General features: G+C 41.6%; 2 protein-coding genes across 3 annotated transcripts; one reads left to right on the top strand and one right to left on the bottom strand.

Annotated features, from left to right (window-relative positions):
- Positions 1-32,511: 32,511 nt before the first annotated feature.
- Raly (RALY heterogeneous nuclear ribonucleoprotein) lies at positions 32,512-115,371 on the top strand. 2 transcript variants are annotated; one of them, XM_051192624.1, is made up of 9 exons: positions 32,512-32,637; positions 58,826-58,908; positions 106,462-106,726; positions 108,736-108,808; positions 110,939-111,105; positions 112,437-112,550; positions 112,720-112,967; positions 113,986-114,034; positions 115,080-115,370. In XM_051192624.1, the coding sequence occupies exons 3-8, from the start codon at positions 106,471-106,473 to the stop codon at positions 114,028-114,030; spliced, it is 903 nt and encodes a 300-aa protein (XP_051048581.1). In that variant the 5' UTR covers positions 32,512-32,637; positions 58,826-58,908; positions 106,462-106,470; the 3' UTR covers positions 114,031-114,034; positions 115,080-115,370. The 2 variants fall into 2 exon arrangements, with proteins under 2 accessions (XP_051048581.1, XP_051048589.1); XM_051192632.1 differs by lacking the exon at positions 58,826-58,908 and having other exon boundaries at positions 32,538-32,637; positions 115,080-115,371.
- A 4,097-nt stretch (positions 115,372-119,468) lies between these two features.
- On the bottom strand, positions 119,469-133,796 carry Eif2s2 (eukaryotic translation initiation factor 2 subunit beta). Its single transcript, XM_051192613.1, has 9 exons — positions 133,628-133,796; positions 130,025-130,202; positions 129,534-129,637; positions 125,488-125,623; positions 124,753-124,853; positions 124,107-124,255; positions 122,681-122,737; positions 120,565-120,650; positions 119,469-119,943 (listed from the first exon to the last, which is right to left on the bottom strand). The coding sequence occupies exons 1-9, from the start codon at positions 133,640-133,642 to the stop codon at positions 119,768-119,770; spliced, it is 1,002 nt and encodes a 333-aa protein (XP_051048570.1). The 5' UTR covers positions 133,643-133,796; the 3' UTR covers positions 119,469-119,767.
- Between the last annotated feature and the right edge of the window lie 10,383 nt (positions 133,797-144,179).

Raw genomic sequence — 144,179 nt, 5'->3', positions numbered from 1 at the left:
GGGCTTTCAGCTACTTCTCTAGTACCATGTCTGCCTGTATATCACCATGTTCCACCATGATAATGGATTGAACCTCTGAACCGTAAGCCACCCAATTAAGTGTTTTCCTTTATTAGAGTTGCTGTGGTCATGGTGTCTCTTCACAGCAATAGAAATCCTACCTAATTAATGTAGGGAGACCTAGCCTAGTGTGGGTGGCGCCATTCCCTAGGCAGAAGGCTTTTGGAGAGATATCCAGCCAGAGAGGACCCAGGGAAATGTGAATCAGGTATTCAAAGGGGGATCGGTTGAATTATGAGCTTGCTTGATGGATGTGAATTTTCTCTTCCCAATTTTTTTCTTAGTGTTGTATTACTGTTATTAATTACTATCATTATTTTTCTTTAAAAACAGGCTAGCCTGGAGCTCACATCTGACTCAGTGAAGATTTTAAAATTATTTTTCTTCTTGCTCTTTCACTCTCTCTGTATGAATGTATTTTGAGACAGTGTCTAATGCCAATTAGGCTGGCCTTAAACTGGTTATGTAGCCAAAGATGACCTTGAACTTATGATCCTCCTGTCTTTCCCTCTCAAATGCTGAAATTATAGGCCTATACCACTATACTAGGCTTATGTGGTACTTGGAATAGAACTCAGTGCATGCCAGGCAACACTCTACCCACAGAGCTACAGCCTCAGCTCACCACATTTATCTTTTCATCAACAAATATTCATCTCTTAGTCATTTCCAGAAAGGTTCTTTGAAATATGTTGGGATTATGGTCCAATCAGAGAAAAGTATCTATGTCAGGCCTGACCATGGCCTGGAAAATCAGCAAATAGAACAGCAGGCTTTTGTATTGTTTTGTTTTGTTTCCTATCACTCGCTTAATGAGACCTGCTCATCACAGTGTCAATACCTGATACAATTACACATGTAACCCAGATGTCCCCAAGTGGTTCTTGCTGCGAGTGATCTCAGCAAGATGGGCTCAGGCTCAATGCCATGACCTGTAGGCCCACAGGTTCCTTCTCAGGTGCTGGGAGGCCCCAGGGGACTCCTGCTCAGAAAAATTTGACTTCCAGGGTCCTGATTCTGGTATGAATCTCAGTGACCCAGATGTGAAACTCAGCCACATACACAGACAAATAACAATTCAAATCACAAAAAGCATTCATGGGTATAATTAGATTTTTTTTCTCAGTTGGTAAAAATTTTAAATACAGATAGGACCAGAGACTAATCTAATAAATGTCTGTGCCCTCCAAATCAGAATTTAGTATTATCACTTTACAATGTTTCCTTCTGGTTTAAAAAAAAATCTCATAGGTTATAAAGTGAAATCTCTCAAGCACACCCACCTCCCTAGAGACTCCCACAGGCATTTGGTATCTGCTCTTTGAAAACTTCTCCTCATATGTCTACTGTATCATAAATGCCTGTCTTGCCTGGTTTTAAGATGCACATAATTGTATCATATTTTATTTTCTGCAACAGGCTTTTAATGCAATCATGTGTTCTTGAGAGCTATCTTAGATGATATATATAGACACAGATATATACAGTTCATTCATATTAACTGTTATGGAGCAGTTCATCACATGAATATTTATAAATTTGTCTATGCAAAACTCTACTTGTAGACAGTTAAGATTTTTACAATAGCAAAAAGCTATTACACTTGTATGTATTTTATGGACATGTGTGTAAGAGTTTCCTTTAAAATTTCTAGAAGTAGAATTACTGGGTCTTTCATGCTATGTGGGCTATTCTGGGCTTGTTTTCTGGTGAACAGCAGGGCTCTAAGAACAGAAGCCTACAGAGCTTCTGGTGTCTCAGGCTCAGACTGGCATAATGGTTTCTGCCTCATTCTGGTGGCCAACTCTAGTCCAGTTTAGACTCAAGGAAAAGGATAGTGGGTTGGAGAGTACTGCTTCTCTTCCAGAGGCCTGGGATTGATTCCCAGCACCCACACAGTGGCTCACAACCATCCATAACTCCAGTTCTAGGGGATTTTCTGATCTCTATTGACAGTGAACACGTACATGATGCGCGTGCGCGCACACACACACACACCCATTAAACACTCATACACATAATATAGCAAATACACATAAGATAAAATAATAATGTAAAAGAAAAAAGTACTTGTTGCTTTTTTCAGAAGATGCAAATTCTGTTCCCAGTACCCATTATTGCTTCACAGCTCCAGGCTATCTGGTGACATCTTCTGGCCTCCAATTACCTATTTTCACATGCACATACCACCCTGCAAGCCTCCCCTAGGCATACAACATAATTTAAAATAATAGACCTGGGCAATATAGTAGCACATGTCTTTAATCCCAGCATTTAGGAGGCAGAGGCAGACAGATCTCTATGAGTTTGAGGCCAGTGTGGTCTATATAGAAAGTTCCAGGATAGCAAGGGCTATATGGAGAGATCCTGTCTCAAATAAATAAAATCAGACACACACACACATACATACACATACATACACACACACACACACACACACACACAGAGAGAGAGAGAGAGAGAGAGAGAGAGAGAGAGAGAGAATGCTCTTATCTCTCTTAGAATTGACAAATTGACACCTGTGGAAGAGAAGACTTCAGGACAAGATGGAAAGAGTCCTCCATTTTTGGTTTTTCAAGACAGGGTTTCTCTGTGTAGCTCTGGAACTAGCTCTTGTAGACCAGGCTGGCCTTGAACTCACAGAGATATGCCTGCCTCTGCCTCCCGAGTGCTGGGACTAAAGGCATGTGCCACCACCACTGCTCGGCAGGAGTCCTCCATTTATGAACTAAGGTGTCAATGGACATTCTGGAGTCCTGAGTTGGGGCAAGAGGATGCAGCCCAACTTGCTTCTGAGCTGATCAATTACTGCAATAGATATTTTGAAAGAGAGCAGAGCAGTAAATTCCTCAAGAGAGTCTTTGTCTGATAGTCGTGGGCCAATGGCTACCCCAGCACCAAGTCCCCCATTCTGGCTATATGGAACACAGAGCTTTCTCCACCGCCAAGTCTCATGAAGAGATGGTGCTTTTCTGGTGAGGGATGGAGCAAGGTATAAACTATGTGATTCAGGTTGGCCTGGGGTCTATGACCCTGTTGCCTCGGCCTTCCAAGTGCTAGGATTACTGGTACTGCCTATGCATGGCTCTTGGTGCCAATTTTGTTTGTTTTTTATTTTGGGGGGTCTTTGTGTGTTTGTTGGAGAATTTTTGTTGGTTTTTCTAGACAGGGTCTCTCTGTGTAGCCCTGGCTGTACTGGAGCTCACCCTTCAGACCAGGCTGGCTTCGATATCACAGAAGTCCACCTGCCTCTGCCTCTGCCTCTCAAGTGCTGGGATTAAACATGTGTGCCACCACCTCCCAGCTGAGATGGGTTTTACTATGTAGTCCTGGATGGGTTGGAACTGGTGATGCAGAACAGGGTGAACTTAAAGTCACAGAGATCCACCTTCCTCTGGTCTGCTGGGATTAGTTATACGCTACTACATCCATTGTTGGTCCCAGTTATTTTGGGAGGAGGGTTGCTTTTTAGATGTATTTTTCTGTATGTGAATGTTTTGTCTGCATGCATGTGTGTGATCCATGTGAGTGCCCATTGGTTAAAGGGGTCAGAAGAAGGCTGACATGGAACTGGAATGATGGACATTTATGAGCCACCACATGAGATGTGGGGACCTGGGACTTCTTCAAGAAAAAGTGCTATTGATTGCTAAGCCATCTCTTCATCCCCATTTATTTTTTTCATTTTAAAAGTTATTTTATTAGCTGGGCAGTGGTGGTGCATGCCTTAATCCCAGCACTCTGGAGACAGAGACAGGTGGATCTCCATGAGTTTGAGGCCAGCCTGCTCTACAGAGTGAGTGCTGGGATAGGCTCAAAAGCTACACCGAGAAACCCTGTCTCAAAAAAAAAAAGGTTATTTTATTACTTTATGCATATGGGTTTTTCCTGATTGTGTGTCTGTATGCCACATGTATACCTGGTGTCTGGAACTGGAGTTACAGATGTAATGTATTCTACAGACATGTTTAAACATTTAGGATCTTATAAAGAATGAGTTGTGGTAAGAATCTATAGGTTTCATATCATCACACTGCTAAGTGTCTGTCCTCTTATAACTGGCCTGGCAGGGGTAAAGATATTTTAAAGAGACACTTATGTCCTTTAATCCAGCTGTCAGACCATTGACACAAGAGACTCTAGGAAAGTGGAAGTCCCATGGGAAACTCATGCTGGGAGAAGAAAATGCCAGCCAGAATGGAAACTTTAATCCAGTGAGTAGATTTACAGTTTTTCATACCACCTTGCTGGGATGACTGCAGCCCAGGCAATGTGATGGTGGTGGGGAGCCATAACTTGACTAGAGACTGTTGATGATACGCAATTCTGACCTTGGCTTAAATCTTAATCTCACTTCAGGGCCCTGAAAATGATTTTTGGGGAATCTCTGGTTCTCTTTGTGTCTCTTTCCCATGTGGCCACGCGGAATACATAACTTCTTTCTATGCTTTCCTATTAAGTGACTTATCGAGATGGTTTGTGGACCCCGATTTGTTGGGACACAGGCTGTGATGCTCTGAACTCCACTGTCATGATTCCATTGCTCAGATTTGTAGAATCATCCACTCAGAATCATAAAGGGTGAAGAGAACTTTGCTTTTTCCCATGTGAGGTCTAGGCAAGAGGCAAGGACAGTTTCAAACCAGATTAAGACGTCACCAGGACAGCCAAGGTGGAGGCACTGTGCCCTATAGTCACAGAGGAGAGGGGAGCAGAGGTCACAGTTATGGGTCACTCCACAGGGCTGCAGGCAGGCCAGCAAGGAGTTTGACTGAAGGATCAAGTTGTGAGAGGATGAACCAATCAACAGAGGCATTTATGGGCTAAAGAAAAGTCCTCTCAAAACAGCACTTCAAACTGGGGCAGATATTTTGTATAGAAAAGTGCAAATTGTTTGTACAACACAATCCCTGGGGAGTTCTTAGATCAGCGTTTGAGAAAGAGGATGGAGAATTTGGTTCCACTTGCAACAAAGAATCCTTATGAATACAGAAAAGGCCAGCGTTTTGGAAAGGGAAGACTTTGAACTTCACATGGAGTCTGGCAGGAGATGGAGCTAGTGAGGGTGTCTTTCTTAGTTTTAACTGTCAACTCGACAAAGCCTAGAGTCATCTGAGAAGGGGGTCTTAACTGAGGAATGGCTTAGATCAGATTAGCCTATAGGCAGGTCTACAGGGGAATGTCTTGACCTAATTGAAATAGTAGGGCCCAGCCCACTGTCAGAATACCATTCTCTGGGCAGGTGGACCTGGCCTATACACATGAAAGCTTGCTAAGCATGAGCCAGCGACTGAGCCAAGGAGGAGTGTTCTTCCAGGGTTTCTGCTTCTCCAACACTAGGGTTTTTTACTTTCCTCAGTGATAGACTGTGACCTGAAACAGTAAGCCAAATAAGCCCTTTCCTCCCTAAGCTACTTTTGCTCAAAGTGTTTTATCACAGCAACAGGACACTAGAACAATGGAAGGGGGATAACCAGGCTGGTCCCACCGCCCTTCTTAGCCCCAAATAAACACACAAAGACTTACATTAATTATAAAACTGTTGGCCAGTGACTAGGGCTTCTTATTGGCTAGCTCTGTCTTAATTTTTAACCCATTTCTATCAATCTATGTATTTCCACATGGTCTTGGCTTACTGGAGAAGGGTGTGGACCTGCTACTCCTTTGGCGGGCTACATGGTAACTGTTCTGGTGGGCCCTCTCTGCCTACCTTTCCCAGAATTCTCTTTGTCCTAGTCCCACCTCATGTCTGTCTCATTGGCTAGACAGTGGTTTATTCATCAACCAACAAGAGAAACATATATACAGAAAGACTTCCCCCATCAGGAACTCACATGCCTGGGTCCATGAACAGAGCGGAAAGCTGGTCTGGAGTGCTTGAGTGAAGAGACATAGCCACCTGTTTAGCTCTTCAGAGCTGCCCTCAGTCTCTTCACCAGGTAGCACGATGCCCAGGGGTCAACCAGGAGTCTTGCTCTCTGAGATTTTGTGGCCCTGAGGAAGACTTGTAGGGTATGAGGAGGAGGTGAGGAAAGAGGCTTATTTCTCTAGCTCACTCTTCACTGGAGCCAAGCCCTGCAGGCTACTCCTTTTCCCAGTCAGTTGGTTTCATAGTCCTGTAAGTACCCTTTCTTCTTGACCCTACAGGCCAGGACTCTTCCCACTTCCCTCAGAATGTTGCAGTCTCTGTGATGGCTTCACAGCACTGCTGAATTCCTTTAACCCTGCCTGCACTTTAATGTTTGCTATGATGGCTACAATCTAGCATCATCTACTGCCTAATGAGACTCAGTAACAACCATGTGAACCAGTGTCTTTAAAAGGACATCTATAAATTTCCAGGGATTATTGTTCTTCTTGGCTATGTGGGCTCAGAATTCTTGGCTATGTGGGCTCAGAATTCTTGGCTATGTGGGCTCAGAATTACATCCTCTTGTCTGGAGACTTTCCTCCCAGTATGAGCCTTGGTGGGAAGCAGAGCATGCTCCCCATGTAGAATGTGAAAGTGCTAGCCTCCCTTGCAGCTAGGGTTTGGATATATGACCCAAGCTCTGTCAATCAGAGGTACAAACTAGGCTTTGGATAAGGAGTCTGAGACACAGGGACACTGAGGAGATAGTCTCTGCCTCTAGGGACAACCCAGGCAGAAGGGCCAGTGACTGTTCCTAGCATTCATCTTCAAGGAACCCTTAAGGCCTGATGAGGACTCTTGCATCCTGCACCATGGGACACAAGGCTATCATCAGGTTGGGCCTGTGCTTCTGCTATCACAGTGTCCAGGTCCAAGTTCCTCTGCCTCCCAGCAGGCTCAAAATCCTAGTCTCTTGTCCTCTGATTCCTACTCTGCTTAGATTTGAGTCAGCTTATAATGTGCACGTATGAATCCCAGCTGGGGGAGGTTTCCTACCTCAAATGTAGACTAGTCAGGCCTTACCTCAGTCGTCTGCCTGCTTCCATGTGCCTGTCATGTTATTTTTCCAGCTGTGCAGTGGGGGAGGGTGGTGTTTCGACACAGGGTGAAGGATCTTGAACCTCCTACCCTCCAGCTGCCCCAGCTGTACTCTTTATTCACGAAAAGGCTGTGCAGCCACTTTAATGGATCAAAATCCCACATGAAAAGCTTTCTTGCTGTGAGGCTGGAGTCAAGTTATTGCACCTCTGTGAACTCTCTCGTCTCCTTATCTATCCAACGGGAGACATCTTGTTTTGAGGACTGGGTAAGAGAACTTGTGTGTGAAGTCTCACTAAGCTGCCTGGCTCCTAGTTGCCATCAATAACAGCCACTATTATCTTTATACACACCATTATCATCACCATCAGCGTGATTCAAAGGCCTTATGGAACCTACTCAGAACGGGCATCATCAACCCAAATACCTGCTGGAGTCAGGCAGGCAGCAGGGACAAGTGCAGGGGAGCCATTTATACAAACGCATTGGCACACAGTGGGAGCTAGACAGAATGAGAGCCATGTTTGTCTCAAGGGGCAAGCCACTGCTCAGCAATGGCCATTACTGCCAAGGGGACTGAGAGCCCAGTGGTTCCAGGCTTCACACTATTTCAAGCAAAGCCAGAAATTCAGATCTTTCCAGAAAGCTTGGTGCTTTATGAAAAGCTACACAGACCCTGCACTGAGGTCACAGCAGACTGAGGAGGCCAGTTTGCATTTCTTCATGTGGGCCTCTAGGTCCACTGTAAATTGCCAGGTGACAACCTGGTTGAGTTGGGTTCATTCCATCGGTACAGTTATTGATAGGTAAGCCCCCTGCCTATCCAGCAGAGTATGTGAGAGACATTCCCTGGCACGATGTGTGGTCTCAGGCACACTTAGAGAAGTAAGAATTGCAGGCATCCCCCAACACTTGCTTCTCTGTGGATGTCAGGTCCACTGAGGGCAAATGCTTCAGGATGTTAGTGAGCCCCCAGTAACTGCCAGCTTAAGACTGGCTCAGATTCTCTTATATCTGTCATCGAATGTCCAGAGGTAATGAAGAACAGGACTAGGACACAATGGGATTTCAGGCTTTTCTCATCTTTTCTTAGCAAGGAAAGTTTTGCCTCAGTGGTTGCAGGATAGCTACAACTGCACCTTTCATGATTATGTTTTAGGCAGGAAGAAAAGAATGTGATAAGGGGTGGTCCTTATACTAAAATTTCCCAGAAACCCCAGCGTATTTCTTTTTCTATTTCATTGGCCAGAGCTGCTTCCCACATCAATACTTAGCCACAAAGGAAATGAAAATGGCATATTTTTAGATGGTTACACGGACCACCCAAACAACATCAGGTTTCTGTTAACTGGAAACAGAGTGAGAGTAGGCAACCTTTAGCCTCTGCGGCCTCCTCTAAGTGCAGACTACTTGTCAGACCCTTGCCAAGTACTAAAGACCTCAGCCTGCACTGGATTTCAGCCACATGGACACAAAGTGACTGGATCTCAGTTTGAAATCCAAAGCCTATGCAGCAGAAAGATACGGGAGTGGTTTTGAAAGTCAACCAAGCCACCGAGTCCAATGCTGGGACACCAGCATTGGGTCCCTCCCTGTCCCCCTTTTCCCATATTCCCTTCTGCCCCATCCCTGCTGTCTGTGCGGCCCCACCCAGGTCCAAGGATGATAGAGAGACTGTGTGATTAATACCACTATTGGTTCCAGGAGGTACCCGAGAGACACATTCTGAGAGAAATATGTCCCAGGCACAGCTGGTTTATAATGTGTATTAATCCCTGACATGTAATTTGAGTAATATATGTAAAGCAGAAAGTTCAGGCGCTGATTTAGGGGCCTTATTATTACCCTGTCAGCAGAATTCATGTTCTATTTGCACAGTGCTCTGGGTCCAGCTTCTCATCCTGGATGACAGAAGGAGGAGGCTTTCTGGTGGATGCCAGCTGATAGTGGGATATAGGTGGATCCTGATGGAGACAGGTGTCTGTCAGTCAAGTGCTTAGAGCCCCCAGCAGGTTTCCAGGTGCCTACCTAGCCCAGGGAGCTATGGAACAAAACCAGGTTCCTACTACTTGGCCCGGGAGCAGATCCATGTTCATTTCTCAAGAGGGCCATAACTGGAAGCCTAGAAAGTCACAGTTCAGAATTCAAAGCCAACTTGGCCACATTATTATCATGTGGCTTTGGACAGTTTCCCCAGTTTTCTGATGGTGGTTTCCATATGTGCAAGTGGGAGTCAGAAAAGCATCCATCTAACTGAGGCTTAAAAACAACAGGTTCTGAGCACTTACGAAGGGCTGCAGTGAAATTCTGAATGTTTTACGTTTTCTCATTGAACTCCCATAGTAACCTGATAAGATGGTTGTATGATCCCCCAACTTAGAGTTGAAGAAAATGAGGCACAGAGAAGTGAAGTAACTCGTTCAAGATCACAGAGCAAATGACTGATAAAGCTTAAAGTTGCCCTCTGAGAGCCAATGGAACTTTCTGTCATATTGGAAATGTTTTATAATTCTATGCTGCTCCTTTAAGATGGGTGGGTGTTATGGCGTGAGCATTGAGGTTCTTCAAAATTCATGTTGAACCTTAGTGCCCAGGCACTAGGGAAATCTAAATAGTGGGACCTTTAATAGGTAATTGGTGTTTCTTACAAAAGCTCAAGCAGGCATGTTCTTCCCCTCCATCCTTTCTGCTGTGTAAGGGCTTGTGGCTCATCTTGGCAGCAACAAGGTGCCATCCTAGAAGAAGGAAATAGCCTTTCCCAGAGTCCCACACCGCCAGCACCTTTATTTCAGACTTCCCAGCCTCCAGGCTGTGAGCCAATTAGTTTCTGTTAGTCAGGAACACACTGAGCTGTTGGGTGTTCAGGGTGTCAGGCTGGGGTTGGAGATTCTCAGTCTAGTTTGTTGAAGGGCTTGCCACACACACATAAGGACCAGCTGGTCCTGGTGGCATGTTTGTAACCCCAGCACTGAGAAAGTAGAGACAGGAGGATTCCTGGGATGCACTGGTCAGCCAGCTTAGTGTAATGGTGAGTTCCAGATCCCAGTGAAAGATCACCTCAAAAAACAAGATAGATGCCCCTGAGGAAGGACACCCAAGGTTAACCTCTGGAATGTACACACATGGAGGTATACCCCCACCCCCACCCTCACTCCCACCCACCCCCACCCCCATACACACACACACACACACACACACACACACACACACACACACACACACACCAGCCACTGCAGAGAGCCCCAGGATCCTAGATACTGTCTGCCAATGAGCTAAGATGACAGACACTGGCTCTAACCTTCCCCTTTTGGACCTGGCAGTCTAGTGGACAAGATGATGTTAAACAAATGGCCACTCAGCTAATTATAGCTGACTTGTGATTTTTTGACTTTACGATGGGTTTGTCGGGTCATAACCTCATCATAAATGGAGTAACATCTATATTTATAACAGTTAATTAAAGGGCCATCTGAGTGCATGCCAATATTGCAAAGTGATCAAATGGCAGTTAGAGAAAGTGGTTGGAGAAGCCTAACCCAGCAGTTGTGTCTGGGACTTTAGGAGATGATTTGTCTCTTATATTTGAGAAAAGAGGAAGGGCTTGAATTTAGTCTTAGAGTTAGAAGTTGTAGCCAGCTGTAGTGGCCCATGCTTGTGAGCCCACCTACTCAGGAGGTCAAGGCTTCTGCCTAGCTTGGTACCTCAGACAAGTGGGGTCTGGGACTGGTGAGATGAGTCATTGGGTAAAATGCCTACTGTGCAAGCCTGATACCTGAAGTTAAATATCGAACCCATGGTAGAAAGAGAGAATTTGTTCACCCAACTTGTCTTTTGATCACATATGAGCACGCCTTCCTGTCATGCACATAGACACAATCATCATCATCATCATCATCATCAAGGTCAGATGCTGGGGATGCGGTTCAGTGGTAAACTACTTGCCCAACATGTGTGAGGCCTCAGATTCCAACCCTGGCACTTCACATACACACACATGCATACCCACAGGCATGCATGCATGCACACATATATCCACAAGCTAGAGAAAATAGGTTAACGGAAGAAGGGGATGAGAGGCTGGAGAAATGTCTCACTGGTTATGAGTACTGGCTACTCTTCCAGAGGACCCAGGATTGAGTTCTAGTGCCCACTTTGTTTCTTACAACCATCTATTTATTATTTCAATTCCAGGGGATCTGATGCTCTCTTCTGGCCCCGTGGGCACCAGGCATACATGTGGTACACAGACATACATGCAGGCAAAACACCCAGATACAAAATATTTTGAAGTACACCTGACAAGCATTCCAGTAGCAGGAGCAGGGTGGGTGAAGGCATCAGGAGACAGAGCCCTTCAGATCCCGACCTCAAAACACACTCAATGCCTGGGAGCACTGGCAAGGCAGCCTTGGGAAGATGATGTCCCCACCCGCCTCATCCTCCTACATTGTGAAGTGATTCCAACTCACGCTGAGTTGCTGGCTGTTACCCTGAGGTGATGCAGGTTTCTGCATAGGGACAGCTGTAGGTTTTGTCTTCAAAAGCAGTTTGGCTGTATTGAAGAGTATATAATTGGGCCGTTTTCTAGCCAGGTGACTGTGACATCCTTTTAGGGTCTAATATCACTCTTGGGCCATCCAACCCACTTTCCACACAGAAACTACAGGGATTTTTTTCAGGTTTTAAATTTTTCGTGCACTTAAAAAAGCCAAACATTCTAGAGAGTTCATCTCTCCTGCCCTCTCCATTTTTATTGTAGGGTCTCATGTAACCTAGGCTAGCCTGGAACTCACAATATAGCTGAGATGACCTACTTCTGATCTTTCTGGTTCTTCAAAGTGCTGGGGAATCCAATTTAGGGTTTTGTGCAAGTTGGCAAGCACTCTACCAGTGAGTTACATCCCAGTCTCCTGTCCCCTCTTCAAGGAATCTATCTGTCTGTCTATCTATCTATCTATCTATCTATCTATCTATCTATCTATCTATCTATCATCTAGCTATTAAAGGCATTAGAAAAGGATCACTTTAATAATTTTTTTTCTGTTCTCTTCCAGACTTTTCTGTGTGTTCTATGCACTGAAGTACCCCACATTCTTGGGAACATTCCCTCCCTCCTCCCTCCTCCTTTTGTTGGCAGTGCAAGTGTGTGTGTATGTGTGTGTGTGTGTGTGTGTGTGTGTGTGTGTGTGTGAGTGAGTGAGTGTGTGCGTGTATTTGGGTGGGTGAGTGCTAGAAATTGTACCCAGGGACTTACACATGCTATGTAAGTGCTCTACCACTAAGAAATGTCTCCAGCCTCCAAAAGGACCTTACTAGCTGTCCTCTGACCTCCACACACACGCCACAGCACATTCTTGCCCATGAACATACTCAATGAATAAATAAGTAAATAAGCATATATGCATGTAATGCAGTTATGAACTGTTTTTAACTAAACTGTATGAGTACTCTGTCCAGATACCCATATGGATATAAGCATTCACTTCTCAAGGACAAATGCCCAAGTATGCAATTGCTAGGTTGTATAGAGTTGCATATTTAGTAGTAATAAAATATACATAACATGGGACATGCCTTTAATCTCTGCATTCAGGAAGCAGAGGCAGGTATATCTCTGAGTTTGAGGCCAGTCTAGTTGATGGAATGAGTTCCAGTACAGTCAGGGCTATACAGAGAAACCCTATCTTGAAAAAAAAAAAACTTGTTACAAAATTTACCCTTTTAAATAATTTAAGTGAAGAGTCCATGGCATTAAGCACACTGACACTGTTACATAACCATCACTGTCATTTGTTGCCAGAACATTTTTATTTTGCAAAACTGAAACTGTTGCCATTCATCACACAGCAACATCCTCTTCCTCCCTCTCATAGACCCTTATAACCACCTACATGCATGCACATCTATATAATATCATACTCCTACACACACGCATCTACCAAGCATTTACAGGTTAGCCTAGGAATGTCCAGTTTCCATGACTCCCCATTGGCATTTAATGCTGTTTTTTGTTTCAACCATTCTAATCCGAGCAACGACAAATGGCTTTGTTTACACATATAGATTCTGGTTCTACAAATACATGAACTGCGAACATTTTCTCAACAGGTCTTTCACAGAGAAAATGTTCTTATTATTGTGGTGTTAGTGTATGTGCATGTCTGATGTATGTGTGATGTGAGTGTGGATGTGTGTTTGCCACACGTGTTCGCTTTTTCCACCTTTATGTATATTCCAGGAATCAAGATCATCAAGCTTATACAGTGAGCATCTTTACCATGGAACCATCTCAATGGCCAAGAGAAAATGTTATTTTATATTGTGTTGTTTTTCCCGGCAGGGTTTCTCTGTTTAGCCCTGACTGTCCTGAAAATCACTCCCTATAGACCAGGCTGGCCTTGAATTTGCATAGATCTGCCTGATTCTGCCTTCCAAGTGCTGGGACTAAATGTGTGTGCTACCACACCCAGCCCAAAATGCTATTAATATTGATAAAGTCCAGTTTATCAGTTTTATCCTTTATTGACCATACTTCTGGGGGTCAAGTCTTGGAACTATTTGACAATCTGTTTTGAGTTAATATTTTATAATGTGTCAGGTTTAAGTTGGTTATTTTCCTTTCCCTTGATTCTCTTCCCCTTTATTTTCCCTGTGCATGTTCAGTCCTTGCTGCTCCCACACCATTTGTTTAAAAGACTTCAAAAGCAGGCATGGTGGCATGTGCATGGAATCCTAGACCTTGGAAGGTGCAGGCAGTAGAACTAGAAGCTGAAGGTTATCCTCAATTGCCATCTTCAAAAACGGGGGAGTGGCGTGCTTAGGGCCAGGTGGCAGTAGCATATGCCTTTAATCCCAGCACTTAAGAGGCAGGGGCAGGTGAATCTCTGTGAGTTTGAGGCCAGCCTGGTCTACAAAGCTACACAAAGAAACCCTGTCTCAAGTAAAAACCAAAACCAAACCAAACCAACCAACCAACCAACCAAACAAGCAAAAAATGGGGGTGGGGTGGGAGAACCATTCTTCTTCCAGCTGAGGGCCGGAGAGATGCTCAGTGGTTTAGAGCACTTTGTGCTCTTCCAGAGGACCCAAATTTGATTTTCAGCACAAACAATGGTGGTTCACAAATATCTGTGACTCCAGTTCCAAAGGATCTGATGTCCTCTTTTGGGCTCTGCAGGCACTAGGCTTGCAAGTGGTCCATAGATCACTTGTATTCATATCCAAAAAATAAAAATAAAATAAAATAAAAACTTTGGTTTTTCAAGGCAGGACTTTTCTGTAGTTTTGAAGCCTGTCCTGGAACTCACTCTGTAGACTAGGCTGGCCTCAAGCTCACAGAGATCTGCCTGCCTCTGCCTTTACCTCTGCCTCCTGAGTGCTGGGATTAAAGCTTGCACCACCACTGCTAGGCCAAAATTAAAAATCTTTAAAATTTGAGCAAATTATTCATTTCAGTACTTTAAACAAATTAATTAATCTAGTCTGAGACAGGTGCTCACTCTACAGCCCAGTCTGTCCTCTTGAGTACTAGGATTATAGGATTAAGAAACCCAAGTCCAGCTCCAATGGTTGTAACATTTTTAGCAACTAGCTAAACTACATTTTTATGGGCCTTTCCAATCTTTGTACTCAAAGGAAATCATGTAGATGGGTTGTGCTAATAAGCTATTGCTAAAGCAGTTTCACAAGAGCAATCAAAACAAACTCTCTTTGGATTAGAAAGCACTGGCTGCTTTTCCAGAGGACGCAGGTTTCCAGCACCCACATAGCAGCTAACAATGGTCTGTAACTCCAGCCTAAGGAGAGCCAATGCCCCCGTCTGGGTTTTGTGGTAACTGCAAACTTGTGATGTACAGACATAGGCATGCAAAACACTGTACACACACATTAAAAACAAAACCAAACAAGGGTTGGAGAGATAGCTCAGTGGTTAAGAGCACTGGCTGCTCTTTCAGAGGTTCTGAGTTCAGTTCCAGCAACCACATTGTGGCTCACAACCATCTATAATGAGATCTGGTGCCCACTTCTGGCAAGCAGTCATACATGCAGGCAGAACACTGTATGCATAATAAACAATAAATAATTAAATAATTAATTCTTTAAAAAACAAAACAAATTCTTTAAAACAAGCAAACAAGAAACCATACTCCCACTGGCATATGACAACATTACTGTGGGGTTATCTGTGTCTCCTGGCTCAGCTTTCTGTCTCCCATCCTCCTTCTGGAATCACAGGTTAACCTGAGCTTATGTAATGCTTAGAGATGATGGAATTGCAAGAGAATGTACCCAGCGGGGGTTTCAGAACCTTTGTTCAAGTCTGGAACTTTCTACCAGCCAAAGCAAGACTGGTGGTCAAGCTCAAAGTTAAAACAAGAAAATGAGGCACAGTCCATGGAGGTAAAGGGAAGAGAGCCCTGCCATCAGTAGAATCTATCACCTAAGAAAACAAGAGCTTTCTCTTCTTATAATGGTTTTTATTCACATGGGACCTCAAGCTCTCTTTATAAATATTCCCTGTGTTCCCTTCTACTCCAAAGTACCACAGTACAATTAACCCTCAACATAATGAATATTCACAATATTTTCTTCTCTTACCTGCCAGAACAGGGCTTTAGAAAAATTCACACTCATTTTTCTAATTAACCAGCATCTCTTCCCAATAATAAAGAAATTAGATATCGCAACATTGACTCAGAGTTTGTGCCTCTATACTTCCTCCTCTGCCCAGCAGGCTGGGGCTGCCTCTTAGAGGACTGACAATAGCCCAGTGGTTTCTGTTCAGGATTTTACACATAAGATCCTCTGTTTGAGAAGAATTGTGCATTGTGCAATTCTTCATAAAGAATGGCTTTGTTCTCGTTTTTATGGTTATATAAGGTTACAAGACATAAATTAATTTAGAAATGATCCAAAAAGGGGAGAGAAAATAAGAGTAAGAACAATCACTAAGACATCTATTTTCTTTGCTACCTTATGTGGTTGAAGAGAAGAGACTTAGAGAATTAACAGGGAAGTTATACAGTATGGCATCTGACCTGGGAATGTTGCCCTATGTTAATACCTTTTCCTAAAGATTTTTTCCTTTATCACTGGCGTGTGTGTGTGTGTGTGTGTGTGTGTGTGTGTGTGTGTGTGTGTGTGTATAGAATAATTCACCAGGGGTTATGTCCATTCCTACATGGTCCATAAAATATTTTTATGTGCTTGAGGACCACCCATTGTCAGCCATCATTAAGTTTCTCTCTCATCCCACTCATACCAGTGGACAGGTAAACATGGAAGTCCCCTGTAGGTGTCTCTTACATTTTGGGGAACATATGTATCAGTCAAAAATTCTTTGTTGGAAGAGATAGAGACCCAGTTGCTACTAGTTTGAGCAAGATGAGGACGTATTGATTTATATGTAGAGGGCAGAGCAAATCTGAGGGATACCTGGATTCAGGAATCCAAACTCCTCCAGGTACTTCCCTTCTCCAAGGGAGAGGAATAAGGATAATGAAGATTCCAGAATTACAGCCTTTGGACTTTAGTAACTTCTGGAGGACAGAGAACATATCACTTTTTGTACAGTTTGCATCTTGTATAAAAAGGAGATGTCATTAACTTGATGGGAGATGTCATTTTGTATATGTTTCTCTTACTGGTTAATGAATTAAGCACTGTTGGCCAATAAGAAAGGAAGATAGGAGGGACTAGGAGACAAGGAGGAAAGAGGAAGGAGTAAGGAGGAGTCAAGATGGAGAGACTGGGGAGACGAGACGCTGGCCCCTTTCCCCAGTAAGAAGACCACGTGGAGATGCTTAGATTAACAGAAATGGGTTAATAATTAAGACATAGCTAGCCGATAAGAAACTAGTAACTGGTCAGCAGAATTGTATCAAATACAGAGTCTCTGTGTGTTAATTGGGGCTGGTGCAGTGGTGGGACAAGACCGAGCGGCGGGTGGAAAAACCGTACTCCTTACATTAACTGGCTTGGTTTGAATCACTTGCTTATGGCTTGGACCAATCGTTAGCAGAACACAGGTGTGGAACACTGGGGAAATCATAGGAAACCAAGAAACCTTGTGTTCCTTATGAGACCAGTGATGGGAGATGTCATTCTGTAAATATGTTTCTCTATTGGTTAATAAGTAAAGCGCTGTTGGGCAATAGGAAAGCAAGATAGGTGGGGCTAGGAAACAAGGAGGATTCTGGAAGGAGTAGGGAGGAGATTCAAGATGGAGGACAGAGAGAGAAGAATGCTGGGCCCTCTCTCCGGTAAGATGAGACCATGTGGAAATACTTAGATTAATAAAAATGGGTTAATATTTAAGACAGAGCTAGCTGATAAGAATTAGTAACAGACCAACAGCTTTGTATCAAGTACAGCATCTCAGTGTGTTAATTGGGGCTGGCTTGGCAGTGGGACCAGACTGGCAGGGAAAAACATACTCATAATAGACCAGAACTATGAAGCAAGTGGAAAACAGCCTGTTACTTTTTTTTTTTTTTTTTTTTTTTTTTTGAGACTGTGTCTCTCTTTCTAGTCCTGGAACTCACTCTGTAGACCAGGCTAGCCTTCAACTCACAGAGTTTCACCCTCCTCTGTTTCTTGAGTGCTGGGATTAAAGGCATGTGCTACAATGTCTGGCTCTTAGTTACTTTTCTAATACTGTGATAAAACACCATGATCAAGACAACTAATAAAAGGAAGAGTTAATTTGGGGGCTTCCAGTTCCAGAGGCATAGGAGTCCTATATCACCATCATATCGGGAAAACATTGCAGCGGGTGGCAGACATGGTAGCTGGAGCAGCAGCTGGGAACTCCTATCTCTAACAAAAACAGGAAGCAGAGAGAACAAACTTGAAGTGGTGCAAGTCTTTAAGCTCTCAAAACCTGCCCCAGTGACATCCCTCCTCCAGCAAGGCCTAAGCCTCCCCAACATGGCCACTGGCTGAGGACCAAATAGTGAAATATCAGAGCCTCTGGGGGCCTCTCAGACCTTTCCCCAGCCTGCTCCTTAGGAGGTTGGTGGTGTGAACATTGTATCAGAGGGGGATGTGATCTGGAAGCTCTTCCTGCACTGACATATTATAAAAATGACACTATTCAAGGAGACAGCTCCTGCTCGTGATGTCTTTGGTGGCCCTTCAGCTTTGATTCTTGTAGATCTGTGACTAGGGTAGGTTAACTGCTGCCAGGGTAGCTAGACTTGGATGGCAAACCAGGTAGCAAGTACCCGGCTTTCTAAGATGGTACTTTTGGAAACAAGCAGACCCACTGACCTTGACCTCCTGGAAGAACTGATTCCTGGCCAGCTTCATAGCTTGGCAAAGGACCTGGATGCTAATTCTAGATCTATTTTCCTGGCTCTGCCAACCACTGATCAAATCCCCCTCTGTCATCCCCTGGATTCTTCTTCAGGCTCCCCCAGTCACATCTGTATTCACTCAAAAGCATTAATGAGTAGTGTAGAATGTTCTTAAGTTTGACCATAGCTATTAAGATTGTCAAATAGCCACACTTGAGAAGCTGAAGCAGGAGAATCACTTGAGCCAAGTTTTAGGCCAACTGGGTAACATAGGGGATTTTTTTTCCTCAAAAAATAATCAAACAAGCTGTGCGGTGGTGGCACATGCCTTTAATCCCAGCATTTCAGATGAATAGTGGAGTGTAAGGGTGGGGGGGGGAGGGGAACTGAGACAGGTGGATCTCTGTGAGTTTGAGGCCAGCCTGGTCTACAGAGTGAGTTCCAGGACAAGGAGATTACACAGAGAAACCCTGTCTCAAAAAATTACTACTACTACTAATCAAACTAAATATTGGCACATAACTACATTTATATATTTTAAAATAAACTAAAAAATGTTTAAGGTATATATGTATCATATGCTTGATGAATTCACATTTGAACTAGTTTGTTGAATGACAGACAATATTTGCCTTGACCCTACCATATTCATGTTGCCTATCAGCCTTCCAAAGAATATATAATGGATCTGATATTTTTAAATATTGAATGATGTCTTAGGGCATTTTCAGATGTATACCTTAGGCCAAGAACTGGAGATAAATGTAAGGGTGGCAGTATGTGCCTGTAGTCCCTGCTATTTGGAGGCTAAGCAGGGAAGACTGCTTAAGGCTGGGAGTTCAAGGCCAATCTAGGCAACATAGGGAGACCTTGTCAAATAAGCACACACACACACACACACACACACACACACACACACACACACACAAACCCAAAGCAAAACAAAAAACCTGAAAATGAGTGGTTTATTTGGTGGGATGGATCTTAAGAAACCAGTTTAGTAAGGGGTGGGACAGGAAAGAAAGTCTGCCTATTTATTTTGCACTGAAAGCAACCACCTCCCGGAGACAGTCAACAACGTTACTCAGAGTCATCCTATGCAGTGGGAAAGGCTGTGGAGGTCACCTCGACTTCACCACCTGTCAGTGGCTGATGGATGTCTCCTCCGTGGGTATCTCATCTCCAGTCCTCTGGTCTGGTCTCCTGAGTATACCAAGATTGCTCTCATGGATGGGAACACCTCTCAGCAGTGTCCTAGTTGCAGTAATCATGTCTGATGTGTCCAGTCGGTGACAAATGAATTCCACTCCTCTAAACCATGTATTATTGGCTCTTGCTACACCACTGAACCAGTGGGAAGGGAAGAGAGGAGGGAAGGGAAGTCACATGTGGAAGTCCATATGCCACCCTTGGTTTCTTGGGATAGGATAAGGACTTCCCAGAGACACCAACTTGAGCAGAAGAGCTAGGGTATAAATACAGACACTTTGACTCGTAAGTGATGGAGGGCTCAGTGGGTACAGGCCCTTGATGCTGTGCCAGACAACCTGGGCCCCTCATGGTAGAAGGAGAGAACTGAGTCCAGCAGGCTGTTCTCTGAGCTCCATGCAACTGGAATGACATATCACAAGCATGTGTGTGCACACATACACATACAAATAAATGTGCTGAACATGGTGGTATAGTCTGTAGTCCCCAGCATTCAGGAGACAGAGTAGGCAGATCTCTGTTAGTTCAATGCCATCCTCATCTACCTAGAGAATTCCAGGTCAGCCAGAGATACATAGTGAAACTCTGTCTTTAAAAAAAAAAGATAGATAAACAAGTAAATGTAATTTTAAAATATTGTTAAAAGGTGATAAGGGGATTGAAGAGGTGATACAGCAGTTAAGAGCACTGGCTGGCCTCAAGAGACCTGGATTCAGTTCCTAGGACCCACATGGTAGCTCACAACCATCTGGACCCCAGTTCTGCCCTCTACTGGCACCTCATGTCATGCGCTCATGTGTGTTTGTGTACACACACATACACACACACACACACACACACACACACACACACACACACACACACTGCTATCCTCCAACTGCTGAGTTTGAGGCAACTAAATTGGCAACCCAATCTCCCTGGCACACAGCTCTCTCATCTGAGTGGGAGTAATAACAACTTTTCCTCATGGGTTGCTGTGAGGATTCAGCAGAGTAGGATGTGGCATGCATTTAGAACTGTGTCAGCTCTGAGTAAATGATTGTCATTAGGACAACCTGTATCACTGAAACTTTCAACCCACCCTGGGAAGCGATCTACCTTTCCTTAATTCTAAACAGAGGGCAATAATTTGCATGGCATAGGTGGTTGTGACTCTGAAAGGTGACACAGGTAAAGCAACAATAGCTAATATTTACTGAGCACTTGAATGAGCTAGTTATTATGTTGTATGAGTCAGAAATGTATTTGACAGGAGGAAGCGAAGAAGCAAGATTCAAAACAGCAGCACAAACACAGGAGACTTTCTTTATCTCACATAGCAAAACGTATAAAGAATCCAAGCTCTATATTTCTTCTCTGTCAGGTTCATCAAGTCAATTCTTGTCCTCAAGTTTTCAAGATGGCTGCTGTGCCTCAGTGTATCAAGTGTGTGTTCCAACTAAGCATGAAGTTAGTAAATAGAGGATGAAATGAAGGGACAATGAGGGCGTCACACCAGTTGGATCTAGCTCAAAAGCCAAACCCAAAGACAGGTGGGTGTAGTGATACACATCTTTAATCTGGGACGCAGACCTCTGTGAATTTAAGACCAGTCTGATCCACATGGTGAATTCTAGACTAGCCAATGAGACTCTGCCTCAAAACAAGCAAACAAACCAAAACCAAAACCTTTTCTGGTAACACCAGACTTTGTCATTATGGCCAACCCCACCTGCTAGAGAGCCTAGGAAATGGAGCCAGGTTTTGACAAGGGAGACTAAATTTGGATGCAGTTGGTTTATAATGTGTCACCTGTGCATTTTCCTGTTTAATCCTACCCAAATTTGAGTAGCTAGAAGCACCATTTGTTATAGATGAGTGAACTGAGACAGGGAGAGACAAGAACTAGCCCAGAAGTACACAGTTTATAATCAGCAGAGTCAGGATTAGAACCCAGGTTGGACCCTTCTCCATTGTATCATGTTACAAAGGGTCAATTCATTTCCATGCCTGCCTCTCCTATGAGGTTCCACCAGCTTGATGCAGTTGAGGCTGGGCTTCTGCACCTTTTCCCCGTAGTGACAGGGATAGGAGAGCTGGAGATGAGAATCCAAAGAAATAATGAAGACAACTGTACCCATGGATTCTCTGGTGACCTAGGTGAGGTTACACGGCTGGGACCATTCTTGTGTGTGTAGGAGAGGATGGGCTGAGTGGTTATCTTTTGATATAGGCATAAATGCTGGCAGGGCATTTTTAAATAATTGTGGTCAGCTGGGCAATAATAGCGTACACCTTTAATCCCAGCACTCAGGAGGCAGACACAGGTGAATATCTGAGTTTCATTCAGGTCAGCCGGGACTATTCAGCAAGTCCCAGGACAGCCAGGGCTACACAGAGAAACCCTGTATTGAAAAACCATCCCTCCCCACCCACAAAATAAAAATATAATGTGGTTAAAGGGTTTTAGATCAGCACCCTGCAGACCTAAGATTTTTCAGATAAATTAATAATATTTCAATGTTTGGAAATTTCACATGGTAAACTAAGTTTCCCATTTCTCTAGGGAAAAATAGCAAAACAAGATAACCTGGTCATGTGGGATGTAGGATCCACATGGTGACCCTTTGCTGGAGCTGGGCAGTGACCACGCCTCTTCAGGGGTCACGTGGTCACCATCACAGTACGCATCCCACCTACTTCCCTTGTCAACTGCTGGTCTTGAAGCATTTTTATTCATCAGACAGTGGGGGAGACTGGGGCCATAAGAGCAAAGTGGCTTGAGTTGCTTATGCTCATACAGCCACAGAACTGGGCAATTAGAAACTAGGTCACGATGACTTCCCCAAGTGATCTTCCATCGTAGCTGTTTCTGAAGGTCTTCACCTCAGTGGGAGCTCTCACATTCAAAAGGGCTGACCCAGAAGCATAGGGGTTTGGAAGCTCTGCCCCTGCGTGGCCACAGCTTTCTCACCTATAAAATGAAGGCATTAACAAAACTGTTCTTTCAGGAGGGAGAGGTTTTGTTTTCTTTAACAACAACAACAACCAAAAACTGTTCTTGTGCATGTATGTGTCTGTACCACAGAAGCCAGAAGAGAGTGTCAGGTCCCCTGGAACTGGAATTACAGACAGCTGTGAGCTGCCATACAGGTGCTGAGAACTGAACCAGGGTCTGTCTGCAAGAACAGGAGGTGCTTTTCACTGAGCCATCTCTCCAGGCCCAAATGAGAAGGTTTTGAGAACTGAGGAGCTGGGCAACATTACTGAATGACTATAGCTTTGGTGGCTTATTGCTCTGTAACAAAGAACCCTCCTGCAGCTTGGAGGTTTGTTTATGAGGTTTTCAGTCTGGGCTCGGCTCAGCTGAGTGGTTTTACAACTGACTTTGCAGATGGGTATTCTTTGGGTGTTGTTATTGTTTTTTTCTTACTTTCTTTTTGGTTTTTTGAGACAAGGTTTCTCTGTGTAGTCCTGGATGTCCTAGAACTCACTCTGTAGACCTAACTCAGAGGCCCACCTGCTTCTGCCTCCCCAGTGCTGTGATAAAGACATGCACCACCACCTCCCAGTTTATGATCATTCTTATATGAATTGGTTGAGCACTGGGCTCAGTAAGGAATCTGTCATGATTCTCCATGTGGTTTTAGAATCTCTTCTCCTTTTGTATTCCCTCCATCAGAGTAGCTAGGCATTGTCCAGGGGTCCCAATTCCAGGAGGTCAGGCTTTGATGGGCAAACACTTATGGTGCTTCTGCATGACTTATACTTGCTGAGATCCCACTGGCCCATCCTCAGCAGGCATTAGAGTCTGAGTGCCAGGCTGAAGATGTCACTCAAGTGGTAGAGTACCTATCTAGTAAGTACAAGGCCCTGGTTTTGAATCTCAACATAACAAAATGGACTGTAAAACTGGAGCATGGCACTGGAAGCTATCAGAATAATAACCTACCACATTATTTTCACGATGCATATTGGCTAGAGGGAGTTAGCCTTCATTTTTAGGGTGAAATTTGATAGTCTGTGTCTCCCTTCTCAGAGCTTTCTTCTCTGAACCAGCCCAGATTTACATTTTGCAGCTTTGCCTGGGAAGTTGAGGCTGCCAGAGGACCAGACTGAGTTTGAACTAGTTTTTAATCACTTGGATTGCCATGATTGTGTTCCTGTGGAGAAGGATTTCACTGTGGGCAGGAGGACAGAATGTTCCTGTTGGCAAGGCCTGAATCAGGCACCATCTGAGTCCCCTGGCTGGATTCAAAACTGAGAAGGTTTTCGGCTACTTGGTCAAGAACTGCTGGACTGCAGCAAATAAAACCATCTGGGACCAACATCCAGGCATGAACTCTCTTAAAATAACATGGAGAAGTGGGTTTGGAGAAGCAGATGGGGAACATGATGGATGCGTGAGACCGCAGACACGGACCTGGAAGGCGAGGGCAGAAACAAAGGTAACATGAAAGGTTCTAGGGGGCGTGTGCACCTCTTCTGAACACTAGAAGTGGGGTAGGGGTAGAAGACCTATGTAGCTGTCATTTCCTGGACATTCAGTCCTTTATTTTTTAATAAGATGCTTCAGAAATGGGTTTTCTCATTAAAACAAATGCTACAGAATTCAGTGTGTCGTTGTTTATATTCCTTCTAATGTGCTTCTGCTTGAGCAAGCAAGCCCTTAATGTCTGTTTCAATTAATGCGGCTGCCTCTGATCTGGGTGCTGCTGCTCTTGGATGCAGCGCAGGGTGAGGATGGTCACTAGGGTGGGGGGGCAGTGCTGCTCTTGTTAGGGCACTTACAGGTCCTGCCAAAGAAGGGAAGAGGCGGAATGAGTCACTGCCTCCTTAGTGAAGACCATACTTTAAAGATGCCAGCTTGCCTCTTGTTTGATATAAAATGAGCGTGGAGACCCTTGGCAAGACAGAGAGCAGAGCAAAGGCTCTGAGAGCCCAGCCAGTGAGGAACGAGAGACATATGCCTTGCTTAACTGAGGACTGTCCCTCTAACCCTGAGACCCCAGCAACCAGCCACAAGGGTGGAGGCTGTGTGCTACAGGTTTGTTATCCTCGGGTGAGCTGATTCTTCCACAGACACTCTTTTCTCTCTGTCATGATGGCTCAGAGTTAGTGGTCTCATACCAGCACATCTGCCGGTGGCCTGAGGTCAGGATGGTGGTGAGTGCGTTGGGCTGAGATAGCAGAGCAAGCTTTAGAGAGAAACAGTCACAACCTGCCAAGTCTTCCTCCTCCTCTTCCCTTTCCCGCCCATCATCCGGTAAGATTTATTTGGAAAAGAATGTGGATTTATATTCTCTCAGAGTCAAGCTTCAGAATGATTTTCTCCCTGTAGTAAGTTAGTGCTCTCGCTTTTCATCTCATGACAATTGTTATGAACTCTCACTTGAGAGCACCTTCTGTGTGTCAGGAGAAAATAAATATATCATTTCTAGTTTTCCAAGTAACTTTCTAGGTAAAGGTTATATGTGCCCACTTTATCTATAGAGGACAAACTTGGGGTCCATAGAACCATAGAAGCTTGTCCCATAAGTAGCAGGATTGGGGGTTCAAGAGGCCTGCTCATTTCAATTTTTGGCTCCTGTGTCATTAATTATTGAGCAGTAGGGAGGGCCAAGTTCCTGACTAAGGCTTGCAATGAGAAACATCTTCAAGTTTCAGACATTTACAGTGACAAGGATTCAACACAGACTAGCCTGCCTTGTCCTAGGAGCCAAGATATGAAGCTCTTGCCCTGTTCTGTAATACTTTTGATAGGCAGCTTTCGGTCTAAGTGAGTTCCCTTCTGTGGACCTCACATCTGTGTACAATGGGAAAGTTAGACTAAACATTCCAAGGGCATTTGGGATTCTAGTTCATCTCAATGCAATCTGACAGCATTTACTGGGGACATCTTGTGTGATTGTGTGGAAGAACACAAAGAGACACAAGGCCTTGGTATCCAGGACGGCGACACATGTGTTCTAGTAGTTGTATATACAGACCACACAAACCTGGGAAGACAGAGTGTTTCATTTCAGTGTAGCCAGTGTGGGGTTCCTGGAGGAGGCACCATTGGCACTTGAACTTGAAAAAGAAGAATCAGAACATATGGAGGAAGAAATAGAAGGGGGGTTTCCCAGCCCATACCACATGAAACAGAAGATGATCAGCCCAAACATTGCAAGAGAGGACACATGAGGGGACAGAGAGATGGTTCAGAGACTGAGAGCACTGACTGCACTTACAGAGACCCAGCACCCACGCGTGCCTAACAACCATCCGCAACTCCAATCCTGGGGAGGTGTGAGGCCCTCTTTTTGCCCTCCAAGGGCAAACACTCATACACACATTAAATAAATTTAAAAACAGTGATAAATCACTGTTTTAAGTCACCAAGTTTTGAGGTGGTTTATTTTGCAGCAACAGATAACACAAACCTCAAAGGTGTCTAGTTACAGACTTTAACAGCAAGAGACTGCCAGTTTTTAGATCACAATTTATTGGTTTGCAGACATGATTTGTTTGGTTTGCATAGGCTTTTCAAAAGATGATCTGATACTTAGAAACTGGGAGATTTCATGTGAAAATCCATATTTAGAGGTTCTCTTGAAAAATCTTGTGCCTCACAACTGCGTCCTAGCAACAGCTGGCTAGCTGTCACCTATCTATGTGTGCACTCTCTAGTTTACTCTAGTCCCTCCACTCCTAGTTATCTTGCTCCTAACATGCTTTCTGACCCCTGCAGGCATTTGAATTTTTGATTCATGCTGTTGGCATGGCAATGGGAAGGCACTGGAGGCTTCTGAGGAGAGGAGAAAGAATAAGAGCTGAGCAGTGAGTAATGCATTAGTGGGGGCGACTCTGGGGCATGTGTAGTGAAAATCTGTTCTTTAGTCTGTCCAGAACCATGAACTCCATCTTGTGGGAAACACTCCTTCCCTTTCTCTGATTGTAAGGTTCTAATTGAGCCGCTGAGATCTCCCTGTACCTCCTACTTTCCCATACAGTAGGATAGGTTAATGAATGGCACTCAGACATTGGGGAGAGAAAGTGGCTGAAAGTATGCCACAGGGTCAGATAGCTTTGGGTTTAAATCCTGGCTCCCTCACCTACCATCTATAAGAGGCTGGCCACGTCACATTTTCTCATCCTTGAAATGGGGGAGAAGCTGACTTTGTAGGGTTGATATACTTTAAAAAGACAGTTGAATGAAATTAATTTTTAAATGTTTTCCCAACCTAGAAATGGTAAAAAAAAATCTTTTTTTTTTTTTGTATCCAGTTGAATGTAGAAACCAGTCCCTAGAGCTAGTCCATTTTTTATTCTTATTTTTCCCAACCTATACGCCACTCTCTAGAGCCTTGTAGCTCTTTTATGCCCATCTTTACATTTGCTTTCCCTTCTGTGTGGCATAAGACTTCTGGAAATGAAATCCTTATAAAAAATGTGGACCCTATTGGGTCCTACTTATCTTTAGTTAGTTTTAGTTAGGAAATTGCAGCTTCAAGTTAGAAAAACTCCTCAAACTAAGAAGGTATATTTATTATGGCTGAAGTCCAGAGATGGGCTCAGGAGATGGTTCAGTGATTAGTGTGCTTGCCCTGCAAGCACAAAGGCCTGAGTTTGGCTCTTCTAGACCACATAGAAAGCAGGGCATATAGGCTGGGCGGTGGTGGCAGACCTTTAATCCCAGCACTCAGGGAGGCAGAGGCAGAGGCAGAGGCAGGTGGATCTCTGTGAGTTCAAGGCCATCCTGTCTACAGAATGAGTTCCAGGACAACCAGAGCTGCAAACAGAAACCCTGTCTCAAAACAAACAAACAAACAAATATCTGGCCACAAAGGCACACATCTGTAATTCCAGTCCTGGGAGGCAGAGACTGTCTAGCCAAATTGTGAGTTCCAGGTTGAGAAACTCTATCTTAAAAAAATAAGGTGGGACACCTTCAGTACTCCCCCACCTTATTTTTTGAGATAGAGTGGTTAAGAATACTAGCTGCTTTTCCAGAGGACCCTGATTGGATTTTCAGCACCTGTATGGTGGCTTGCAACCATCTGTAACTCCAGTTCTTCGGGGATCTGATGCCTTCTTCTAGTGTCTGAGGTCACTGCACACATGTAAGGCACTGACACGCAGGTAGGCAAGATACCCACACACATAAAATAGAAATAAATCTTTTTTTTAAAAAAAAGGCTCTTCCTGTAAGAATTCAGTGTAAGTGGTCCGAGGTGACCTGTGAAATGGTCTGATACCCTCTTAACCAAGAAAACACTACAAACTCAGACAAGCCAAGTAGTTCAAGCCTCTATACATATGATAAGAATATGTGTAAAACTTCCCAAGCAGGTGGTAGATGTAATGCATATTTGAAAAGCCACCTAGTCTGAAAGGTGTCACTTTAAAGAAGCAATGTGTGCCATTCTGTCAGTATAATGGTGGAACTGGGAGGTGTGCCAAGGCCAAACACTATGGCTGGATATGACAACCTCAAAAAAGTGTTGAGGCTTTTTTCTGGATATGCTTAAAAATGCAGACAGTAATACTGAACTTAACTATTTGGATGTGGACTCTCTGGTCTTTGAACATGATCAGATGAACAAAGTACCTAAGATGCAGCTCTGAATTTACAGAGCTCAGGGTCAGATGAACCATACATGAGCTTCTAGAACAAAGAGTTCCCAAGCAAGAAGAAAAAGATATTACAGAAGGAACAAAAATCTGCAGTGTGGGAATAAATACAGCATAAAAGCTTTGTTTTTAAAGGGGGGAAGAGATTGCAGAAAACCCCCATATCAACCTCTGTACACACACACACACACACACACACCCCAACATTTACACATGTAACACCAGCACTGTATCTTCTGAACAGTTTCATTAGGTTTTTAGCTCAATTTTTCAAAATATTTTCAAGGTTCTATCTTCCAAAACTTTTACATCTTGTCTTTTGGCTGTTGTCCCTCATGATAACTGAGAAAAAAGAAAAAATCTGCTGCGTTGGTAGGTATCATACTAGATTATGCTATCCAGGAAACAAGAGTATTTCTCTTTTTTATTCTTCCCTTTCATTGAGAAACTACTGTGGGGCTTTTGTTTGTTTGTTTTTCTGGACAGGGTTTCTCTGTATTGCTTTGGAGCCTGACCTGGAACTAGCTCTGTAGACCAGGCTGGCCTTGAAATCACAGAGATCCACCTGCCTCTGCCTCCTGAGTGCTGGTTTTTCCTTTCCTTTCCTTCCCTTTTCCTTTCTTTCTTTCTTTCTTTCTTCCTTTTTAAACTTTTTTTCTACTTATTTTTGAGACAGGGTTTTTCTATATAGCCCTGGTTGTTCTGGAACTCACTATGTATACCAGGCTGGCCTCAAACTCATAGAGATCCACCTGCCTCTGATTCCCAAGTGCTTCGATAGCTCTGCCCTGGGTTTTTAATAATTTAGGAAGACTGGAGATCTGGTTCAGCAGTTAAGCATTTGTTGCCTCTGAAGAGGATCTGAGTTCATTTCCCAGTACCCACAAGGTGGTTCACAACCATCTGTAACTCCAGTTCCAATGGATCTGATGCCCTCTTCTGACACCTTCAGACACCAGGCATGTATGTGGTTGTACATAACATATATATATATATATATATATATATATATATGTATATATAGATGTACATACACACACATATATATATACACACACATACATACTTGCAGGCAAAACACTCATCATACACATAAAATAAGTGTTAAAAATAATTAGGGAGAACATAGCATATTCATTAAGCATGTAGACTCTAGAATTAGACTCCATGTCCATCATTTTCTAGCTATATGGTTTTGGGAAAGTTAACCTCTTTCATGATTGTGTGCTCCTCTAGGGGGATTTTAATAGTACATATTTCATACGGCTGTTGTGGGGATTAAATAAGCTTGAAAAGAAGTTGGTTCACTGCCTGGCAACTAATTAGTGCTCCATAACTGTTAGCTAGTGTTGCCAGCATATTTCCTTAGAAACATTTTCCTTCAAATTCTCATCTAGTTAGATTGTTTTAGGCATCATAGAAAGTCTTTTTGACATTTCTTGGTTGAATTTGTTGTAGCCAATCATAAAACAAACATTAAACGAGGTCATCTACTATTTTATGCACAGAAGAGCAAATAAAACAGACAACAGGCTGTCCTTATGTTGATCATACTGTAGTGGAAAGTGGGGTGTGGCAGAGAGACAATAAGCAAATATACAGATTTCAGATGGGACATTGCTATGGAGAAGCATCCATCGAGAAAGGGTGTAAGTAGTGAAGGGCTGCTACCTAAAATGTGGACAGGTAAGACTTGCATGCATATGAATGAATAAATGAATACATTTATTTAAAGATAGAGTTTCATTATCAGCCTTGGCTGATCTTAAATATGTAGGCCAGGTTGGCCTCAAGCTCCCAGAGATCTTCCCTACCTAGGTTTGGGGGTGGGCACCACCTCTCTTGACCAGTTTAGACTTCTTTTTAGAAAGCCTGAAACATGGCTTGCCATAGTGGTGTACACCTTAATCCCAGCACTCAGGGCAGCTAGAGAGCTACATGAAAAGATCTTCTCTCTCTCTCTCACACACACACACCCTTTAACCACCCTCCCACCCCCACCAAAAAAAAAAAAAAAAAAAAAAAAAAACAGGAAAGAAAAAGATGGTGAGGAGTTAGCCTGTGGTGATATCTTGCTTGAACAAATAAAGCCTGTCTGGGGGTAAGAGAATGGAGCTTGTCATTAGCTACCATAGAGGTCTGGAGGTCTCTATAGACAGACAGGAAGTGAGGTAGCTGTGCAGAAACAGGATATAAGCAGGGAGAAACAGGAAACCGGGCTCTTTTCTGCTGAGATGCTAAGGAGGTAAGGTGTGCTGTGGCTTGCTTCTTCTCTGACCTCTCAGCATTTCCCTCTATATCTGACTCTGGCTTTTTATTATCTACACCAATGAAGAACTCCATTTACATGAGCCAATCCAATATCTAGGAGAAGACTATTTGGGGCCAAAACAACAGCAAAAGCAAAGGCCCAGAAGAAGCAGTATGTTAGACCAGGAAAAAGACCAAAATGCAGCTAGAGCAAGACAGCAGACTTAAACTAAGTTACACAGGACATGGAAAAATGTGAACGCGATTGTTCTGCAAGTTTTTCATAAAGGAAACCATGAATATAGCGGGGCAACAGCTACAACTTGCCTGGTAGTGGAGTAGAGAAGCAGAGACGGCTTCTCAAAGGCGGTGGCTCCTGAGCTGAGTATTGGATGGACTAGGTGTCTGGAGAGAAGTGGAAAAGTGAAAACGCGGTGGCGGCCCACACCTTTAATTTTGGCACTAGGGAGGGGGGCGGAGAAGCAAGATCTCTGCTTGGCCCAGCCTGGTCTACAAAGTGAGTTCCAGGACAGCCAGGGCTACACAGAGAAACTCCTTCTCAAAAACAACAAAAAAAGCACAACAAAAATAGAAAGGTACATTCAAGCAGATATGGCAAGACTAGTGCACAGAGAAGGAAGGAAAAGTAGTCTGGACCGACGGATCGAAGTGTTTATTGAACACTAAACATTTCTTACTTCATCTGTGGCAGGCATTGTACGAGTTTGTGGAACACAGTAAAGTAAAAAAAAAAAAAAAAAGAAAAAAAAAAAAAAAAGAAAGAAAATCAGTAAAGAATTCCTGGTCTTGGCGCTGGGGAGATGGTTTAGTGGGCAAGAGTGGTTGTCCTGCAAGGCTGGGAACCTGTTCGAATCACCCGTTCTTCATCTAAAAAGGCCTGGCGTCGCTGTGCTTCCATCAGCTGGCAGGTAGAGGCAGGATCCGGAGCCCAACATCATTTTTGGCTACAGACCAAGTTCAATGCCAGACTTAGCTACACTAGTCCCCGCCTCAAACTCCCTGTCCCCTTCCCCAAAGGCCATTAAATCACAGGTCTGCAGAGGGTGGGGAATCCAGCCTTCTGGGAGGTCTGTGGCTAGAGTTGACAATGGTCCGCTTGTGCTTGCTCTCAGACCTCTGACTGTCTGGAGTGGGGATGTGGGTGGGAGACTGAAACACTGACTCGAATGGGAGATCCTGATTTAAGAGGGAGAACCAACACCCAAGTTAAGTAAGAAAACATTTATTTCGTCTCGTATGGGCAAAACAACTCGACTAAGCTCCTGGACACGAAGCCTCTCCGCCCAACCCAGTGGCAGCACTGATTCCTAGAAAGTGAAATAACACGGCTCCGATTACCTCAGGGCTCCGGCCGCATCGCCCACGGCTAACCCGTGGGGACCCCCATCTCCAGGCCTCGCCCACTCGAGCCCCACCCCGTGGCTCCTCCTTCGGGCTGCCGCTCAGGGTTTACCTCACACCCCCTCCAGCCCGCTGTGCCTGCAGGCCCTCCTCCTTCAGGCCCGCGGCAACCTCGCGGCTCCTGGGTTTCGCTCAGCGCCGCCTCCGCGGTGTCCGCAGGCCCCCGCGCGGCCCTAAGTCTCCTCCTCCTCCTCCGGGCATGCTCTCCCGTCGGCTCCGCCCTCAGCCTGCTCCTCCCCAGTGGCGTCCGGTCCGCCAGCCCCCGGGACCCCCCGCCCCGCTTCCAGCACCCGGCTAGTGGAAGCCGCGAGCTCCCGCCCCTCCGCCCCGCCAGCCCCTCCCCCGTCAGGCCCCGCCCCGGGCCCGCCCTCCTCTCCGCGCCGAAGCTCGGGACCTTTCCAAAGCCGGGCGCAGGGGTGCGCGGGCAGCCCACGCGTGGGGAGAGCGGGGCCCGCGCAGGGCGGCGCTGGCGATCGAGCGCTCGGGTGGCTCCGGTGGCGCGATCCGTCCGGGACGACGCCGACGAGACCCGGGCCGGAGCCGAGGCGGCGGGCAGGCCGCGTGCCGAGGCCTGTCCTTCCCTCCCCTCCCCGCGCGCGCCCGAGTGGTGGCGGCCGAGAGAAGGACTCGTGGCTGCGGGGCTCGCGCCTCTGTCAGTGCGGCGGGGCGCGCGAGCGGCGCAGGGCGCGGAGCCGAGGGGAGCCGAGGGGGCGGAAGCGGTGGCGACTGTCGCGCGTGTGCTCCCGCTCCTCACGCGGCGGCCGGGGCCGCCTCTCCCTCCCTCCCGCCCGCCCTCCGAGAGCGGCCGCGCCGTCGCCTTCCGCGCCTCGCGGCTCCCTCCAGACCTCAGCGCGGGTGAGTGGGGGCCGCGGGCCGCTCGGGAGGAGTGCGGGCGGGCGGGCGGGCGGGCGCTCCTTGTGCCTCTTCGCTCCTCAGCGCCTCAGGCGGGCCGTTGCCTATTTTTAGAAACTCTTTCGGCGGTGCCGGGAGTCCTGGAAGCCGGAGTAACTCTCGGCCCCCTCCCTCTGGGCTTCCCCTCCCAGGCCCGCCGCCCCGGGGCGTCTCGTCCTGGCCGCCTGGCGTCCGCGGCTTGCCTCTGGTCAGCAGGCCGGGCCGGGGCCAGGAGTTGGGGGTGGGCCGGAGCCCGCTCGGAAGTTGGAGTCTTTTGTGCTCGCGCCCCGCCCCGCCCGGCGAGGGGAGGAGGGGAGGGAGCGGAGGTTGCGCCCGGAGGCCTCGGGCGGGCTGGGGCCTGGCCCTGGCCCTGGCCTCGCTCGGGGACCCGGACTCTTCCGGCTTTCCGGCCCGGGCCAGGTCTTTGGGATCTCTTAAGCGCGCAGAACTGGTCCTTCCTCCCCCTCCCCACTGGTTTGAGAGCCTCGCTCGCCACCCTCGCCTGTCCTTTGGTCGTTGTCACCTGGGGCGCTGGAGGGGACGACCAGCCCTCGAACTGGGACTGGGTCCCACACTTTGCTCCAGTCCTCTTCGCGACCGAGCCTCAGTTTTTTCTGGGGTGAAATGGGGTCAAGAAGGGACACAGCCCCGCAGGGTGTGTGTTAGTGAATTCAGGGAGGGTGTTAGTACATGGCAGAATTACATGCCAACAGGTAACGTTCCATTAGACTGACCCAGGAACTTCGTGAATGTATCACCTCGTGTCCACAGCGGTCTTCCAGAGTTGTCCTTACTCAAAGGTGCAGAAATCTGGTTGCAGAGAAATGAAATAGCCATAGGAGTGCAAAGCTGTTAGTTACTGTTACTTATTTCTTGTTCAGAGGGCATTTTGATTTACCGTTAGGATTGACACCATGTAGTTAACTCCGGGTTCCTCCATGAGACATTGACCCATCTGCCACAGATAAAGTCCTCTGTTGTTGCTATCAGAACTCTGAGGGAAAGGTGATTAGGATGAATTTGTTTTGCTGGTGGTGTGGTTAGACGTTATTCAGAGATCTTAAATGAAGTTCTGAGCTTAAGGACCGCGAGTCCACCTTTTGCTTTATTGCACGTCTCCCTATTCCCCCAACCTCAAATCTTGTATGTTCTCCATGATCTTAGTTGGAAAGGTCAGGGGTGTAGGTAGCTCAAGGTAACTGCCTCAACTCCTTGCCTTCAAATACTGTTATTTTTCTTGGTTTCCCATTGAGGCCTAGAGGGGTTAAAGTGAACTAAAATGAACTTTGGCAATTGTTTTCTGTTGGCCGTGAGTTTGATATTGGTTGTGGGGATCATCTGGAAAATCAGACAGAGCCGGGTCTTGAAGCTCTCTTGTTTGCATTAGTTCTTCCCCGACTGGTAGGATTGCTGTGCTGCATCCTTAAGATTCTAGCTTTAAAGCTGGACAGTGGTAGTGCTGACCTTTAGTCCCAGCACTCAGGAGGCAGAGGCAGATGGATCTCTGAGTTCCAGGCCAGCCTGGTCTACAAAGCTACAAAGAGAAACCCTGTCTCAGAAAACAATAAATAAATAAATAAATAAGATTCTATATTTAGTAGTGATAGAATATAGGTCAATGGCTCAATAGATCACCCCTTCTTTGCTTTTAACTGATCCTTGAAAGGGGAAAAAGGTTATCTAAAGAAGACTACCTTGGTGATTACTAGAATTCCCAGTAGCCTTTCTTTCAGTCTAGTTTCCCCCCTCCCAATACGTTGTCATTTGTTGAATATGAACTACCTTTTCAGGCCTCAAGATCAGGAGTTTCAGGTTATTTGTCCTCTCAAAAGACCTTGTGTGGTCTCAGCCACTTTCTGTGCCCCATGTCTAAAGAGCAGGTATCTGTATTTTAAGTTAACACATTTGTTTTAGTTTCCTAATGGTTTAGGTACTCTTCTGTAAGTGTTGTGTTACTTGACTTCTAGTTTAGTGTGAACTAGTTTGCAGGCCTTTGTAGTGTCAGGCAGTAGAAACAGAATAGGACTTTGCTTTAGGATCACAGGATTTAACTGGTGTTGACTTGTACAAGGAGCTGAGCCATTCCTTGTGGCCCTTTGAGTCTGTTTCCTTATGTGTCAAGTCTCATAGGATGCTGTGGAGACAAGAAAATGATTGTGAAAATGCTTGTTGCAGTATTAATAGCTAACATCTATTAGTGATAGGTCTAAAGATTATTAGTGGACCATGTCATTTGATCCTTGCAACAATCTATGAACTAAGTATTATCCCTGCTTTACAGAAGAAACAGGCTTAAAGAAAGGCAACATCACTTGCCTAGGCCCATGTAATTGGCCAAGCTGGATTTACTCTGTAGACAGTAAAATTAGATCCTTTTAGAAACTGTGGTGTCATACATGTATGTGATATTTTAAACAGTTGGCATTGCAACAATTTTCCAGTGTGCAGTTCTATGGGAGTAAGTATATTTTACATTGTTGTACAGCTGACATCCCAAATTACCTTACCTTTCCCAACTGAAACTGTCTTGGTCAAAGATTTCTTGTTGAAGATTACTGGCAAACATCATTCTGTTTTCTACTGTAAATTTGACTACCCTAGAACCTTCATGGTGAAGTGACATAATTCAATCTTTGTCCTTCTGTGATTGCCAAAGCTAGCATTTTTTGCCTTCATTTCAGTGTTTGGTAAATACAGAACGATATACTAGTGTTGGACCCCAATTCTGGGGTCCTGATGGGAGAGCCAGTGGGAGAGCCCTGCGACACAAACACCAAGATGCAACAAGCAAGAGGTGTTTGTTGAATGAGTTCACTTGGTGTCAGTGATCTCAGGGAAAGCTGCACACACTCCCAAAGGGTTCAGGCTCTCTTTTTATAGAGAAAGACCACACTCCGCATACATGGGGCATAAGGTGATTGATTACAAAGTATGATCTCATGTTTGAGAGATCACCCAGGTATGACCTGTTCTTATTCAAAGGATAAACCATAGAATGACTTGGAAAGTCCCCAGACTGTCCGTTGGGCAGGAGTGACCCAGACAGGGCTGTTCATCTGGAATCATTTGTTCCAGGGTTGGGGGGCCTATTTCCTTGTTGTGGGCCAAGACCTATGAGAAACTTTTTTCATACTCTGGCTTTCTCTTGGCTGTAACTAGCCCCATTTAACAAGATCAGTCTAGCATATAACCATTAGCCCCATCACCATAGTAACTTTCTTGTTCTCATAATTTCTGTCTTTTCCTCCCATGTCAATGTCCATTCTTTATGATTTTCTATATTCCACTTGCAAGAATTATTCTTCTGCCCCTTTCCTACATCCTTGCTCTGCAAACTAAAATCTTTCACTAGTTCTCATCTGTGGCAGAGAATGATGTCCCTAAAGCAGGAATCTAGGCTTGGTTGTGTCTCTGGCAAAGCCCCCTTCTCCACACTACAGTTTAAGCTTTATTGCAGAAGCCAATTCTGGAATTATGCTAGCCCTGTGTTTTCAGAGGGAGACCTTCTACCCTTGAACTAGAACCCAGACTACTCCGTAGTCTCTGTGCATGCTTATTTGGCCATTCAGGGTTTGGTATACAGTAGTAGTGATCAGGAATAGCAGACTATGACAGCAGCTTGGATTAAATTTGTCAGCTGATTAGGTGGATTAATTACCTCAATGACAAGCTCCCCTTTTGTGTCCCTCTTTCCATAAAGGCACACAGAAAGGATTAGAATTTGGAGCCTAGAGTCTTAGGTGATTTTATGGATCCTCACTGCTGTAGGTGGTTGGGGTGGGGTTAGGGTTACATTGAGCCTTTCAAAATTCACTTTGGTTAATCTGTTTCTGTGTCTTGTATGAGATTTTTATATTTATGAAAGTTGGCTGGAATTTTGTCTGATAGTAATTTGGCAGGACATTGGACCTTATCTTGAAGTATGGGGGTGTCTATGACTTTGGGCATTTTGTGGATGCTATCTCTGGTAATTTTCTAGTGGAGTAGACTGAGCTAGAGCACTGGAGTGTTCCAGATATGGGGACTAGGACAATGAACATGGTTATGTTGTGCTCTAAATCTCATAACCCATATTGCCTATATACTAAAGTCAGTGTGTTGAATAGTATGTTTGATAAAGTGCCATTCCCCCCCCCCCTTTATAATGTGGTGCTTGAGATTAAACGTGGATTAGTCTTTATTTTATGTGTATGGGTGTTTGGTCTGCATATATGTCTGTGTACCATGTGTATGCATTGCCTAAGGAGGACAGAAGATGATGTCAGCTTCCCTATATTAACTGGAGTTTCAGATAGTTGTGAGCTGCCATGTGGGTGGTGGGAGTTGAACCCAGGTATTGGAAATTTTTTTCATTTACTGAATTAAAACAACTTTTTTTTTTTTTTTTTTTTTTTTTTTTTTTTGAGGAAGGATTTTACTATGTAGCTAAGGCTGTCTTAGAACTTGGTACTTCTTCTCCTCAGCTTGGAGTTACAAGAAGCATCACTGATGATGCCAGCCTGCATAAACTAGTTTTGAGGCATTTACTAAACATAATACTAGGCTTGAGGATTTGGGTACATTTAGTCATGCAAAGAAACAGGCATATGAGAAGTATTGTGACAAGGACAGGACCTTGAAAGCATTGAGGGATAAACGTCTAACCTAGCCTTGTTGTTGGGTCAAGAGGGCATCCTTGGAGAAGTTGGCTAGGCCTAAACATAAGCCAGGAAAATGAAATTTGGGGAGCCACAGTGACAGGAAAATTCAAGGCAGAAAGAACAGTAATTCTAGAGTTGGTAATAAAGTTATGAGACTTTTGTTTACTTACTGTATTAGGTACAGTTGTAGGCATTTAACATTTGTTAGCTTCTTCCTGAGAGGTAGCTAAAATTATTGCCATCCTGTAGGTGAGGAAAGCATCTTGGGAATTAAATGTATTTCTCAAGATTCTCAGGTTAAGTGTAAAGCCTCAGCTGAGTGGATGTGGTGATAACAGGACTGGCAAAGTAGGCAGAGTAGAAGTCAGCTCACAGAAAGGCACTGTTGACTCTGTGCAGGACATTGGACCTTATCTTGAAGTATGGGGGTGTCTATGACTTTGTGCATCTTGTGGATGCTATCTCTGGTAATTTTCTAGCGGAGTAGACTGAGAGCTAGAGCACTGTGAGTACAGTAAGCCAGGTGCAGTATCACTGGCCCAAGATTCTGGTGTTTCAGATGACAAAAACTGTAGATTATGTATACATGAAAAAAGGGGACCAAATAATAAGAAAAAGATTGTTGGAATGGAGAATATGGAAAGAAGCACATTCACATTTTAATCTGTCATATAGATTTTTTTTTTTTTTTTTTTTTGAGACAAAATTTCTCTGTTTAACAGCTCTGGCTGTCCTGGAATTCACTCTGTAGACCAGGCTGACCTGGAACTCAGAGAGCCACCTGCCTCTGTCTCCTGAGTTCTGGTATTACAGGCGTGCACCACCACTATCCAGTTAGATGAGGTTTTAAGTGGAAACCAAAACAGGGAATATAGAAAGGAAGGGTGAGAATTTATCTGCTTTCATTAATCTCTGTTATAGATACCAGTTCTGTATCAGACATTGGTGAAGGGAGATGGGGATTAGTATGACTTCAAAAATCTAATTTGGCCAAACAAGCAGTTCTCAACCTGTGGATCATGACTATCATAAATAGTATTTTCTAATAGTCTTAGGAACTGAGACACCACTCAGAAGCAAAATTAGTTAATGAAGTAGCAATAAAAATAATTTTATGGTTGGGGTCACCACAGTATGAGGAACTGTATTAAAGGGTCAAAGTATTAAAACGAAGGTTGAGAACCACTGGCCTAACTGTGTGATGCAAACACTAGTTTTGGAAAAGGAAATGTTGGTTGCTAGGCATGTAGATTCTATATAGCTGCAGAGAAAGACTGCTTTTATTAAGCCGGGATAATCTTATATTTTCTCTAGTCAACGTCTTGTAACACTCAGTGTGCTGCTCTACAAGTATTGTCACCTTAGCTAGGCACCAGAAAAACAAAAAATGAGTAAAGGAGCCCAAGGAGCTCTTCCATTTCTAGAAGAGCAACAGATCTTAGTGACTTCGATAATAGCAACTGGGTGTGGGAGAGGAGAGGATGGTGGGATTGAGCAGGACAGGACAGGATAGGACTGTATCAGGGACTGTTTTTATTAGGGATAGGAGTCTAGAGACCTGTTTTCCAGACTTTCTATTAGGTGGCAAATGTTCAGGTTTGTTCATCTGAATAACAAAGATCCCTTGTAGCAGTAACATTTTATGACTAAATAATTTAGACACTATATCTCCAGGAGAGGCACTTCCCTCCCAGAAATCTTAGGCAGTGTTAGGGGTTAGATAGGGGAGGAGATAGCAAGAGGGCTTTCACACGAGTGCTTTGTGTTAAGGAGAGAAAAGGAAAAAATTGAGATCTTTGTTCAGGGCGCAGTTCACAGATAGTTAGGGCAGAGAGAGTTGCAAATTGGATGATTAGCAGCCTGAGGATTATCTGGTCTGTTCCTTTGATCCTAAGAGTATTGGCTTCAACAGGCTGTTTTCGTTGACTGATTTTGTTTTCTTCATAAACTAATTCAGGAGGTTCCTGAGAGTCTATAAAGGCCCAAAGACTAGACATAGGAAATGGTGACAGAACAAGATTGGAGGTCCCTTCCTCTTTCCCCTTAGGTAAATACATAGGACTGTGCCCAGGTATCATTGTTAACTTTTCTCATTGTTTCCATGGCGCTTCCTTTTTCTTCCATGTTAAGTTTCTTGTCATTTTATAATTGGTTTTGTATTATATGTGTGCTGTACCTTCTGGGAAGAAAAAGAGGAAGGTGAGATGTGGTCCCTTTTTGTAGATTCTATTTCTTAGAAGAACACTTGAGCCAGGCAGATTCAGGAGGATCTCTGTGAGTCGAGGTCACTCTGGGTTCTGAGGATCTGACCATGTCATCAGGCTCTGCATTTTCAGGTACTTTGGCTAGTTGAGCCATCCAGCTGGCTTTGAACGAGACAACCCCCACCCCTCAACCAGTATTTCCTCTGTGTAGCCTTAGCTGTCCTGTAACTCATAACGATGTGCCTGCCTTTGTCTCCTGGATGCTGGGATTAAAGGTGTGTGCCACCACTGCCTGGCTTGGAATAAATTTCTACTATAGTTTTATGGAAGTGGTTTAGGAATTTTTCTCTGGAAGAAGGGTTTACCTAAAGCATTAAAAAATATCTCAAGAGTTAAATTCTGGGATCATCAAATTAACTTTTTACTTTATAAACAGATGGATATTGCTTTTTAAGAGTAGACAGATTGCTGAAAAAAAATATGAGGTTAATTTACCAAATCATGTGCTGAGTTCCATTATAATCTTGGAGCTGAAGTCCTGTGGGACAACCTTAGGAAACTAAGACCATATAGAACATTAAATTTAAATATGTGACAAACTATCTGAAAAATCACATAATGAAAGGAAAGTAGAAACAGTAGGAGTGGAAAATACTAGCTCCAAAACATTTTGTTGTTGTTTTTTTATTTTTGAGGTAGGGTCTCTATGCTCTGGCTGTCCTGGACCTCACTAGGCAGAGTGTGCTGGCTTCTAACTCACAGAGTTCCATCTGCCTCAGTCTCCTCAGTGCTGGGATTAAAAGTGTGTGCCACCATGCTTAGCTCCCAAACAAAGCATTTTTGCAGAGCTTTAGCTTTATGAGGTAGGTACCCCTATTTCAAGACACCTGGACCTTGAAATGACATCCTTAGAGAATAAGTAGTTCAGTTTGTCAAGCCAAGAATGATTGGTTTACTCCAAATATATATTCTCTTTTAGAGGGCCAAGTTTAGCAGCTCAATGTTTTTGGCCAGTTTTTCATCCTGTTTTTCATCCTGAAGACATTTATTTGGTATTTAGCTGTCTCCTGTTTATTAAAGATTTTAGTAAGCTTAGTTAAAGGTGATGTTTGCATAAATTTTCTTTTTCTGTTTGTCTAGTTTGCTTTGTAATTCTTTGTGCTAGTGAAAGCAAGCCCAGCAGTAGATTTAAAAGGGTCATTTTTGTAACTCATCGTTTTGTAGGTCTAGGTTTTCCTTGTGTTAGGTCTGATCATGCTATACTGAGAAGTCAAATGTTGCTTCTTCCCACAGACAGACCATTTTCAGGCTTTGGACCTCCGTTCTTCTGAGGAATGGTGCTGTCAGTATAAGTCAATATAATAAGGGCTGTGCATGAATCAGTGGAACACAAAAATAACTTTTCTTAAAACCTTAAAACCTCACCTTAAATTAATTTTTCACATCAATTAAAATAGCTCTTTTATAGTTAGGGTTGTAAATAGGGTTACTGTGTTACCTTGATGGTGTAATACAATGATCGTTTGGAAATCACAGCAGCCTATCTTCCATCCCTATGCTCATCTAGTCTTTGTAGCAATTTGTGTGCCTACTGTGTATTTTCCTAGTAAAGAACATAAAAACTAAGTAAGACATGATTTCTATCTGCAGTTATTTTTCAATACTGGGAGGGAAACAAGTAAAGAAATCGGTAGCTAGATGACTGACTGCTGGATAAAGAAATTTGCTGCTAAGCCTGATGACCTGTGTCTGATTCCTGGGATCCACTTGTGGTAAAGAGCTCCCTCCTGCAGATTATCCTTTGACCTCCACATGGGCATTATGGTGAGAACATTGTACACACACTCCCTAAATAAAATAAAATTAAAAACAATGGCAATTTGTATCCCATTCCTGTCTTTGCTTCTCTGGCCCAAATACTGGAGTTATAAGTTCATATTGGCATTAGCATCATTGGTGGATAATACTAGTATGAAAGGGGCTTTGGTTTTGGTTATTTGGCTTCTAATGTATTGATTTGTTTTTGTTATTTTCTTCCCTTCTCCTTTTCTTCTGCCTGTTACCCAGTTGTTGATCTTTCGTGTCGAATGTGTCCATATGTAATGTGTCTAGTTCCTAGCAACTAAAGTCAAGAGCATTAGCTTAGGGGAGAACACTAATCTTGTTGAAGGTCCAGCCATCCACCTAGCACCTTCTCTAACTTAGATCACTTCTTTGGCTGGCTTCTAGAAAGATTATCTTTCTTCTGAGTTTAAAATAACAAGACATAAGTTTCATACTGAATGAATTAATACTATGTGTGTGTGTGTGTGTGTGTGTGTGTGTGTCTGTTTTGCTTGCAGTAGTTATTTGGAATTTGATCAATTTGTAGTTTACTAACTGATTTTCAAAGCCCATCACTGTGACTGCCTTCTTTGACTGCTTTGCTGCTGGAGTCCTAAAAAATGGAAATAGAAATGGAAAGAACATGGAGGTTCCCTTTATCTTGAAAAACTCCTTTCTCTAAAGGGAGGAAAATTACTTAGGTTAGTGTATTGTGGTCATGATTTTTTCCAATAACCTAGCATTGCCTGAGGGGTTTAAAGGACTAAGTGGGTTCTTGAGATAGTTCAGTGTGTAACTGTACAAGCTTGGTATTCTAAATTGCTACCAATGTAAAGGTTTAAGGAGAGAACTAGAACTCTTTCTCTTCCCTGCCCACCTCTCCTCCAAGAGATAGCCTGGTGGTTAAGAACAGAGTTCTTCTAGAAGACCTGGTTTGAGTCCCACTACCCACATGTGGTTCACTACTGTCTAAATAATCCCGTTCCAGGGGATTCAGTGCCTTTTTCTGGCCTCTGGGCACCAGGCATGAAAGTGGTACACGAGCATGCAAGAAAAATATTCATAAGAAACAATAATAAATTAAAAAATAAATATTTAAAATATTTTTTTCAAAAAGATTAAAAAGTATGCCTTTGTCAACCCTTGAAGATTAGTGATAATGTTGAAGATAGTGGGCCAAACTAGAGACCATTGAGGCACTCTTTGGTCTTCAGTGATGTTATATTCTCTGTGGGTAGATAAAAACACATAATGAGGTAGGTAGTGTCTTGGACAGCGAAACTTGGGACAGGGGAAAACATTTTTTATTACTGAGCTTCATTTTCTCATTTATAAGGTGGGGTTAATATTCTATGTCTTGCTTTCCTTACCATGTAAGGGGGAAATTAGGTAATGTTACTAAAAGTACACAAGAAAGTAAAATGGTGAGGCATTTTAAAGTGAAGAATCCATTGAGTCATTTGTCAGAAGTAATGGGTAACTGGCCGGGGTTTCCATAGGAAGAGAAGTCTTTGGTTTGTAGTGGTGAGCAAGAGTATCTGAGCCAGTCTCTATAATCAAGAGAAATCACCTGAATGTCTAAGCTTGGTTGGTCTTATAGTATAAGGATAGTGAATGTTGTTTGAGATGCTCCTTGTTTCTAATATTCTGACTGACTCTGCTTATAATTGATTAAATGCCAGTATTTCTATTTCCGGACTCTATTCCCCAGACTCTATCCAGACGCAACATGCAAATACTTTTTCTCAGTTAAAGTAAATCCTTTCTTTCCTTCTACTTTTATAGCTTCAGTCCATTACCCAGGAAGCCAGGGCAGGAACCTGAAGGCAGGAACTGATACAGAGGTCACAGAGGAACCTACCGCCTTGCTCCCATAGCTTGCTCAGCCTGATTTCTCTGCTTTTTAGTTCCAGGACTGCTAGGACTACACAAAAAGAAACCCTGTCTCAACAAACCAAATATATAATGTTTTGTGTATGACTGTTTTGCTTGCGTGTATATGTATGTATATGCGTGTATATGTATGCATGGAGATCAGGAGAGAGTGAAAGACTTGCAGATGGTTATGGACCACTGTGTGGGTGTTGGGAACTTAACACAGATCCTCTGCAAAAATAACAAGTGCTTTTAACTGCTGAGCCATCTCTCCAGCCCCAGGCCTGCTTTCTTTTCTGTCTAAGACCACCTGCACAAGAGTTTCATCACCCCAGTGAGCTGGGCCTTCCCGCATCTATCATTAATCCAGATAATGCCCTACAGACTGCCTATAGGTCAGCTTGTGAGGCTATTTTCTCAGCCAAAATTCCATCTTCCCATGTATGTAGAGGATTTGTTTTTTTTTTTTTTTTAAAGTAGAGGAGGAAAGGAAATAGTGAGACTTTAAAGATTCCAGTCTTGACTTACCTATCGCTTGTGTATTTGCTCAGGGAAAAATGACCATTTCTTTGTTAGCTTTTATCCTGCCAATGGAACCTTGCTGGGTGTTTATTCTCTGTAGTTTTACCAAATCACTTTGAAGGCTAGCATGAACATAGATCATGTCTTAGAGCCTTTCTTCTTTGTTCTATGAGCAAATATTAGAAAATGTACCTTATATTACCTGGTTGGGAGAAATAGATGGTCCTGGCTGTTCCCCAATGTTAAACATTAGTCAGCTTTTGAGTTTGTGTCTACAGGGCATTTGTTTAAAAAATCTGGGGGTGTTGGATCTTCCAGTAGAGACATTCACCAGAGGGCTATTAGTTAGGTACCTGGCCAATTCGAATACTTATTCGAGTAAAAGAGCTGGCCTGGGTTCTGAATTTGCCTTCATTTTAATAGCTACAGTGAATTGTGGGCCTGTTTTGTAATTATATGTGGTACCATGTATTTGTGTTAGTAGAGCTGATATTCAAAGCTATGTGCTAAGCCCTTTAAAAATCTTTTTAGTTCTACCTCAGCCTTAAGAGGTGGATTTGTTGAGTTCTATAAACCTCTGTGTGTGTGTCTCTGTGTGTGTGTGTGTGTGTGTGTGTGTGTGTGTGGTTTTCTGTGACCATAAATATAGCTAGGGAAACCTGGTAAATAAAAAACAAATGTTTTTCTAGCAATAAACCTTCCTGGGATTGAGTTACTATTTCATGGGTAGCTAATCTTCTCTTGCTGGGCAAAGGTGTTTTTGCTTTTGTGGAAATACTGAAGGAATCCAGAGGCATAATGGAGTGCCATCCTGCTGCAAGGGGTAGCAAACATTTAGGTGGGACTGCTGACTCCAAATGGCATCTCATGAGGACAGTTGTAATTTGTTCCTCTCTCACCTCCCTACTGCCTTTATGATCTCTGCCCTCCTTTTCTCAAAGTCCTCACTTCTTCTCTCCCTGTCCCTGTCTCTTTCCCCCACTTCCCCTTTCCAGTTCCAACCCCCCCCACAGTCTGTATAAGATAAAATGTGGTTATTTGAGTCTCACTTATCCAAATATAATGATCTTCAGTTGTAGCCATTTTTACTGCAAATGTCATGATTTTCCTTTCTTTTGTGGCTGAATAAAATTCTATTGTGTGGCCAGGTGGTGGTGGTGCACACCTTTAATTCTAGCACTTGGGAGGCAGAGGCAGGACTATGTGAGTGAGTTTGAGGCCAGCCTGATCTACAAAGTGAGTTCCAGAACAGCCAGGACTGTTACAAAGAGAAACCCTGTCTCGAAAAACCAAAACAAGACAAATAAATTTTAAAAAATTCCATTGTGTGTATGTAGCACATTTTCTTTATCCATCTATCAATAGCTAGGCTGGTTCCATTTCCTGGCTATTTTTAGTAGTGCAGCAATAAACATGGATGCTGAAGTATTTTTGTAGATGTTATGTTAACTTAGAGTCTTTTGGTTATATATCTAAGAGTGGTATAGCTTGGCCACATGGTGGGTCTATTTTTAATTTTTTTCCACCCCAATGGAACCTCTATGCTGACTTTTGCATGGTGGTTACACCAGTTTACATTTTCACAAGCAGGCCCATATTTCCCCAAATCCTCCTCACTTGTTACCTTTTTTCTCTGATAGCTAAGAAGAGTTACTACTTTTTCACATATTTATTGGCCTTTTGTATTTGAGAACTTTATTTAATTCATTGGCTTATTTATTGACTAGATGGGTTTTTTTGTATTTAATTTTTGCAGTTCTTATATATTCTAGGTATATTTTTGTTTAATATATAGTTGGCAGACTTCCCATTGTAGGCTGTTGCTTCACTCTGATGGTTATTTGTTTTGCAGAAACTTTAAAGATTTCATTTGTCAAATATTATTGGAACCTTTCAGGAAGTCATTTTCTCTGCCCGTATCTTGAAGTCAATCTGTTTTTTTAGAGCAGGAATTTTCGTGTGTGTGTGTGTGTGTGTGTGTGTGTGTGTGTGTCTGTGTGTCTGTGTGTGTGTGTGTGTGTCTGTCTGTGTGTCTGTGTGTGTGTGTCTGTGTGTCTGTGTGTCTGTGTCTATGGGGGATCCATTGGAGCTGGAGTTATATAGATGCTGGGATAGAGAGTAGCAGGGGCTGGAGTCTGATATGAACCATAAACAGTTGCAGTTATAGGAGGGCTCATTAAACCCTTCACCAGGGCTTCCTGTCTTGTGATTCTTTACCTTGCCTGTGTATATTTTCACATGGCTTTTTTGGGGGCCCTGTGACTGTTTCTTTAGGAAATCTTCTGTAGCATTACCCTAGCATGGAAGAAGTCTTGAATTCACAACTTTATAATTTTTATATTCCCTCCTGCTGCTTCCATATGGGTAAGCTCTTTTAGACAGTAATGAATTTGTCCTCAAGTTTGTGAGAGCCACACTTACTACTTGTCTCATTGATACCCGAGCTGTGTAACAGTTGCTCTTTTTGTTTTTCTTCCTCTTAGTGGATTCATTTTGTTATCTGTTTGGCTTCTAATTTGCTTTATTGCCAAGGATAACCCTGAACTTTTAATTTTTCTTGCCTTTACTCAGTGCTAGGCTAGGATTAAGGTGTGGTGTGTCTGCCTCTTTAACATTAAAGAGACCAACTAGGTATCGTGCTGTTAAATCTTCTGGGCCTAAAAGAGGTCTCTGTTTTACAAGGAACCTTCTGTTGCCACTATTGGTTAGTCAGTTTGTGTTCTAACCTGTCATAGGACTTGACAAAAATAGCAAATTAGCCAAGGCTTAGTAGGCCTTATCTTTGTTAAAGTTGAATTTCCTATCCCTAATGTTTACAAACTGGGCATGTGTAGTGGTGGGTAGTTAATACTTAGTTCTTTTTCTCATAGCTGCAATTAGTAGCAGCTCCTATTTGTAAAAAGTAGATATCTTTTGAGCAAGAGACTTCTTGAAGTTATTGTAACATGGTCATTGTAGGATGTGGAATAAGAGACAAAGAGGCTATCAATATGTGTGTGTAACTCCAAAGATATATAGCCAAGTTCTTAAGATGCTAGTTTCTCAGATTAAGGCACATGATTGATTGCTTGTGGTAAGTATGTACATCACAACATACCGCAAGTGTCAATGCATTTGGATTTCTTTTGCACTTTAGAACTAGCAATTTTTAAAGTTCTTTTTTGAAACAGTCTCTCTGCATAGTCCTTGCTATCCTGGAAATGAATAGGCTGGCCTTGCACTCACAGAGATCCACTTTTCTCTGCCTCTTGGGTATTGGTATTAAAGGCATGCACCATTATGCCCAGCCAAAGTTTGCTCTTAATATAAATCACACAGAAAAGGATTTGTGTGTGTGTTGCTGTGAATCTGACTTAAGGCCTGATCATGCTAGGCAAGTACTTTACCACAGAACCAAACAAACCCCTACCCCATCCCTAAATCAAATGAATGGATAATAAATTGGTATGCATTTTTAAAAAGTGTGTGTGTGTGTGTGTGTGTGTGTGTGTGTGTGTATGCACACGTGTGCCTTGTGAGGTTGCATGCATGGTATAGGTTTGTGTGGAAACAGTCAGTTTCCTTTTACTGTGTGTAACAAGGAGGCGTGGTAACAAACAACCTAGTCACTGAGCTGCCATGAGCCTTAGAAAGATGTGGGTTTTTTGTTTTAAGGTTAAGTGAGAAGATACCAAAGAAACAATAGTGGATCTAATTTTACTAGATCTTGACAATTACAAGAATTGTTGGACATTTTTTAAAGAACAGTCTATATAGCTCTAGTTAGCTTGGAATTCCCGGTGTAGATCAAGGTTGGCTTTGAACTCACAGAGATCCCCTCCAGTGTCTGTTTCCTGAATATTGGAATTAAAGGTGTTTTTCACCATGATGCCTAGTTTTAAAAAGCATGATCTAATTTTGAATGTTGGCAACTAATCTGGAATTTTAAAAACAAATTTGTATGGCTCAAAGATACCTGTTTTAGTGACCTATAAAATATATTACTGGTCTGGAAGGAATTAGACTTGGACATGGCTAAATAGGTAATGGTGTCAGAAATGGCAGGCAATCACTGGAATCCTTGGCCAGAAGCCTGGCTCTGGTTTGAGCACTTGCCCCCACAAAGAGAAAAATGACATAAAACGTGTAAAAGTGAAAAAAGTTACAGTTTTGTCCCAAACTGGAGACAAAGCCATACTCAATTTGTCTGTTAAAATTTATAGAAAAGATAAAGCCAGGAAACAGGCTGTGTGTAGATGTGTGGTTCTCATTGAGTTGAAGTGGGACAGGTGTCAGTCACTAGAGTTCTAATTCTATTTGGTTCTTGTTTAAGCTACTCAGGGCTTCCAAGCAGGCTGTCTCTGCTGTCAGCATGATGTTCTTAGGGAGCTGGGGTGAGAAAGGCAATTAACAGTCTTTTCTTTTTATTTTGAATGAGTTCTATTGCAGAATGAAGCTAAGAGACTTGATAGGTTAGAACAAATTGTTATATTAAACATCACCCTCTTGTTGCAGGCTATCCTCCTTTCTTGTACATGAACTGATACTTCTGCCTAAGCCCCTCATGCAGTAGTGTCTTACACACTCCTTACACTGAGGTGCAACTACTCTGTTCCTTGAGTTTGTCTATATTTCTGGCAGACTTTAAAAACAATTTTTTCCCCTGAGACAGGATCTCACTTTGTAGCCATCACTGGCCTGGACTTGGCAGACATTTTAATTTAAAAAGTAGGGCTTTGTTTGTTTCTTGTTTTGTTTTTTTGTTTGTTTTTTTTTGAGACAGGTTTGTGTAACAGCCTCTGGCTGTCCTGGAACTCACTTTGTAGACCAGGCTGACCTCAAACTCACTGATCCACCTGCCTGGCCAAAACTAGTTCTTAAAAGAAATGCCTACTGTCAGCTTAGTGGATCGCATGCCATTTATTTAGTAGATTGTGAGCTATTTGTGACAGATCTTTTGGAAATAAGGTAGAGGAAAAGGAAGGTTGGGTTAGAACAGCAGTTCTCAACCTGTAGGTTGTGACCCCTTGGAAATCCGCTTCAACAGGAGTGCCATATCAGATATTTGCATTCATAACTAGCAAAATTATAGTTAGGAAGTAGCGACAAAAATAATTTTATTGTTGGGGGTCAACACAACATGAGGTGTTAGGGTCGAATAGTTAGGAAGGTTGAGAACCACTGCACTATGTAGATCAAGCTGACCTTGAACTCATTTATATGCCTGTACTTCCCAAGCCACCACAGCTGACTGCTTTATGAGTAATTTAGTTTGGGGTTTTTTTTTTTTTTTTTTTTTTTTTTTTTTTTTTAAATCTCACTAGAGTAGTCTCCAATGGGCAGGGCATTTCGGGACATTCAATTGAGGCTGTCTAGAGCCTGACCTGTCAGAGTGTTGCCGTGGTTCCTAATTAGAAATGGATCTATATGGGCTTGTAGCCAGAGCTGGGGAGACTCTTACTATCAAATGGATCTGGTTATAATTGTTAGCACCATGGTTCTGAAAGTGTAGTTCTCTCCTGGGATCAATAGCAGGCAGGCAGCGCTGCCCTGAACAAACTGTGAAAAGGTTGGTGAACTTGTGTCCTTTAATTTTCCTCACCTAATAGAATCATGCTAACTCTTATTTATACTTAGTAAATGTTAAATAGTACAGTAAGCTCTTTCGCACGTTTATATCTTCTAAGTTACCAGAGTCGGTTAGGAAAGGAAATGGAAGCCGAGAGAAGTCAAATCAAAAAGACTTGACTGTTTTGTTTGTTTTTTTTTGTTTTTTTTTACAGTCCAGGCCTTTTTTTCTTTTTGTACATTAGGCCATGAATTCATATGGGATGGGCTCCAGCAGCTCAGGCTCCTTCCCATTTGCCCTCACAAAGTGTGCTTCTCTGGTGGAGCAGGCTGGTGCTTGAGCTGAACCCAGGTGCCCTTCTCCTTGGCTTCCTTTTTCTTCTGGTCGTTCTCCTTCACCCGCTGCAGGAAGCTGTCCCTGCTCTTAGAGTGCTTGACATGCTCAATCCGCACATTAATCCTCTTGCCCTTAACTTGCTTGTTTACAATGATGCCCACGGCATGCTGAGTGACATTGTAGACTCTTCCTGTCTTGCCAGGGTAACACTTGTGGGGCATTCCTTTTTGAACAGTGCCCATTCCCTTGATGTCTACAATATCACCCTTCTTGTAGATTTGCATATACGTGGCCTAGAGAACATGTAGCGAGTGCCCTCCTCTTTCCCTTGGTGTTTGTCATTTTGGCGAGTTACTGGAAGATGGCTGTCGTGGCCAAAAGGGACTTGACTATTGTTACGTAGCATATTGTCTGTAGTGATGACCAATATTTGAGACACATTTGTAATTCTAGCTACTCAAAAAAATTTTTTTAACCACGGCCTACCTTACCCTTATATATACTCAACTGAAAATCAGGTCCTGTTCTTGTAGCCCTTCAAAGACTGGAGGAAATTTCTTTTAAAATCAGTGGTAATATAGTTATTGGGGGGAGGTCTGCTTGCTTTTGCTTTCTCTTCTTTTCAAGGTCTAAGGAATGAACAGGCTCTAATGGGAGAGATCAGTCATTTGGGATCAATGGAGGGTCATTCAGGGTGATACCCAATTGAAGGAGAAAAGGACTCTGGATATTTGTAGGCATTGAGAACCTGAAGGCATGGCATGTTCAGCTACCTGTGTTGTGTCAGACCCTGTTCCTGAGTGTTGCTCTATGCATTAAGACTTTTGCTAGTCACAATCTAGCTTCATTTAGGGAAGGATACCAACCACTGTAGATGGTGTGCTCTTTAATAGGATCGGGTGTAAGGATGAAAATGGGTTTTCCTGGAGAACCTAAATCATTTGTGCTTTTTTTTTTTTTTTTTTTTTTTTTTGAGATAATCTTATGTAGTTCAGGCTGGCTCCAAACTCTCAGTCCTCTTACTCTACCTCCCAAGTGCTGGGATGACAAGAGTATGCCACGTGTTTTGTTTTAGGATTTACATTTTATGAGCATTGGTGTTTTGCATGTGTGTCTGTGTGAGGGAATCAGATTCTCTGGAACTAGAATTAGAGTTGTTAGCTGTCGCGTGGCTATAGGGAATTGAATGAGAATCCTCTGGAAGAGCTGCCAGTCTCTTATTGTTGAGCTGTCTTTCCAGCCCCATGGCTCTTGTTCGTTCTCTCTGTCTCTCTCTCTCTGCCCTTTTCTCGCCCCCCCCTTCTCTTTTTCCTTTAATTTTTAGAAGTCTCCATGTAGACCAGGTTGACCTTGAACTCATAGATCTGCCTGTCTCTGCTTCCTGAGTGCTGGGATTTAAAGGTGTGTGAGCCATGCCAGGCTTTACTTGTGATTTGAAGGAAAAGTAAAGAGTTAGGTAGGGAAGGAATCAGCACAAAACAAAAACACAAAGTTATATTCAGGAACCCAGGGTAAAGGAGTGGACATTAGAGTAGTTCTTAACATAGCAAATCAGATTGAGCCCTTGCCCCTTGCTCCATTTCAGCTGTAGCCATTGGATGACAGTGATATGGGACTATAGGTGGTGGGAGAGTTAGATTTATAAGCAGGTACTACTTGAAATTTCTAGAGTTCTGTAGAGGGACAGCAGAAGGAAAAATGAAAACCAGCAATCTTTTAGACCAAGCCTGCCAGAGGTGCTGAATTCTTGGCAGTGATTTGAAAATTCTGGCCTGGGCAAATTGGTTGTTTTTTTTTCTGGCACAATTCCATTATCTCCATATAGTCCACCCCTCCTCTCTGTGCTTTTTAAAAAAGAAATTAATGGAACCTGTTCAAAATACTTCTGAAATGAAATTACATTTTTAACTCTAATTACCCTAATTAAAACTTGACAGCCGTAATCCTGAAATGACAGATATAGTAAGTACCCCAGGCCTGTGACAGGCTCACTTACCCAGATGAAATGTCATTCTGTTTTGAGCTTAGAAAAATCCTTTTATTTTTCTCATCAGCAGCTTAGTCTTTGTTCCCAAACCAGGGGAACTGTGGTGGTGGGCTGCAGGTTTACCCCAGACACAGTCTCTATAGAGGTGTGCCTTGAGATGCTATCAAGATGGTTGTTACCACATATATTTAAATTTTTTTCTTCAGTTGAAATTGGACTTAAGCCTTTGAATGAAATTTTCTGCTTTGAAGATGAAGGGAATGGCATTTTTGTTTTGTTTTTGTTTTTCGAGATAGGGTTTCTCTGTATTGCTTTGTAGCCTGTCCTGGAACTAACTCTGTAGACCAGGCTGGACTCAAACTCAAAGATCCACCTGCCTCTGCCTCCCAAGTGCTGGGATTAAAGACTTGAGCCACAAACACCCAGCTAGGAAATGGCATTTATTAGAAGCCTGTTGATCTAGGGCTAGACCTTGTTCTTGGGTAAGTTTGTGACTAGTATTAAGGACACTATTTAACTATCTGTGGAGATGAACACCTGTAAATTCTTGCACTCAGGAGGCTAATGGCAAGAAGATCACCAGGAATTCAAGGCTGGTCAAGACCTGTTCCAAAAGCAAGCAAACAAAACCAACAGTTTGAGGTTAGGAACAAGAAAGTCTGAAAACAAGTCTTTTCATATATCTCCAATTCCTCTAACTTTATGCAGTCTCGATGGGTGCTGTGTTGAATACTACAAAGATTGCTGTTGTAGTCCACAAAGCCTAACAGTTTAGCTGTCCAGCTCTACACAGAAAAGGTTGGCTGATACCTGAGTTAGGTAATTATATAAGGTATGTAAGAGAAGATAAATGTTAGAACTAAGTCTGAAATAGGTTGGTAATATTAAAAGAAGTTAGCAATATTAACACTTGCCCTATCTGTCTCTCAAGATTGTAAAAAACTAGCTATTGAAATGTTGTCAGAAAAAGACATTTGATATATAGGCAAGTACTGATAGGCTTTTATTAGCTGCATAACCTTGGCCCAGACATTTAACTACTCAGAGTCCTAGATGAATATAATGTAGTAAGTGGGATAAATAAAAGCCTCACCAGCTAGATTGTCCTTTACGGATTTTTGTTTTGTTTTGTTTTGTTTTGTTTTTGGAGACAGGGTTTCTCTGTGTATGCAGCCCTGGCTGTTTTGGAACTCATTATACAGACTAGGCTGGTCTCAAACTTACAGAGATCTGCCTGCCTCTGTCTCCTGAAGGCTGAGTGCTAGGATTATGGGTGTGTGCCACCATATGTGCTACTCAACTCTTATGGAATTTTGTTAAGTCATCCAGTTGGAAAGACAAATGTCCTAAAAGATAATTGGAATTATGTTAGGGATGGTGGGTGTGGTGTCACATTTAATCCCAGCACTTGGGAGGCAGAGGCAGGCGAACCTCTCTTGAGTTCAAGGTCAGCCTAGTCTATGTAATGAGTTCCAGGCCAAAGAGAGATAGTGAGACCCTTTCTCAAAAAGAATTTGGGTAAAGGGTTTGGTGGCTAAATATGTCTGGAGGTACCACACATACCCTTCCCTTCATTACTTCTGACATCTATTGTAGCTAGATTGAATCTATTTGTTTCTATCCTTCAACTGTCAAAAACCAAAGGGTGGATTTATCCCTAGCCAGAAACAAACATAAGCACTAATTGACATTTGTATTGTTAGCATCAGTTGTCAATGCAATCTGTAGTCAGTCATTTGACAGGAGAACCTCAGTTGAATTGTCTACATTAGATTGGTTTGTGGGCATGCTTGTGGTAGATTGATGCAGGAGGGATCAGCCCACCAAGAGCAGCACCATCACTGGACTAGTGGTCCTGAACTGTGTAAGAAATCCAGCAAGCAGCATTCCTCTATGGTTTAGGCCCTGACTTTCCTCAGTGATAGATTGTGACCTGGAAGCATAACCAAACAAATCCTTTTCTCCTCTGTGTTGCTTTTAGTCAGTGTTTTATCATAGCAACAGAAGAAGACTTGCTCATCTGACAAAGGAGCAACTTAAAGTAGGAAGAGTTCAGTTTGCTTAACATTTCAAGGTACATCCCATCATGGAAAGGTAGGACAGTGAAAGAGACCCTGAGCAGAGTAGTTAAGAGAGTGTAAGTAACTAGATTAAGCTTTAAGGTCCACATCACAGTGACCCTCTTCTAGCTAGCTCTACCTCTTCTATCTAGGCTCCACTTTCTGAAGGTTCCACAATCCTCCTAAACAGTGTCATCAGATGGGGAGAATCATTGTGAGGATTTCTTTACATTTTAAAAATGAGAAATATAGCCAAGTATGATGTTGCAGTCTTTAATCTCAGCACTTGGGAGGCAGAGGCAGGCATATCTCTTGTGTTCAAGGCCAGCAAAGTTTATAAAGCAAATTCCAGGCCAGCCAGGGATGTTAGACGGAGAAGCCCTGTTGGAAGAGAGAGGGGAGAGTGGGGGAGGGAGAGGGAGAAATATCTTCAGTATAACTTCAAAAGTCCTTGTAAGTCCAAAGTCTCACCTGAACCATGAGACACACTCTTTGCTGTGAGCCCTTGCGATTATTAAAAAAACAAAGTTATAAGTGTAGATTGGGAGGATAGCAAGCAGGGTTGGGCTAAATAAAAGACTGAAACCTAGTAGAGCAACACCAAACCTTACAACTCTGTGTTTAGTGTTTGAATTATGATCTGTGCTTTAGCTGATTTGAATTTGTACTTTGCATATTTGCAAACCAGCACCAATGGGTGGTGATGCCAAGTTCTTCCAATTTTGAGATGTAGCATGGTCCTCTTGGATTACAACTGTTGCTTCTGTTCTTGATGGGCAGAAAACACTTTCCTAAGTGACACTTAGGACAGGATGGCCCAGAGTTTTCAATAGATTGAGTCCTGCATTCAAGGTACCTTTCTTACTGTCTGAGTGCAGAGCTTGAGGTTTCTCTGTAACAGTGCTAATTTTTTTTTTAAAAAGATTTATTTATTTTATGTATGAGTGCTCTATCTGCATGCATATCTTTATGCCGGAAGAGGGCATCAGATCCCACTATAGATGGTTGTAAGCCACCATGTGGTTGCTTGGAGTTGGAACTCAGGATCTCTGGAAGAGCAGTCAGTGATCTTAACCACTGAGCCATCTCTCCAGCCCCAAAGTGCTAATATTTTCAACAATTAACAGCTACTTTGTTCACATTACTGTGTTTTCAGCTTTAACCAGATTCAAGCTCCTTTTCTTATTTTCTATACTTTTTGCTTTATTTATTTCTTTCTCTTGATGTAAATGTAGGTAAATGCAGCAAGCAATAACACTCATGAAATTTTTTTCACCAAATTAGTCTGTTACCTTTAAATTCACCATATTCATGTCTTTTAGGATATAGAATGCAGCCTGATTCTTTATCAGAGTGAAACTTAATGGTTTCTAGTCCTTTCCTGATAGAGATAGCTAATCCTCATTGTCAAGTTGGTATTTAGAATCACCATGGGACATACCTCTGGTTGTGTTTATAAAGGTGTTTTCAGAAAGACTTAAAAGCAGGGAAGAATATAGATGGCATGATTTCATAGGCTGAAGTCCCAGACTGAATAAGAAGGAAAATGCAAGCTAAGCACCAGTATTATTCTTAACCCTGCCTGCTGATTATGGTTGTAGTGTGTCCAGTTGCCTCATACTTCTGCTGTAGTAGCTACCCCGAAACTTTGAACCAAAATAAATTTCTTCAAAATTAGAAAAAAATTTTTTTATGTATTTATTTATTGAATGGTGAATGGGGGGCAGGGCACACATGAACCCATAGTGCAAGTATGGTGCTGAGAAGTTATGGTCCTTCTAGTGCTGCTCTCTTCAGGGATAGGAAAGCTATTTCTGTGTAGTCTCAGTTGCACAGAGCACTGTGTGGCATGTTGGTTTCTGATTGTAAAGCCTGAGATTCTCCTCCTAGCTCTAGAGGGGGAAGGGGAACCATCCAACTGTCTCATTAGCATGGAGAAAAGAAAACAGTAATTACTTGTGCCTCCCTTGATAATTTCTGCAGGGTTGGTTCTTAGGGAAGGAGGAGGGAAAAACTGGAGACAAGCTTCAGCTGAGGAAGGAGAAATGTTCTTACTTAGTTCCCAGAATATGCAAAAGCAAGAATATGCACATCCGTTGTATTCTTAGGACATTCCTCCAGGCAGGCTGGAAACTGCCTGGATTGAATTTCAATTTTTGTGGCATGTATTAATGTTCTGACATTAAGTTACTGGCTTTCTCCCTCCCTGTCCCTCTCCCTGTCCTCCCTTTACCTCTCCCCTTCCCTCAGGAAGATAGCTTCAGTACCCCTTTCAAGTAACCTTTCTTTAGACTTTGGAAATCATTGTAAAGAACCAAGGGATGTGTAAGGACGTTTTTAAAAATTTGTTTACAAATATGGGAAATGATTGTTTTTGTCAGGTTTATATTTTCTTCTACCCCTTGCAGTATTCCCTTTCTCCCTCCCTGGGCCTTTTGCTTGAGTAGTCTGCTTTTGCTGTCCAGGCTCCAGTGTTCCCATAATTTTATATTACTTTGTAACTTATTTTCCCTTAGCCTCTAGATATATATTCCTGGTTTCCTTATACTTTTGTAGAATCTGTTCCCTATTTTTAGATGGAATACTCTAAAGTAGCATGGCCTAAGGGAGGAGTAATTCTGAAGAGTCTTAATTTGCAGTTAATTGGGCCACAGTAATGTGGTTCCCGGGAACAGGGATAGAATACACATCCAGGACACAGCAAATGCTGATTCTCAGAAAGGTCTCCACATAATTATATAAAGTACTTTGATTAGATATTTCAGGACAGACCTACTTGTTAATAATCTCAACCCTTAGAATATAGTCTCCAGGGGCTGGAGAAATGGCTTGGTGATGAAGTGACTGAGAATAATTGCTACTCTGAAAGAGTAAGGCCCCAGCACCCACTTCCAGTGTCTCACAACTACCTTTAACTGTTGCTTCAGGGGATTTGATGTTTTCTGGCCTCCATGGGCACTTGCACACATTTGACATTCATTCACACAAACCCACACAGAATCATAAAAATAAGTCAATCCTTTATGATTTTATTTTTGTGTGTTAAGATTTATTTTTCATATATTTATTTATGTGTGTCTATGTTTGTGTGAGGGAATGCCCTGTATATGCAGGTGTCCACAGAGGCCAGAAGAGGGCTTTGGAGCTGCATTTGGCAAGTGTTTATGAGATAGATATCTGATGTGGGTGTTAGGAAACAAATAGGTCAGAACAGCAAGTAAAAACTCTTAACCACTGAGCCATCTCTCTAGCCCCCAAATAAAACCATCTTTAATTGGTGGCGGAGGGGAGAGTAAGATGACTCAGTGGGTAAAGGGACTTGCCTGAGTTTAAAACCTGGAACCTACATGGTGAGAGGAGAGAATTGACTCTACTAAGTTGTCTTCCGACCACCACACATGTACCATACATAGCATGCTTATGTGCGAGAGAACTCCACCCTCACCTAAATCAGTAAATGGTTTAAAAAAAAAAAAAAAAAGAAAGAAAGAAAGAAAAGAAAGAAAAGATATGATCCAGTATGGTAAAAAGCCTGTTGTGGTTTGAAATAATTCACTTAATGAGTTCATGTATTTGAATACTTTGTCCTGAGCTGGTGGTGCTGTTTTGAAAGGGTGTAGGCTGGAGTCTACCTAGAAGAAGTAGTTTACTGTGGGATATATATCTCTTCTCCTTCGTTCTTTCTAATATTGACTTATTAATTTAATTGTGTATGTATGAATGTGTGTAGGTCAGAGGACAATTCTCTTGTTAAGTTAGTTCTCTTCTGCCGTTTGGGTCTTTTGGATGAAACTCAGGTGGTCTTTTCCTTCCTTCCTTCCTTCCTTTCTTTCCTTTCTTTCTTTCTTTTTAAACCTAGCTTATTTTATGTGTGAGAATATTTTGCTTGCATGTATGTCTGTGTACCATATGTGTGCCAGGTTCCTGCCTAAGTCAGAAGAGGATTTTGGACTTAAGTTATGGATGAGTGTATGTCACCATGTGGGCGTTAGGAATTGAACCTTGGTCCTCTGCAAGAACAAGTGCTCTAAAGTCTCTTCAGTTTCCTCTATCCCATCTTAAAGCCAAAATAGACTCTTCCTCCCAGAAGTGGCTTTAAAAAACGGTTATTTTCATTTTATGTGTGTCTTTGTTGGCATATGTGTATGTGCCTGATAACTGCATTGGATCACCTGCAACTGGAGTTGTACATTGTCTTGTGGCTGTCAGGAACTAAATACTGGGTCTCTGTAAGAGCAGCAAAGGGCTTTTAACTGCTGAGCTTTCTCTTAAGTGGCATTTTGTCAGATATTTGTCACAGGAAAGTAGCTAAGTGCTTACAGAAAAGTAACTAATGTACCTTTCTGAACTCCTTATGTAACAACAGGCTAACAACTGGCTGGGCAGTTGAGGCTTCTTTAATCCTGGCACTTGGGAGGCAGAAGCAATGGGATCTCTGTGGTTTCAAGGTCACCCTGGTCTACAAAGCGAGTTCCACAACATCCAGAACTGTTACACAGCGAAACCCTGTCTTGAAAAATAAAAAACAAGCAAAAACAAACAAACAAAACAAAACAAAAAAAAAAAAAAAAAAACCAACAAAAGGTGCTGGGGGTTGGTGGCGCACACCTTTAGTCTCAGCACTCAGGAGGATCTTTGTGAGTTCAAGACCAGCCTGGTCTACAGAGCTAGTTCCAGGACAGGCACCAAAGCAATACAGGGAAGCCCTGTCTCAAAACAAAACGTGTACACGCGCGCGCTCACACACACGTACGTCTGCCCAACCAGGATTGGAATGTGGAGGTAGGAGGATTTGGATCAGGAGTTGAGGGCCATCCTTGGTTACTTATTTAATTTAAACCCAGCCTGAGCTACATGAGATCCTGTCTCAAACGATAAGTAAGATTTATGTAATGGGTCATTACTGCCTTTTTTTTTTTTTTTTTTTAAGAAAAGCCCTTGGTTTTTCCCTCCAGGCTCTCATGGCATCCTTTGAAAGGCTTTTCATGCCATTTTATCTAAAGTAGATTCTACTCTTACTCTTTTTTTTTTTTTTTTTTTTTTTTCATGACTGTTTAAATTTTATTCCTAATACTCAACATGGTCTGAAATGATAGAAACCAGGATTCAAAATGTGTAAGGTTTAAGACCCTTGACAGACCTCTTTTCTGTTACAGGTGAGTCCTGATTCTAGAGACAGTTGCTGCTGACCCTGTAACTCTAAGGACGAAGTAGCTGGCTAAACTCATTCTTGGTATAGGTGAGTGAGGGTATTTGGGTAACCATGAGCTAAGATAAAGGGTAACTAGTTTAGGGATTCTTTTCAGCCTTTGTACTAATATCTTACAATTACTATTTTCTCTAGGGGTTAGATTATTCTAGAGATTGGATGTGAGTCTAGATAGCCTGCTGGCCTGGGAGTAGGATTGAGGTTACTTTCTTAGAGTTGCCCTAAGAATGTTTGGAATCATTTGCCAGGAAAAAAAGAGCTTCCTTCCTTCTTGCTTTTGCCAGTGCTGGGGAAAAGGGTAAATCTTAGGACCTAGAACTTACATCCCCATTGGGGATCTTCTTGACTTCAGCCTCTTTGACCTACCAAGCCCCAGGTTAGCATAAGGAAATCTTCAGTCTTCTCTGTCCTGCAGAATGTGATCATGAATGAGTAAGGATGCAGTGATCCAGTAGAGCTGTGTCCTACCAAGCCCCAGGTTAGCATAAGGAAATCTTCAGTCTTCTCTGTCCTGCAGAATGTGATCATGAATGAGTAAGGATGCAGTGATCCAGTAGAGCTGTGTGAAATGAGTGTTAAGCAGCCCAGAGAGGAAGGGAAATCACCATATTGAAAATTTATTATGCTAGCTTTCCCCTTATTTAGACAACTCCATTTTATAGATGAAGAATTTGAAGCAGATAATCTAGGAACCCATAAAGCTGATCTTAGAATTAGTTCACTATGAATACCATTATGATGTGAAAGACTTTTCTGAGAATGGCTTGATAGTTTCCCTGAAATCCTGCTGTTTCTCTTCTATTTTTTTTTTTTTTTTTAAAATAAAGAAAATTTAAGGAACTACCCTTCCTCAGAGATTCAAGTTATTTGAGGAGCCCATCAGGACAGGGAGGAATTAGGTATGATCAATGACAGGAAGATCTTAAGCAGGCAGTAGCTTATCTAACTGTGACTGGAAGAAGAAAATATCTAAAAGTGAAGGGATCTAAGATGAAGTTGGACTGATAGGAGTCAGGGACCTAGACAGCTGACTTGACATTGGGTAAGAGCTTCTCTGTGTAGCCCTTGCTATCCTGGAACTCACTCTGTAGACTAGGTTGTCGTTTAACTCACAGAGATCTGCCTGCCTCTGCCTTCTGAGTCCTGGGATTAAAGGCATGTACCACCTTGAGATAACTGAGGTGTTTTTTTTTGGGGGGGGGGAGGGTGGTTTCGAGACAGGGTTTCCCTATAGTTTTGGAGCCGGTCCTGGAACTAGCTCTTGGAGACAGACTGGTCTCAAACTCGCAGAGATTCACTTGCCTCTGCCTCTCAGGTGCTGGGAATAAAGTGCACCACTACCATCTGGCAATACCTGAGCCTTTAATCTTTTATCTCTCATTATGTCTTTGGACAGTTTTCATTCTTCCCTATGACATTTTTTTGTGTGTATGCTAAGGACTGAACATAGAAAATTGTATTTGCTTGGCAAGTACTCTGCTACTAATCTAAATCCCCAACTCCCTGCCATATGTGTATACAACCATTCAGTAATAATGTAGAGAACCAAACAAAAAATCTAAGACAGAAAACTTCTGTGAATTAATATGTAACGTGAATGAAACAAGAAAGTCAGACCTGTTTGTTACCCTACTCCCCAAAGTCAAAAGGGGAGTGTTTTCCTTAGGGAATTCTACTGTAACTCTTTCTCCCTATCTTTCTCTCCCTCTTCTCCTGCAGGACCTATCTAGAGCGATATTTTATCATAGGGAAATGGTAGTTGAAGTTTGTAGCATATGCTCTGCAGAGTTAGGTGTAAATGTACTCAGGTGCCTAGGCTTCAAAGCCTTGTCTGTGGTAGATAGGTCTTAAAGCAGCTCTTTTTAAAAACCAATTTCAGCACTAACTAGCCCTGTACATTGCTTGCTTCTTGTTGCCTCAGAAGAATAGCCCACTAGCACACCCACTGTTAGTGAAAGGAAGGATGATACCCATGTTGAAGTTTCATACCTTACTGAAGATCTGTCCTTCCAGTTTTCCTACTGTTTTGCTTTTTTCCCTTGGCCAGTGATTTAGGCTGTTTTGTTTTTCCCTTCTGTCTACATGAAGGGGCACAGAGGAATATAATGTCCACATGGTGCTCTTGAATTTAGTGTTGGCAAGTCCCAGTTTTTCTTTGTACTCTGAATCTTCAGGTTTTTACTCCCACCTTTCTGTCTTGGTGATTTAAAGTTCCACAATTCTGATCTTTCCATGGCTTGTGTACTAAGCTTAGAACTTACTGACCTGTGAAAACATTCTACCATTACTTAAATATGTGAATGGTTTCTTGTAATAAGTGTAATACACAGGTGTATGTATAATAGTTTATTTATCTAGCAGTCTCATGTTCCTAGAGCTCAACTGAAAAACAGGGAAGCAAAGCATTGCCATCCTTAAGCCTTGCATAGATTGATTTATTCTTATTTTTAATATGTTATTCCAAGCTTAGCAGTCGTGCTTTTGAACTTCTGCAGATACAAATAAAAACAATGAGAGGAGCTATGCTAATAATTAATAGCAGCTAGAGGTAAGAGGCAAAAGCTGACAGTAAGGGAAAGGGTGAAAGAAAAATGACAGTGTATTTAAAATAATAGACAGAAAGGCATTGAATATGGAGTGGATAATAGCCATACAAATAAATACCTAAGATGGGGGTGGAACTTAGGAACTTTTCATCAGAAAAGTTAGTTATTTGTGAGATATACTATATTACTAGGCACATTCTGAATCTTTTATATAAATTTATTTCATTTTCATAACAACTTGGGAGGTATGTGGTGATACTCTTGTTTTATAAATTACTGAGTCTTAGAGAAGGCATGTAGGTATTAATTGGAAGAGCTAATCTTAGAATATAGTAGAATCTGGGTATAGAGACCCAAGACTTTTTTGTTATACTTGGGTTTGGGTTTTTAAATTGTTGTCCTTTTTAGCCTTTTGAATCAATAGCTCCCCCTTTTTATTCATCCTACTATACAAATTTTCTGTTTTAAAGAAGTTATTCATTTACTTAGTACTTATTGGTGTTTTCTATATACCATGCATACTTTCAGGTTTTGAGATCTAGCAGTGAATAAAATAGTTTGGTCTCAGCCGGGCAGTGGTGGTGCACGTCTTTGATCCCGGCACTGGGGAGGCAGAGGCAGGTGGATCTCTGTGAGTTTCAGGACAGCCAGGGCTGTTAAACAGAGAAACCCAAAAATGAAAAGAAAGTAGTTAGATCTCATATTTTAGTTGAAGAAAGCAGAAGAATGAATAAATACAACGAAAAATTATGTAGGATAAGGGAATAAGGAGAACGGTAGATTAAAAGAAGGTCTGTCTGAGAAAATAAGGTTGGTGCAGAAGCTGAAGTATTGAGCTTTGTATGTCTTGAACTAACATTCTAGGCACAAGGATTCAGCAAGGTCAGAAGTTCTGAAACAGAAACATGTTGGTTATGTTTAAAGAAACTAAAGGTGTCCTTAGTGTCTAGAGAGAAAGTGAGCAAGGGATATTAGACTATGGAGAAATTGTATTAAAGAGTAAGATCAGGTTATGTAAGGCTTTTGAGTAATGTAGAGGAATGTTATGATTATCTAGCTGTTTTTAAAAAAAATATCCTGCGTGGTGGTTGTGGCACACACCTTAATTCGCATCACTTGGAGGCAGAGAAAGGTGGATCTCTGAGTTCGAGGTCAGCCTGGTCTACAGAGTGAATTCCAGAACAGCCAGGGCTGTACAGAAAAACCTTGTCTGAAAAAGAAAGAAAGGAAGGAAGAATTCCTCTGATCAACTACAACAGCTACTGCCTCTCATGCTCTATGTAGTATGATGTCGCAAAAAATTGGTGAAAGTGTTCCAGTCCTCCTTATTTATTTTACATACAGCACAGTGTTCAATCTTAATCTGTTTGTGGGTGGCTTACTATAAGAAAATTCCCTTTTACTCTTAAGTTTACTGAGAGTTTTTATTATGACTGGTTATATTCTGACAACATGGTATTATATTTGTTTTCATATGCTAAACCAACCTTGTATTTGTAGTATAAATTCCATTTTGTAGCAGTGTATAATTATTTTTACGTGATACTAAATATGATGTATGTCTTTGTTTGGCTTTGGTATCAGAATAATAGTGGCCTCGATGGCTAAATGAGAAGTGGAATCATGGTCTTTTCTATAGTCTGAAATTTGTAAAGAATTTTATTTCTTTAGAAGTTTCATATAATTTACCACTGAAGCTATGTGGACATGAAGTTTTCCTAAAACATCTTAAAATTACTAATTCATTATAAAAATGTTAGGCTTTTCTTATAGTAATGCTTAAATTTTTCTATTTCCTTTTTAGTCACATGATAATTTGTGATTTCTAGATACTTGTGTATAGGTTTTCTGATTTGGTCACTTAAAATTATTTGTCGTATTTCCTTATGTTCTTTTTATATAAAATCAACAGACCATCTCTTCCTGGTTTTAGTAATTTGTATCCTCCTTATTTTTTCTTTGTATTGTTTATACATTTTATAATTTTTTTCAAAGATCCAATATGTGGTTTCATTAGTTGTTGTTTCATTGATGTTCTTACTTTAATCTTTATTATTTCCTGACCTCTATTTGCTTCATATACTTTACTTCTCTTTTTCTAGTTCTTAAGGCTTTAGGTGATTGATTTAAAAATTGTATTTATTTATTATTATTACTGTGTATATGTACATCCTGCCCCTTTCTTGTTTCATTAAAACTAAAAATGTTATTTCTTACTGAAACAGTGGGCAGAGAAGAAGATAGCTAAGCAAGAGGGGAATTAATAGGTCCTATAGATCAGATCAGTTAACAGTCACTTCTAGAAACATTGATGGCAGGGAGTCCTGAGTCTAAGACCACTGCCAAGAGATCAGAGTCTAAGTCAGGAAATTGGAAACTTCAGTTCAAGAAACCAAGGTTCGTTAACAAGCAGCTGTGGTGCTAGGATTATGTGATAAAGCTAGGCCAGGTTTATAATCCCAGCTACTAGGGAGACTGAAGCAAGAGATTCACAGCTTGCTCTGGCTATTGAAATACAGTGTCAGCCTGGACACTTCCTTTTCTTAAAATGAATAAATGAAAAAACAAACAAAGGTACAGGCCACTTAATCTTAGCTTGAAAAATCAGTACTATGATAAAAAGACAGTTTTCTTTTGAGATCAGTAAGAGGTACTGTAGGGAATTTACCTAATGGGGACCCATTGGGGGTCAGTTAGTGTTTCTTTCTTACTGTTCAATATATTCTTCAGACCCTGAAACTATATGACTTTAAAGGAGTCAGATTTATACTAAGATTTAAAGTCTTTGCTGTGACATTTATCTCCTGTGTGACTAACTTCACACTGACCTATTGTTTTCCTCATCTGCAAAGTTAGATCTTATTGTGGTTATTGCGATGCTAATGGAGGATGGAAAAATCCCTGGCCTGGCTAATTGGAGGGAGCAGGTCATTGGAGGTATGTCTTTGGACTGTATATCCCAGGGTCCCATATTCAGGTTTTCCTGCTTCCTGTTTGCCATGATGTAAACTGTTCTGCCATATTTTCCTTCACCAAGATGCAACCTTAAATCAAAAAATTTCTTCCTCCTTGAAAGATAGAGAAAAGGCAGGGGAGGGAGACAAAAAGAAGGGAAAAGGCAGAGCCCTGGTATAGAGTGATGTTCACCTATCAGTGACTGAAATAAGTTCCCCAATCATGTGTTCAATAATTAGATTTACAAAGGGGAATGTGGCAGTTCAGATACTAAACTTTAAGTCTGCCCAACCTCAGGAAACCAATTCATTCCTGAGTTTCACTTTTCCTCAGTTATAAAAGGAAGAACAAAGGCAGAAAGCTTGAGAAAACCATTATCTTGTTCTCAAGCTATGTTTGTGTTCTGAGTGTTGCTCTTGTTTGAGAAGATTTCATCTGTGAGAAGGTTCCTGCCAAGGCTTGTATCCGATATAAATAAATAAATAAATAAATAAATAAATAAATAAATAAATACCTTGTGCTTTTGCATTTGGTGAGTCAGCTCCTTGGTGGTCTTTTTGGGGATCTCTTGTACTGGGCATAACATTTTGGGGGCTTGTCCGGGATCCCCCCTCCCCCCAGAACCTCCTGATCCTGAAGGTTTCATTTCTGATCGTTTGGGTAAATGTTGTGTGCTTGTCTGTCAAGTTCATGTGGTCTTGTGTTCTTTTGGCAGACAATCTGAAGTTGTATATAACAGGTCAAAAGAACCTTGTTGGATGCACTAGAGGGTTAGACCTGGACAGGCATAGTTGGATTGACCCACCATCTGATTTGAGTGTGTGGGGGGGTCTAGTCAAAGATCTAATAAATCTACTGGGGATGTCATCGCCCATCTATACTGTATTTTGCAGCATAGAGCTCTCTATTGATGGAGAGGAATCTGACTGAGGAAATTTGTTAATTGCAAGTCTGTTGAATTGTGCCTTTGTCTCACTGTAATGTTCATCTGTCTCATTTGTCATTTTGTTGTCTGGATCCTGTGTTTTCGTCTCCAGACGAAGACCAACATGGGACAGACCCCTACTTCCCTCTTAGATCTCTGCCTAACCTATTGTTGGGATGTAAAGATGGTTGCTAACAACATTTGTCCACAAGGACAAATGGGCTACTTTTTGTGCATCTGAATGGCCCACCTTCAATGTAGGCTGACCACCTGAGAGACCTTTCTTTTTCCACCTGGATCTTGTTGCCAGGGTGGAGGACATCATCTTCCGACCTCGCTCAGGGCCATCTAGATCAGGTACCAAACACAGGCATCTGGCAGGGCCTCATAGAAGTCTCCATTCCATAGGTGAAACCTTTCCTCCCACGTCTTACTCCCCTGCTCCACACAAGATGGTGGTCACGCCGAAGACACCCTCAGGATCCAACACCAATCCTATTCTCCAAGGAAAAATGGATGAATTTGACGTCTTTTTCTCTCCTTATATTTCCTTACCCTCACAGGAACCTCCACAAGCTGCAGGACAAGTGGAGCCAGCCGGACACCCGGCTGGAGACCTGGGAAGCTCTGCATAAGCCACCTATAGTTGTAGGGCAGCAAACTCACTGGTGGAGACCGTAGCTCTTCGTCTCTGCCCTGCGTGACCCCCAGATGAAGTGGGCAATCAACCTTTTCACTATTGGCCATTTGCCACCAATGACCTATACAATTGGCGGTGTTAGAATGCTCAGTTCTCAGATAATCCCCAAGACCTAATTATTCTGTTGGAATCTGATGTCTTTACCTATCAGCTTGGGATGGCTGTCAACAGCTTCTCAAGGTTCTGTTCACTACTGAGGAGTGGAACAGGATCCTGATAGCTTTCTGGAAATTGGTTCTGGGACCAACAGGAGATCCATCTACTGACCGGGCAGTCATTAATGCTCACTTCCCATCTACCTACCCAGATTGGGATTATAATACCATACAAAGTAAGAAGAGGCTCCTAGTCTGTCGCCAGACTCTGTTGGTGGGTCTTAGAATGGCAGCACGAAAGGCAGTCAATATGTCTATGGTTTATGGTGTCAGACAGGAACCAGAGGAGAGTCTGGCTGTGTACCTAGAAAGGCTTCAAGAGGCCTTCTGTTGGTGTACCTCTTATGATCCTGAAGCTGGAGAATCTGAGACAACTGTGATGTTTGCTTTCATTAATCAGGCAGCACCAGATATTAAAAGAAAGTTACAGTCTATAGAAAGAGTAGGAGAAAAAACACCTCGGGTTTAGCGTCAGTGGCAGAAAAGGTTTAAGACAAAAGGGACAGTGCAGAGGATAAAGAACTTAAAAGAAAGACAAAAGTCTAGCTAGAGTCCTAGAGCAGCAACGGCACACCATTGGGCAGAATTAACGGAAATGTTCTTGGCTACTGGAATGGGAAAAATCACCTGGACAACTCATTCCAATTGGGATCCAGACAGCGACCGGGACCATGGGTCAGGGAAAGGGGGAAAAAAAAAATCAATGCTCCTGTTGTAAGGAGGAAGGTCATTGGGCTAAGGATTGCTCCAAAAAAAAATCAACGTGCCTACTGTGAAGAGGAAGGACATTGGGTCAAAGATTACCTCAAGAAGAAACAGTGAGCACAGGCTGCTGAAGTCCTCCCGACCCTTCTTCAAGGGGATGATAGTGATTACAGGGGACAGGACTCAGTTCCCCTCCCAGAGTCCACCCCGAGGTGTGAATCCATACATTCTGCTCAGTTCCCCAATGTCTAAGCAAAAATGGTATACTGTTTTAGATCTAAAAGATAACTTTTTCAGCCTTCCTCTGGCCTCTCAAAGTCATCCAGACTTAGCCTTTGAATCGGGATCAATGGATAACTCACATGGGCTAGATTGCCCCAAGGATTCAAGAACTCTCCAACCATTTTTGATAAGGTCCTACACAAAGGTGTCTCTCACTTTGGCCATATAACCCCAAAACTCACATTGCTACAATATGTAGATGACCTGTTGAAAAATTCCAACACCAGACAAGTAAGAGAATTACTGGGAATGGCTGGCTTTTGCTGCCTATGGATCCCAGGATTTGCTGAATTGGCAAAGCCATTATATGAGGCAACCAAAGAGACTAAGGACTTTCAGTGGACTGAGGGACACCAAAACGCCTTCGAAAAACTAAAGACTCCTGCTGGAGGCCCCTCCTCTGGGTTTGCCAGATGTTACTAAGCTTTTCACCCTATTTCTAGACAAGCATAATGGTATAGCCAAAGGAGTTCTTACTTAACACCTAGGCCCCTGAAAGCGACCAGTGGCCTACCTGTCAAAGAAATTGGATCTTGTGACAGCTTCATGTACTCCTCGCCTGCTGATGATTATGGCTACAGCCCTCTTAGTAAAAGATGCTGATAAGCTAACCTTGGGACAGAATCTGACAATGGCCGTGCCACATGCATTTAAGGGGGTGCTTAAACAGCTCCCAGAATGGCCGTCTGAGCTCTTATGTCCTGCATGAATTACTCATCGCCCTGAACCCAGCTGCCCTACTCCAGACCATGACCTACAACTCATCCAGCTAGATCCTAGTATGAGTGCACAGCATCTAGCTGGACCTAAGAGACACGACACCCCTTTGTTCACCAATGTCAGCAGCTTCATTTAGGAGGGACAAAGGTATGCCAGGGCCACAGTTGACTACTACTGATGTGGACTGGGCGATACCTCTCCCTACAGGGACCTCTGCACATAGTTTATCACCCTCACCCAGGCGCCAAGCCTGGGGAAAGAAAAAATACTCAACATCTATACAGTAGCCGTTATGCTTTTGCCATGACTTATGCCCATGGGGCCATTTATAAAGAAAGAGGACTCCTAACTGCAGAAGGAAAAACAAACTAAAAATAAACAAGAGATCTTAGGACTATTACAGACCCTCTGGGAGCCCTCCAAGCTGGTCATAATCCACTTTCCAGGTCACCATAAGGGCACAGGACCAATACAGCCAAGGTAATAATAATCCAGTAACCCAGACAGCCTTAACAGTCAAAATTACAACTGTCCTGGTGGATCCTGGGGCTCAAAAGCTACTGGATATGCCTGCCTACACTGTGGAGGACCTCACTTGTATACAGTCTCCCATTGCCTCAGAACTTAGAGAACTGACGGTTCACAGCGGATGGCAGTGCCATCCTCCCCAGGAAGCTGGGGATCGCCATTCTCAGGAATACCCACTACACTTCCCACCTGGGGTTAAAACACATGCAGGACTTGCTGTGAAAATCCAAAGTCAAGATTCACAATAGAAACCAGGCCATTGAAGAAATAGTAGCCTGTTGTCTTGCATGCCATCTGACAAAATACCACACCACATCCCTCAAACCCAGGCTCTCGCTGAAGAAGGACAAAGCCGGGGACATATTTGGAGATAGATTTCACTGATGTTAAACCTGGTAAATTTGGCTACAAGTATCTTTCAGTGTTTATAGACACTTCTGCCCAGGTGATCTCAAAGAAACTTCTCAACTATACCCTGCTCAGTATTCTTTTCTGTACTACTAGGGTCAGATAATGGACCATCCTTCATCTCTCAGGTAAGTCAGGGAATAGCCACTGTACTCCACTGTACTGGGGACCGATTGGAAACTTAATCTACATATAGACCCTAGAGCTCAGGACTGCTAGAAAGAATGAATAGAACTCTAAAAGAGACTCTAACTGAATTAGCCTTAGAGATTTGTGCAGACTGGGTGGCTCCCCTCCCCTTTGCCCTCTTTAGAGTGCAGAATTCTCCCTATCTGAGAGGCCTTATTCCCTTTGAGATCATATTTGGGGTGCCCCTTCCTATAATTCCCAGCCTTCGGTCTGATCTTTTGGCCAACCAGGATGATTAGGACATTGCCAATTCTGTTCAACAACTGTAGCTGACCCATGAACAGGTGTGGCCACAATTTAGGACCATCTGTGAAGCTTCTGCTCCCCCTGAACTCCACAGGTTCCGCCCAGGAGACTGGGTCTTTGTACACAGACACCAATACTGGACCCTAGTGCTGAGATGGAAGGCGCCTTACATATTCCTGATGACAACACCAGGCATCACTGCCTAGGTGCACTACTCCCATGCCAGACTAGCTGATCTATTTGCCAACCCTGAGAGCTAGAAAGGAGGCACCTGGGAGGTGTCACAACATACCACCAACCCTCCCAAACTCTGCCTCCACAAGAAGCCCTCATCTCCCTCATAGTCCTGTGGTGTATGGTGCTGCCCATCCATACTACAACCCCTACAGTCCCCAACAACTGGACCTGGACAATAAGTACACCCAAGGGCCACCCTAGTAAACTTGCACATACTGTCTGATCCAATCTCCTCCTCCCGGCCTTATATGTGGACCTCAGTGATGGGTGGCAAAACTGGTGTGGAACTGCAGAGGGTGGCAATTTGATTTGATTACACCAGTTCTGTGTCTGCCCTGGCCATAAGAAAGGATGTGGTGGTGCAGGATACTGTGCCTATTGGAGATGTTGATTCAAAGATCACAAACCTGACTGACCCAAAACCTCTACAGACTCTTTCAAATTGTCCACCCGAAACCTAGCATTGCATCACCCATGATGCACAGAAAAAGTGGGGAATGAGAGACTAGGACTGCTGTCTGCTTAGTATAAAGTATGCTAGAGGAACCTGACCCTTGACCTGCATACATGACAAATAGCCTGTGTCTAAATCCCCAGTTCTTGGAAAAAGGAGTCCACCCCAAGCTCTGTTAACAACTAAATGTCAACCCTTTGTTCTCTGAAAAACTGATAACAACCACAAGCTGCCTGCTATAGAAATTACCCAAATTCTCTGAGATAAATGACTAACCAACCTGTGACCCCATGTCCCTTGTTTAGTCTTGCTTAACTATATGGTTATTTCATAGCTTTGTGGGTTTTTCCTTTATAAATCCCCTGCAATTGAGACTCAGGGCCTTCTCCTGCAACTGTTGGGCCAGCTTGCTAGATGAGGTTCCTGCCAGGGCTTGTATCCAATTAAAAAAAACAAAACAAAACCTTGTGCTTATGGATTTGGTGAGTCGGCTCTGTGGTGGTCTCTTGGACTGGGCATAACAATTATTAACTCTTATTAGATTAGCATGAGTAACATGTTTCATCATAGCTTCTTCATCATATACCACTTTATTTTGTTCTCACCTCTTACTACTCTCCTATACACTTCCTTTCCCTCTTGACACCAGAGACAAATCTTTCCTGACAACTACACTACATCCCTGGCCTCTGGCCACAGTGTTTCTGGAAGAATAGCGTATTTAAAAGTGCCCCCAAAAGGGGCAGGCATTGGATAACCTGAGAATTAGAAATACCTTCCATGCCCTTAGTTGTTTTCTCAGGGTTCTTATATACCCTCTTTCAAACTACCTTCCCCAGAACTCAGATTTGGGTCCTAGAGATCCAAGAATCAAAAGGCCTTTGATATAGAAGAGTTGCCAGGAAAATATGTATCATTTTCAAAGTTCAGAGAGGGGAATATTTCAGGAAAATAAGCCTCCTTTGTGTGCCCACCACTGAAGTACAAGAAAGGGGGGAAAAAGTCTGCCTATATCAAGTTTAATATCAAGCTTAATGAGGCTTCTTCAGGGAGAGTAGGAGATGAGATCACAGATTTTGGGAATAAGATTGTTTTAGGTTTAGGTAAGTCCTCAGATCTCTATTCACTTTGGAATTACAAAGCCATATACATATACCTTCAGAGCTCCACAAAGGGGGGGGGGGGCTCTGCTATTAAATGACAGAACCAGGGGCTATAATCCAAATCCTTAGTCATCATGGTGCCATTGAGTTTAAGCTCTCTCTGAGAGGGTTTTCTCCTGAGCCTTGGACCTATGCAGTCTTTAGTTGCAGAAGGAGCAGGACTTGAGCCCTTAGTCTCCACACTTTCTGAGACCCCTGTTTTCATGCATTACTTTGCTCATGTATACTTAATTGGTAGGTGCTACTCTTGCTCCTCCCTCTTTCCTGTTCCTTTTTTTCCCCCAAGACACTCTGAGTAGCCTTGGCTGTCCTGGAACTTCCCTTTGTAGACCAGGCTGTCCTCTAAATCAGTGGGGATCAAAGGTGTGTGACACCATAGCCTTGTCCTTACTGAGTTGTTGGGTTTGGTTTCTTTCTCTCTTTCTTTTTCTTTCTTTCTTTCATTCTTTCTTTCTTTCTTCCTTTCTTCCTTTCTTTCTTTCTTTTTTTTTTTTTTTTTTTTTTTTTTTTTTTGAGACAGAGTTCTCTATGTAACTGTCCTGGTTGTCCTGGAACTCACTTGGTTGACCAGGGTGGCCTTAAACTCAAGAAATCCTTCTGCCTCTGCTTCCCTAGTGCTGGGTTTATGGGCATATGCCACCCCCACCCCTTAAAATTAAGGATGAGGTTTCATGTCCAGGTTGGCCTCTTGCTTGATAGGAAGCTGAGCCTGGCCTTGATCTCTTATATCAGCTATTAGGCACGTCTTAATGTGACCCCTTTGTAATGGTATTCTTCTAGAAATAGGGTGGAAAGGATGAATGAATGAATATATTTTTGTTTCTGCATTTTCCCTCACTATCATTTATTATAAAATCAAGGAATTTTAAAATTTCTTAGACAAATGCCACAATTACAGAAGAGTTACCACAGTTACAGAAGAACTCTTTACAAAGATTTAATGCCCAGCATAGCTGCTTTATTTGTTGTAGTTTTACAGTAAATCCAGTCACTCATTTTCCCATCTTTCCAAGATTGCGCCTAAGGCCTTAAACTAAGTTCCATGCCACCATTTTAAAAACAATAGAGACCTCAACCAACATTCACATTTTATAATTGCAAAGCCTAAGCCCAGTAAAGAATTAAGAAATGTGCCTAAAGCTATACTGTGTATGAGTGACAAATGCCATGACTCTCACCCCAGTCCCTTTGAACTGCATATGGCTTTATGTTACTGTGGTGTTGCCCAAATGGCCACCAGTAACACTTGGTTGACCTCCTTTACTTAGCTGGGTGTCAGGATTCTCCCTGTCTTCTGACATTTTGTTCTTGTGAAGTAGGCAGGCCTGTGAATATGTTTCCTGCCAGCATGTAATTTAGTACATAATGAACATGTCAATTTCTAAAATATGTATGTATGTGTGCATGTTATGTGTGTATGGTGTGTGCCATGATATATGTTGAGATCAGAGGACAGCTTCATGGGATTGGCTTTCACCTTCAATCTTTTTGTGGGTTTGAGAGATTGAACACAAGTTGTCAAGCTTGCAGGGCAAGTATCTTTACCTGTAGCTATCCCTCTTGCCAATTTTTTTATTAGATAGCTTCTTTCTGTCTCTCCAGAATGCTACTACCACATTTTTTAAAAGTTCATTATTTTTATTGAAATTGCATTGGTGTTTTGCCTGCCATATATGTCTGTGTGAGGGTGTCAGAATCTCTGGAACTGGAGTTACAGATGGGTGCTCTTATGTTGATGCTAGGAATTGAACCCAGGTTCTCTGAAAGAGCAATTAATGCTATTAATCAGTGAGCCATCTCTCCAGCCCCTGCTACCACTTCTTTTTCTTGAGAGTTAATCCCTGGCTGCTGGGACCAACATCCACATTTTCGTTTTGGTCATTGTGCTTTTCTGTTAATTTATATAAAGAAGCAGAGGTGTTAAATAGGGTACCATGCAGAAGGAATGGATCTTAAAGGTGAGGATAAAGGTTTGAAGGAGAGGCCAAAATGAACAAACTGTAGGTGAAAAGGTTAGGAGGGGAGGAAATGCTAGGGCCTGAATTTCCCTAATGTCTTAAAGGCTCCTCGTAAGTTAACCAAATTTTTCTGGAACATGTCAAGTTTTGTTTAACTCACTAGTGTGAAAATCAGCAGTCAGGATTTCCAAATTAGGTCTAAAATTAGTTAATACTTTCTTGAAACTGTGCCCTGGAATTCTCTTTCTCCTGGGGTCTGGGTTGGGCACCATGGGTAACTGGCATTTACGCAGGTTCTAGGAATCTGAACTCTGTTCCCCTTCCTTCCTAGGGAAATACTTTGATTGCTGAGTCATCTCTTCAGCCCAGGAGAAATAACTTGATTTCCTTTCCCAGGTTTTCTTCTCTCATAGTCTCTGGCTCATAATTCTTTACATACTGTCTCTCTTGTCTCTAGTTGTCAACTCACATGGTTGGAAAGAGCAACTAGGTTTTTTGCCAAATTTTCTTATATTAGCTTTTCATTTGGTCTTTGTCATGGGAATATACTAGTTTATTTTAGCCATTGTCTGAGACCTACCACTTTGTGCACATACTAAGTTGCTGGTTTTCCACTCTTATTCATGCTGCCCCCACACTTAAACTAGCAGCTTGTTCTCCTCTCTAGTTAATGTGTGTAATTGTTTGAAGCCTACCTCCAATCTTAACCTCCACAGAAGCAATTGGAAGAGAATTGAGATTTGAAGTTGACTATTTCTGGATTTGAACCCTAGGAAAACTTCACCATGTTCCTTCTAGACTAGCCTCTCCTTTTTCCCTAGTTAATTACCAGCATGTGAATTCAACTTAATTCAACAGTCAATCTTTAAAAATTCTTTATTAGTGTATTCTCTGTATAACATTGAGTTTTATGACATTTTCATACATGTATATATTTTACTATATTCATATCCCATCACTATTTTGTTTCCTTGCTACTTTTGCTGATCTCCTTCCTCTTCTTAAGTAGTTTTCCTACTCCAACCCCATTGTCAAATCAGAGTAGGTTTGCTACAGGAGCATAGTTGAGAGTACAGGCAACATAGAGTGTGATTACACCACTGAAGAAAATGTCGAAGTTGGAAAAACTTAAAAAAAGAGAGAAAGTGTGTGTGTGTGTGTGTGTGTGTGTGTGTGTGTGTGCGTGCATATTACGTATAAACACATGGAGAGGAGTCTTTAGAAGTTAGGATTCTGCCTATACTGTACAATTGTTGCTCTGGTTCCTCTCCCCATTTTTGCAATGTAAATTTGAGGTCTTCTGCTTTTCCTATCAGAGCCCTCTATAGAATTCAGCCTCATAGACATTTGGAAACCTGATTTAATTATGTCTGCTCACATCAAAACATTTCTGATGATTGAACAGTAGTAATCCAACTGGCAGTATGCCACTTGGAGAGAGCAGGATGAGAAATGATTATCTAGGTGCATGGGAGTTATTAGGTCCATGACTAGAAATGCTCCACAAATCAACTAAAGATTTCTAAGACAGGATTTGAGGATTTGGGGTGTGGGGAGGTTCTAATCGTATAACTTAAATTAACCTTTTTCTATTAATTTACTTTCTGCCTCGTAGCTTTATTACCTTTACTCTGCCTATGTTGATTTTCTGCTTCCTCCATGTTTGGCTGGCGACTCCTCCCAACACTCTCTGCCCTGAAAATTTTTCCTAACTATTGGCCATTTAGATTTCTATTAAACCAGCTACAGTGAAATATCTATGACATAAATTTCCCATGTACTTGTATAAAAGACAGTGAATTAACAAGTGTTCAAATGTTGCTGAGGTTGCTTGGAGACTACCTCTGCCATTCTGGACATTATCTCAAGTGTCTAAACAAGATTATTGTAGTTTGATAGAACCTTTCTTCATAATTACACAGATAAAAGTTCTGATTCCTATATGCTTGTTTACTAATTATGTTCCTAGATTAGCTCTTTCCCTTTAAGAGCATCAGTTTTTGTGTCTAATAACACTAGTACTGTTTATAAATGCTTTTGAGATTGTGATAGTTTTTTGATATGAAGGAATGGTGGTTCTTGCTGGGCACTATTGAGGTATTTAGAATATGGAGGTGATGATTTCATCAATGGCTTAAAATCATACCAAATGGGCTTTTAGGAAATAGGCCTGGATGGAAGATATAGGTCACTTAAGACATGATTTTGAAGAATAAATCTGAACCCTCTGTCTTCGCTTACTAGCTGCTATGAGGTAGGTGAAACAGCCTCATTGGTCATAGGCCCATAGCAGCAGAGCTAGTTAGCCATAGACTGAAACCATAGACCAGAATAAATCTTTGTTCCCTTTAGTTGACTTTCTCAGATGATTTGTCATTGTGACAGATAAACTAACAGATTAGTATGAGAGTTCAAAACACTTGCATAGTAGATATCATCTTCAAAACTTGCTTGAGTAAAGGCTAAGGCAAGCTGATCTGTTTTTGTTAGCTCTTTGAAGACTCCAGGAAATGGCAGTAAAGTCAGTTCTTCTCTAACCACCCTTATCCTAAAAAATTCTGGGTCTCATTATCTTTCTCAGTTTCATGACCCAGAGGACTTGGGCAATAAAAGAGCCTCTTAGGTCAGGTTCTGTCATACCATTCGTCACACATGAGTAACCAGGACTGTAATCTAGCAGATACCAAGGGCAGGGCAGGTAGCTCAGGAAGCAATAGCTGATGAACAAAAAGGCTTTCTCTCTCTGTTCCTAATAAATTGGTCCTTGGAGATCCTAGCTTTGAAATTCTAATTGACACAGGAGGAAAAGATTCATTAGGCTCTGGACTCATTAAAATGCTCTGCTGCTCACCTTCAATTTATTCTTGGCAGTTCGTCAGAAGGAATTAAGTAAACCGACAGTCTGTGATGCTGCTGACAGCAGAGTCCTGTGTGCTTGGTGGTATTGGGGACTGTGGGTGTTGGTTGTGCCTCCTATATTCTATGGAATGTACAGATGGTTTGCAAAGCACATCATCCCTGGAACTTCATAAGTCTAAATCTCACATATCTTTAGTACTGAAAAGACCTTCTGAGATCATAAGGGATAGCTCATTTATAGATGGTTCAAAGAATGACTGGAGCTTGTGCTTAAGATCACCAAGCACTTTAATGATGAAATTGCAGTTATATAGCCTGACTTTGGGCCAAGAATATTTCCCTTGACTCCATTTTGAATTTTTAGAATCAGAATGTCATTAATTCAGTTATAAACCATAGTATTTATTTATGTGTATGGGCATTTTGCCTTCATGGTGCTTGAGGAGACCAGAAGAGGGCATAGAATTACAGGCAGTTGGGAGCTGCCATGTCTGCTGGAAATTGATCTCTTAAAATATAATGCACATTTGTATGCCAAGATTCTGTGACAAAATAAGCATGAGGTTGGGGGAGGGTGGAAGAAGGGAGTCATGTACCTTTCCCACATTAGAGATTAGGAAGACTACCACATGGATTGAGGGAATGACTTAGTTGGCAAAGTGCTTGCCATGTAAGCATGAGAACCCCAAGTTCAATCCCCCAACCCAGAGTTTAAAAATACCTTGCTGGTTGATATTAGCCTGGTCTACGAGCAATTACAGGACAGCTAGGGCTACATAGAGAAACCCTGTCTCAAAAAACAAACAACCCGCACCCCCCCCCAAAAAAAAAAAAAAAAAGAACTTGGTGGGCATGGTTAGGCAGATTTCTGTTAGGTCAAGGCCAGCCAGGACTACATAACAGCTCTAGGTCAGTTAAGGCTACATAGTGAGACTGTCTCGAAAAGATTACAAGTAAGTAAATAAGTAAAAGCTGAGTGAAGTGGCATGTCCTTAAATGCTAGGGAAGTGGAGATGGGTAGGTCCTGTGGTTCATTGACTAACTTGGTGAGAAACCCTGTTTGAAAAAGACAAACCAGATGGGCAGCTCCTGAAGAATGACATCTGAGATTGACTTCTGGTTACCACATTCCTCTGTGTACAACTATTTACATATATATGTTCATTCACACTGACATGGGCACATTTCACAGAAAGAATGACAGACAAAAGAAAAAGGAGTGATTACTACTGATGAGGAATTTGTTTATTAGAGACGTATATAGGAAATGTTAAAGCTACAGGCTCAGTGCAACTGGCTTCTGTATCTCAGTCCTGAGATTAGATATAGTTCCTTCATTAAAAACACAGACTTAGACTACTTCACTGATCCCAGCTAGGGCTTGCTTAGATTTAAGAATGCTTTGCTATAGTTTTTGGCTTTAGTTGCTAAAAGCATGGAAGAACAGATGGCCATCTCAGCAGTTTGGATCATGATAGTATGATCTCAGACAGAGCTAGAAAATACATTAAGAACTCTATACCTAGTTACTGCTGTTTTTATTTTTTAAACTAGGCTCCTCCCAAGCTATTCTCTTTCTCAGAACAAAGCAAAATTAGCTAACTCTATTTCCCTTCTATAGCCTTCCACTCCCACCCTCATCCCTTCTCCTAGTTCCATATATTAATCCCACCCTGACCTCAGTGTAAAGGGCTGCTGGGATCTGCTATCCTAAACGACCCTTTGAACCTATTTCCCAGGCATATCTCAAGATGAAGTTAATGAGTCTGGTCTCACAGCCCTTATGGCATCTACTTTATTTAGATCATTCTAGTTTTAGGCCTCCTACCAGGCTTCCATCCACTCTCTGTTTTTTGTTCCCAACTTCTTAAGAATTACATTGGCTGCTTAGTTTGATTGCTTAGCAACCTAAAGAATAATCAATATTGAGAGAAACTGATGTTTCTTGATTATCTAAAATGCTGTCAAATTTTAGTAAGTATTAAGGGACGCATGACCTGGAGTCCCTGCAAGAGTGTCATAAATTTTTAAAAAATAAAAAGATAGTAATACATATTTATGTCATTTCGGAAATTTTCTAATAGTCTGACTTTTGTACCTGTTTTTGCCTTTGAGCTATAGAGCCACTCTGAGGTCAATAATGCAAGGATTTCTGTTTCTGCTTGGCTTTTATGGAAGCCTAGGGAAGGTTAGTGACCATTTAATAATCTTAATGGGAGAACCCAAACAGAAATAAGATTTGGGAGATAAATGGTTATAGGCTTGAAACATGGTGTTCATCACTTTCTAGTCATATGACTCTAAGGAAGTTATTAAACCTCTCTGAGCCTGTTTCTGTGTCATATGAGGAAAACATGTACTTAATTATAGTTGCTTTATGTTAGCACCCTACAGAAGAAATATTAGGAACTCAGTATTGTTCCTATCTCAGTGGGTTTTTTCCTCCAAAGATTTATTCAACTTGTTTTTAATTTTGTATGTACACTTGTGTATCACCATGTACATGTGTGTGTGGGTGCCCTCCATGCCACACAAGTCTTCTGGAAGAGCAGTACATGTTAGTACTGCTGAGATTTCTCCAACCTCTTATGGTTTGTGTTTTTATTTTGTTTGTGAGATAGGGTCTCACTCAAGGTTGGCCTTGATCTTCCTGTCTCTGTTTCAGTGCTTTAAATGTGTATTGTTTATTGGTTTTTTAAAACAGATTTCTTTTCTCATACAATATATCTTGATTATAATTCCCCCTCCCTCTGCTTCTCCTAATTTCTTCCCATCTTCCCTCTTCTTCAAATCCACTCCCTTTCTGTTTCCCTTTAGGAAAGAACAGGCTTCTAAGAGATAACAACCAAACATGACAAAATAAAATAAGATAATGTAAAAACTATCTTATTGAAGTCAGACATGGTAATTCAACAGGAGGAAAAGAGTCCCAAGAGCAGGCACAGGAGTCAGAGACCCACTTGTTCTCAGCAGTCAGGCATTCCATAAAAACACTAAGCTAATAGCTATAAGATATGTGCAGAGGACCTAATGTAGACCCATATAGACACTATGCTTGCTGCTTCACACTCTGTAAGTTTATGTGCACCTTTCTTAGTTGATTCGGAGGGCCTTGTTCTCCTGGTGTCCTCTATCCCCTCTGGCTCTTAAAAATCTTTCCACCTCCTTTTCTGCAGGATTCCCTGACCTCTGACCAGAGGGATTTGATGAACCTCCAATTTAGACTTTTCCCCCCCTTTCTCCCCCCTCCCCCCAATCTGGCTGTGAGTCTCTGCATTTGGTCCCGTCTGCTGCCAGAGGAGGTCTCTCTGATAATGACTGGACAAGGCACTGATCTATTAGTATAGCAGAATATTATTAGGAATCATTTTATTAATTTTTTCTTTATAAAGAACCCTAGGTTTTACCCTAGGTCTCTGAGCTGTCTAGGTTAGCCAAGCAGTGTCAGGTGTGAAGTTCCTTCAGACATAAATTGGCTACTCCCACAAGTTCTGTGCCACCATTGCCCTAGTGTATTTTGCAGGTAGGTCAAAGGTTTTGTGCCTGAGTTGGTATCCATGTTTCTTTCAGTAGCCTGCAGAGTACCTTCCTACACCAAAGAGAATAGAGCATGGTGGTGTAGGCTTCATGTAGGCACCAGCTCAATTTCTCCATGTTCAGTGAGTTGTGTGGGTGTTGTTCTTGGCAATGGGGTCTTGCTGTCAGTTTGCTGAGAACAAACCATTTGTCTTAACAACAGTTTGAGTTTGAGGATTTCCACGGGACCCCCTTAACCAATTGAATTCAACCAGTTTAGCCACTGAAGTCTTGCCTGCCTACAAGAGATGGCTAGTTGAGACTCCATATGCACCATTACCAGGAGTCCTCATCAGGATCACCTTCATAGATTCCAGGAAGTTTCCACTGCACTAGGTTTCCATACCACCCTCCCAATGCACCCCAATTGCATCTCTTCCCTATACTTCCTCCCTCCACCCCATCTCTCTCCTCTCGTTGATCCCCACCTCCCATCCCAGTCTACCTGTACAATTTATTCTATTTTCCCCTCCCAGGAGATCCATGTGTCCCCCAGTCCCCTTCTTTTTGCCTAACCTCTGGGTCTATGGATTGTAGATGGTTATTATTTCCTTAATGGCTTCTTTATCAAAAAATCCAGATGTCCATGTGTGTAGAATTATGTGTAGATCTTCAGTTTGGTTTCATTGATCAACTTGTCTGTTTAGTTTTGTAGTACAACTTGAAATCAGAAATGATGGGATGTCTAGCAGTTCTTTGGTTGTTCATGATCATTTTAAATATCCTAGTTTTTTTGTTTTTCCATATGAAGTTGAGAATTGTCCTTTCAAGGTCCAAAAAGAATTGTGTTAGAATTTTGATGGAGATGCATTGAATATGTAGATTGTGTTTGGTAGGATGACCATGTTTACTATGTTAATCCTACTGATTGTAAGGAGTAAGGTTTTTCCTCCCGCTGGTTTTGTCCTGCTGCTGCGCCAGCCCCAGTTAACACACCAAGATTCTGTATTTGATATAATGCTGTTGGCCAGGTACTAGTTTCTTATCGGCTAGCTCTGTCTTAAGTATTAACCCATTTCTGTTAATCTAAGTATTTCCACTTGGGCAGGCGTCTGGTCTCCCCAGTCTCTCCATGCTGACCCCTCCCTACTACTTCCTTGAATCCCCCTTGTCTCCTAGTCCTGCCTATCTTGCTTTCCTATTGGCCAACAGTGCTTTATTCATTAACCAGTATGAGAAACATATTTACAGAATGACATCTCCCATCAACTGATCTATGAGCATGGGAGATCTTTCCATCCTCTGATATCTTCAGTTTCTTAAAAGCCTCGAAATTTTTATTATACAAGTCTTTCCCTTGATAGGTTAAGAGTTACCCCAGAATATTTCATATTATTTGAGGCTTTTGTGGAAGGTGCTATTTCCCTGATTTCTTTCTCAAAGTCCTTTTGTCATACCCTATAGAATAGGGTAATTTATTTTTTTCCTGAATTACTCTTGTATCAGCCACTTTGTTGAAAGTGTTTATCATCTGTAGGAGTTCCCTTGTAGAACTTTTAGGGTTACTTAATGTATGTAATCATATCATTTGCAAATAGTGAAACTTTGACTTACTCCTTCCTAGTTTGTATACCCTAACTCTCCTTCAGTTGTCTTACTGCTCTAGCTAGAACTTTGAGTACTATATTGAATAGATATGGAGAGAGTGAACAACATTGTCTTGTTCTTGATTTTAGTGGTGGAATTGCTTTGAGTTTCTCTGTATTTAATTTGATGTTGGCTGTAGGTTTGCTATAATTGCCTTTATTATATTTAGGTATACCCCTCACATCCCTAATCTCTTCAGGATGTTTCTCATGAAGAGGTATTGGATTTTGTCAAAGACCTTTTGAGATGATCCTGTGATTTTACTCTTTTGGTTTGTTTATATGGTGGATTACATTTTCATATATTGAACCATCTCTTTATCTCTGGGATAAAGCCTACTCAATCATGGTGAATAATCTTTTTGATATGTTCTTGGATTCGGTTTGCAGGTATTTTATTGAGTATTTTTGCATCTATGTTCATGAGGGAAATTGGTTTGTAAATTTCTTTGTTGAGTCTTTATGTAGTCTGGGTATCAGGGTAATTGTGGCCTCATAAAGTGAATTGGGTAGCTGCCTCCCAGCACTCAGGAGGCAGAGGTAGATTGATCTTTGAGTTCAAGGCCGGCCTAGTCTACAAAGTCAGTTCCAGGACAGTTAGGACTGTTAAACAGAGAAACTGTCTTGAGAAAAGTAAAACAAAATAAACAACAAACAAAAATTATGCAGTGTTCTTCTGTTTCTATTTCCTGTAATAATTTGAGGAGTCTTGACATTAGCTATTTTTTCATAGTCTTGTAGAATTCTGTCCTAAAACATCTGGTCCTGGGGTGCTTTTGTTCTTTTGTTTGAGATAGGGTTTTTCTAGCCGTGGCTGTCCTGGAACCTTACCCTGTAGACAAGACTAGCCTTGAGCTCAAGAGATTCTCCTGCCTCTGACTCCTAAATGCTGGGATCAAAGGTGTGTGCCAACAACATCTTGAGATTGGGAGACGTTTAATGGCTTCTAGGGGTTATAGCTCTATTTAAATTGTTTATCTGATCTTGAGTTATCTTTGGTAAGTGGTGCCTATCAAGAAAATTATCCATTTCTTTTAGATTTTCTGATTTGGTGGAATATAGGTTCTTAAAGTATGTCCTTAATGATTCTCTGGGTTTCATCAGTGTCTGTTGTGATGTATCCCTCTTTAACTTTTGTTTTGTTAATTTGAATATTCTCTCCCTGCCTTTTAGTTTGGATAAGGGTTTGTCTGTTTTGTTGATTTTTCTCAAACAAAAAAGATTCATTCATTCATTCATTCATTCATTTATTTATTTATTTATTTATTTATTTATTTATTATAGTATTGTTCCAATTTATTGATTTCACCCCAGTTTGATTATTTCTTGAGGCCTGTTCCTTTTGGGTGGCTTAACTTCTTTTTTGTTCTAGATCTTTTCAGGAGTGCTCTTAAGTTCTTGGTATGTTGTATCTCCAATTTTTTATGCAGGCACTTACAGTAAATTTTCCTACTTTCACTGTTTCTCATAAATTTGGGTATGCTCCATATTCATTTTCGTCTTGATCCAGTTTTCATTCAGTAGAATTGTTCAGTTTCCATGAGTTTGTAATCTTTCTGTTGTTTCTGTTGATGCCTAGCTTTAACCTGTGGTGGCCTGGTAGGAAGCAGGGAGCTATTCCAATTTTCTTGTATCTGTTGAGACTTCCTTTGTGTCCCAAGTATGTGGACAATTTTGGGGTGCAGAGAAGAAGGTATATTCTTTTGTGTTTTGGTGAAATGTTCTATAAATCTGTTAGGTCCAACATTTCTCTGTTTATGTTTTGTCTGGAAGTCTCCCACTGTCAGTGCGTGAGATTCGATATGTGACTCAAGGTGTAGTAGTGCTTCTTGTACAAACTTGGGTGCCCACCTGGCTTAGAGGAGGTTTTTGTGATCCTTTGGGAACATGCTCAGAGAGGAAAGGGAGACCACTATAGCAGAAAGGTTTCCTTCTATAGAGCTGGGGGTGGGACTGGGGAAATTGGATCTTAGGAGCCATAGGAGAGGTGTCCCTTCAGCTTACTTATTGCTCTGGAAGGAGCAGCCTTTGGGTTAGCCAGAGAGAGGTGCCTGCTGGAGTTGGGGTCTGGGACAAAGAGGATAGGAGAGGAAAGTCTGTGGGATCTACAGAAGATACAGGCAGTGGAGAAGGAACACCAGGGATGAGTCTGGGGGAACAGAGAAAAGGTCTGCGGGCAGACTACCTAGTTTTCTGTCAGGTATGACCTGTGGTTATCAGGGAATCTCTGCTGGAGTGGGGGCTGCTATACAGCAACAAATTGGGAGAGAAAGGTTTGTAGGGGAATGGTTGAAGAAACTGACCAGAAGTAGATGAGATGGAGTTAGGTGCTTTTCTGAAAAATGGTCACTAGTATATTTAAGGGCATTAATCTCCATTGAAGAATTACTGCAGAACTGATCTTGTCTTGCTCCTTTATTTTAAGGATCAGGTGGGTAAGGCTTGCAGTTGAGCTTTTATAACCACTATTTATATAAAGCTGGAAGGGACAGCTCCCAGACCACAGCGTTATTTGTACTACATTGTCCAGCATATCCTGAAATTACAGACATTTCTGTAGCCACTAATCAGAGCACATTGTTTGAGCATCAAGCTTTCTGTTTTGATTTGTTTGTTCCAGTGAGCAGGAAAATAAGTAAACAACAGATTTAATGGCCACCAAATGTTTCCAAACAGTTGAAGGACCAGAGTCCCAGTCAGGTAATTAGCTTAGTTATCTGCAAAGGTGCATCTAACTCACAGGCTGTTTTCTCTCATCACTGTCTTCCCTCTTCCTCTGCTCCACTAAGCTGAGGGTTGAAGGGCTTGGCCACATTCAGTTCTTCCTATAAGTCTAGATTGCATCCTAGGGATCTTGGGGGTCCCACCATGCAGTTCCCAGTGCAGACCACTCTGGCATCAATAATTATAACACCACTAATTTGAAGAGAATCTACTAGATTTGTTCTCCTTTGTCATCTCCATCATGAAGTTTATAGGGTATGTGGTTTTTTTTTTGGGGGGGGAAATCTCATCTGCCCTAACCCCCATGATTTCACTATGTAGCTCTGACTATCCTGGAGCTGTGTGTATAGATTAGGCTGGCCCAAACTCACAGAGAACCACCTGCATCTGCCTACCAAATGTAGGGATTTAAGGTTATACACCATCTTGCCTGTTTATACTTTTTTTATTCAGCCCCTGGGAGAAGTTGTTTTGGCAGTTTGTAGAGAATATTTTTATAGGTTTTTTTTTTTTTTTTTTAATTAAGCCTTCTAGATTGGATCTAGTTAGTTTAAAAAAAAAAAAAAAAAATCTTTAGCCAGTCAGTGGTGGCATACACCTTTAATCCAGGAATTTGGGAGGCAGAGGCAGGTGAATGTCTGAGTTTGAGGCCAGCCTGGTTTACAAAGTGATTTTCAGGGCACCAAAGGCTACACGGAGAAACCCTGTCTTAAAACAAAACAAAACCTCCCTTGTATTGTCTCTCCAAAGAAGAGTCTCTTCAAAGTACTTTTTTTTCCTTTAATTTTAAATATATTTTTATTGGTTTGCCTGCACATATGTCTGTGTGAGGTTCTAAGATTTTCTAGAACTGGAGTTATAGATAATTGTGAACTGCTGTATGGATGATAGGAATTGAACTTGAGTCCTTTGGAAGGGAAGCCAATATTCAACCACTGAGCCAGGTCTCCAGCTCCAAAACCTATCTGATGTTCAAAAGAGTCCATTTATTTCCCTTGTGATAGCCATTAAGGTGGGGAAAGGGTAGTCATTTATAGGGTTATTATTATCTCACAGTTGCTTAGTATGAGCTTGATGTGTGGTTAATGTCTAAGAAGTGATTAGTGATTAAAAAAATCATTACAATCTCAGGAGTGAATGAAGTTCATGCCTTTTAAAAACGGTACTTTGTATTTGTTTCTGCATGGGTGAGACACCATGTAGTATATTGAAGATCACTGGGTGATATAGAGAGGGAGGGCTGGGTAGCCATCTCTTTGTTATTTGCTAATAGGTGTTTTCTGGTTTTTGCTATTCTCTGCTTGGTGAAGACTTTGTGTATCTTCCTACCACAGAAAACTCAGATCCAGAAGTCTGGTCTGAATACTAGGCCTCTTTTGCTCAAAATAATGTCATGAGCTCAGCTTATCCTTTTGCTCCAACTTTGTTTTCTCTCTTCACTGTCATGTCTCTCCCTCTTGACTTAAGTACATCTTATTAACTACAGCTATATATTTCATGTTAAGGGATCTCTCTGTCGGGAACTGTGAGGAATCATTTAACAGGACTTGGGTAGGATTCTAAAATAAAAAGATGGTCTCACTTTGTAGCCCTGGCTGGCTTGAAATTCACAATGTAGACTAGACTCTTGGGCTAGCAGATATATGAGTGCTGGGATTAAAGACATGTACCACTATGCCCAGGTTTGGTAAGATTCCTACACTTACTTATTGGAATAATTTTAGCAAACACCTGCTGGTTTCATGATAGTAGCATTGGAGGCCAAGGGTTGTAGTGACTAATGTAGAAGTCTCTTCTTTTAGAGTTTAGCATTTAATATAGAGAGGCAGATGTATAAATACAGAAGTGCAGCAGATACTGCAACTGAATTTGAGAAGGGCTTCAGAATCTCAGGGATCTGCATGAGAGGAAACAAAAGCTTTTCCCTGAAATATGTTCATCAGGACTATCAGTCACATTAAGAGATTTGTACTTGGAAAATTCCTTTGTCCTCAGCTTCCATCACCACATCTGAGATTGGCTCCAGTCCTGCTTTATAGATGTGCACTCTCTCTTAACCCTAGTCATTACTAATACTGTGATATTGGAGCCATCTAGTAAATGGGAGCAACAGTAATTTTTACTAAAAACAGGTTTGTTTGTTTGTTTTTTAATTTAGAAAACTCCCCAATGTTTAACTTTCTAATATTTTCCCAGTGACTTAAATTCTCCCAGTGACTTATATATGAGGAAGATTCTATATTTCTATTTTTCAAATAAGAAAATTGGACTGGCAAGATGGCTTAGTGGGTTAAGTCACTTGTCGTCAATGTCAAGCTTGATCTGAGTTCAATCCTCAGCACATGGTAGAAGGAATGAACCAACTTTTGCAAGTTGTGCTTTGACTTATGTGTGTACATGTGTTCCTTTTCCCCACTCTTAATAAAATAACATGCAATAAAAATAAGAAAGTTTCTGGGCAGTAGTGGTGCACGCCTTTAGTTCCAGCACTTGGGAGGCAGAGGCACGTGGATTTCTGTTGAGTTCCAGGCCAACCTGGTCCATGGAGCGAGTCCCAGGATAGGCTCCAAAGCTACACAGAGAAACCCTGTCTCGAAAAACAAAACAAAAAAAGAAAGTTAAGGCACAGAGAGGTTAAATCACTTACCTGACATCCTAAAACGAGAAAGCTCGTCTTGTACCAAGGTCATTGCCTTAAAAGGTCCCTGAGGTATAAGTATGATGGAGCATACCTTTAATTGAACTGCTTAGAAGGCTCAGGTTGTAGGACCATTCCAGCTCACAAGCTCAAGCCTAGGTAACACAGGCCTGCCTCAAAAAGGAAAAATAAAAGTCTCTACCCTTACAAAGGACATTGAAACTATTGGTATAATTCTTTCATGAGTTACAAAGCCAGGGCTGGAGAGATGGCTTCATGAGATATATAGTAAAGCTGAGAAGTTATATATTTAACAAAGCACTTCCTGGGATGCTTACCATTCTAGTGGGCAGCCTGAACCTGGGGGAGAGCAGGAACTAAAAATGAAGCGGCCTAAAGTCTCATACAACAGTCAACTTTGTTTGGAGTATCAAGCAATTTATACTCTAAAGGTTAAGAAGAGTCACCCAAGGAAGGATAAATCACAGGTAGCAAAAACACATTTTCCCTTAGAGGCATATAAGCACATAATAATAGCTATCTGTAATGAATAATCTAACATGAACTCACTCCTGTCTGCTATTTTGGGAGGGGGCATGAAAGCACACTCCAAGAACAATTCCGTGTTTTCAAAGAAACTGAGGTCACAAGATTCTTGTCTTGTTTCTTGGAATTTTCTTAGAAGCATTCAGAGTCCCCCCCACAGGACTCCATTCTTTGAGTGTGTTCTGACACCATATGATAAGCAGTAATTATATTACAAGAAGTGATTCCTAAAGGCTGATGTAGCTTCCTTGAACTTTTGCAAAGATGTTTTCTCGTTTTCTCTCCCCTGCTGCTTTGTTAAAAAAAGCAGGGATGGGGAAAGGAGAGAAGTAGAGGCGATGGTGCATGTTTTTTTAGCTCAGTTCAGGAGATGGTCCTTGAGCACCTACTGTGGGTCTATCCTGACAGGCAGTGAGGATGCTGAGATAAAAGAGATGGTGTTTGCTGTTGTATTAGGATGAAGTCAGGCTAGGAAGAGATGACAGAGACATCATTTTGATAATGGTCTCCTTGATGGACTTTAGCCAGCACATCAGACCTACAGCCCTTGCCCTCCTTAAGGTACTGTTATTAATGTAGAAAGCAATAATACCTTAAGGTAGTATTTAAATCTTCTCAACACTCAAATTAGTAAATTCTATTTTGATGTTACAATGCTGATAAGGCTGAGGAGAGAGTCCCTAGCTTGAGAACTGTGCTTTAGGAAAGGATTTGTGTCTCCTTGGCTTCCTGTCTGGCTTTGTATCTAAGCATCCCCCTCCCCCCAAATTTGCCAGAATGAACAAGAAATAGAAAGATTTATGAGGTCAGACAATGAACTGAGAGGTTTCTAAGATTAGAGGCTATGCCAAGGCAACGAGGGCTTATTGAGTATTATTGTATGATGAACTTCCAAATCTGTCTGTGAGCTTTCTTAGCACCCCTGCAACATCTAGTAGTGTGCTAGTTGAGTGGAAAATAGAAGGAAGGTTCTGTGCTGCTCAGTAACAGAAGACTAACCTGAAAGAAAGTCAGCACGAGAACAGATACTCTGCCCAGGGGTTGAATTGGTGTATTAGACTCTGAAGAATACTTAGTGTGTGCCTTCTAACAGAGCATTGCAGCTCATCACACAGGAATAAATACTGGCTCTCATACTCTTTGTGGCAACAAAGTCTTCTGGTGTGCCATCATCCAGTTCTCTGGTGTCATTTTCTGCAGCATGAATCCTTATATTCTAGGTTATGTACTTAACTATTTTCTTTCTTTTCTTCCCTCCCCCTCCCCAGAAAGGGTCTCTCTGTAGCTTTGAAGCCTGTCCTGGAACTAGCTCTGTAGACCAGGTTGGTCTCAAAGTCAGAGATCCACCTGCCTCTGTCTCCCAAGTGCTGTGATTAAAGGCATGTACCACCAACACCCAGAGTACTATTTTCAAGCTACGAGGGAAGTTACACTTCTATAACCCTTTGCTGTTTCCTCTTCCCTTAGATGTGAACTGACTTCATTTTGTCCCTCTTAACAAGATAAGAATTTCTGAGTGCACACAGGTATTGAATACCCTGGTCCTGGAGAATTAGTGGGTTGTGAGCTGTCTGATGTGGTTGCTGGGAATCAAACCTGCATTCTTTGCAAAAGAGTAAGCACTCTTGAGTCATCTGTCCTGCTCCAACAAATGCTTTCTTGATGAATCAGTAATTTTGTTGTTCCTTTGCCTAAGGATCTGTAATTATTTCCTTGTAGCATTCAAAACTCTGTGAAGTAAAAAAGCCAGTAAACAAAATCAAAAGACTGTTCATTTTCACCTGGGCAGAACAATGGATGAGGATTTGTTTTCCCCTACTAATTCATATCTCACATATAAGCACAATATAATACATGATCCTGTTTGCCATGAAAGTGGCAGTCATTCAAGATAGCACTGCACATTGGTAGGACCATTTGGGAAAGCAATTAGGCTATATATCTCAGACTATAAAAATGTTCATACATATGACCAATAATTCTGCTTCTGGAAATCTATCCTAAGAAAACATATAGTATCTAGAATAAACTTCACCTCAGATAATGTTTATAATAATGAGAAGTTGGAAAAAAGCTACAATGATCACCAGTGTAGACTATTATAAACTTATTTATTTAGTTCATTTAGTTATTAAACCAGTAGTTCTATAAAATGAAGCTTGTTGAAAACTATGAACAAATAAAGATGCTATTTTATATATACATGTCTAATTATGCTAATTTGGAAAAAAGATTGTACTGGGCATGATTTGTGTATGCTTGTAGTCTAGCACTCATAAGAGCAAGGCAGGAAGATTGAATTTAGTTCCATCTTGGGTGACAATGCAAGACCATGTCTCAAAATAGAACAAATTAAATCTAACAAATGATCTAACTGTAATACACAAGAAAAAAAAATACTGGAAAGAAATAATAGCATATTGATATACTATAAGAAAAGTAGAGGTTTATATGGTTTTGGGGGTAATTTCAAATAATATGAATTAAATGAATCAAGTTCTCACTCATGGCTCTGGAGGCATTTAAAAATAAAAAAGTACATTTTTAAAAATCTTGATTTTTTTTTTTTCCATTTTAAGCAAGAAACTGTGGTATGGTAATACTTTTAGTGGTAGTAGAGGATTAATTTTAATATTGATAGAGATGGGGGCAGGTGGTGGTGGCGGCACATACCTTGGGAGGCAGAGGCAGGCAGATTTCTGACTTTGAGAGCAGTCTAGTTGGTCTACAGAGTGTGTTTTATGTTTTAGGACAGCCAAAAATACACAGAGAAACCCTGTCTTGAAAAACTACACATACACCCCACCCAAAGCAAACTTTAATTACAAAAGAGCTATTATTTAGTCAGGTGGTAATGGTTCTCACCTTTCATCACAGCACTCAGGAGCCAGAGGCAGGTAGATCTCTTTAAGTTCAAGGCCTAAAGGCAACTATAGCAGAGTCCTAAATTAATTTGAGTCAACAACTGAATGTGGGAAATAAAACCATAGACAGTGAGTGCATTTGTTGTCTTTAGGATCAAGCCTTTTGTGAGGCTGTTTGGGATGGTGATCAAAATTTTCGAGGAGAAGGATTGTTGTAATGAGGAAAGTATTGATTCTACTTGAAAGGATTTTAATCAGCCCTTATATTTGAGAGGCAACACACTTGGTTGCAATGCCAATTTGTACTATCCTGTCCTGCTTCCACCAGATTATCTGCCTCTGAGTGGCTCTGCCTGTGAAGATTTTCTGCCCTTAGGGGGTATTCTTGTGTGCGGCTACTTAGCACACTCAAGTAATAAAGCATGAGATCTCCTTCTACCTTCACAACATCTGTATTGCACAGGGACAGGACAGAAATTTTATTTCCTTTACAGGTGGGGAACCTTGAAATTTTTGTTGTTTTGAGACAAGGTCACACTGTGTAGCTGGGTCTGGTAATCTGGCTTAGTCTTGAAGGGGTGGGGTAGGGATTGGGGCACATTGGAATTAGAGGTCTGCACTACCCCACCTGGTAGGGAACCTTGTGCTTTCAAGAAGTAAAATAACTTTCCAAGGTCTCTTAGTTAGTAAAGTTGGGATTAACTTTCAGCCTGATAAGGGATGGGTTAGGGACCCTCTCTATTATTCTTTACTTTCTCTAATATAGACCCAGAAAAGGTTAATATGTGCACAACTGTGACACAGCCCTATGCAATACAGTAATTGGAGCAGCCACAGACGATACATAATACTGAATGAACAGGGATGACTTATACTTTCAGCCCTCAAGTCTTTCTTGTCCATATAAAGACTAATTTGTATATGTGGTTTTCAAGGCACAAGGAAGCTTTTGGGGAGACCTTGGCTTAAGGGTTCTTTTTCTGTTCTTCTCAGCTTGGATTCTTTGTAGGTTCGATAGACTGCTTTTTTATTCTGGATATCCATTCATTATTCATTGAGCACTTGATGGACACCCAGTCCTGTGACATTCAGGACCATCCACGTGGTATTAAAAGACAAGTCTTTACTAGAATTTGGTGACCCATTTGAAGAGTCCAGTGATAATACTGTCCTCTAGATTATTGTTAAAGTAGAGCTGACCACCTGTCTGATTATAAACTCAAGGGAAATAATGTTTAAGTTTTAGTAGTAATAATCATGATAGGGGGAGCTAATATATGCTTGCTTTGTTTGTATTTGAGTGCTGGGATTAAAGGCCTGTTCTACCCAACCTAATCTTATTTGCATTGGTTTGTAATGTTTTGGAAGCTTACATGAATTAAGTTGTTTTTATCTTTTAATAACCCTATTGATATGAATAGCTGCCCTATTTTAAGGTGAGATATCTGTACAACTAATGTAACATATTTTTGGGGCTGGAAAGATGGCTCTTGGACATTTGTTGCTCTTGGACAGGACCTGCGTTGAGTGCCCAGTACCCACATGGTAGCTGACAACCATCTGTAACTCCAGTTCCAGGGACCCAACACCATATTCTGACCTATGACTGCACCAGGAGGCATGTGGTGCGTGTGTGTGCACACACGCACGCATACACACTATCTTTATATCTATCTATCTATCTATCTATCTATCTATCTATCTATCTATCTATCTATCGGGTTTCTCTACTTAGCCTGGCTGTCTTGGAGATCAAAGATTAATTTTATGTGCTTCAGTGTTGCCTGCCCATTGAGGCCAGAGGAAGACATTGGGTCTTTTGGAACTGAAGTTAACAGCTGTCAGCTGCCTTGTGGGTGCTGGAAATTGAGCCTGGATCCTCTGGAAGATGAGTTGGTGCTCTTAACTGCTGAGCCATCTCTAGCTCAGGCCGTGCATTTAATGCCAACTCACAGCAAATTGTTTCCTTCTCTGTAATGCGTATTGTTAGTTCTGGTTGTACTAAAAATAATACTAGGTATGTTCTGTTGGAGGGGTGGGGGAAGCAGGGTGTGATGGTGAGTATCAGGCCAGCCAGGGTTGCATAAAGAGATGCTGTCTTTAAAGGGGGGGGGGCAATGCTTAGAATAGAAGTTTGTACACTGAAAATTTAGCTGTGTATAAAGAGGGTATACATTCTCAGCTAGCCACAGTCTTAGGTATATAGTCGCTTTGGGGAATGAATTTGTTATTTCTCTTACTCTTAACTTCCTAGATGAAAAGAGAGGCTGATGTACAAACAGCCACAATACAAGACTGAACATAACAAGAGGGGTTAGAGACATGCTTCAGTGGTGAAAATACTATGCAAGCACAAGAATCTTGTGTTTGGATCTCCAACATCCACTATGCATTCCATGTTTGTTACCTTGGTGCTTGGCCAGGGGCCAGACATATGCAGATCCTGAAATCATTCTAGCAGAGTGTGAGCTCCAGGTTTAGTCTCAAGAAAAAAATAAGGTAGCCAGCAATAGAGAAAAAGACACCTGAAGTTGACCTCTCCCCTACACACACACACACACACACACACACACACACACACGTACGAGCACACACAATGCACATGCACACACTGTACACTCACACAAATAAGTAAATGAAAAGGTAGGACATGGTTTTTCAATCTTGCTTGGTTTCCTTTTTTGAGGTACAGAGAATATGTCCTCTTTTCATGCCTCTGGTACCAGAAGGTTGTTCTAGTTCTTGTTAAACCTAAATCATCTTCCCTTATATGTGGCCTACAGAGTAGATAACCAAGATATATTACCTCTAGAAAAGCATATCCTTGACCTGCCTATTCTCTTCCTCTTAAAAGGATGGTGGTAGCAATTTTTATAAAATAGTCTTGACCCCAAAGTCTAAATGACTTGAAAGAAATGAAATTAATTTTTTCCTTTTCTTTCTTTCTTTCCCTCCCTCCCTCCCTCCCTCCCTCCCTCCCTCCCTCCCTCCCTCCCTCCCTTCCTTCTTTCCTTCCTTTTTTCTTTGTTTTCTAGAGTTAGATTAGAGTCTGGAACCATTTTTTAAAAAATTGTAACCCATCTGTTATTGCTAGTTCACTGTAAAAACGAAAATTGAGAGTAAATACTTAGAAACCTTGGTTACTTGACATTTTCTCGTATCAAGACTTAGGTGTAATAGATTAGAATTTTAAAAAACTGATCCTTCATAAATAGTTTTGAGAAATACTGACTTGCTTGGCTATTAGTATAATAAAATAGAAAAGAGCTTCAGTGTTCTGGTCTATTAAATAATCAATACCTGCCTCAAAGAGTTGTTTTATAGATGATTGGATAGTAGATATTTGGGCTACTTATTATATGTGTGCACATCACTTAATCCTCACCACCACACTGAAGAAGCAAGTCTTGATGTCACTCTCATTTTTCTGAGACTAGGGAGTTATAGGACAGTAAGTGTATGTAGATCTGCGTGGAGCTATGCTGTTTTCTGCATAGAGTGTGCAAAAGAACTCTTCCTTGTCCCTCTACTTTTCTGTGTCACCAGAGGTAGAGTTCTAATTCTGTCACTAACCTAACTTAGTTTTGACCTTAAGCAAGTCACGTTGTCTGGTTAATTTTCTCATTTACTTGCCATGATTGAGGGACCATATTCTATCATCTTATATTCCTTAGCATCTTGCATGACAGGGCCTAGCATATTATGGATATTGAATACTGTGGCCACTGATAATAATAGAGGTTTTCTAAAGGTCCTTTCAGTTTGTTTTATCTGAACATCCTAGGTATTTTATCTTATGCCTTTACTCTGGAGGATCATGTTTCATATTGTTTACCTGGTGTGTGTGGTGTGTGTGTGTGTTGCCTGTATGTATCCCTGCAGGTCAGAGGAGGGTACCTGATCTCATTATGGAGGTTGTGAGCCAATGTTCTTAACCACTGAGCCATCTCTCCAGCCCCCATATATGAAGGGACACGCACGCGCGCACATGCGCACATGCACACATGCATGCAAATAAATAATCTTATTTCCTCATGTCTATTTATCTTAGGCAGTCTCTAACCTGACTACTTTGAGACAACCAATATGGTACCATGAAATGTGTCTAAAGTAAACCACCAGGGCTACTATAAGGTAAAGGTGGAAGGGGCCAGCTCAAAAGTCAGGAAAAGTACTCTTGTCTACTCTTATTCTATGGGGCTTTGGCTTAGGGCAGCCCTGCCAGGCCTGAGTAATGGCTGCAGCCTGGAGCAAGGTTTTCTGCGCACTGTATTGGGGTCTCCAGTAATTGGAACATGGCACTTTCCAGCTCATAATGGATAGCAGAACGAGAGGGGGCATTTGTCACTGCCTGACTTCCCTGCAGGAGAAAGGCTCATAAGTCAGAGCTGACAAACCCTTTGATGACTTTTAAACTTCATTTACAGCAAAGAATAGCTATAATCAAGCAACAGCAAGCAGTGACTAATCTTGCTACATTATCACTGTGAGGAGCCAGCCTCGTGAAGCATGAGATGTGGGAGAGGGTTGTTTTGCAGTTTCATAGTAAGTGTGGATTGGTTCTTGGGCTTGTGGGTATGCTCTAGGAAAGACCACATGAATTTGCCTAAAGGACCAGAAGCTGACCAACTGTAGACTCAGCTTTAAAGCAATTCTTGGCCAAGGTTAAAAGAACCAACACTGGTCTCACTCAGATTTATGCTAGCTTTGGCTTAAGTAGGACACCATCATCTGCCTCAGTAAGAAGCTTAAAAGATAAAATAGTTGAGGTATATAATTTTTTTATGATTACCCATATACACAGAACTAGAAGGGTCTTTTGATGTCTAAAATCTAGTGTCGTATGTGTTCCAGAGAATGACTTATGACAGTCACATTTTTGGTTTTGAACAAGTGAGCTAAGTATATAGCAACCCAAAATAAAAGAATAAATATCAAATTATACACAGATCGATGATAGATAACCAAACAAAACATCATCTCAGGTGATCTCAAAAACATCCAGCGGAAATGTACTTGGGGAAGCCTCTTTAAGTTAGTCAAGTTAGCTAGAGTTCCCAATAGAGTGAGTCCCTAGTAGTGTCCCCCTTGAGTGAAGGTTCCAAGTAAAAGAACAAATAGGATAGTACCCAAGTTGATGTTTTCCCTCACACAGCTAGCTTTTCTTTATCACTAGATAATTTTTTATATTGTGGGATAAATGGTAGCAGTTTTACCTCCTAGCTATTCTCAAAGTCAAGTAGCTTTACTCTGGGGTTGTTTTGTTGTACCTTTTCTCTTTGTCACAGCAGAATTAAGAGGACCAATTTGTCGTTAGGTAAGGGGCCTTAGAGGATACTTTTGAGACAAACATGCTTGTGTCTGAAACAGCAAGGGAACCCTGATTCCAGGACTAGATTCTCAGTGAGCTCAAGTAGCACATGGCAGTTTACCAGTATAATGTATATTGTATGAGGTGGTATGAACATTACTGATAAAACCAGGATCATTCTTATGGATAGAGAAATCACTCATGGAGAAGGAAGAACATAAATGATCAAAGCTGCATTATCAGGCTCATTACTGTAGCTCTCTGACACTCAGTTGTTTGTTAGTTTTTTATTTTTCTTTGTGATGCAAAGGACTTCATGCATGCTAAGCAAGTACTGTACTACTGAGGTACATCCCCAGCCAGAGACTGAGCTTTTTTAATCTGCAGAATGCAGAGGACACTAATTTCGTTAGGTTGATCAGGATCCTGATGAATCATATGTATAAACCTTCCACATGTCTTCGTTAAAATTGCTGTGTTTTGTGTTCTCCCTCTAGACAAGAATAAGTATGCATCTATCAAGGGAATAGGAGGCAATAACAGATGTTCTCCCATTTCAGACTTTTTTCATTCCCACTCTGTGTATATATTTACAGAAGCAGGTGAAGAAGGATAAGTCTGAAAGACACAATTCTATATATTGTTCATACTTTCTCTTACCACCACCCAGTGGTAATTCATCTTAGACAGTTTCCCTTTTGGTAGATCGCTCTTTCATGTTCCTCTTTGTCTGATTCCCCATGGTGTTTTGCTTAGACTGTTTCTTAGGCAGTGGACTTGTACCAGGACACATCTACTTTGTGGCCATGTGGATGCCCCCTGTTTGAGTCTAGTCACCAGACTAATTACTAGATGAATAAACACAACCATTTACTTGCAATATGTGGTCCATAATTAGCTTAGAATTTGGATTTTTAGTATTATGTGGGTAGGTAGGTTTGTGGGTGACTTTTTAGTAACTTAAGTCTGTTTTAGAGATTATTACCTACCCACTATTTGTTTCCTTTCCCCATAATTGTTAAGAAAACATTCATAGTTTCTAAGCTTTCACCTAAGACAACAATCAATTCGAATTTGTATATATGATGCAGGAGAGGGGGTATGTACACCCTGACGATGGTTTGGAGTGGAGCCTGAGGCCTGGCCCTGCCTTCTGTTTCTGCTTTCATGTCCTCCAGGGCCTTGTGCATACTGACAACAGTGAAACAGTGCAGAACTAGGGCCTCATGGCACCAATGTGTGAGGGTAGCCTGTGCAAAGCCTGGAATCCCTTCTTATGTTATGATGGTGACTTCCTGTTGTGACTCTCCTACTCTCAGGTTAAATAATACTGCATGGGATGAAAAGGTAAAAACCCTCAGAACTGGACTGTGGATCACCTAGAGTGTTAGACTGGATTAATCTGAGGTCATAGGGCATTGGATTATCCAAGGTGTCAGTTTCAGTCACTGACAAAATAGATGAATAATCAGTTGAGAAAAGTGAGGATTTATTTTGGCACAGTTTCAGCCTATGTTTAGTTCTTTGTTGGGTCATGGTAAAGAGCATGAATGTAATGGTAGAAGGCATAGTAAAGCAAAGCTGCTCATTTAAGAAGCAGAGAGACAGAAAAGGGCAAGAGATGAGCTGCATGCTTCAAAGACATGCTATTGGTGACTTATATCCTTCAACCAGGTGCTGCCTCCTTATGGCCTGTTCTGCCATGAGCTCATCAGTGGGTGGGTTAATCCTTGATGGACTGACTGGCATCCTCATAGTTCAGTCATTAAATAAGTGCTTATTTTGGTGAATAAGACCTACATGAACCTTTGCGGCTGTTATTTCCAAACATTGTTTGTTTCTTTCTATTTTTGTTTCAAGATAGGGTTTCTCTGTGAAGCCCTGGCTGTCCTGGAACTCACTCAGTAGGCCAGGTTGGCCTTGATTAAGATCCTCCTACCTCTGCCTCCTGGGTGCTGTGACTAAAACTGCCCCCACCACCCAGCTACATTTTATTTAATAACTACAAGCACCTGACATTAGACTGGGTACTACTTAATCTGTCTGTCTGTCTGTCTCCATCCCCTCCCGAACCCTTCCCTTTTCCCTCCTCCTCTTATTTTGAAGCATCTCTCTGTGTAGCCCTGAGTGTCCTGGAAAACTTGCTGCATAGAGGACCGAACTTATAGAATGAATGTTTGTATGTATGCATGTATGTGTGTATGTACAACCATATATATGTGAATGGATTATATTCGGTGGTTCAGCTAGTCCATCAATGGCTGCCTATGAACAGACGGCCCAAGAATCTAATAGTTATTCAGTCCAAGAGATTGGATGTCTCAGCTGGTCTGCAGTATACACTGGAATTTCAGAGAAGTAGGCTCTAATGCCAGTGAAGGAATGGACTTGCTAGCAAAAGTATGAACAAACAGAGAAAATGAGCCTCTTTCCATGTTATTTATAGAGGCTGCCAGCAGAAGGAGTGGCCCAGATTAAAGGTGGATCTTCCCACCTCAAAGATCCAGATTAGAAGTGAGTCTTCCCACTTCAGATGATTTAGTAATCCAAGTTAACTACCAAGAGTAGCCATCACACTGGGCAGGCCTTGAACTCACAGTGGTTTGCTTTACTGTGCTCCCAGAGTGCTGAAATTAAAGGTGTCTATCATCATGCCTGACTTAATTTTTTAAATTTTAAACATTTTTAAAAACATATAATTTAGTTTTATGTCCATTGGTGTTTTGACTGCATGTATGTTGGTGTGAGGGTGTCAGAGCCCTGGAGCTGGAGTTACAGACAAATGGGAGCTCCCATGTGGACACTGGGAATTGGATTGGGGTCCTCCAGAAGAACAGTCAGTACTCTTTAACTGCTGAGCCATCTCTCCAGCTCTGTGATTTACATTTCCTTAAAAATTTGCATACATACATTCATACATAACATCCTCCGTACATCCAGTCCGTGGGTGCACATTTAGAATTTAGAAGACAGTATTCAAGAACTGGTTTTCTTTCTTTGCTGTAAATGTCCTCTAGCAAATTCAGGTCTTCAGGCTTGGTGACAAGTGCCATTACCAGCTGAGCCATCTCACTACCCCCCTGCCTACTATCTCTGGCCATAGTAGAATAGCTTTAATTCTACCTGGCAATTGAGTATTCTGAAGCCTAGCATGTGTAGGGCTGAGCTTATAAATTGACAGGACTAGATTTGGAACTCAATCCTAATTGATTATCTAAAGTTTATGCTGTTTTTGCTATTTCGTCATGTTTTCGGGGGTGGGGGGGTGGCTAACAATAACAAACTGGATTCCCAAAAATGTTCTTTCTTAATTTTTATTTTTTGAGACAAGATCTTAACTATGTTGTAGCCCTGGCTGACCTAAAGCTCACTATTTGGACTACACTGGCTTCGACTTACAGAAATACACCTGTTTCTGCCTTCCTACTGCTGGGATTAAAGGCTTGTGCCACCGTGTCTGTTGAAAGAGAGCTTCTTAACAACCAAGAGAACAGTCTCTACTTAGTTTCTCAGCAAGGCCAGTACAGGAAACACTCAAAAGTGGTTGTTGAATGTGAGGGATAGAAATTGGGCAGTAATAGAATTAGGTATAATCCGATATCTTTTCATAATTTGTTACAGATACAACAGAGTATTTTCATATTGATTAGCCCATTTGATCACTATACAGATCTGAAAAGATAATCAGGGAGATACTTCCTGTTTTCAGAATAAGGGTGTTACTGTTTGTGGAAATCACATGACTTGTTTCAGGTGGCATGAACAGCCAAGCCAAAGTGGAGCCTTATGGGTCTGTAGCCAGTTCAGCTTACACTTTCATGTCTCTAGAAGCCTTCTGTGGTTGGCTAGTTGAGAGCTAGGGTTTCTCATGGGAGTGGAAATTGTCAGTGCTACTTGGAAAATTAGTTCTGTCTGGCCAGTGATGATCATTTGGGCAGTGTTAATAAGTAGGGGCCTGATGAGTTTAGTAAGATTAATAGGTTCTCTGTTATCCATGGCTGCCTGATAACCAGGTCCTCTGGACTGAGGAGTCCCTATACACTGATCCATCTAATTGCTTGGCTTTCTCTAGGGATAGTCTCCTGTCACTGACAGCTCTTTACTATTTGCTATCTTAGGGTTATCTGAGGGCAAAGGCGGAAGTAAAACCAGAAGTGACCCAACATGACTGGCTAAAACTAAGCAGTACTGGGGCAACAAGACCAAAAGAAGCAGCTCCTCCTTGGAAAAAAACATTCCACCAGGAATAGGCCCAGTCCTGGGCAAGTTAGAACACAACTTAATTTACTCTGAGAGGCAGGATTGGAAGCCTAATGAGGGAGTCACAGCAGAGTCAGGTTTACAGTGGATGAGTCTATAGACTGTAGAATGTCAGGTCTCCTCACTAGCTATTTGACTTCACAAAAATCATATAACTTCTAAAAACTAGCAATGATATTATTTTAGCATTCTTGCAATTCTGTGACAGAGTTGTTATTTTATTAGCAATAAATTTATTCTTTCAAGTTCTAGAGTTCAAAATGAAGGTATCTGGTTAAGTGTGTCCAAGGTTCCAGGACAGGCCTTTTTGTTCTGCTCTTACATTGTAGAAAGGCAAAGGTAGCTCTCAGGGGGCTCTTTATATTATAAAGGTACTAAAACCCATTTATTCAGAGTTGGCTCTTATGACCTAATCACCTTCCAAAGACTCTGTTACCTTTTGCCCTTAGGTAACCCTGGGGGATATCTGAGTGGTTTAGAAAGAATGTTGCTATCAGTGATTTAAAAAAACAACCTTTCTGGAGAAAGCTATGCAGCTTCCCCATAAATATCTACTGCCTCTTGGTTACTAGGCGGCTAGAGATGGACAGAAGGCCTGGCCTGTTGATCCCTAAGCTCAGGCTATTATGTTTTCATGTTGGAAATTAGGTTTCAACATAGAATTTGAAGGAAGAATGAGATCCTAAATGCAGAGCATTCATGAAAGTCCTGTGCAAACTGAAGAATTGTAGAAAGGGGGGAGCACAAGGAGGGTGTGTGTGTTTGACTCAAATGAGTATTTTTGCCCCAGAAACTATTACTTTGTGAATTTTTGCACACACAATCTGGCCTCTTTGGGTGCCTGCTTTTGTTTGTTTGTTTTTTCAGCCAGCCAGACTTGAATTCCAGTTGTGGCTTTGCTTTATTAACTAATCATTTGATCTCATTTCCCTATTTAAAGTTAATCCTTATGTGAAGAGAAGTGGGACAGATGCAGGAAGCACTGGTACTCAGAATCAGAGGCTCTTTTTACTGCAGTGGATTTGGGGGGAGATTCTCAATTACCCCAAATTTAGGAGTAGGGAAGTACCTTTTAAGACTTCGTTTGCAAAGCTCTTTGTTTTTTATTTTTCTAGTGTTGGCTTTTGTGTTCTAGAACATAATTCCTATCTGAAATGTTTTAACTTAGGAAAATGGTTTAGTTTTTTTGCCAAATTTCTGTTCTTACTAACTTGGAGCTGCAATTGCATTTCAAAGCTTTTGTCCCTGGTGGGGTTTAATTAGTTTAAGGCTCCAGCTTTTAAGTAGTTGTTTATTTAGCAAGTGAAGACATTGGCCGAGAAGGTAGCCCCTGTAGTTTTTCTCCACCATAGCAGTGTTTTTGAGGTGCTCTCTTTTTGTTTTCTGCTCCATGCTTTCCTGGATGCCCATCTCACTTAAAGGAAAAATATAATACAAAAATCCTGATCTTGTGGGGTGTGATAGCCAACGCCTGTAATTTTAGCACTTGGGCAGTGGAAGTAGGGAGATGAATTCAAGGCCAGCTTGAGCTATATAAGACTCTTGTCTTTAAAGAGAGAGGTTGGGAGAGGGAGAGGCTATGAAAGAACAAAGGCAAAAAACAACAACACCCCAAACCCTGAGGTTTATGAACCATGGTATCCTGGCCAGGTTCTTCCCCCTTTTTTTTTTTTTTTTTTTTTGGTCTCAGAACATATCATCAAAGTCCCTGCTAATCTGACATTACAGGTTATTTCTAATAACACAGGTGGTTGCTGTATGTATGATCTCTGCCCTCCCCAGGCCCACCACCCACCTCTCCTCACTTAATGTTCAGCATGAAAAACCTCTGGTGTTGTTGGTACCTTGCTCTCAGTTACACAATTTATAAAGCAAGGTTTGGCTGGCAGAGGGAAATAGCTTATCAAGTTAGGTAGTTTTTGCTAAAAAGGATATTGATACTTTTAGGATCCCACTCTTGAAAAATCCAGAAAGTGGCTAGATGTGATTGCACATGCTGATAATCCAGCACTTGAAAGCTGGAGGGTCAGGAGTTTAAGGTCATCATCCTTCAAGACCAGTCTTAGTTATATGTCACCTTCTCTTTTTTTAAAGGGGGGGGAACAAAGTGGTATTGCGGTAAATAAGGATCAGGATAAACAAATAGGCTGAATAGATGTTTATTCAGGGAGAAATAACTTACAACCTAGACAGATGAACACCAGGAAATTCAACCCGATCCTCTCCTGTCCGAGTCACGCCAGAAAGAGAGCGCCTTCCTGGCCCCCTCCGACCTCCTCCTCAGGTCACCTCCGCCCAGCTCCACCCCCCAATGGGCGTGGTCAGTGCTACAGAAGGACTACCTCACTACAATTCCCCTTTTAGTCTAAAGAAAAGATTTAGGCTTAATACAAAACTATATACAAAACAGTGAATAACAAGTGTGCTCTAAGAAAAGGAAAATCGAGAACAAAATGACCTACATATCTAGTCCTAGGGTGAGGGCATAATGGAGTTTACAATAGAGTTGTCCTAAGCTGGAAAACGTAAGTCTAGTACCTAATATATCTAACTAGGAAGAGAGAATAATAGTTGTGATAGTTTAATCTTCAACCTCATCAAGACCTGAGAAGGAAAATAACAATACTAGAGTAGACAGGAAATGCGGATGGACAACTTCCAAAACGGTGCAGCAAGGACAGAAACAGCAAGCCACCTGAACAGTCACCCTAGGTCTCACAGCGACGTTGGTACACCCAGATTTGGCTAAGGCCAAGAGAACTTGACAGACCACAACAACAGCAGGGAAATAGAATGGCTGTCTTACCCTGACTTGGCAAGGTCAAGCAGTCTTCTATATTTGTCTCCTGCAAGCACATAGGACTGCATGTCCAAATCAGTGGTCAAGGTGGGGGCAATTCTATGCCCAACAGGCCATTAGCTGAGGCGAGATTGAACTCCAGCAGGAGCAACAACAGTGTCCAACATATTTTCGGGAAAATGCACGGTGCTGTCAGGAGCAACAGTGTCTCATGTCAATGGAGTACTAATATTAAAACATTTAAATGCCATGTTCTGCATGTCTATGAAGTGATTGAAGATTAAGCATCTATATCTGATTAATCTCATAGGTACAGGAAATGTGAGTGAAGATAATCTGTAATACTCGGGAACTTAGCTAAAAGCCTGATTAAAACTTTCCTGAGTAAAGCAGGAACAAATACTTAAACAATATAACTATTTACATATACCTACATGTAAATCCCTAAAATAGAGGTAGAGTATAAGTGTCAAGACAAGAGGTAGAACTATAAAGGGCAGCAAGATAAATATCCCAAATTGTATCAATATACAAAATGTCTTGAACACAAGAAAAGTATACATACATAGAATATGGTAAAAAATAATGTGCATAAATATTATAAGTGGAAACATTTAACACAATATAACAAAATATAAACTTAATTTTACATATCTTACCACATAGGAATACATAACAATGTAAGCTGTAAAATACTATCTCATTCATACTCAAATTCTCAAGGAAATAGGCTAATCTACTTATATCCCATCTAAACCATACCTTTACCCACCATTCCCTATTCCTGTCTAAAAGATAAACCCGAGTGTAAGCATCACCCAATCCCAAATAACTAAAACCAACCCAAAGACGATGACTATTATCCCAAATTTCCAAGGGTAGGGAAAGGGGGCGTAGTCATATTAAGATTACTTCCTGCTGAAATGGGACGATGATTGCTCCAATGGATCCTGTAGGAAGAAAATTTTTAGCAACCAAATTTCTCAACAGAACTGGCTGTGACATATGTAGTTAGTCACTGTGTGGCAGAAAATTCTTGACTGTAGTTCTATTTGAAACTGGCCAGGGTGTAATAAAAAGGTGCACCATTACAGCTAGCTAGTCATGAGTTGTCTCAAGCAAAACAGTCTCAAACCGGTTTTAGGGTGATGTTTGTAGTTCCGATGCATCAGGTTGAGTCAAGTGGAAATGATGATGTGGGGCCCCATCTTCTTTCCGGAAAGTTCAAAGACTGCTGTTAGGAATCGTTATTATTCCTTGTGGAAAAGTTACACATCAATATTAAAGTAAAATTTTCAAGTTTAAGGTATGCATTAGGGAAAGACAACAATAAGCATTAAAAGTATGTGAGAAAATTAGGATTTCAGAGAGAAATTTGCAGCCGGTTGTGGTGGCGCACGCCGGTAGGATTTGCTGAAGGAGGCAGAGGCAGGAGGACAAGATGACCACACCACATAAAACTGACTATTTGGCCAAAGCACCTTTCCTTCTCATCCCCAAAGTGGAGTGTTTATTAAGTTGGTGGGGGGGGGGGATGTTAGTTTGTGAGGGTGAGTATTTGGACCAGACTAGAAAATCAGGCCTGAAGGCTGGTCAGTATGGCATACACCTCTATATTACCATTCAAGGTTTCTACAACTCCCTAGACATGTGTCAGCTCTCTGGGCTTAGGGAGTCTACAGAGTAGCATACAGCCTATGGTGCCAAAGCATCATGCAAGACTTAAGAATCAACTGGGAGAATATAGATTGGGAGTTTGGGATTTGGGTACCAGAGCATGTGCCATTTAGCATTCACATGCGTATACTTTGTGTGTTACCTCTACAGACAAGGTGACAAGGTTGACTCTTGTTATCTTAAGAATGTGCTACAGTCTGATCATGACTCTCATCAATAATGGTCCCACTACTGGTGGTGTTAATAGAATAGACAAGTGCATACAATTGTACAAGTAGTTGATTTTGTAAAGGCCTCCACAATTTGCAAAGTTCTGTTATATTTATTGTCCCAAAGCTCAAGTGAGGACAGGAAAGATTGACAGAGCCAAAACTGAAAGACTGTTCTCCTGCAAACCAGTGGGTGCTGATCCCTCCCACAGTGCTACACAAAGGAGCTCAGCGAATGCTTCTTACTCAGGTGTTAGAGGCTCTTGAGGGAGTCCTCTACTGCCTTGTCCTTGTCAGGTAAATGGCAGAGCAAGCAGCCTTGTTGGTTCCCTCCTGCTGAACAAAAGATGGATGTCATCTCTCTATATAGTTTTAAGCACCTTTAAAAGTTTCTTTATATTTGTGGATGAATAAGGAATTAACCATTGAATGACTTTTTATCCAGATAGGAGGATTTTTTAACTGAAAAATGTGGAGCATTAAACATTTTCCTGTTGCTTATGGAAGAGTATATTGGGTGTGTTCCTGGGTATCTCCTTGTGTCCTTCACTCCTTATAAATGTTGGTGTAAAAGTAAACTTATTAACAAGATCCTGTCTTGTCCAAGTCAGTTCTAAAGCTCATATCAGCCTCTTCATTAGTAGCAGCAGGATAAACTGAGCCTTTGCTTTATGATAGTACAAAAAGATAACACATTTCTTCAGCTTTTGTTCTTCTGAAATGAAACTCCCAACCCCCACCCCTGTGTTAGGTAGAATAAACATACAGGTTGATGAAGGTTTTTATACCTTCTGTTTGGTACCTTCTGAAACTGCTCTAGGAGATGAGATTGGAGTTGCACTAAGAACACAGGGTCAGTAAATACAAATGCCAAGACCAGACTGTAAACCTTGCCTGCTGGAATAAAACATCCTCTTTTCTTTCTCTTGGGATTTATGCCAAGGTGTGACTGCTCTGTGGGATAAAAAAAAAAAAAAATTCTTTTAAGCCAGAGTTTACCTGGCTGGCCTGAACTTTTCTATATAGAAAAGTTTAGGTTTAACTCACCTGCCTCTACCTCCTGAGTGCTGGGACTAAAGGCATGCTCCGTTGTAGCCATCAGGACATACATTTAAAAAAGTTAAACACCATTGCTAGAAGAAGCAGAGATAGGCTTGCTGGCTGTTGAGGTCAGCCTACTTACTGAAAATAGAAAACCAGCCTCACAAGACAAAAGAACAAGCAGGCGGACTGCACCTGAGGCATGGTACCTCAGTGTTACTGACCTGTGTATAAGACATACGTACAAGAGTAATTGCAAACTTGTTTATAAACCGAACAGATTTTGAGTCGGTACAAAGTGAATAACTAATAACTTACTAAAGACCATTCTCAGGTAAATTCATTATCATAACTATTTAAATTGGCTTTAACTCTAGGAAGTAGCGATGAAGCTAATAGAAATGGGCTTTAAAAGTGTTTAAATGCCTCTTATTAGCAAGTTAACAATCTTAACCAAAAAAAAAAAAAAAAAAAAAAAACAGTTTTAGCAGTGTCTTGGTCTCTGGTAAAATAATCTGTATTCATTCACAAGTTTTTGGGATCACTCAATATTATATGCTACCTTAGCCTACAGTGAGTACCTGGTAAGTCTACGTAAGCACATGTTTTGCAGAGTGGCTGATGCAGTAAAGACTTTACTGGCTGAGGTAATAAACATGAGGTACTTCTAGATCAGACTAAGCAATTTTTATAATAAGGGACTATTCTTGAAATTACCATGTATCCTCCTCATTATGGTTCTGCAGTGAAGGAACAGAAAGAAACGCTATAGATAATTTTTAATTTTTAAATGGGGTAAGTTTTTTTAAAAAAAAAAAAAAAAAAATGGAATTGAAGCTAGAGAGATGGCTCAGTGGTTAAGAGCCCTGGCTGTTCTTCCAAAGGACCAGGGTTCTGTCCACACACCCACATGGCAACTCAAAACTCTCTGTAACTTCCAGTTTCCTGCTGAAAAACACCAGTGTACATAAAATAAAAATAAATAATTTTAAAAACTGGAGGCAAGAGACTGGTTAATTCCACCCTTACTGTTGACTAGCATTGTGACCTCCCAGTGTTGAGTTTTCCCATGTGAGTATCACGTGAGTACCAAATGAGGGGACATTGTAAAGCACCCAGTGTAAGATTAGCAGCCAGTTAGTGGCAGATCTTGATAATGTCACAAGAAAACAGGGTGCTGCAGGAGCAGGGAGAATGGGTGCCGTAGGGATAAGAATGTATAGAAAGGCAAGGAGGAATCCGGGTTAGTCGGGATATTGGCCATGAACATTCCCAGAGCCTAGCCTGGGAACCCAGTTTCACATTGGCATTGTCTTTTCAGGTGGACACCATGTCTTTGAAGATTCAGACCAGCAATGTAACCAACAAGAATGACCCCAAGTCCATCAACTCTCGGGTCTTCATTGGAAACCTAAACACAGCTGTGGTAAAGAAGTCAGATGTAGAAACCATTTTTTCCAAATATGGCCGTGTGGCCGGATGTTCTGTGCACAAAGGCTATGCCTTTGTCCAGTATGCCAACGAGCGCCATGCCCGGGCAGCTGTACTGGGAGAGAATGGACGGGTGCTGGCTGGACAGACTCTGGGTAAGTTAACCTCTTCTATCTCAGTAGCTACTGCTCAGGATTTTATGATTTCAACAAATAAATATTATATTTTTAATTCTTAAATTGAGTGCCAATAGGGGATTGTTATAGAGGCCCCTTTTCTCCTGTCCTTGCTTTCCCAGTTCCTCTTTTAAAAAAAAAATTATTTGTGTTTCTGGGCTTGATGGCATCTGCTGTTAATCCCAGCACTTGGGAAGCAGAGGCAAGTGCATTTCTGTGAGTTCAGGGCCAGCCTGGTCTACAGAGTGAGTTCCAGGACACTCAGGGCTACACAGGGAGACGCCTGTCTCAAAAGGAAAAAAAAAAAAAGTGTGTAAATACACGTACAGGTGTATATGTAAACCATGGTTCCTGTGTAGAAGTCAGAGGACTAGAGTTGGTTCTCTCTTTTCACCTTTATGTGAGTTCTAGGAATTAAACTTGGGTCATCAAGCTTACTAGGCAAACACATTACCCTGGTCTTCATAGCCTCCTTTCCCCCCTTCCCTTAAATTAAAAAAAAAAAAAAAAATTATATACAATGCATTTTGAATGCTTTTTTTCCCTTTCCTAACTCCTTCCAGATTTTACTCACCCATCTAATTTTGTTTTCTCTCAAAAAGAGAGAGAGAAAGAAATAACTAAAAACAAGAAAAATCAAGCAAAAAAACCCAAAAAACAAACAAAAGAGATAAAAGTGCCAAACAAAAGCCCCCCTTCAGAAAAAACAAAAAATATGGCCAACTTCTCCTGGACATGGGGCCTGCCCTGGTATGTAGTTGATAGACCCACTGGCACCCCATTAGAGAAAATTGATTTTCCTTTTGCTGGCAGATATTAGCTTCTTGTTTAGGGGTAGGACCCATTATCTGCTTAACACCTTTTAGTGCTGCAACCCAGTTAGGCTTGAGCCTGTGTAGATTCTTATGTGTGCTACCACAGCCTCTGAGCTCATATGTGCATTAGTCCTGGTGCATCTGGAAGACACCATTTCTTTGACTCTTACAATCTTTTCCAGCTCCTCTTCTCCATAGATTCCTGTGCCTTGAGGGAAGTGGTTTGACAAAGACACTTAGAATTGATTGCTGCAAAGTATCATGTTGTTCAGTTCTAAGACTCTTGTGTTAATTCCTGTCTATTACAAGAAGAAGCTTCTCAGATGTGGGTTGAGCAATGCACTCTCTCATCTACCCCCATAGCCTCTTAATAACAAGCTTTATGATTCCAGTTAAAATGCAGATTCTCCATAGAAAGGAAACAAAATGCACTAGTATAGCCTGTTACCCCAATCTATAGAAGATACGGGTTAGAGCCTTTTCTAAAAACTATGAGGAGCTGTGAATACAAGGACTAAAGGGAAGATGTGTGCTCTTGGCATTATTGATTACATACATATGAAATGACTAATGGTGTCTACCTTACAGTGTTTGTGTGTGCATGTGTGTGTGCTTGATTGCTCATACACTTCTTAGTATGTGTTTTAGAAGGTCCATCTGTATGTGTATGTATTAGTGAATATGAGATATGCAGATGTGATTATATTTGAGTGTGGGAGCAGGTTGCTTTTTTTTCTGAATATTTCTTGATCTTAATAAGCTAATAACTATGCTAGGCATAGAGATGTTTAGTGTAATGCCCATGAGTATTCATTGACTTCTTTGCCTATAGGCAATCTGACTATACTTGAGTATAGATGTTATGACTTTCTTACCTGGATATATGTATGTGAGGGTGTGTGTGTGTTTATATATTCCTGATTTATATGAATATACTTGAAATTATGTATTTATATGGTATATAAATACTTATCTATATATCTGAATGCATATGAATCTAGAACTAGGTATCCATGTGATGTCCTGGTATTCTTCTAATGTTTGAAAATGTCTAAAGACCTTTGGCTCTCTCAGTCCCATGTGTACACTATGTAAATACAGAGTCAATGATGGTGATGTGTGTTGGCATACTGCTGTCATGTTAGCATTCCAACTCTGCTTCTTCCTCCACAGACATCAACATGGCTGGAGAGCCCAAGCCCAATAGACCCAAGGGGCTAAAGAGAGCAGCAACTGCTATATACAGGTGAGGCTCTATGTCTGTTTTTTGTCTGTGTTGGTTGGGCCCCTCTTTTCACAGAGGGGGTAAATGCTGAGAGTGACAGTGTGCTGAGCTTAGAATTTAGGAAGACATTTGGAGATGAGGACTTGTGGAGAAATGGGCTGAGTGGCCATCTCCCTTTGTTTTCCCAGTGGCTACAGCTTTGACTATGATTACTATCAAGACTACTTCTATTCGAGGTGAGCAGGGAAGGGGTATGTCAAGGCATTATTAAATTAGCCAAACTGGAAGGGTCTTAAGAGATTGGTGATGTAGCTCACAAATTCCTCTGATTGGTAACTGAAGCACAGAAATGTGAATGGGTCTTTGCTTCAAGGTTTTTTCACAAATCAGGGACAGAGCTAGGACTAGGATCCCATTTTGTAAGTGCTCAGGCCGGAGCTCTTACTGTCACACCAAACTCTCAGTCTGCCTTGCCTCTTCTAGTTCTGTAGGATAGGGGAGTGTATAGCTAAAGGGTGAACACACCTGGGTAACTGGGATACAAAAACAGGCCCAGTGCTTTCACAGGTAGTGCCCATAGAGACTCTGTTCAGTCTTTGCCTCTGTACAGTGCTCACTCAGCCAAAAAGGAAGATAGTTTGGTCTGACCCTTATGACTAAGAAGTCGCAGTTATTTGGAGGCCTGGCTTAGTCCATGATGAGTTTCCATCTGCCTTCTATCCCCAGTCCTACCCAGATTTCATTCTTGAAGTCTTCCAGAGGCCCAGTTGAGAAGAGTTTTACAAACTCATTATCCTCCTATATCTGCCTGTAGAGTGTGGGAATTACAAGACTAATCACAGTGCCAGCTCCTGGTCATGTGCTTGACTAGAAGTTAGGATAAAGATTAAATCCAGACTTCTCCCTCCTTGCCCAGACAGCCCAGGGAAGAGAACTTTCCTGAACCACTTTCTCTGCTCTAAGTGTTCTCAGGAAATAATGTGGTACAGCGGAAAGTGTCATAGCCTGGGAGCCAGGGAGCCTGGAGGCTCCTCTCAGCTATGCCACTGAGTAGATTCCCTGTCTCCTCTCAGCTATGCCACTGAGTAGATTCCCTGTCTCCTCTCAGCTATGCCACTGAGTAGATTCCCTGTCTTGGGCAAATTCTCCTGCTACTAGTCAGTGAGACTATAGGCTTATTGCAAATGATCTCTCAGGACTCCTGAAGTTCTTACTTGTATGGTTCAGTGATTTCTGACCAGGGTCAGACTCATTACCTCCCCTTGTGGGTCAAACTGAAAGATCAGAGGCTGATCACTAGCTGCCACCAACTGCAGGACTCTTTGAACGGAAGCACCAAGAAATGGGACCTTGAGTATCCTAGTGGTGGCAGGTACTGTGATTCATCCAAAAAATAGTTCTAGAGTGTATCCCTGATCAAGGCTTTGCTTCTCTTCATAACCATGGTCGTTGTACATGCGGTGGGAGAGTTCCCATTCAGCCTTGGGTCTAATTTAGCTGCCCACCCTTGAAATGCTGTTAAGTGGTTGGCCTATATCTCTGGAGAAAACAGATGTTGAAGTGTCCAAAAGAAAAAAGTTGCTTAGAAGTCGGAGGCCATGGGCTCCTCGATTTAATTTGTCAGTCCCCTGGTACCCAGCTTTTGCTTGTCAAACCTTCTCAAGTGTTTTTAATGAGGTTCTCATGCTCTACCCTTACTGCACACTCAGGTAGCCAGTGAACTTGGACACCCTCTTCATTAAGTAGATGAGAAAACCAAGGTTCAGGGGTTAGCCATCCATTTTCTAACCTCTCTGTTTCTAGGTGGGGACTTAAAACACTGTTTTGACATTTACAAACTGATCGAAGGTTGGGTGATTATCTGAGTAGAAGGCGGTGACCTCAGGAGAGGCTCCTTTCTGACTCTGGGCTGTTTGTTCCTATATTGCTTCTATATTTCTTCTCCTATCATGGCTCTGAGGGTACAGTGGAAATAGTAAGTAAGGATTTCATTAGCCTTTAGGATCTGGAAAACAAACCCCTTTCATACCAAGGGCTTGATGGATCAGGCACTTCTTCCCTGGCCCTTTCGGATCACACAGGTAAAGTTAGTGTTGTAGTGCCTTCTGGTGGTCACAGGCCATGCTGCAGCCTCTGGTCTATTTTTTGCAGGCTGTTTGATTATCGAGGTCGCCTTTCTCCAGTGCCCGTGCCCAGGGCAGTCCCAGTGAAGAGACCCCGTGTCACGGTCCCTTTGGTTCGCCGTGTCAAAACTACAATACCTGTCAAGCTCTTTGGCCGTTCTACAGCCATCACTACTGGCTCAGCCAAGATCAAGTGTGAGTGTTTGTTGTTGTTGTTGTTTTTTTTTTTTTTTTTTTTTTTTTTTTTTTTGAGACAGGGTTCCGATGTGTGTCTCTAGCTGTCCTGGAACTCACAGTGTAAACCAGACTGATGTAAAATTCACAAAACTCCTTCTACCTCTGCCACCTAAGTGCTGGAATTTAAGATGTGTGCCACCACATCCTAGTGACATCTTTCAATCTTTCTATATCTTAAACCCCTTTGCGGTTGCATCAGATATTTGCAATTCATAACAATAGCAAAATTGCAGTTACAAAGCAGCAACAAAATATTTTTATCATTGGCAGTCACCACAGCACAAGGCACTGTATTAAAGGGTTGGAAGATTGAAAACCACTGTTCCAGATGTTTTTTTTTTTATCATTGCTAAAAGGATAGAATCACATTTTTTTAACAACTGATTTTCAAAATTTTAATCTTTGTTTTTATTTTAAGTATATGGGTGTTTGCCTGCAATATGTCTCTGCACTGGGTATGTGCAGTGCCTGTGGAGGTTAGAAGAGGGTGTCGGATCCCTCTGGGACTGGAATTACAGTTTTGAGCTGTCATGTCTGTGCTTGGGATCAAACTCAGGTCTTCTGCAAGGGCAACCAGTGCTCTTAGCCACAGAGCCATCTCTCTAGCCCATAGAATCATACTTTATTAAGATTGAGAAATAAAGGAGTAAATCTATAGTTTGAAGTTACTCTTAATAATCAAGTGTTTGCATGCATTTCTTAAAAAGTTCAGTGCTGTGGTGTGATAGTGTTTTTTTCTCTAGTAAGGATAAGTTCAGATTTATTCTGGTCTTTGTGTACTGTAGTCAGACACCCAGGAAATCTAACTGCAGAAGGTATTTTTTGTACCTTTAAATAAAAACAGACCACAACCTGTAACACAGCTGAAAAGACACATGTTATTACTTAGGTGTTACAGAACACACCACAGGTTCTTATTTATTTGTTTGTTTGTTTGTTTGTTTTTCTTTTTGAGACAGGCTCTCAGATTAACAAGATTAACCTCGAACTCACAACATTACTGTCTTAGCCTTCCAAATGCTGGAATTGTAGATGTGCGGCACACATGGCCCAGACCTATATTCCTATTTATCTGCAGTCCCTATAGGATTGGGAGTTCCAGGGCTTATGAACAGGATCGTATGTGCGGACTGGTCACCCCTGGGGCCTCTTGGATCTCCAAGAAGAGACCTTTTCCCTTGGCAGGAAAAGAACCAAAAAAGAATGGCTTTCCTAGCTGACAGAATGAGGCTGGGGTTTTGTTTGCATTGTACCCGTAAGTGATAACCCTGTCTTCCCTCTACTATCAGTAAAGAGCAGCGAGCTACAGACCATCAAAACAGAGCTGACACAGATCAAGTCCAACATCGATGCCCTGTTGGGTCGCTTGGAACAGATCGCTGAAGAACAAAAGGCCAACCCAGGTCAGCTTTGAGGGCGGCACTTGGGAAGATAGTGTGTCCCAGGGGTTAGGGACTTGAAGTTCCAGGGCCCCCAGACCTGCTATATAGTGGCCAACTCTCACAAAGGATTGCTGAGTAGCTGCTCTAGCTGAATTCTGGTCCCTTTCTACTACTTCCTTTATCCTTCAAGATGGCAAGAAGAAGAGTGATGGCAGCAGTGCTGGAGGAGGGGGCAGCAGTGGTGGCGGCAGCAGTGGCAATGCTAGTGGTGGTGGCAGCGGCAGTGGCGGCAATGGTGGTGGCAGTGGCAGCTGCAGCAGTCGGCCCCCGGCCCCCCAAGAAGACACAGCCTCTGAGGCAGGCACACCCCAAGGAGAAGTCCAAACTCGAGATGACGGTGATGAGGAAGGACTGCTCACACATAGTGAGGAGGAACTGGTAAGGGCCTGGCTAGTGGCGGCACTTGGGAACGCTGGGGCTGTTCCCCCTTTGGAAGCAGAAAGGAAGGAGCTCAGAGTGTTAGTCCTGTGAGGAATAGGGAAGAATGAGCAGTATAGTTTTTGAGCTGCAAGTCAGAGATCCCACTGAAGACTGGGGCAGACCTCAGCAAAGGCACACCCAATCCACCTTCTGCTCTAGGTGTATTAAAGAGGAGGAGAATTGCATGGACAGCCTCTTAGGAATGGTTAGTGTTGACGATGACATGGGAATTTTAATTTCACATGAGAATTTTCTAAAAGCTATTGCCTTTCAAGCATCTAGTAGGCTGACTCTTAAAGGAGTAAACTCCTGGATATGCTCTAAGTATTCAGGGTGAGGTTAGGAGCCATGAGGGGGCCTAAATTGAGTGAAAAGGTCTGATTCTTTCAACATTCAAGATGCCTGCTACAGTGTTTGCTGCTTGTTTAGTGAACACTTGAGTTGAATATCACACTTAATAGGTTAGATTTGAATGGCCACATTTACCCCGAAAAAGCTGAAGCTCAAATGTCCAGGTACCTTGCTCAGACCTTGTCTGTGATAGGCATAAATCCTCCTTAATGCCCCACTTGTTTTTTATTTTCTTTCTTTTTTAAAGCCTACCTGGTACTTCATTTTAATTCTCTTAGGCATAGTACTCTCAGTAAAAGCTCTAAAGACTAAAAACTAACCCAAAGTTGGGCAGCCCACTCATCTATATGGCTTTAAATTTTACTGTAGTCCATGGTCTTTCCATGCATAGAAATGTGTACCTGTTACACCAGCAAATTCCAAGACTTGTCCCTTCCCTTTCCTGTGGGATCTTCAAATAACCCTTCAGGATCCTAAGCCAGTTTTTGGCTGGGTTTCTTTTGTTAAACCTCCTTTCCAGTGGTCCTCCAGGCAGTGCTCTGAGCCACAGGACATTCCTGAACAGATAGCTAAGGAGAACTTGGGACCTACAGTGAGTAATCTGTGCTTGTCTTCCTCCTCTCAGGACCACAGCCAGGACACAGATGCAGAAGATGGGGCCTTGCAGTAAGCAGGTATGGAGTGCCTAGGGAACACAGGAAATGAGTAAAGTGAAGGCTGTAGTTTCTTCCTGACATGGGTCTAGGGAGCCATACTGTGCCAAGGCTGAATGAAGCCTTACTCCTGTAGCCACACATATCAGGGCTACTCAGAAAGTGCTGCCTTGGGAGCAGGATGACAGTGGAGGAAAACCCCAGGAACTGGGTCAGTAGAAGGAATGCTGTGCAGCTTAGTCTGCATCTTAGTGAGGGAGAAGCATTCCATAGAGGGGAGAGAACAGACAGCCTTATTGGAGCACAGTATCGTGAGCCTTCAAGGTGTAGTAAGGACAAGAGCTGCCTGTTCTGTAGCCCAGCTCTGCAGAGTAGGGGAAAGGTGCCATTCATTTTCAGAGGAGATGACTAGTAATGTCTCATGGTCCCTGGTTCAGTTTGACCCTGTTAAGAGAAAGAGATGTCCTGCAAGCTTTTGTGACAGGTGCTATTGATCTGATACCTTCTACCCTGCAAGATTAGGATTTTGTGTATATCATAGAAGTGGAAATGCAGATGTTGAAGGGTAGAATGAAATATCAGCATGTCTCATGAGATTCCAAGACAGTAATTGAAGCTTAAGTTTCGAATTCAATAATGTGCAGCCCCAAAGCCTCCACTCTGGCCACTGTCTGCTATCCTGTTATGCCCTACCCTAGAGGAGGTTTACAGGTGACAGAGAAGTGCTCTGATAGATCACACATTCGTAATACAGTGTCTCTATCAGTAAGAGCTTCCAGATTAGTTCAGAAAATTCCTCATGTTAAGTCTTTTCCTCTTGAAATTTGATGAATTTATTTTTACCCAGAAGGCTATTTATTATATATTGTGAAGCTAGTTCATGTCAGGTATTAAGGCTCAGGTGGGGAGACAGCTCAGGGCAGGGGTTGAGCCTTTCCCATGATTAATTACATGATCAGAAAATTGGGAAAGGTGCAGACCTAGTTCTGCAGACAGTCCACCCCGTTTCCTTACCCCTGTCATCAGAGTTTCTATCTCAGCCTTAGTGTCTTCTTTGCCTTGACAGGAGAAATGGCCACCAGCAGAAGGGCATCACTGTCTCTGGCCTCAAGCCAGGCACCCATCTCTGGATGCCAGATTGTAGCGGGTACCAGAGGAAAGCTGGCAGCAGGCACTCCTCTCCCCATGCATCCCAGCCAGTGAGTGCTACGTCCTTTGCAAGTGGAGTTACTGGCCTACCCTTACCCCATGCACTCTTGTCTGCGCACCGCCTGGGCCAAAGGGGCAGAACACATTCTGCCTTTCTTCCCCAGGGAATTCCCAGGCTTGGATTTTTCTATAGGTTTGAAGGGAGGGTGGAAGGGTGGGGGGAACCTGACAATAAAGAGATTGGATCCAAATATGCTCAGATGGAATGGTTTGTTTATTTGGTTGGTTTTGTTTACATTGTTACTGTGCATGTATTGTGTGGGGTGGGATAAGTGTATGTCACACCATTTCTGGAGGTCAAAGGACAACTTTATAGAGATACTTTATCCACTGAGCCTTCTTCCCACTGTCTCTACTTATATGATAAAGCACTATGATCAAAAGCAGGTTGGGGAGGAAAGGGTTAATTTTATCTTCTACTTCCAGGTAACAGTCCATCATTTGGGGAAGTCAGGGCAGGAACTTGGAGGCAGGAACTGATACACTGGCCATGAAGGATTGCTGCTTGCAGGTTTGCTCCTCGTGGTTTGCTCAGCCTGCTTTCTTATAGTGCCCACATTGGCTGGGCCTTCCCACCTCAGCTCAATCAAGAAAATGCAGTATAGGCCAGTCTGGTGGAGGAATGTTCTCTTTCCCAAATGACTCAAGCTTGTGTCAAATTGACAAAACAGCCAGCACATATGCCTGTGGTTTTTTTCTCACAGTGGTCTTCTAGCCTACCTGCCTGGTATGTTCAACCCTTCTATTCTCCCATCACGAACTTCTCTTATCCAGGGGAAGTCTCCAGCATCTAATACTAATCCATTTGCACCAGTGTTCCTCTGCTAAAATTACTAAAGTTAGATGTTATGGCATATGCCTATCATCCAAGCACTTAGGGAAGTAGTAGCAAAAAGATCAGTTCATAACTGGTCAGGACATCATGAGACTTTATCTCAAACAACAACAAAAACCCCACAATTGTATCAGTCATTTTTGGAGTGTCTTTGCAAACACTAGAATCTATATAGCTTGAAGAAGTAGCTTTATTCCTTTCCTAATGGTATGTAGTGAGATATCTATCAGCCCACACCTGTTGCACCAACCATGACCATTGGGGACGTGGGGACAGGTCCAGGCGTGACCTGTGGGTATTAGGTTTGGGATCTTGGACCCCAGCTTGCTTTCTTCCTGGTTGGACACCAAGCATCCGGAGGCATCCTTGGGATGGGAATCTGCAGTGGTTATTTGTTTCTGGTATAATTGATTTCTCCCCAAATAAGCATCCATCAGCCTATCATTTCCCGGATGCTTATTTACCATGCTAGAATGGTATGTTTATAGTTTTACATTTTAAGCTGGGCAAGGCAGCATATAACTATCATCCCTAAATTATTTTTCTTTCTGGTAAAACTTAGGCCACTTGTTCTACCCTCATTGCCATTTTGGCAGTGTTAAGACAGCAATTAGACACCGCTTTGACCTGGCTCCTAATTTCCTTTTTGGGAAATGGCCTCTTGATTCAGTTGCTGTTTTGGTCATTTCAGGGTTGTTTCTGTAGTAGATTGCTCTTTAGGAACTAAATGTTCCCTTCTTGAAAAAGCCTCCCCACCTGGGGTTATAAGACCATCATCCAAAAGGGTGGGCCTGGGTTCTTAAGCTTGCAAGACGGCCCTATTGAACATTGTCAGTTCTACCTACCAGCTGTACAGCAGCTTCTATCTGCATTTTGACTCCAAAATTTTGGTAGAGGCCAGGTGCTGAATGTAGGACAGTGCCCAGGATCCCTTGGGTATGGAAAACTTGACCCAAGTCCAAGAAACACTTGTATGAGTGGGGCTTTCTAGGTTGCCTTTGTTATGTAGCCCATGCTGGGCTTGAAGTCCTGGCTCAGCCTCCTGAATGCTGGGATTACAGGAATGTGCCTTGGCACCTGCCTCACTTGCTTTAGCCTACTCTTTTGTAGTATTGGATCTATAGAGTGTTAAAGAGAAGGGTGCATGGAAATTTCATAGGTATTCTGCTGAATTTTTTACAGGTATTGTTTATCCTTTATAATCTCCCAGACGTGGAGATAGATCATCCTATTAACCTACTGGAAACTGACATAATTGTCCAAGCTTGTGTCACTTGAGTTATGATGCAAATCCCTCTCCACTTGTAACCTAAATTTGACCCTGAAGTACTGCTCCCAAGTTTTGAGTCTGTTGGGCTAGGGCTTTCCTCTTCTGTACATTGTCTGTGTTCTTTGCTGAATTCCTCTAATACCTGTACCTGTCTCTGCCCTTTACCTTTATGGAACCTAGCATATAGCTATCACTATACTCTGCGGCAGCTGCATGTAGTTATCTTCAGTGACCTGGGTTTCTTCTTGAATCCTCACCTGGACAATGGCCACCATTCTTTACCCTGCTGCTTAAGTCCACATCTTCCACTCCCTAAATTTTCCATAGTCTGAACTCAGACATGTTCCACTTCTCGACCATCTATAAAGAATTGTGTGATTGAGTTACATAAAACACAAAATGTCATGTTTTTAAAGTAAGCTTTGAATTTTGTGCTGTGCCACATTCACAGCTATCTTTGGCCTGCTTGCTGGCCCAAATTTCATGTTGTTTAGGTGTACGACTTGTATTTTACTATAACATTGGAAAGAAACTGAAACTATAACATTGGAAAGAAACTGAAATTGGAATAGTTGTGAGCTGCCATATGAGTACTGGGAATCAAAATTGAGTCCTCTCTAAAGCATTGAGCCACCTTTCCAGCCCTAGACTCTTTACAATAACCTGGTCTCTTTCATATTTACTTTGCACTGGTGTCCCACCTTCCTCCCTTTTAGCTATCTAGCTACGTACCTACGTATGTATCCTATACCATCTATACCCAGGCTGGCTATGGGCTCTTGATGGTATTGCCTAGGTCTCCAAAGTACTGGGGGTTATAGGTGTGTGCTATCATACCCAGCTTTGCCTTTTACCAGTCCCCCAATGTTCACCATTATGAAGTTGAAAACTGATTGAAACCACCAACTAATCATCAAACTGGCCCGTGCCTTCCCCTAAGGAGTCCCACCAAGAAAAGAATTGGACAGAACATATATAAACACACAAAAGCAATGGAGCACTAGTTACACAAGAGGCACTGATCCTTGCTTTATTCACGCAATAATAGCCAACATTGGGAATTAGGGGCAGAGGTACAAAAGAACAAAGAAAAGAAAAAACTTGCAGTCATAAACAGTTGTGATCAATATGGCAGTGAGTGGTGGCAGGTCAGCCAGAGTGTGGCCCATCTCTTGACCTAACTTGGTTGAGGATAAGTGCCCTATACCACTTCACAGCCAAGTTACTTGGTTAACACTTGGGCTTACTTGAAAATTCAGGGAGGGTCACAGTAATTAAAAACATAATCAAGACATCAGGGCTGGCTGAGTGACTGTTCTTGGGACGTTTAGCAAGATTAACAGTCTGATGGCAGGAAAGTGAGGAGCATCGTGCATATCCTTATCCTGGTGGGTGCAAGTAAGGCAGATTATATATAGCACAGACCCACAAGATGAACCCTCCTGTGCACCAATGGAGAATACCTCACTAACTAGCTCAGTCCTCAGAAGCAAAAGCTGGAGGTAACAGCAAGACCACACACACAGCATCATCTCTTGATTTCACAGCCACATTCAAGTTAGTTTAATACAGAAAAGCATTTGAGGGGGGGGGTCTTTTACTGACCCAGAACACAGGTTGGAGAAGCTTCCTTAAAAGTACTGCTATTTAGACCCTAAGACTTCTCTGTACTACACGTGCTTTCTCAACAACAGAGGCCTAACATTAGTATGTCAGGTATAGGATATACTGGCCTATAACAAGAATTCCAAGGATGGGGAACCTAGCACCTGGTAGTTCCCTTGAGTGACAACAGCTGAAATTTCAGCTGAAGTCAGTCTCAACTGTTGTCACAGGAGGGAAATGAGGAATTGGTAGTGAGGTAGTATCAATCCTCACAAAAGGAAAGAAAACCTTAATTCTGGAAACTAAAAATGGGCTGCTGTCCCATTCTTATCTTCCAACCACTCAAGTCATACCTAATCTAGCCATGTAACTCAAGAGAAGCTGAAAAGTAAATGGCTGCCCGGCTCCAGTGTTTGTCAATATTCAGTTTCTGAGGACAGGGAGAACTTGCCAAAGTCCAGGAACCAAGTTGGATGTTTTGTATTTTGTTAATTTCAACGAGTATTATAGTAAAGAAAACTGAAGGACAGATCAAATTGAAAGAATCAGTTATAATAACTTTAATTTATCTTGCATTTTACAGAAGTCTATGAACGATTTTAAAAAGCACCGCCTTACCCCATCATGTTTCTTTGACAGCTGTTAAAGTAGGCAACGAGTATTGTCAACAGCTTGAGTATCGGCATCTTGCAAGAATTTCAGATCAATCACTTGCCAAAGAACTTGGCAGCTTTTCTATCTTGTTTTTTAACTCAATGGTACGTCCACTCTGATGGTAACCTGTCCAGCCAAATCTCCACCAAACGTTTTGGAAAAATCAATGGTGATTAGCAAATTAGTTAGCTTTGGCACGGAGCTGTGCTCGCTTGCCTGTGACAGCCTGGAAGCCAGTTTTGATACTGGCAACAGAGCATCGAGAATGACAAGTTTCACACTGTAAGAAATATAGTCGGGTGTCCTTCTGTAGGATTGTATCCGGTGATCGGCATGTGTGACAAGTGACGTATTCCTCTGCAGGAAAAGCAACATGGCATTATCTGCTAGACACAGTAAGGCCCATAGAAATGCATGTCTCATAAGTCTTAGCTCAGAGTACAGTTTACCCTAGCCAGGCAAGGAAGCCTACTAAACAGCTATTCTAGGGCTAAGAAAATACAAACTAAGCTATCTGCTATAATGTTTTTGGCTGTATGATACTTGTTCAAAGGACTTAAAATGCCCTAATTAGAGAAGTTTGCTAGATGCCTATTATTGGTGTCATCTATGGATGATCTTACTTATGCCTTAGGTGAGAACAGGCAAGGCATGCCCAATTTTAAAAGTTTTGATAACTAAAGTGGACTGAGGCAGGCAAAGCCAAAACCAGCAGCAGGTTTCTGAGACTTGGTCTTTAGCCCCAGAATCAGCCAGCAGAGGCTACACCATCCTCCTCCTTACTATCATTTTCCATTCTCCCATATAGGATCTCTCTATGTAGACCAGGCTGTCCTCACACTCAGATCTCTTAAGTACTGGGACTAAACGTGTGCTACCATGCGTAACTCCATTTTCCATTTTATGGATCTCCTCAAAACACCACAGTCTAAAGAGAACATTTCAGAATGATATGATAGAATTCAATTATATACTTACTGATATATCTTCTCAAGACATTTTCTATCTGTTTCTGTTGGAATCTTCCTTTGATTACAAGTTGGTTATTACCATCTATAGAACCACTATGAAAGAAAACAAATAAACCCATTACTTTTGTTCATTTTCCTCAGGGATCCCAATTCCAGCACCTTCATACTTAATTAACTTAAACTATATTCAATTGTGTAGGATAATTTCTAGGGTGTGTTATACTATCTTCAAATTTTATTTCTATTTTTTAGTGACAGGAAATTGTATGTCCCAGGCTGTGGCCTCCTCTGCCTTACAGGTGCTAACATTACTCACATGAACTCCCACCTTCACTTGGCCTCAAAAATTCTCTTAAGTTTATCTCTTTTAAAGATTTTATTCTTAATTGTGTGTGTGTGTGTGTGTGTGTCTGTGTAGTTATATATGTGCATGTGTGTGCTGGTTCCTGTGGAGGCCAGTGTTGGATCTCTTGAAACTGGAATGGTAGTTGTGAGCCACATAACATGAGTGTTAGAAACCTTGAGTCCTCTAAAAGAGCAATTACCTTCTCTGAACTGCTGAGCCATTTCTCCAGACCCTCAAAAATCATTATTTTGAGATTGAATTTCCTTGTGTAGTCCTGGAACTCACTCAATATTATCAAGCTGGCCTCAGAGATCCACCTGCCTCTGCCTTCTGAGTGCTGGGATTAAAGTGCTACCACTGTCAGGCTCCTCAAAAATTTTAATTTAATGACTTACTCATATTTCTTAATATTTAATACAACTTCAGCTATCCAGTAACAATCAGATTTGTAATTGATTTGATGTCCAAAACAAACTGATCCCTTAACTGTGTAGGTTTGACTGCCTGTTCAACTTAAGAAAAGGAAACTTTTACTGAATGCATACCAACTGCAAATATGAGGGAGGTATAAACATTGAAAGGGTTGTATGTTATTTTTAAAATTCTGACGCTAAGCATGGTGGTGCACACCTGTACTCCCAGCCTGTGGGAGGCAGAAACAGGAGGACTGCCATGGGTTTAAAGCAAGCCTGAACTACATGTGAGACACTTTCTCAAAAATCAATATATAAATAAATAAATAACTTTTAAGCCAGATAAAGTGGTATGAATCAGTAATCCAGTCATCAAGTAGCTTAGCCAAGAGATCACTACTTGAGCCTGGTTAGGCAACATAGTAAGACCCTATCACAAAATAAATTAAAAATAAGCACTACAGGTTTGATAAGTTACATATAATGGCACAGCTGAAAATATACATTTGTGAGCTGTATTTCAAAAAGATATTACCGAAAAAAAAGTAAAACTGAAATTTGATATTACAAACTGTCAATGATAAACTCAATGATTAGAAACAGCTGACAAACACTTGAGACAATAAAGATCCTTGTTAGATAGACATTATTGTTTGTTAAAAATGATAAATCAAGGCTGGAGAGATGGCTCAGAGGTTAAGAGCACAGATCCATCTGGAAGCACAGATCTGGAAGATGGATCTAAGTACAATTTCCAGCACCCATATGGCAGCTCATAACTGTTAACTCCAATTTCAGGGGATCTGACACCTTTATGCCAATGAACATAAAATGAATTTAAATTATTACAAAAGAAAAAAATCAGAAGATGAAACGACAAACCCAAGTTTAAAAAAAAAAAAGAAATCATAAAAGTAAAACAAAATTAAGTCTACAGAGTTAAAGTTATATTTGTTCTTAACATAAGGTGGACTTTTGCAGAAACTGACTTTCCAGAAGATTTACCATAATATACCATGAATTGTAACCTTTGATTCCCCGCCCCCCAACCTAGGCTACCCTGATTCCAATGTAGGGCATTTTCACTGTCCAAAAAGAAAACAGGCAAAGAAATGGGAATTTCTTTAACCCACTGACCATAAAGTTAACACTAGTCACAACCTGCTAGAATTTACCACACCTCTACACCAAATGCAGGTTTATTCTGAGAAGAAATACGTGGTTAGCTTTCTTTATGCTTAAACAGTGAGTATAAGTAAAAACCACAACTGTTTACAATCTTCTGATAATTAAGATGAATTTTTCTGACACACAAGTGGTTCTTTTGAAGTGTCAAATAGCACTCTTTTTGCATAGTTCCTTACCTTGTACCCAATTCTGCCAATAAAAATGCGAGGAGATGTTTGGGTTGACGATGTAATCTAAAAGGAAAATCAAACACGTAAATCCTAAGACAAAACAGAAGCCATGATGTTTATTATTTCACTGTGATTACTCAGTTATTAGGTGTCTCTGTGAATAGCTCACTTGTGCATAGAAATAAGTAGCACTGGCTATAATTTCACACCCAAGAGGCTGGAGCAGGATGATGAACCTTAATTTCAAACCCAGCCTAGGTCAGTGAATGCCAGTTTCAAAACAAATATGCTAGAGAAACAGTTCAGTAGTTAAGAAAATTAGCTGGGGGGGGGGGGGGGAGAAAGAAAAAGAAATTTGCTGTTCTTCCAGAAGATGAACTAGGTTTGATTCCCATCTCCCACATGGCAATTCAAACCACACATAACTTCAGTTTCAGGAGATCTGGTTTCCTCTTCTGGCCTTGTTAACCAAGCATGCATGTGGTAAACAGACAATACATACAGACAAAACACCCATACATATTAAAAAAAAAAATAAAAACCAACAAAATGATATATACTATTTTGCAGCTTGGTCCTCATTAAGATATTACATGCTATTTCTAAACATACCTACCAAGTAAATACCTAAAAGCATGAAAACAAAACAAAACATTAAGATCATAGTTAAACTATGATTATCTCCTAAGAGTGGGTTTAAAAATAACCTTTGATTTTCTTACTGTATCTTTTCTAATTTCTAGTGAACATATACTATTGCTGTCATCATCAAAAAAGTAAAACATGCTGAAAGTAATGAAAATGGATTACTTCTTCTATAACAAGCAAGTATGATTTATAAAACTAAAAAACAGTAGGATAAAGTGGGTGGATGGAGAAAACTTGCCAGAAAGGGCAGTAGTGACCCCAGCACAAGGTGCAATGGTGATTAAAAGCTAAAATATTTATCTCATCCACTGAATCCAGGAAGCTTATATTCGACTACTTCCTCAGAGTTCACTGCTTATTAGGCAGGCCCACCCCTGACTTGAGAATTATATCCAGCCTCTTCATTCCTGACTCCGCTTAGGAGCTACACTATCCCCAGCTCACCATGTGTACATGTGTTTTGCCTGCACATCATATTCCCTGGAACTAGAGTTACAGACAGTTGTGAATTCCCATGTGGGTGCCAGAGTCATCTCTCCAGTCCCTAGGATCTACTCCCATTAGTTGGTTATTTTCTTACCTTTAGATGCCAAGATAAAATGAACTCTGACAACAGACAGACATGAACTGTGACTTCCCTCAATCTATGTATGCCCTATGTACTTTTATGTACTTTTTTCAACCTACAGAAAAAGATGACCATATTTAAAATGTATGTATGTATGTATGCATGCATGCATGCATGCATGTATTTGAAATAAATGGTTTCCACTAGCCCACTTACAGTTTACAGATATCTGTAAAGTTGACAAAAGAAGTTTTCTTGGTTCCTACTCGGACAACCTGTGGAGGTTTCATAACAAATTTCCTCTTCTCTCCAGCAACCATATCTGGATTCTTTTCTCTCATGATGTTGAACACTCGGTTCAGCAACTATAAGGAATAAGAATTCAACCACATTCTTAGTGATAGCAAAAGTATAAAATTTCTATACGAGACACTTTGCTTTAATAAAGCTATTATATTTTTATTAAATGTACACATGGATCTCCACATGTTCTGGGAACTTCTTGAGGAGGACAGCAGCTCATTACTTACTTATGCTCAGTTATTATACCGATTTTACAGGAAAGCATGTAGCATATGGGAAAATGAAGAAACCACAAATGAGCAAACTCCACAGTACCCTAACCACAAAGTGGACACTTATCACCAAGGTCCCACTGAGTCCCAGAGGGCTCCATACTATAGTGACAGACACACTGAGCAGGCTGCCCCACAAGCTGGTATCTGTTGTATTACCAATCTGTATCTCAGTGGCCCTTCCTATGCAGGGGATCTATGCCTACTTTTCTCTGGGCTCAAATGATAGCCTTTAACTTCCTCCTCCTCAAAAACAAAACCAAACAAAAAAAGAGAATTTGTCTCACCTCCTCATATGTGTAGTCTCTTTCTGAGCCTGCCCAAGCAGGCCCAGTCTGGTTACTGAATGAAATGCCATCGTCTTTTTTGCTGTCTTCATCTTCTAAAGCTACAAATAACAAAGAGTACGAATGAGCAGAGGGCTTTAATCCAACAAGGAGGAACACAGATCTAGAGAAAAAAAACTTCAGATATTGCTCTTCCCTTTCACAGTGACAGCTGCAGTAGCTTCACATACAAAGGGCAACACAGAAGCCCCTTTCCTTTATAGACAAAAATATTACAACTTCACACAAAAGCTTTAATGACTTCCACAGTAACAGTGAAATGTTTCTTGACAAACACAAGACAAAACATTAAGTACTTAAAGGCAAGCCCTAATGTTTTCAAACCCTTGAGAAACTTCTATATAAAACTCATCGGTTTAACTATGTTTAAAAAAAAAAAACTTTAAAAACCTATAGCATATAAAACTGTAAGTATTAAAAATTTTAATACTTGAAACTCAATTACACTAATTTTCCTGTGTGAATCATATAGTTTGTGTATCATTTTTAATATTTTAATAAAATGAAATTTTTTGCCTACCACTATCAAGTTAAGACACTTTTCAAATTTCATTATCATGCAGTGGAAATAAAAGGCAGAACAAGTATTTTTTAAAAGCTCCTCAAGCTAGTCAAGGAGACCCAAATCAAAAGCTTATATAACTTAAAACCAGGATGTTAAGTTCCCAACATTACCTTCGTCTTTTTCTAGTATTTCATCTTCATCTGGGAATTTGACATTCTTCTTTTTCTTCTTTTTATTGCCAAGCATAATATCCAGGTCATCCTCTGGCTCAGCTGGCTCTTGAGCATCACTTTCAATTTTAAGATCCTAAGAAATTGAAATAAGTCTCAATATTTTGATACTAGAACTATTTTTAATGACACAGACAAGTATCATTTTAGAATACTCACATACTCAAAGCTAAAATTATAGATGAGAAATGCTTCTCAGGTAAACCAAACTGCCTCAGACTCTTTGTCAAATATTTAAACTGTGAAGTGCTTAAGGTAATTTTATAGGCTTGTTCCTTTCTTCAGCTCCTTTTTATTAGTCTTAGGATGTTGTTGCTGTTACCTGTATTCTACACCTGACTCTACCTGAATCACCTGAGAAACTTTACCATTCTTCAATCTTCTGACTGGACACATTTAACAGGAACAAGGCTCAAAAGTATTTTAAGCTTCTCTGCCTTTCCCATGGTTTATTTTATTCATACAATATGTTCAGAATAGGTAAATCTTCAGGGAGTAGATTAGCAGTAGCTGAGGCTAAGGTTGGGGTTACTGAGAAGAACTAGAGAGTGACAATGACAATGGGCTCTGTTTTCAAGAGGATTTAAGTGTTCAAATTTATGAGTTACAGAATTCTGAATATGCTGAAAATAATTTACTTTAAATAGATGAATTATACCTTAACTTTCTTGCTTCAAAGTAGTGGTTTTCATTACTGTATTTGCAGGCATACTTGTTTTTGCCCTCAACCCTTCTTCATCCCCTTTAAGTTTCTAAATAGGACAGTCAATGGAAGGAATTTTCTTACTGACACCAAATATATGATAATTTTTTGCATAATTCTCTAACTCCCCAATACAAAGTAGGTATAATACTGATTACTTGGAATAATAAATCAGATACCTTATGTTTAAAAATTTGCCTTCATAGTTTAAGGGTTCTCATTTCGGATACTAGTAGTGAGTTTCACTTACACTTCTGCTAAGCTACAAATTCAAAGACCTTTGGCCTCTACTGAGTAATTTGCTAAAACTCAGAGCACTCAGCAAAGTTTTACTAATTATCATTGGTTTTCATCAGATTAACTGAGAAACAGCCAAATGAAAATAATGCATGGGACAAACATGGGAGTTGAAAGGGAATCAAGAAAAGCCAAGTATCTAAACATGCTACCCTAGCATCACTTCTATGGGGTTACGAACCTGGATGCTTTGAACTCCATCACTTATGGGTGACAGAAATCAGTATCCACACTATCCACAGAAGTAGCAGAGGTCATTCAAAGTTCTAAACCCTAATAATTGACCTTCCTAGTGACTAACCATCCTGAGAGATGGACACCAGGTTTCTCAAGAGCAAAAGACATGTATTACCTTTGAAGACTGCAAGGGTTTTCAGGAATTGAATGTGGGGTATCAGAGGTAAAGACCTAATTACTTTTTTTATATTTATCACATCAGCTTAGCACCAAACTATGAAGAAGTTGCTGGGCATCAGTTCAATAGATGACCTCATGAAAGAAGGGAATACACAACTCATGGAGAATCACTGTCATGTGGCAAACAGATAGACATGATACAGCCTGACTCCAAAGTTATTTGCTTACTTGCTGTAGACTTAAATGTGAAAAACGCACATTAAGTCCTAAGAGATGATGAATTATAAGCTCCACAAAAGAACAGAGACTCAGCCTGTTTCTTGGCTTCTAGCTTCTGACCAGCTTAATCTGCTCCCTAACCCAAGTATATTAGCAACATGATCACCATTACATTTTTTGTGTATCTATGTCTTGAATGATTATTGACAATGGCTATAATTTCACAGATCTTAACATATAATCTCAAATATATAGGAATAAGTAAAACTCAAACATGGGCTCCTAACTCTAGCTGTGTAGTTTTGGTGCCACAATAATAAACCTATATTGGACACCTTATAAATAAGAGATCAAATAGTGACCTAGTCTATATGATGATACATACACCAGCAAGGCTGTGGTCATCCACACTGTCTAACTAGGAGACCTGTAACATCCTTTTAGGCCGTTAACTCCAGAAGCAGAGAAACGATTATCACATCATTTAACAGAAATGGGAACCCATCAGTAACCTTTTCGGACAAAAGCTACTGAAGGAAATCAACCAACAAAAGTATTAACCAAGATTACAACCATCTAACTCCAATTACAGGGGAGCCGATGCCCTTTTCTGGCCTCTGAAGGCACTGCATGCATGTGATGTATAATCATATCAAACACCCATACATGTAAATGAAATAATCCCCCCCAAATATTTTTTAAATAGTCTAATTTATCCTTGAAATTCACCATTGGGGGGAAAAAACAAAACAAAAACCACCAATAAAGAAAACCTTAATTCTATAGTGAGATATTCACCCTGTTCGTACCTGTTGCACTGACCACGCCCACTGGGGGGTGGGGACAGGTGTGGACATGACCTGGGAGAATTAGGTCTGGGGTCAGGGACCCCAGAAGCTCTCTTGCTTCCTGATCAGACAGATAGCATCTAGAGGCATCCTTGGGATGGAAACCTGCTGGCGGTCATCTGTTTCTGTTGTGACTTCTTTCTGAATAAACATCTATCACCCTGTTTTCCCCGATCCTTATTTATTCCATAATGCCTCCTTATTTATCCATGATACAATTCAATGCAAATTAAGCACACTGACTCAATTTGCTGAATGGATTACCATCTAAACTATGACCTTGTTTCCAGATTACTGAGTGAACTACCTGTTACATGTAGGCAATACTTTACAAACTATCTACCAAAGAAAAAGTTCAGTATGTATATTATAAAACAAAGCCCTTAATACATGACTGTTTATGCTTTTTTCACTATGAACATATATTTGTGAATACACAGACACACACACATAAAATTACTATATGCTCATTTTATAACTGGGCTTTGTTAATGTGATTTCTGCATAGAGCCTCTGTGTATGTGTGTGTACATACAGTATGCAATGTGTCAGTTTACACTTGGCCACGTTTGTGTGTAGAGGCCTGAGGCTGACTTTGGATATTTTCCTCAATTGCTTCTCCATGTTATTTTTATTGGTTGTCTGGTCTAACAGTCAGTGAGTCCAAGGAACTACCCCTTTCCACCCTGCCCAGGGTCAGGGTTACAGGTACATGCTGTCAGGCAAACTTTTTATGGTGGTCCTGGTGATCCAAATTCAGGTCCTCGTGGTTGCCCAGTAGACACCTCAGTCACTGAATGCTCTGCTTAGCCCTTATCTTTAAAATGAGGAAGAACCATCTTTCAGCTACTCTGTTCATCCATCTACCTCCTATTCACCTCCTACTTACCTATCTACACTTTATTCAAATAATTTTCAAATTTCTGTATTGGAAATCAATCCAAGAGGATGACAATCATAGGGGTTAAGTCTCTACGAGATCAGATCAGAGCACTCTCCACAGAACTTCCCAGAGGAGCCTAATTTAGGATCACTGCCATCAGTTACCAACTACCACACTGGGGGACTGCTGGTACTGAAAGTTCAACACACACAAAAAAAGCCGTGGTTAATATTTGTTCCTCAAGATTTCTCAGTTACAGACATTTTTCCTTAGCCAAATAATTTTAGCACGGTTAAAAGCAATGCACATTTCCTGAGTCCATTTTAATGACACAATGTAAGACCTAACTCCCTCTGAACACGAACACACGCACGCACGTACATACATACACATGTGAACACGCACGCACATACATACATACATACGTTTTTCAAATCAGGGCTTCTCTGTGTTGCCCTGGCTGTCCTGGAACTAGATCTGTAGACCAGGGGGGCCTCAAATTCAGAGATCCACCTGCCTCTGCCTCCCAAGTGATGGTGATACAGTCCTAAGAAAACTACCTTAATAGTGGCTAAATGCTAAACAACCAAAGCAAAACTACTAAGAAATGAGATGAAGAAAAGCTTTTAGCAGTCTTTCCAGAATTCCAATTTTACCTTCAATAAGAAAGCTATACTACCTTTACACCTTCTTCAGCTTCATCAATGTCAAATATCTTTTTTGTTTTTTTCTTCTTTTTCTTTTGATTAAAGAAGTTCAAGTCATCTAAGTCATCAGAAGCATCTAAAAATAGATTAAAGATTTCCAATTATTAACCATTAGAAGGCAAGGCATCAAGTTATGAGTAACATCAACTCCTTTCATGTATTCTTATGGTGTCCTACGGGTAACACCAAGTTATGGTTTTGAAGAAACTGACAAATCAACTCAAACTTTCTAGAAAAATTGATTAGGGGCCCTGGCTGAGAACATCAAACTCAAAAATCTGATCATGTAATGTCAGAAGTGCTCTCTGACACAATCTCCAAGACTATCCAACTGTATCTCTTTACTTCTGTCTACCCCTCTGATCTCACCCACCTTCCATCCCTCAATCTCTGGCTCCAGCTCTGCCAAACCAGTGAAGGAACTAAGACTTCCACAACAACTGTGACTGATACAACCACTCACCTTTTTTCCTACTGTCTTCTTCATCAGCTTCCACATCTTTGTCTTCAGTTGGTTCTGGCTCCACTTCTTTTGTTTCTGAGGGCTGGGTTTCTTCTGTCTGGGCATCACCTTCTTCATCTAACATAAAAGGCTTCTTCTTCTTCTTCTTCTTTTTGCTCATAGTAGGATCAAAAATCATCTGTTTAAATTTAAAAAGATCAAGTGACTATTTTTAATGATGTTCACATTTCAAATATGCTTTATTCTCTCCCCCACCCCCCAGGAACTAGCTCTTGTAGACCAGGCTGGTCTCAAACTCACAGAGATCTGCCTGCCTCTGCCTCCCAAGGGATTAAAGGCATGTGCCACCACCACACAGCTATATGCTTTATTCTTAAAAAATGAGATACATTAAAATCCCAAAGGGGGGGACTGAGGAGATGCCTCAAAGTATAAAAGCACTTGCTCCCAACCACTTGCTTATTTGCAATAAAAGGCAACAAAAATACAAAACAAAACAGATTTATACATAGTCCATCTAACTTCCTTTACATTACTAAACATGGGGAGAACCTCACACATGCCTTTTAATTCATAAGATATCATAAGCTATAACTTCCTTTTTATTTTCATGAGCAAGTTTAGACCTGGATGAATCATCAAGTTTAGGGGAAGGATCTTAACAATAACCTATGTTGTATTCCTGATTAATAGGTGAGATCAACAATGTCTAACACCAGGTGACTTAAGACTTGATTTTTAAAATTTTTATATGCTGAGTAGTATTTGGAGAAACTCGAGGTAAATACAATCAAGATATATTGGAACATATATGAAATTGTCAAGTGTACCTACCAGTGGTGGCACACTCCTTTAATCTCATTACTCAAGAGGCAGAGGCAGGTGGATCTGTGTGAGTTTAAGGGCAGCCTGGTCTACAGAGTGAGTTACAGGACAGCCAGAACTACACAATGAAACCCTGTCTCAAAAACCAAAAAGAAATCATCAAAGAGTAAATAAAATGTTGAAGTTCACTTCAATTTTAACTTTTAAGGAAATCTATCAGGAACCCTATTGTAAGAAAAATTTCTAAAATTCTAAAAATTTTCTATTTGTTAGAAAATTTCCTTTACTGTTTTTATTATGGAATGTAAAATGTTCACAAGCTATAGAACAAGTGAAAAATTAATTTCTAACCAGTAGATTGTTTGCATTGATCCCTTGACATAGTTTGAACACATAGGGCATATTCCTGGTAGCAAAAAAAAAGCAGTCTTTAGTCAAACAGAATTGGATTTGAGTACAATTTTTTTCCCTACCATGCTTAAACTTAGCAGTTTGTTCGTTGTGCAGTGACCAAAAGCATAGGTCTAGAGTCCAAGCCTGTCTCAAAACAATAAAACTTTAAAATGGCCTGAAAATTTCTGAATGCCTGACCATTATTAGGGAACCTTCCCCTCCTCATCAAAGAGCATTCACATTCCTGTGTCACTTTTTAAAGGCAATAGTTTTACTAGGTTAAAAGGAATCATGTTTTAGTGAGTTTGGGGATTAATTATCCTGTTTTTGGTTTTTTTTTTTTTTTTTTTTTTTAATGTGTTCACTTTACACCAAGAAATCATTTAAAGAAAAGCTACTTTTAAAAATAGCCTTTTATTCTCTATCCTGCCTACCAGTCAGAATAACCAACTGTGGAATGTCCTGTGAGGTTTATAAGTCACTTCCAAGTACAGATTTTCAGTTAATCCTTATTGTTAGTAGTCATAAGGGGTTTGCCTGGTAACACTTCCCTAGTCAAAGCACTAGGTAAACCAGAATCACACCCCATGTCCATCCCTCCCTCTACCAGTAAATTCCACCTGTGAGAATAAAGCCAAAGGCTGAGGTTCTAGTATCATTCAACTTACTGCATGGCCTAATCTCCTTGAGTCCTAATTTTCAATTTATAAAATGAAGTTGTACTGACAGGTCTAAGGACCAAGCTACTACATACTTTAGACTTTCAAGAGACTGCTGCTGGTCTGAAAGCTGATTCCACCATCTCTGCTTGATAAAAATCCTGTTCATCCTCTAGACATGAATTCTTACCCCACACCTTTCAAAAGATCTCATTACCAACAAATGACCTCTCAACCCCCCTCCACCACTACAGGTGTTAGCTATTACCTCTTACTACACCATAAGTACTTTACCATAGAAGCAATAGATCTAACACAGCAGTATATAGGTAGTTAGTTATGAAGTTTGGGACATGAATAGAAAGAAAACAAGGGTGGAAACACTTCCTCTCAGAACTTTTCTAATTCATACATAATACAGTAGCTAAGAGCAATTTCTACCGTGTTTTTCAAACAAGAACCATCTATCATCTCCTTCAGACTGAACTACTTAGTAAGCTTCTGAGAGCCTCCTGGTCATTTAGATGAGAGGCAGTATCACACAGATCTGGGATTGTACTAGCTCAGCCTCTTGGAATTTGATTATAGGCATCATAAATTCTAGTTTTCTCATCTCTAAAATGGATCTTATTTTACAGAACTGTGAAAAATCAACAAAAATAAGATTTTTGTCTCCTGAATCATTCTCAAATACCTTAATGCAATTTTCTAAGCACTCCATGAACTAGCCAGTGTCTATTTCAACCAAACTGGTGAATACTTCACTTTCTTTAAGCACTTTTTTCTTTCTTGACCATAAATGCCTTGTAATTCATTCTGATCATCAAAAGCCAACTCTGTAGAGAGCCTCCAACTGTTCTTATCCGTCCCTCTCCAAGGCCCTGTAAGTCAATTAAATAACAAATTCTCTATTTTGGGGGGGTGGGGGAGAAGACTAGGCCGCTAGATCCAATATTAAGCAATATGTAACCAAGACAACTGTAACCTCTTTTAAAGTCGTTTAATTTTATGTGAACTGGGATAAATCTGGGAGGGCAAAAAGTAAAATTAAACATGGAAGGGGATTTGATGCAAGTCCAGTGGAAAAAAACCCAGTCCAGTCAGCTTCGCATTCCGGACTTCCCTGCTCACTTCGCGTGTTAAAGGGAACTTAGGGACTCGCGCCCGTAAACTTTCCTCTAAGAGTGGTCACTTTTTTGAGACTAAAATACCTTTTCCTCTGGTCCTCACACCGTGTCTTAAGAAATAAAGTTTCGAGCGAGGAAAGGGAACGAGATTCGCCCGAAAAAGCCAGCTGACAAAGTTTTTAAGTACGGTACTGCACCGGAACCGAGGGAAGCTTCTCAAGGAACCAGAGCACTCAGCAGGGAAGCTGCGGCGGTAGTGTCTGAAAAGAATGCCGGGGCCGCCTGCCCCAGTTTTATTTAATCGTGTAAACTAACTCGGTACTCAAACCCTTTCAGAGAGGGCGACTCAACGTGCTTTCCATTCCGAAACACCGATCCCGGCAGAAGGCCGGCCTCGACGCCGTCGCCCTGAGAAGAACTGGGTGCGGCCAAGTCTGAGGATCCGGAGTCCTCGTCGGCTCCACAGCTCCGGGCGCCTAGGCCCGGCTGCTCCACATGGCGGCCGCCCACCGCTAGGCCGCAGGCCCGGCTTCCCACATTTGTGTGGGTTCGGCTTCCTGCCTCAGTCCTTAGCTCTAGCTCCGTGCTCAGGCTCTCACCTCGTCCCCGGACATGGCTGCGGTTCTAGCGGGTTCAGCGCGGGTGGGAAGTCAGACCGGTCAGCTTCAGACCCCGGAGTCGGCGCAGCTCCTACCGATAGCTCTCCCAGCACCGCGCTAGGCTCTTGCATCAGCGAAAGGGAACGATACCCCGCCCTCCTCTCAAATGTTGTAAGTGCGCCTGCGCAGAGCTCGCCAACGCGCAGGCGTGCGGCAGAGACAACCTCGCGTGCTGCTTGTGGCGCGAGTTACCAGGCGACATCTCGGCGCCGGGCATGCTGGGACTTGTAGTTTGCCTAGGAGAAAAGGGCGCTTGAGCTACAGCAGTTCCCGAGGTCGTGAGCAAGTGTTTTAGCACCGGTCAGGAGGTTCGGATTCTTGAGCTGCTGGTTACCTCAGCGGTTCTGGAAGCTCTGAGTTGCTTTTAGTGTGAATTTGGGGCCATTCCTCTGAAGTTAGGTTAGTGACACTCTATAATATAAACCCGTGGGATTGATTTCCCACACGTCCCTGGGGTGTTCTAGAAGTCGAGGAATTCTAAGGGAGCTGGAGGCATGCACCTCATTAATGGCCTTTTACTTCGTGAAAACTTTTAAGTTGCTGTCTTTTTACTTCAGAAGTATCTTCCCCGGTTCCCCTGAGGTAGACTGAGAAACAGCCCAGCAAGCTACAGTCTGTCAGAAAGCTTCGAAATATATCACAACTCGCTTAATGAAGGAGTGTTGAGAATGTGTAGAGTAGGTAATTAACTTGTTGATGAACCACATACCACACAAGGAAAGGCACTGTAACGTCCTAGGAGATATAATCTGGGAGATATAAGACGCAAGAGCGTCTCTATATGGTGCATAACTGTTAATGAAGTCTTTGCTAGACAATTCTGGATGCATCAATTTCCATGGGGAAGATACAGCTGCCACTTACAGAGGTCTCATCTTCAGTGCCATCCAGTCAAAGATAGTGGAGAGCCAGGCGGTGGTGGACACGCCTTTAATCCCAGCACTAAGGAGGCAGAGGCAGGCGGATCTCTGAGTTCGAGGCCAGCCTAGTCTACATCGTGAGTTCGAGGCCAGACAAAACTGTTACGCAGAGACCCTCTGTCTCACAAAACAAAGATCGTAGAGACTACCCTTGTAGCTAGACAAACAGGACTTGTGACCACAAGGAACAGCAAAGCATCACTGTCTGAAAGAATGCAGTCTGAACTTCTCAGGTGATTGAAGGGATAAGGATTACTGAAAAGCCACTCATAGTACATGAGATGGGGAATATTTAGTTATTTTTGTGGTTAGCACTAATGTTCTTGGTTTTATTTTTGTATTCATACATGATTACAGCATTTGTCTCCTTTTTTCCTTTTTTTTTTTTTGTCTCTCTTTTTTAAAGAGATTTATGATGTGTACAGTGTTCTGCCTGCATGCATGTCTTCAGGCCAGAAGAGGGCACCAGATCTCATTCTAGATGGTTGTAAACTACCATGTGGTTGCTGGGAATTGAACTCAGGTCCTCTGGAAGAGCAGCCAGTGCTCTTAACCGCTGAGCCGCCTCTCCAGCCCTTGTCTCTGTTTTTATCTACTAAAATTACAGTGATTTGTCTAAGCTGGGTATGGTGTCTCTTACCATTCTAGCACTTGGGAGATAAAGGCAGGACTATCAGAATTTCATGGAAGGTAGGGAAGGGGAGGGAGAGAGAAAAGAGGAGAGGAATAAGAAAAGGATTTTCTTAGTGTCTTCTTATGAATCACTTTGTTGTGCACTGTTAACTTATCCTAAAAGTAAACTAAATTAAAACAATGTTCTATGAGATTATTTTGTTCAGCATATCCTAGATGATAATATCAACATACCTCTCCACTATTCAAGGCTATTCTCCTCCTCATTATGATCTATAATACTTTGAATTTTAAAATAACTGAGATAACACGCAAATATTTAGTACCCCCTAAGCATAGCATGTCCTTGCCTCGGAAGAGCCTACAATTTAGTGAGAGATATTTTATTAGCTTCCTTTTCTGGATGAAGAAACTGCTTGTATAGTATTGGGGAAATTATCCACAGTTATATACAGACAACAAAAAAGAGAGCCAGGGACAATTCGATGCTGGTGGCTGCTCTTTTACCTTCATAATTTGACTTGCTGCCACCATACCACAGTCTTCTTTAGCTACCAGCATCTATGTGTGCTAGGATTTCTTGCCAGCAACAGTATTGGCACTTTGGACCCAACAACTTTGTTATAGGTTGATGTTCTCCTCATTGAAAACGTCCGGTGTCAGGTCTGTATTCACAGCTCCTAGTAGCACATTCCTTTCAGTCATGACATTGCCATGGCATTGTCTCCTGGGAGGTGGGGTAAACATCACCCACCCCTGACTGAGAACCACTCACATCTTGTATTTACATCTTGTCTCTTCCTGGGTTATTGAGGTGAACAAATATTCTTGGCTAGTCCTCAACTCAGACTTGGGAGACCTTAAAGGAAAGAGAAGCAAACTGGACTAAGTTTCTGAAAAGCCTGTTCTTTCAATGATTAAAACTGAAAGGGGAAATAAAAGGAAAAGTGATAGAAATGGAGAAAGGGAATTTACAGGAATCATCCTTTCATAATTCAGTCCATGCTAGCAAAGTTAATTGAGTCTAATAAGTATACTAAGGTAGTTGTGCTGTCTAGATTTATGTTAACTTGACCCAGGCTAGAATCATCTGAGAGGAAGGAACCCCAATTGAGTAAATACTCCATAAGATTAGGCTGCTAGGCAATCCTGCAAAGATTTTTCTTAATTAGAGATTGATGAAGGAGGGCCCAAACCATTGTAGGTGGTGTCATCACTGGGCAAGTGGTCCTGGGTTCTATAAGAAAGCAGGCTGAGCAAGCCCACATGGAGCAAGCCAGTAAGCAGCACTCCCCTGCAGCCTCTGCATCAGCTCCTGCCTCAAGGTTCCTGTCCTGTTTGAGTTCCTCTCCTAACATCCTCAGTGATGGGCTATGATGTGGAGGTGTAAAACAAATAAGCCCATTCCTTCCCTAGTTGCTTTGGTCATGTTTTTTAATCATAGCAATAGTAGTACTAAATAAGACAGTAGTCTTCGTAAGGCTTTCCCGTCCCTCTACTATCTATTTGGGAGATATTGGTATACATAGCAAAAAGTCTAATCACTTTGTGGAAAGGATTGTCTTTTCAGCATGATACCCAGTGTAACTATCCTCACCTGTCCACTTGAAGAAACTCTTGCTTCAGAGATTTCCTCTTTCTTCCAAAGTAGTAGTTGGCTTTCCAAGAAAAGTCAGAATCCCCTGATGAACTAGCCAAAGTCACCAAGCAATGATAACTATCTTTTACATTTTTTCTGAGAGATGAAGCCCTCTTTAGCATCGACACAAATAACCATTTGTATTTTATAGCTTTTTTTATTTAACCATTACTATGAAATATTTATTAATTTTTTATTATCTGTGAGAGAAATCACTATAGTTTTTCTATTTTCTAAATAGAGAAGCCAAATTATGGACTTTACAAAAATAGTGAGAAATCTTGAAGTAGCCTACTGGACTATTTACTCTGGACTACTCTTTATGCCTAGCATCATCCCAATTCTTCAGCTGCTGAATGGTAAGTTTATGGTGATAATTAATCAACCCTATACTAAAGTATGTTTTGATGCCCTTGGAACAGTCCTTATGTTATGCCCAGACCTTGGGGTCCCCCGAAAATCACCATGGAGTCTGTACTCATATGCAAAAGCAAAGAGCCTTTATTCAAGTTCAAGGTTTGACTCTCTGTCCTATGCCATGGTTGAGAACAGTAAGCCCAGGCTGGTAAGGTGTTTATGATAGTAGAGGTTGGAGTGAGGGGATTAGGTTCAAGGCCCTGATTGGCTGACATTTGTCTAGGGGTGTCTTGGTGAAAGGCAATAGGTGTGTGCTGGGCTCAAGGACATTTGGTGATCTTATCGAGTGGTTGGGATGTTTGGAATGTCAGGTACTTTCCCGTAGATGCTGGCCTTCCCTGGGTGGTGTCAGCTTGTGGCTTTTCCTGTAACGTAGTACTGCCTGCTAGTAAACTGAAACTCAGGCCTACTTTTTAGCTGGTTTTCATTAAGCATGCCATGGTAGCAGTGTGTCCAAGCTGTTCTGAGCTCCACACTTGTTCTCTTGAGTTGACCATTGTAGTCTAGCTATTTTCTCAGACCTGAAACATTCCCTTGTAGATGAGTGCAAGAAGTTCACAGGACTCAAGGAGTCCAGGGAAAATACAAGTCTCTGAAAGCACTACAAGGTACAAAGTACCTACCCTAAGGTTATAAAAGAAAGGAATAATTTCAGGGGATAGGAAATTTACTTGGACTCCAAGCTCTTCAGGGAGCTCCAGGGATGTAGCTTTTGTGAGTGCACATCCATGTGTGGTAGGCTTTTCAGTGGCACAGCTGTCTATGAGTCAGCTACACTCCTGTAAGGAATGTCAATAAACTTATTGGTTCAACAAACCAGAGGTGTATGATCATTTCTTTGTTCTGTCATTGGAGCCCATTTGGATTGAATAGACATTATTCATGTCTCCCCAGGAAAAGCTATCCAACACACTCACAAAACAGCAGGTCTGTAGAGACTATGACTTCAAATTGTGATCTTGGGAGGCTTGCTGGGTGTGGTGGTTTGAATAAGAATGATTCCCAGCAGGGTCGTGGTGGTGCATGCCTGTACTCCCAGTACTGGGGGGGGGGGGGCGACGGGGAGAGACAGGCAGACCACTGAGAGTGCAGGGCCAGGCTGGTCTACAGAGGGAGTTCTGGGACAACCAGGGCTACACAGAAATCTTGCCTCAAAAAAGCAAACAAAACAACAAAAAAGAATGGCTGACATAGCCTCTTAGTCATTAGGGAGTGAGATTGTTTGGAAGGATTATACGGATTAGGACTTGGTGGCTTTGTTGGAGTAGATGTGGCCTTTGGAGGAAATGTATCACTGGGGATGGGTTTGAGGTTTCAAAAGTCCATGCCAGGTCCAGTCTCTCTCTCTCTCTCTCTCTCTCTCTCTCTCTCTCTCTCTCTCTCTCTCTCCCTCTCTCTCTCCCTCTTTCTCTCTCCCTCTTTCTCTCCTTTCTTCCTTTCCTCCCTCTCTTTCCCCCTCTTCTCCCTTTCCCTCTCCCTTTTCCTTCCTGCATGCAACCATGCTCCCTGCCATGATGATAATGGGCTAAACCTTTGAAAGTGTAGGCAAGCCCCTAATTAAATGCCTTGGTCATGGTGTGTCCTCACAACAGAACAGTCACTAAGTTACTGGGCAAACTAAACGCCTGAGTTCAACCCTGAACTTACACTCTGACACCAAGTGCACTATGGCACATGGGTGCCCCCCCTCACATAATAATACATAAATAAATAATAAATTTAAAACATGGATTTTAGTCTATCTTTTTGCTTAGTTAGTAAAAAGTTAAACATCACCCACACATCTTAGAAATGATGGTAAATCTAAGGTAGTGATTCTACCCCACATAGAAATTGAAGCCTATTTACCTCATTTTTAACTATGAATACTTCATTGTATGGGGCCTTTAAAAGTTAATGTTGGTGAGAAAAAGAGGAAAGTCACTGAAACATTAATGCAAAACATCATGCAACTCCAAGATTAAATTAATCTTTGGGTTAGTCTAGACAGACGCTAAAGTGAGGCTCCTCACAAGAAGTCTTGGATAAGGTTATTTTATTTATTTGTTTATTTATTCTGGTGTTTTGAGACAGGGTTTCTCTGTGTAGGCTTGGATGACCTAGAACTGGTCTGTAGACCAAGCTGGCTTTGAACTCAGAGATCCATTGCCTCTGCTTCTGGAGTCCTGAAATTAAAACCATGTACCACCATGCCTGGCATGCATGGGATTATCTGGAGAGAAACACATGAATAGGAATTAATTCTTGTTGCTTGTTTTGGTTTGTTTGTTTATTTATACAGGGTTTTGCTGTGTATCCTAAGATAGCCTCAAATTCATGATCCTTCAGCCTCATCTCGAATTACTTTTAAACATCTTTACGTTTATTCACTTACTGTGTGTGTGTGTGTGTGTGGGTGTGTGAGTGAGTGCATCCCATAAATATGTATGTGGAGCTCAAAGGAAACTTATTTCTAAGGAGGGGATAAAAATCCTTTCTTCTATTACTCTTTCACAGCCCTTATTATGATGGTACAGCTATCTTTGAGGTCTTGAGGACAGGAACTGTGTACTACCCATTTTTCTTTGTTTTCCCATAGATAGCACATATATGTGAATGAAAAACTCTAATGAGATGATAGATATGAGGACTCATAAACTAAATCACCAGGATTCTTAGATTCTTGAACACATTCTAATTTCTAAGACACAAGAGGGAACTAACAGCTGTGTTCTATTTGGAATAATTGAGTGTGAATGTAGTCAAGAAGAAAATGTGTTTTACATCCTCCCTTCATGACTCATTGTAAAAGGGGGTGATAACATTCATAAGGGATCAGTGGGCTCCAGAAGAAGTGTTGCACTATACCTTGTACACACTCAGCACCTTAGATTATCAATGTTCATAGCTCATATATCTCCCGTGTTTTTTTTGATAGGCAACCCCCTCACTCCACACACTGCCCAGTATGTATTAAGAATTCAGTAAGTGGAACTTAATGAATGTTCAAATTAATAAGTCAAATAAAGAATTTCACTTAAGCCTACCCTCTCAAAATGTTTTTAGGCTAGCCGGGCATTGGTGGCTCACGCCTTTAATCCCAGCACTTGGGAGGCAGAAGCAGGCAGATCTCTGTGAGTTCAAGGCTAGCTCCAGGATAGGCTCCAAAGCAATACAGAGAAACCCTGTCTCAAAAAAAATTGATTTTTTAGGCACTAGTTCCTTTTTACAGCTTTTTCCTAATCAACCCAGCCTACCATAATTTCACCCTTTTCTGTTATCATTTAATATTCATCAATAGTATTGGATAGGCATTTTAATGCTTTTTGCTAATTTCTTTAAAAAAGGGTCTGTCTGTGTAGCTCTGGCTGGCCTAGAACCCACTATGTAGAAAAACCTTACTCCTTACAGAGGCTGGCCTTGAACTCATGGGTAATCCTATTTCTGCCTCCCAAGTACTAGAATTATAGGCATGTACCACAATACTTAACCAATGCCTTATTATTTTAGACTACATCTGTCTCTTCTTTCCAACAAGGTTATAAAATTCTCTTTTTTCTTCTTTAGTTTTTTTTTTTTTGAAATTGAGTTGCATGTTGCTGAAGCTAGCCCCAAACTTAATATGCAGAGGAGAATGATGCTCCTGTTTGATCTGCCTCTCAATTGCTCACAACTAGCTCTAAAATTATTGACTGTAGCAAACACATGTTAAAAGTATGCCCCCTGAAGTGTATTAAATCTATTAGGACTGCAATGTTATAAATAGTTGGTAGTATCCAGGGCTACTTAAAGTTTTGCTATTTTAGCAGATGATTTTTTGCTTGTTTGTTTTGAAAGAGGGTTTCTCTGTGTAGCTTTGGGGCCTGTCCTGAAACTAACTCTGTAGACCAGGCTGGCCTGGAACTCCTAGAGATCCACCTGCCTCTGCCTCCTGAGTGCTGGGATTAAAGGCCTGTGCCTCCCCCAACCCCACCTCACCCCACCTCCAGTTTAGCAGATGATTTTTAATAAACCACAATGAGATTCTCCCTTATAGTCATTAGAATGGTCACTATGAAAATGAAACTAAAAGACGTCTACCAAAAAATGACAAGGGCTAGCGATGATATGGAGAAACTGGAAGCCTTGTATGCTGTTCACCAGACAAATAGACAAGCACAAATGTGGTATGTGCACACAGTGGAATATCGCTGAGCTTTTAAAAGGAAAGAAATTGTGCTGCATGCAACAACATGGATAAGCCTTGAGGATGGTCTGCTAAAGGAAACAAACCATTTATAAAAAGACAAATACTGGGGGGGGCTGGAGAGATGGTTCAGCAGTTAAAAGCATAAACTGCCCTTGCAAAAGACCTGAGTTTGTTTCCCAGCCCTCATGTCAGGTAACTCAGAACTATATGTAACTCTAGCTCCATGGCATCTGATGCCCTTTTCTGGACACATGGACACACACACACACACACACACACACACACACACACACCACTCTAAATCTTTTTTAATGATTTTTTGAGATTATAATTACATCATTTCCCCCTTCTATTTCCTCCCTCCAACCCTGCCCATATGCCATCCTCCCCACTCTGTTCTCTGTCAAATTCATGGTCTCTTTTTCTTTAATTGTTGTTACATTATTCTGTTTGTCTGTTTCCTAAATACGTAAGTACAACCTGCTCATTCAGTATAATATTATTTACATGAATATGTTGTCAAGGCTGACCATTTGGCACTGAATAACTACTTGGTGTGCTCTTCTCTGAAGAAGACTGATTTTCCTGCTCTCAGTATTTTTTAGTTGCCTGTAATTCTTTGCCTAGAATTAAAATTTCACCAGCCACATTAACATGTCTACTGGTGTTCTCCTTGTTCAAGTCATGTTTATTGGTGAAACTTCATGGGTGTAGCTTCTGATATTTATAGGAGACACAGTATCACAACAAATTCCCTGTTCTTCTGGTTCTTACTGTCTTTCTGACTTCTCATTGGTAATGATTCTGCACTTCAGGTACAGGAATTGTGTGGTAGATTGTATCAGTTGGGACTGGGCTCCACAACCCTTGAGTTTCTGTTGGGTTTTTTGTTTGTCTGGTTTTGTTTTGTTTTGTTTTTTTGTTTGGTTTTTCAAGATGGGTTTCTCTGTATTGTTTTGGAGCCTGTCCTGGAACTAGCTCTGTAGACCAGGCTGGCCTTGAACTCACAGAGATCCACCTGCCTCTGCCTCCCGAACCACCAATACCTGGCTTCACAACCTTGTGTTTTGATTGGTTGGGGTTTTCTGTAATGGTCTCTGCTTGTTGCAAAGGGAAGTTGACTTGACTAGCCCTAGGTAGTTGGCTAACTTTCCAGTACCAGGCATGATTTCTTTCTTGTTGAATGTGTCTTAAGTCAATCTGGAGAGCTGTAGGCTAACTGCCAAGGTGTGAATGCCACTATTGCACCCTTAGACACAGTACCCAGAGTCCCCCAAGCAAGATATGACCCAACCACTGTCATCTGAGGACTGACTGGCTTTCATGTTACCAAAAGGTACCCTTCAAGCTTCCAAAGGTCAGAAGCAACCAACAGTCTTACCCAGCTATGTCATCTATGAACCACGACAATGACCAGCATGGCATGATAACAACAAATCTTTTAAAAATACAGTTATCTTCTAGAACCTTTAATATGAGTTCCCCAGAGTAACAAAATTAGTTAGCAGGGGCTGATAGGATAGAAATAGTGCTGGTTAAGATACATAGAATTTCAGTTTGTAGTATGAAAAGATTTCTAGAATTTTGGGTAAGGAAAACTTAACTGTGAACTTGAAAATGGATAAGATGATATAGTATGGGTACTGTAACACATTAAAAAATTAAATTTATTTTATCATTGTATTATTGTGTATGCATGCATGATGTGTGTGAATGTGTGTAAATTCAGGAACTGCCAGAGCAGGCATGTGACAGAGGACAATTTTCAGGAGTTGGCTATCTCCTTCCATCTTTTATGTGAGTTCTGGAGATTGAATTTAGGTGTTGGGCTTATATGGCAAGTACCTTTACACACTGAGCCATCCTGCTGACCCTTAACACACTTAAAAGAGCACAGAACAAGAGGCTGGAAAGATTGTTCAGTGGTTGAGAGCATTTGCTTCTCTCGAGGAGGACCAGAGAGGTCCTACATCAAGTGGCTTGCAGTTGCCTGGAAGTCCAGCTCCCAGGGATCTGATGCCCTCTCTGGCCTCAGTGAGTGTGCAGCATGCACACATGTTTGCATACACACAGAGGAATAAATTGATAACACACATATTATATATATGATTTTAAAAGGACACATAAGAGGGTGTCAAAAAAAAGAAAAACAAGATTGTAGTTCTTGGTTATTCCCTTCTTTTTATTCAGTGTGCCTGTTGCTTCATTTAAAATCAGGATAATATGCCTGAAAGATCTGGTTTTTATAAAGATCATATAAAAACAAACAAAAATAACTCATGACAATGTTTTAATTAGTAGTTTTTACAGCATTCCAGCATTTCTAGTCTTGTACTTATTACAAGTTTCGCGTCTTATTTCATAATGCAATGTTCCTAAAGGTGCCTCAGCCAAAGTTTATGACCACTTCAAAGAATATGTATGCCAAACCCCTCAATTTGGGTTATACACCTTATAATTTGGCTCTAGGACAGCAAATAAATAACTTTTATGAAGACTATTGATGATCTAAGATACTAATTATCGATGTGGTTTAGCATTAATTGAGGAAATATAAGTCCAGGATTCTCATGTTAATGTTCAAAGAGCTAGCCCCAAAGAGAGAAAGAATTAACATCTGTTGAATAGCAGTTTAGTGTCACGCCCCAGAGCATGCGTGCTACCTGTGCTAAATTTTCTTTCTTTCTTTCTTTCTTTCTTTCTTTCTTTCTTTCT

Source organism: Phodopus roborovskii, unplaced genomic scaffold (genome assembly GCF_943737965.1).
Source record: "Phodopus roborovskii unplaced genomic scaffold, PHOROB, whole genome shotgun sequence".
Classification (NCBI taxonomy): Eukaryota; Metazoa; Chordata; class Mammalia; order Rodentia; family Cricetidae; genus Phodopus; species Phodopus roborovskii.
This window is presented reverse-complemented; position numbering and strand designations above follow the sequence as displayed.

Coding starts and splice junctions, on each gene's coding strand:
- Raly (XM_051192632.1), top strand. CDS start 106,471: ATGTCTTTGAAGATTCAGACCAGCAATGTAACCAACAAGAATGACCCC. Junction 111,106..112,436: donor TGGCTCAGCCAAGATCAAGT/GTGAGTGTTTGT, acceptor CTCTACTATCAG/TAAAGAGCAGCGAGCTACAG. Junction 112,551..112,719: donor AGAACAAAAGGCCAACCCAG/GTCAGCTTTGAG, acceptor TTATCCTTCAAG/ATGGCAAGAAGAAGAGTGAT.
- Eif2s2 (XM_051192613.1), bottom strand. Junction 125,624..129,533: donor AAGCTGAAGAAGGTGTAAAG/GTAGTATAGCTT, acceptor TCAATTTCTTAG/GATCTTAAAATTGAAAGTGA. Junction 124,256..124,752: donor GAGACTACACATATGAGGAG/GTGAGACAAATT, acceptor TATTCCTTATAG/TTGCTGAACCGAGTGTTCAA.